The sequence below is a fragment of the Nestor notabilis genome, unplaced genomic scaffold, assembly GCF_000696875.1.
Source record: "Nestor notabilis isolate BGI_N333 unplaced genomic scaffold, ASM69687v1 scaffold3906, whole genome shotgun sequence".
Classification (NCBI taxonomy): Eukaryota; Metazoa; Chordata; class Aves; order Psittaciformes; family Psittacidae; genus Nestor; species Nestor notabilis.
Genome location: NW_009931346.1, coordinates 19,576 through 126,338, shown reverse-complemented (window position 1 = coordinate 126,338; position 106,763 = coordinate 19,576). Strand labels below are relative to the sequence as shown.

Below are 106,763 nucleotides of genomic sequence, written 5' to 3'. Positions count from 1 at the left end.
GGACCGGGCTCCCGTGGGAAGGGGGGAGTCGGCTCTCTGGGGGCCTTCACCTCTTAAACAAGATGAAGGAAACACCCAGGTGCTGCTCTGTAGGCTGGGGCGGGGCCACACGCAAGGGAGGATGACAGCACCTCCTCAGCGCTCGCTCCCCTCAGTAGGGTCAAGGCGGTGCGGGGTTCCCCTGGGGAGCGAGCTCGGTACGCTCAAAGGGGACAAAAGGTCCCTCCTCGTTCCCGGTGTCTCGGACCGTCGCTGCCTCCTGCCCGCTTCGGTGTTGAATCGTTCCCACCGCCCCGACGGGGGCTTGCTTTTTTCTTGGGCAAAGCTCAGTTCGAAGTAGTGCTCCTTTAAGCGTACACACCCCTTCATCCTCCCCCCGGCAGGGAAAAAAGCCTTTTGCTGGGTGCAGTTAGGTTTTTTGGAAGGAGGGGTAGGGTATAAACTCGTGTTAGCAGTCTCCTTTTGCGAGGATTTTTTTTTCCTGTTGAGGTGATGAAGCTGAATCATGCCATACACTGGTATTTGCTGTATATGTTTACTCATTAATAGTGAGATGAGGACACAGGTTAGTGAGTTAATTTATCACAGGGAATCTGCCGTTTTAAAATCCGTCTTTTTATTGTAGATGCTGAAAATCGGTAAGAAAAAACACACCTGTGTTATTTTAAAAAACCTTTTCCTTCTTTAAAGCCATCTGTGCCTCTTCAGTATTTTACAATGGCTTAGGATAATAGGGAAACTGACTTTATTATCCAGAGAGAAATGCTGGATGGTGCTCAGAGAATAGCAAAGTCAATGACCCCTCATTTTCCGCTGAATAATTATTGTATTAGTTGTGGAAGAAAAGAGTTAGGTTTTAAACTTCACGTTTTGGAAGTCCAGTGTGCAGCTTTAATTTCTCAGTGCTATAAAATGAACAGTACAAGCTACTATTGTCAGCTGTATCTTTGTAGCTGCAATGTCTTGGAGTTCAAGGTGATGAACCTGCTAAATTGCAAAGTTAGCTACTTTCAGTTAATAAATATCTTAAAATACTTTTCCCCTAAGGATCTGGCTTCTTATCCCAACAATATTCAGTCTGAGAGGATCTGAAAGGAGGTGCACAGTGGATCATGCTTTTATTTGAATTGCTGATGATACTCATCAGATGGTGGCAAATTGCTCTTGTGTGTAACAAGGAGCACGTCTGAACTGACAGCGTGTAGTATGAATCCCTATATGCCATTTCTGGTAATATCCTGAACTGCTCAGCCCCCTTACCAGGTTAGCAGTTTCTGCTTGGGTTTTTTTTGGTGCCATATGTTGTTTTAGGCTTTGCCTGGCTGTAAGTGTTGACTTGTTAATACTATTTTTTATTGCAGTTATAAACCTGAAGTAAACTGTAGGAAAAAGTGGCAATGTCTTCTGATGTGTCAGAATATACTATTGGGGGAGTGAAGATCATGTTTCCTTGCAAGGCTTACCCTTCACAACTTGCTATGATGAATGCTGTAAGTGGAAGTTATATTAACATTTGGTAAACTAATAGCTTATGTTTTCTGTTATCTACCAGCATTTAGAAAGCAAACACATGAAATTCAGAGCCTCCAGCATCCTGAGAATTTAATTTAACGTAACTTACTGGTCTCTGTGCTGTACAATGATATCTGGCCTGTGACTAGGGAAAGCTGAAGTACTTTTTGGATCTGTGAATATTTATGCTAAGAAATAAGTTGTGTGTTATGTATGACTGCTTAACTAAATATACTGTAATAGGTATTTTATATAAGCTTGCAAATTCCCTCCATATAAGGTGGGAATTATTTAGTAAAACGTCTATCTTGAGCAGATCATAATATTTCACTAAGATTTCACTTTTTGGTGTTTTTAAAAATGAATTATTACACCTTACATTTAAACATTTTAAAATAGTTTTAACCATTTTTAAACTGTGGGACAATGGGTTTGGTTTTTCTCTGTGGGACAACTGGTTTGGTTGTCTGCCAGATGTTTTCAATGGTCTGGTTCTGTAAGGCTAAAGAAAGGGAGCCAGTCCCATCACGTATTTCAATTAGCAGGTAAAAAAAAAGTATTCCAGTGTCCCCTCTAAGTGAACCTCCAAGCATGGCTAATGAGGCGTGTTCCTCTCGAGAGAAATACATCTAAGGCTTCCTGACCTGTTCTTATTATCAAGGGTGATGAGGGGTGGTGGTGTGTTTCTGATTTTCATTTCTTGTTTCGGTTTTTTTTTGTTTTTTAACAAGACAGTAGGTGTCCTGACCTATTTTTAGAAGTAATTTCTAGTTTGGCTAAGACTTCCACTTTGTTTGGTTTTCTATTAATTGTGGTTTTGTTCTTGTTACTCTTCTTGAAGATTGTTAAGGGTTTAAGTAACAGGCAACACTGTTTGTTGGAGAGCCCTACAGGAAGTGGTAAAAGCTTGGCATTACTTTGTTCTGCATTATCATGGCAGCAGTCTCAGTATGGTAAGTCATCTTAGTATCTCTTTGCCTAATTTTTAATGCCAAAATATATTATAATAAATTGTTGGTTTTCAGCCTTTAAACATTCCTGGTTTCAGGAATCTAAGCAGCTCTTTGTCCACCATTATACATATTGCCTTATTGGCAATATAAAACAGAAACGGCCAGTGTGGATTTCGATATGGTATCATAAGGGAATTATATGGCTGTTGGAACTTTGAAAGAATATAATTGTGTATTGTAATTATGCAGATTGAATTGTAAGAGAGGTTTTCATTTCTGCAAGTTGTTAACAGTTCTTTGCACTGCAGTTTGTCGAAGGGTGATGACTGCTTGTTCAGACTTTGTAGACACAAAAGTTTAAAACTGATACCTAAGGAAAAGCTGCCATCTTAACTGTTTTGAAAGTCTTTTTCTCATGTATAGTCTTGAGTAGTGTTCAATGGAAGACAAATGACTATGTCCTTTAGAGAAACCATTGCTTACATCTTCATGTGAAAAGGAAGACAGAAAGCCAGAGACCTCACTGCTGTGTCGCTGCACGTGTCACTCCCAGTGTAAGAGCGATGAGGCGGCAACGAGCATGAATCATGGTGCTTCTTGTTCTACTACTAATTGTGAAACAGGAAGTTCTGTAAAACCTGGAAGCCCACTAACAAACACAGGTAACTTCATACCCACGTGGCTAAAAATCTGTTCTGGAAGTCAAATATGTAGCCAATGATGTCAAGTTTTCTTGCTTTCAAGTCAGAGACTTTTTTTTGCTGTCATAATAGCATAGTAGTACATGATTCTGCCTTGTGTGGAAATCTGTGTGGAATGGTGGTTAATGCACCTAGGAATGTCTAATGCTATCTCCTATATCATATGTATTTGTAGTAAATTCTATTTTTAGAATGTTGCCTGTATTTAATGCATTCCTAGTATTGGATATACCTTTTATTTCATTTTTCATTACAGAATGTAAGGAAAATGAAACACTAGCTTCAAAATTGTCTGCCAAAAAAAGGTTATCACTACGTGACAATGAGAGTGATGATTTTCAAGTAGACAGGAAAAGGATTCGTCCTTTAGAAACTGAGCAGCAGGTGAGCAAAGTTTATTTGCAATAAAATAATCCAGGCGTAGCTCAACAAAGCTGTCAAATGCCAATCAACATTTCAGAGAAGGACTTAGAGAATCGTTGAGTCACAGTCATAGTTTCATTTGTATTGTCATTTGTTACAGAGGAGTCCACTGTTTCTCAAAATTGTTCTTAATACCATGTCCTAAATTATCGTTTGCATATTTAAACACTTAATATCCCCAAAACTTATTTATCCCCAGTTGATCTGCACTATTAAGTCAAAGTTTGAGATTCTGGAATTGAAACTGCTCTTGCAAATATATATCAGAAACTCAAATAATGCTGTGAATGTATTCAAGTTTTGGTTTATTTTATCCTGTCAAATGTAGCTATCTCTGGCCTCCTATATGGAGTACAACATCTGTCATGTTTTCATCTGTCAATCACATGACTTAGTACTTGTATTCAGATGTGTTAACAGCTTTTATCTGCTCTGAAGTATTGCTCAGATGGTTGCTTTTGTTTAGGTTTTCAAATCAGTATGGCTTGATTTTATTTCTTCAGTTATGGAAGTTCTGCTTATATCAATATAGTATTATAATTTCTATCAGTTTTGTTACAGTGGGGAATTAAAGAAGAAAAGCTCAGCAGTACTTACAGATTTTGTTGTTGTTATTGTTACTGAGTTTTTTAATAAAGACTTTATAGCTTTTCCCAAACTGTTGTGTGGCTTAGATTTGGTTAAACTGTCAAAAAAATACTAGTGATGCACTGCGTTACAGAAACAGACTCGGTGGAAAACAGTTGAAACAAAATCACTGACTGCCAGTGTAAGCACATACTTCTGCCTAGTGTGTTTGAACACAGTACTTTTTTTTCCCCCAACAGGTTAGAAAACGTCATTGTATTACAAAAGGAGTACAACTTGTTGATGCTTTAGAAGTTTATAATCAGAGAAAAAATGGAGAGCTGATTGTTCACTCAGAAAGAAGTGTAAAACCCACCACTTTTTCTCCCAAACCAGTAAGTAATACAGTAATACTGTTTATATCAGGACTGTTAGTTCAAGAGCAGTTTAAAAAAATCTACTGTAAAGAGATTATGCATGAAATATAGCTTGTTAGTATAGTTTCAGAAAACACTGTACCTCTGACTGCATTGTATATTGCTTTAGAGTGATAGTGAGCTTTGCCACTATTGCTAGTGAGAACTGCAGTGGCTTTTGCTCCTAATGGTGCTGTCTAACCAGTGTGGTTTGCACAGTGTACATTATTTCTGTGAAAGCTGTTCTTCTAAACAGTGGATTGAACTCTTTTACATCATGGCTCTGCAGCAGCACAGAATCTGGCCCAGCAATTCTGCCTGTGAACTTTCAATATGTGACAGCAATTGTAAAGCAGCTGTAAATCTGTTAGTTATATTCCAATTTTTAGTAGATTTATGATATCATGGAAGAACTTGAAACTAGGACCATAGAAATTGAGTGACATCTGGAGTGTAGATTTCATTCAACTCGCCATTCGTTATTTTGTGGCATATGTAGTAAATAAAAGACAGCATTTAGTATTAACGTATGTGCCTTTAAGCTGGAGAAAGTTGGAGCTGGTCATTACAATATATTATAACAAAAAATGAGTAATAAATACTGCACATGATTAAGAAGAAAAACCTGTGTGTTAACTGTGATAGTGTTATGTTTTGGGTTTGTTTTTTTCATTTGGGGGTTTTTGGTTGGTTTTTCTTAATTGCCACTTTCCATAGCAGGTGGTAGTTTCTACAGCTTTCTGCTAAGCATTTTCTGCATTTCTTGGTGTCTGAATCTTACTGAATCTTATTAATACATAAAAGTTCATTGAAGCAAAACCAGTCTAAGAAATCTGAGGCAGCAGAGAGATGTCAGGTGCCAAATTACATTAGTAATATAGTTCCTTTGAGTGCTTATCAAAGGCTGTAGCAGTATAGTTCTTGTCTATATTAAAATACAGGAGCATACCATAAGATCATGAAATTGTATGTTTGATACAAATAGAAGACAGGAATGAGGTCTGGTCATTGTTTCATCAGTACAGAAATTTACTTTCTTCTTTCAAAAGGCAAAGAATATTCCTTCCAATATGTCTTTCTTATTTTTATGTTGCTTTATGGTAATACCCATCTGTAGGTAACTGTGCTTCTAAGTACAAGGGGGTTTATGCATGTTTGGAAATTTCTCTTTCCATATCTTACAACAGCACTTGGCTCTTTGTATGTCCTAAATTAGGTTCTTGTTTTAATGAGTGTGTGTTTTAACTTCAGGAGCTCTTTTCTGGTATACTATACATTTATGAAAACAAAGGAAGCCGAAAGCTTTGGTATTACTTTAAGACACTAGGAGTTAAATTTTTCTTTGACAAAAGTGAATCTGTGTTCTAGGTCATTTGATGGGAACTAAATTTTGCCAGTTTTGGAAAGCTCTGTAGATTTTTGAGTAGGATTTGAAATGCTTTCTGCCACTGAACTTCAATTGCTGGTTTGAAGTACAAAGGCCAGCAGAGTGTGCTGTTGATTTTCAAATAAAAAGACCTTTCTTCCTTTATTGTAAAATTTGCTGTGGTACTTTGGTGTGGGTATCTGAAAAACTTTATCTACAACTTCTAGAAATTTCATGTAATGAAGTAAACTGAAAACTTTTAGTATAGATCAACTACCTTATAAAATACTGAACCATAGTCTGATTTTCTAAGAAAATTCTTAATTTTTCTAACAGTACCTGAGCTGTACCTGTTTGTATTATAGTGTGCTCTCCATGGGTCTGAGTTTGCAGATAGACAGTACAGTATACTATTCAAAGTTCAAATCATATTCTGTTCAATACTTCTTTAGAGAGAAGTAACCTAAGAAGACAAAAGAAAAAGAAATTAGTTTTAAGAATGAAATAATAAGGTATTATTTACCTACAGTGAACTTCAGCAAACTGAGAGCTGAAACAATTGTCAAGAAACAATTGCAGAAAGTAAGGCCCTATTTATCATTAGTAGTTCTGTGGCTTAACTACACTGAGACATAAAGAGCATCACAGCATAGGCTGTTAGGTTACTTTTCTAGTGTAGCTTATGAAACAAAGTCAGCTGAGGTGATGTTCAACACTTACCATAATGGACTACATATTTAGGATGATACAATAATGCAATAAAAATATTTTCTTAATCAATGAAATAATCCTGATTTGTATAACTTGTGTTTTACTGTAGTCAATCCTGTACTTAAAGCAAATTTAGCTTCTTGTCAAGCCCTTTTTATAGCCCGAGAGAGAGAACAGGTTGGTTGTAAGAGCATGAGAGGCATTGCCAGTGCTGCTGCATCAGATGAACACCTGTAGATCCCAGTGAGTGGGAGGATCTTCTGCCTGAGGTGACTGACTGTTCTTAGCTGCTTTCAGTCCACAGCCTGGGAATTCTTTTCTGTCCTTCTGCTGTGAACCCTTGCAAGAGAGGGCAGTTCTAGCGTGAGTTTAGATGAGAAAATATACCCTTATGGTACTCTCTTGATTACTTCTGTCAAAGCGTATGGTCTGAGAAACTGGGGCAGCTGGGTTAAGGAATCCCCATTTATACCAGGTAAAAAAAGTAAACAGTAAATGGAGAGTAGTGTAACAAACACTTGGGGTATCAAAAAACAGCTGTGAAAAGAATCTGTCTTAATGTGCTAGCCCATTGCAGTTTAACATATTGCTTACAACCTTCACAATGGAGTTTGAGTGACTTCTGTTACACATTCCAGGAGACTGGCAGCCTGTTACAATCAGGGTCTGGACTTCAGAATAGGCTAATTTACCACGATGGGATGAAGAAAGTTGTGGATTTGTATTACATGCTCTCACCTGACACCGTATCTGATCCTTTTTCTGCTGATTGACATTTTGAATGAGCTCTTTGAAGCAAGTTCCAGCTTAATTAAAACGTTTGCTTGGTTAGCAGTGATCTGTGAAAGCCTGTGATAAATATTGAACTGGGTTCACCTGCTGGTTACTGTGAGAGGATAAACAGCTGCTTTGTGTACTTCAGTCAAGAGGCTGCAGCACCAGCAGAATACTGTGCTTTTTGAGAGCTTATAAAGGAATAGCTGAAAAGCTCTGGTAATGTCACTGCTGATATCTTACTAGATTGTGCTTGTGTGATATTTCACACAAGAGGTATTTGCTGCTGTATCATTCAGATGGCTTTGTAACCGGGAAATGTAGATGAAGATATGAAGAACTCCTCTTACCTCTTTGTGTTTCAAAGATCATAGCCTCAGTGTTTGTTTAGCTCTATTTTACACGTAGGACAGGTTGGTGGACTTGATTATTCCTTTTTAAATCAGATTTCCACGTTCTTGCCGTATAAATATTGATGTGATAGGCTGTTTTATCTAGCCCCTGACAGAAGTAAAACCAAGTTAGACTAGCTAAGGTCCATACAGTCTAGCGTCTGATCTCTTAACAGCATCTGTTACTGGATGTTTCTGATTAAACTGAGGAAAGTAGAGAAGTATCTTCCCACCCCCAACTCCCTCTCCCAAATGAAGATCTATATCCCAGATACAAACAGCTGAAAATAGGTTTAGTTCTGAAGCCAGAGCATGTTACAAAGTAGTTTTCTGTTGCCTTAATACTTTTATATTTTATATATTTATACTCAGCTCCCCACTCCCAATTCTTTCATAAATAAATGGAAACTTTTTCTAATTTTATTCTGATCTAACCAGCATCTCTTTGTTGTGAATTTGTACTTGATGCAACACTGCTATGGAAACTGCCATATTGGAGTTACAACTTTGTTCAGCTGGAGAGTGTTTTCTTTCCTTTTGCTGTAGTAATGGGAGAATAACACCACTTTAGATTTTGGTGTGTGATATCAACAGTAAATTCTTTTTGTAGAAATACAGAGTTAAATAGTTTGGTTTCAATAAAATTTAAAAATGGCTAAACCGTTTTCTAAAGCATAAAAAAGTGCAAATTGACACACTTGAATAATGTGCAAATAGTGAGAACTCAACTTTTAAACTGTTTTAATCGGTTTCTTAAAGAATTTCTTCGTTATAAAGCACCTTCTAGAAAGGTTTTATTGATTTATTTACATATTTTTGGCTAATGGTGTTTTGTGGCTTTCAGGTGTTTGTTTATACTCTTACTAGTTACTATAAACGAGTCTGAGTTTACAACTTTTGCAATGTTGATTTTATTTTATTTTTTTTTTTAATAAAATTTGCTTTTCAGAGTGAAAGGTTACATCTGAAAACTGGAACATGGGCTACAGGGCTGCTTAAAGCCAGTATTACACCAGTTTCAAACCTTTAAAGAAAAACTTTAAAGGCCACCTGTAAAACACTGACATTTAGAAGCCTTACACATAATAATGCTTAATTCTTGTAATAAAAATGAAATACATCTGTTTGTTTTGGGGTTTTGTTTTTGTTTGGTTTTTTTTTTTTTTTTTGAAACCCATCATAGAAGAGCTTTCAGTTCATGTTTATGTATATATTTATTTGAACTGCATTTTCCTTTTGTTAGAACAACTTTTGCAAAATAGCTGCCTGATTGGTCCTAAGAGTTTTCTATTACTTTTATTTGGCAAACTAAATGTCAGGCTTAGCAATAGCAGTGGTGTGTTAGAGTTATGGTATCATGTTGGAATTCTGTGTATTTCTTTTAACTCTGAAAACACAGTCTGACTTGAATTAAAATCAAAAGAAGAGCATGTCCTTAAAGGTCCTACACAATAACTGCTTCAGTTATATTAATTGTTAGCATGCTAGCAGTGTTTTCATTATTTCGAAGAGCAAAATAGAATGTAGGTAGAAATATCAAGGTACAATTTGCATTGCAGTTTTCTGTTTGAGTACAAACACAGTTGGGTATTGCCACATATGTAACATATACCATATGTCAGCTGTTTCCTGCTTCAGTGTTGACAAGAGCCCCATTCATAACCCTTCTTTTTATCCTTTCAGTGAATAAGTAATTATTCAATATAGAAGGCAGGATATTTGGAACTGGCTATTTAATGTGGCAGCACACCGTAATGAAATCTGCTGTTACTGGCAACCTGAGAGGTGAATGTAACAATTCCAGCATGGGTGTAACTTTATCTGCTTTGAGGGCCTGTTTACTTGGCACATCAGTGAACCTTTTATCCCAGTGAGTGACAGCTCCAGAAGGGTTACATTTACATGCGTTCTATCATGTATTGTAATATTTAATGGCGGACAAGGCTGAGGGAGACTAAGGGTAATATGAACTTGCTTTTCCTCAGAGTGGAGGCTAAAAGACAGCTTGATCCCCAGAGTTGTGGTGTAACACACAGGATGATTTGGCATTTGTTTATAATGGGTAATCTTACTGATTACAATTAAAAGGGGAGGGAGGAGTATTTGAGTGGGCAGCTACATGTTGTTACTTGCACTATCACCTCAAAACCAAATAAAAACTCTTTTACATTAGAAGAATTAATTATTTTTAATGGGAGGTGTGTGGGGACATGGTTACTCATGAGTTATTTCTTTTCTGTGAGTCTTTTCACACTAATTAATACAATTTCTTGACAGTCATTCCATTACTTCACCTTATGAGACAGAGTGCTTCTCAGGAAGAAAAAAATTACTTTTAACAAATATTTTACAGGATTAGGTTCTGTTTAGAATTATTCCCTATGTGTCTTTAATTCTCATACTTCCTAGATGACCTTTGACATAATGACATGGCAAACATGTTTCTGATGGAGACTGTATGACTTTGTCTGTTTTATCTGCAAACAGATTTCATTGAACTGTCTAGATTTCTTCTGTTTGCTTTAAGGAAAAAATGTTCTCAGTATTTTAATTTGTGTATCTGGTCCCAAGGTTGTCTTTGCTGAAGGTGCTGGACACTTCTTGTTCTGTAACAGGAGTGTCCTCATGGTGAAGCTCAAATGCAAGAAGTTTATTTGCGTGTGTACATACTTTACTGGAATAATAACTCTTTCTGCAATTGGTTTATGGTAAAGTTGTATCTAGTGACTCCTAGAAGTTTTTTAAGATTCTTCAGGCATGAGGACATGGTGTCTATACTGTAACATTTTTAAACTTTCTGCAGTTTGATAGGCCAACTTGGTCATTTAACAGACTAACTTGAACTATCCTAGAAGGCATTTTCTGAATAGACCATAAGCAGATTTAGCATGTTCATCTTACAGTGGGATTTTGTTAATCTTTTTTTTTGTTGTCTTGGGTTGCAGTCTTCTGGCCCTTGCACTGAGTGTTCGTGTTCTTCTGGAAAAGAAACTGATAAAGATGCTAGTAATAGGAAGAAGAAAGAAAATGGAGATCGGCCTTTCATTCCCAAAATATTTTTTGGAACACGAACACACAAGCAAATATCCCAGATCACCAGAGAGTTGAAGAGAACAGTGTATTCCAGTGTCCCCATGACAATTCTTTCTAGCCGGGATTATACCTGTATTCATCCAGTGGTATCTCATGCTGGTAGTAACAGGAATGAAATGTGTGTAGAGTTCCTGGAAGGAAAACATGTGAGTAATTTTATTTCAGAAAATGAGCACTCCTTCAAACTTGGTAAAATGTAGTTGAACAGTTGGAATGAGTAACATTGTTTACTTCTTAATACTATGTTGCTTAAATGCCTCCTGGTAGTTTAGTTTAAATACTGTTAGAAAATGTCGATGCACAGTATCAGTACTGGGAAAAAAAATTATGCAGATAGGAGTAGTATTTATAATTGTAAGGTTAGTGTTCTTAACAAGGCTTAAATCATCTTTGCTGTTATAGATGAAGAAGAAGGAAGTGTCCTTTATTTTAGGAACATGGATTTGCCTGTTTTCTGCCTGACGTGATGTGTTTGTCATTAGTGTCTGACACAAAAAAGTAACTGTTAGGAGTGTTTCCAGAAAATGGAGTCGCGTGCACATAACAATTTAGGGGATTTAATCTTACTTGATTTTCATTATTTTTTTTTTTGTAATCATGAACTATCTGCACTTCCTTGCTTTTAGGGCAAGTCCTGTCTTTACTATCATGGTGTACATAAACTCAGTGAACATCATGCACTACAGTCTGCACACAGAGTGTATCAGGCTTGGGACATTGAAGATCTAGTGAGCCTGGGAAAGAAGCTTCGTGCCTGTGCGTATTTCGCAGCCAGAGAACTCATGGTGGGCGCAGATATTGTATTTTGTCCTTATAATTATCTCCTGGACCCGCAGATACGGGAGAGTGTAAGTATATTTGTAAGGAAGAGATTGCAATAACTGAAGTAAAAGGGAAGTTAAAACCATAATGGTCAGTGGCTACGACCAACTGAAATCTGATTTGTATCCAAAATATTATCTACAGAATAACTCCTGGGTTAAAGTGGTTTTCCTCTCTCTCATTTTTTTTCTTTATTTTTTCTTTTTTCCCTTTCCCCTTTTTGTCTGAAATAAGCATTTCTGTATCCCAAGGAATGCTTCCACTGGTCCCATACTCTATCTGATCAGTTTGGGGTTTGTTTTGGGGTTTTTTTTCAATCAATGGCAGATAAACCCTTGCAAACTTCCCAGTTGTTTGGTTTATGTAGAGTGTAGTAGGTTCAGATTATATTAACCCAGACTTTAACAGCATTCTCTTAGTTGTTGTTTCTCTTTAATGTCTTTCACTTTGTTTTACTAGATCGTAATTTTCTTTTTAGATGGAAATTAACCTAAAAGGCCAAGTAGTCATTTTAGATGAAGCCCATAATATTGAGGACTGTGCTCGAGAGTCAGTGAGCTACGGTGTTACAGAAAGTCAACTCAGAGCTGCTCAAGAAGAGCTAGATTTCATGGTCAACAACAACATCAGACAGAAAGATCATGAGCCGCTACGGGCTGTGTGCTGCTCTCTGACAAAGTAAGGCAACTCTTTCTAATTCCATCACATCAATTAGTGTTTTTTGTAAATTACAATTAGATTCTTTTTGCTGATGCAATTTACTGGTTGCTATTTTACATCAGTTAAAATGCAACTGAGGTGTGCTTCAAACTATGAAGTCACCTGCTTTTTGTTCATTTGAGGAATTCAGGGGGTTTTGATATAGTTAAAAAAAACATTCATCTTACTCAGACAAACACTGAAATCCTGTTTGAAAAGTATGTTTGCTCTTGAATGACACGCTGATCTTTATGGGGGTTGCTGTCCTAATTTAGGAAGTTCTGTATGAAAACTTTATCTGAGATAAATAATTTTTCTCTTTCACATATTTCTGTTAGTTTATATCACAAATAGTAATAGCATTATTTTGTCAAAGCATTACTTAGTTCACATTTATAAAATGCTTTCAGCGCCTTGGGCAGGAGGTGTTTGGAACAGGCTGGAATCTGTTCTTGGAACCAGACTGGAATCTGTTTGGAATGGATTCTTCATAGGTGAAAGTGAATTTATCAGTCATGCCCTTTGTTTTCCCTGTGAAACAACTTGAACAAAGATACAAGGGTCTGAAAAACTGGGGTACATGCAAATTCTCAGGAGAGACTGAAGTCTGTAGAGAATTCAGGTAGCAACTTCTTTGAATGGAGCATGCATGATCTTTCCCCTTTGAATTTCTGATTATTCTCAGGAAAAAGTGGTCCACACAGGATTACTGGTCATTCCTGGACTATGTCAGTAGAATGTGGTTTTAATGATTTGCTTTCGTACTGAAACTGGAATCAAGGATATGCTGAATCTCTTAGTACCTGTCTTGTTGGAACACAAGGATAGAGGAGTTCAGCGAAAAGAAATACGGACGATTGAGGGAGTGGTTTTGGAAGAAGGAGCTGATCAGTAAGGCAGAAAGAAGCTCAAAAACCAGAAGATGTTCTTGTCTCTGTTTCTTTCTGAACCCATAGAGGAAAAGGTAGTAAGAGCGAAAAAAAAGGTAACCCCCAGAAACTATGGAAGCGGAATTGGAGGCGAAGACCTGAGCAGAAGTTAATGATCATGAGAGGGGATGGAACAAAAGCAAATGGGCCGGGGTCAGAAGCTCAGGAAGGAGGGCAAGAAATAAGGGGTGAAGGTGAAAGTGTTATGGATGGAGTGGAAACATGAGGATGTTGAAACAACATCAGAAGAGTTTATCACCACTAAAGAGTTTGGATTTCAAGTCTGCAGCCCTTAATTTTTGACTTTTTCATGTGGGGGATCCAGGGATTGAAAGAGTTCAGAAGCGCTGATAATGAAACCTGGAGCAGCAAACTCAGCAGAATAGAAGTGAATAATGATACAAGTGGCTTTGAAGTGAACTGAACTCTGATTAAGTGCATGTCAAGATTGTCATTTTGTTGCATTAGTGGTTGGTGAAATAGACTACAGAGTACACTACAGCAAGTCTCCATTCTGAGAGTTAATGTTTGTGTGTCGCAGAAGCTGATTCTCCTACTTTAGATATCTGAAACATTAAATTTTAGTAAAAGGTAAGAACAGCATGGCTGGAGATTTGATTGCCTCAAGCTTTTTAACCTTATCAGAAAAGCTAAGGATGATTGTCATGGCAAATTTTCCAATAGCATGGAAAGCAGAAGACTGGGTGTAAACAGCCAGTAATTGGTAAAATGCAGAGTGAGGTGGCTTTGCCAAGTGCATGGGTAATTAGAAAAACCTTATTTCAGTTGTAAAGATCCTGGGCCTTCATTCCAGAAAGCACTTAAGCATGGGCTTAGTGCCACAGAGGTGCTAAAATGACTATTCTAAGGAATTCAAAGGTGTACCAATGGAGGCATACTGGCAAGCTTTTCTGATGAAATGCAGATTTACGAGGACAAATTGCATTGTTCAGTGGAGTAGGATGTATCAGCAATGGGATTTTCGGTATGCATTTTTTTGGTGATATTTTAGTATTAGGAAGGTTATTGTGTTAAGTTTGTATTTGCATTTATATTGTGACCATTTCAGAAGTATGTGTTGGTTTTTGAAGTTCGTAACAGGTAGACAGAAGTTTTATATCTCTTGACACCTTTTACCCATTGTAAATCTGTGTTGTTTCTGTCACAGTGGCAGTTTTCTAATCTTAGTTCCAGGTCTTTCTGATCCTGTGTTTGAGGAAATGGGGCAGAGTATGACACTGGTGAAGTCCTGCCTGTCTTAGTGATCATCATCGCTTAATAAGAAAAAGCAAATGATAGCCAAAGAAGTGATTATTCTGTTAGTATTTATGGGGGTTTGTTTGCATTTAGCCTGGCAAAAGGAAAGGTTTTGGTTTTTTTTTAGTTGTTCCATTGATCAGACTATTTGCAGAGACACAGGACAGGAAATCTGGCACTGAAACAGTCACTGAGCCTTGTTGCTTTTGTTGATAATGAATAACTGATTTTACAGGTAGATACTTTGAACTGTTGTAGAAATGACAGCTGTCTTTCTGATGCCTCTTGCTGGTTGATGAAACAGACAGCTTCGGCATTTCCTGACAGGGAGGAAGCCTGCCTGCTCTTTAGACAGAGAGAAGGTCTTGTAATACTTCAGGGATGATAGAGGACACATTCAGTTAGAAAAGATTTTAGCTATGCCACAAATGAGGTGATCTACATGTTTAGATCAGGTTTTCAGAAAGTCCTATCACGTTTTGCATTGTACGTACAATTGTAATTCTGCCTCATTTTCAAATTTACCAGTTACAAATACCTGCAGGTAGATCTGCACTTTTTTTTGCCCCATGGTAAACTAGCATCAGCTAGAGTAAAAATGAGCGGCTTGAAAAGTACAGCAGAAATCTTTCTTAAATGAGCCCAACATGTTATATTGTAAGAGCAGATTATATTTTAATCCCTTTTCTTTATTGTAAAGACAATATGTGATGATAAAATAGAATGTTATAGGGACAAATTTTCTTCTCACCTTCAATGAGCTGCATCAAGAGAAGTTCCCTAGAAGTTAGTTCAACAGTGACAAACAGGCATATAGAAAAGCAGATTCTCTTTACTTAGATGTAGTAAAATATTCACCATCAACATCATAGCATTCTGGTGCAATTTTTGAGGTTTGGTTTGTATGTGTAAAGCATCTCTAAATCTCTAAAATTAATGCTGAAGTTATTTCTGATTTCTTTCTTTTTACAGCTGGTTAAAGGAGAGCTCTAGTCAACTGGTAGAAAGAGGGTATGAAACTTCTTGTAAGGTTTGGAGTGGAAAAGAAATGCTCAGCATTTTGCACAAAATGGGAATAACTGATATCACTTTTCCCATTTTACAGGTAATGTTGTATGCCATATAACTGAGTACCAGGGTGCACAAATATTGATGTAGTTAAACATCTTAAAACACAAATAAGTTTAAAGGCTAAAAGGTCTTTTAATTTATTGCAATACTGAAAAGCTGTGTGAAGAGGATGCCTGATGAAAACCATGAGTATTCCACTTGAGCTACTGGGATTTGTGGAGAATCAGTCTTTTAAAGGATATAACTGATCATGTGCAATTATTTAAATTGCAGCATTGTGTCAGTGATAGTTTTGTCTATTTTATCCATCTGCATTTTTATTGGCTGTTGAAATGCGTTTACCCTATTTTCAATTTTACCCCTCCTTTCTGTATAAGCCAAACATGTTAAGGACGTTAAGTTTTCCCTTCCAATTGTCTTCAGTTGAATATATAGGTGTTTTAGGTGAACTTTTAAAGCACTGTGCTGAAACTCTTGTATCTGTATTAGCTTTGTTTTTGAGAAGATACTTAGAATGTTGTTAATGTGGAATGTGTTTGCCTCTTCTAGAAACATTTTGCTACTGTCTTGGAAAAAGAAGAAAAAGTATCGATGTTCGGTAGAGAGGAGCTTATTGAGATACCAGTTGTGAGCCCTGCCACTCAGATGGTGCTGAAGGGGTTATTCATGGTTCTTTTATATCTTTTTAAAGACAAGAGCAGGTCAGTTCAAGTCCGTAGCCTGAGCAGTGTGGTGGTGGTGAATTCAGCTGCTTTGCCAAAACACCACTTTTGTTTGTGAACCCCTCAGTTATGGTGTCTGGCTTCTGAGCTGCTTCTGGTTTAAATCTTATTTTAAAATATTAATTATTGTAAAGTTTCACTGTTTTTTTAGCAACTATAGAATTCTTTTTTATACCTAATTGTAAATGCCTTGTAGCAACACTGTTTGTGCTGTGTATGAGCTTAATGCTACAGCTTCAGTTCTTGCTTGCAGGATTTTTTCATACTACTGTATCTCTCTGTAGGTTTGCAGATGACTACAGAGTTGCTTTACAACAAACTTACACTTGGATGAATGAAAGCCAACTTGATGCTTCAGATACAAGTGCCTTCTTTACATGGCCCAAGCCCAAGCGTAAAAAGAATTTGCGACACAAAACTGTAGTCCACATGCTTAATTTTTGGTGCTTGAATCCTGCTGTGGTAAGCTGGGTGTGAAGTGGAAGGCCTTAAGTAATTTGAGTCATAACAAATGCATATAAGGTCTTAGAAAATCAGTGCAATTGCTTTAAATTCCTCCTTTTCTTTCTCCATCCTAGGCTTTTTCAGACTTAAATGATGTGAGAACAATTGTTCTGACATCTGGTACGCTCTCTCCAATGGATTCATTTTCTTCAGAGCTTGGTGTGAAGTTTTCTATTCAGTTGGAGGCAAATCACGTTATTCGGAACTCACAGGTAAACATTTGCATTGTGGTTCCCTCTCCTGAAGTGTAATGGTGGCCACTGGATGAGAAATAGTAACTGTTGATGACAAACCCTTTCCATAAGTAAAAAGGAATGTAAAGAACTGTTGCTTGAATTGATGCAATTGTATAGTACTTTTTCAAATGGAAAAAGGGGTAATTTTAAACGTGTCCTTGGAAAAGTTTTGCTGTGTTGGTAAACAGCCATCTTATCAGTTAGTGCACTTTCTCTTCTGTTTTTAAGTAGTGGAATTAATTTGTTTCCAAATATCTCATTACACTTAGTATTTCATTAGTTAACCTCATGTAATTTAATACAGTATGTGCTGCGTATTTTAGAATTACCTTTTTAAATATGAACTACACCAGGTTTGGATTGGCACCATCGGAGTGGGCCCTAACGGTCGGAAGTTGTGTGCCACGTTCCAGCATACAGAGACCTTTGAGTTCCAAGATGAGGTGGGAGCACTTCTGCTTTCAGTGTGTCAAACAGTTGCCCAAGGAATTTTGTGCTTTTTGCCATCCTATAAGGTAAGGAAATCTTAATTCATGTTCTTCCTTTGAAACCACACACACTTTGCTTGAAAATGTACTGTGTAATCTCTTGCTTTTGCATCAACATATATAAATGTTTATAAAATAAATGTAATAACATTTTGTGATTACATTATATTGTCATGTCCTGAGTTTCATATTGGCTGGCATACAAGTTTGTTTTCATGAAAACCCATGTTTAAATTTGTTTTCAGCAGGTGTCTGTATCTTAGTTAATGGGTACAATTGTTACAGTTTTACAAAACAAGCCAGCCTGATCTGCAGGGGTTTTTTAATTGTTTCCCTGAATGTTTTGAAATTATTATAAAAATCCCCCAACCTCCTCCTTGTAACACACATCAGGAAAATCAAATTGGTGTGTATAACTCAGCAGCAAGAATGCCTTAGCATGTTCTCTGTGTGCTACTTGAATGCTGTATTCATCCAGTTAATTTCTTATTTCCTTGTTTCTTCTTCCATTTCACTGCATTGGAGATTCTGGTGTCTTTTTCTTGAGTCAGGGGAATTGCCCACTGAAAGGAATCAAATTTCTCAATTTCAAACTATGTCATATCTAATTTCACTGACAATGGATATCTAAGTATGGTTAATCTGTACCTCACAGTGGTTCTGCTTTCTTCTCTCTCAGTTCTTACTGTTATTTATGGTCAGATCTGAGGTGTAGGAATATGAACCTGCAATATAATTTTGTAATTCATACCTATTTGTCTTGTAATGCTTGCAAGAGTGTGACATTTTTCATTTTGACCATAATTTATGATTTTTAAAAATCCTCTCAACAACTAAAACAAAAACCTCACAAAAAAACCCCAAACTCACAAAATTCTACCAAATGAAAAACCCCCTACCAGCGAATGGAAATAATAGATTCTGTTTTTTTTCAAAGCCTTTATAATAGCTTTGTTTAACTGATGTGGCTGCAAAGTGGTGGGTTTTTCTTTACTGGGTGTCTATAAAGAATTACAGTTATCGGTGCAATTATTGGTGCAATTACCGACAGCAACCATTAGGTGACCACATTAGACCAGGTAATGTTCAGTCACTGATAAAGCAGGTTACTGACTATAAATTTACTTAAACTGGCTCGTGACACTCTGCATTATATACAAAGTTAATGATCTGAAAAGAAATTTTGCATTCGATTTATCGAAGAATTGAAATAGGGGCATATTTAGTTTTCAGTATCGTCATTATTCTTTTTACTCCAGAGTATGATGTTAAACAGTATGTGATAGTTATCTGAGGTATCGAGACCTGACAAATATTTATGAAAGTTTTTTATGAGACTAGTAATCTGATTTGAAAGCATAGAGAGAGTTTGTAATGACATTTAATAAGGAAGGAAGAAGATTGCTGGACAGCTCTGGTACCCTCCCCCTCTCACTGCCTTTATGTTTCACTGAAAGGTCATCTAGCTAAACATGGTGAGTGGTTTTTTTTATTTTGTGGGAACACTTCCATGATCCTAGCAAAAGTATTGATAAATCTAAATTGCAGACAATTGAAGGATGATATTTTAAAATCACATTGCCAATATTTTTCTACGGATGCCCTTTTTCATTCCACTTCTACTGTTCTGGATCGGGTTGCCTTTAAAGTCTGAGATTAATGTGTTGAAAACACAGAATAATGTAAGCATAAGCATATTAGTGCAAAGAAAACAAGGTATTTTTCTTTTATCATCATACAGAATATGGCTTACCTGCACATTTGCATTTCAAACCTAATTTTCAGAGATTTTTGTGGGGAAGTTGCTGCATCTCTAAAAAAAACCCCACAGCTTTTAAAGAAATTGCTCAAGGCCATCAAGATCTGATTAATATACATGGTCACATTCATCACTAAATTAACCATTATGAGTTAAGCAGATTTCTTGAGGGTTTTATGAATTGGAATTTCAACTTTGGAATAAGTGAAAAATAAAATTATTAAATGTCTGGAAGGCTGATGGCAATGCTCTGAATGTTGAGTATTATCTATGCAGATAATTTGATGGAGCTTAAATTTAGGCATATACACTGGATGTCAGTTTGGTTACGCTTATAGATGTGTTCTCCAGTGCAATGTTCTCTTTCAGTTTTAAGAATCAGAAGCCCTGCTTGGATGGCTTTGTCTGGTTCAGTACCTCACTTTCAGCACTCATCGTGCACATTCTTTCTTACCTGTTTGCTTGAAAACCTCTTCGATAGTTATCCCAAATTCTTTTGCTTTGTAAATAAAGTTAATTTTATTTTTCTGGAAAGCCCATTATTAATGTAATTCAGGTAGTAAATTGTATGTTACTTTCAAGGGCTTATATACAAGGAGATGTTAGGGACAGAAATAGCACTTTTGTTCATTTCCATTCAATCTGAATTTTGTTCACTTTAATAAAATATAGGTGAATGTTCTTTTTCATTGTAAGAATGGTAAATCACTTTTTTGCCTCAGTCGAATGGAATAGAAAGAGTGGAGGGTCTAACCCCGCAGGAAGCAGAAGTTGAGAACCCTGTCTGAGGCAGTTTGTGATGACTGACGTTGGGACCCCAGAGCTTTCACTAGGCAGTGCTCTCCACTTGCTTCTCCTGTTAGGTAGAACTTCACTACACAATGTTGTAAATAAATTTATGGTAGAAATAGAACAAATAATATCATTTAAACTTCCCAGTCTGGAATTTAGTAGCTTTTGTGAGTAGTATTTATTTCTCTCTCTATTTTTTTTTTTTTTAAGTTCAGGTTGCTTTTTATACATAAAAGTAATGATCTTCCAATGCTTGGCGAAAGTGATAACTGACTCCTGTATTCATGTTAGAGCTGGAGAAACAAACTCTGGCAGAAATTTAGTCATTTGTTTCAGGCTACTGAAGTATATAATAGAAAAACTATCTTGTACTCCTAACTTAGAAGATGTCAAAGTACTAGAAAGTTTCCAGGTACAAATAGAGGGCAAGTAAAATTTCTAAGTGTCACCACATTAACCTAATCATAAAATGAAAAAACTGGCTCCTGCTCATAGAACTTTGGAGATGGATGTTATAAATATCAGCAGGGTCTGTTGCTGTAGCAGCTGGCATTTCAGTCGCATACTCCTTCCAGTGCTAATGCGTGCAGAAAGCATCCATTAATGGCTTGCATTTTCCTCTATTAATGTTTCTTTAGGTAGATTATTTCCTGGGAGATTCTAGATTTCTTTGAAGAAGCTGTCTACTGCCAGGAAGAGGTAGTAGTCACTTGTCTATATTTTGCTCTGGAGTGCCCCTTACAACAAGATATTTATAACCTGTAGAAGGTTTTTCAACTGTTTTGTAAAGAATTGGAAGTCAACACTGTAAACCTGCATTCTTTCTTAATGATCCATTTAAGAAGATACTTAGGCTGAGAAGGTACTTTCCAAAGATCTTTTTACCTAATGTATGAACTTCTGTTACTGGAAAAAAAAATCTGAATTAAAAAAAAATTGGTAGTTATATTCTGTGTGCCTTCTACCCCCTCTTTTGTTGTTTGTTTGGGGTTTTTTATCAAAATAGCTGTAACAGAAAGAGCTCAGTGCACTTTTATGGGCAAAGTCTGCCACCTTGTTCTGTCTGCTTAATTTGGAATTATCAGACACAATGTGAATATGAAAAAAGCAATAGCAGAGAAACTTCCGTTTATCTTGATCAGGTATTTGAACAAACATATTTTTCATTGAAAAGTGACTGTTTAAAATATACATATGGAAAATATCAGTGCATCAGATACACATCTCTGCATTTGGAGGGTGTCTGTTCTGAACAGCTGTGATGCTGTGTTTCACAAAGGGATAATCTACAGTAACATACAAATTTTTATTATCATCATTGGAGTTCTGGCATGTTGACTTTTTTTAATGTAAGCTTAATCTTAACATTGTTTAAATGGCAAACCTAGATCATTTGAGGGCTACTAAAACTGGTGATATTACGCAACAAAAATGCGTTGATGTGAAAATCAGTAGCAACTCCAGCAAAAACACTCTATAAAAGAGAATATCAGAAGGTGAAAAGATTACTCAGAAATCTAAGATGCTTTTAAACAAGATTAAGATAAGGACCATTAGGGTTCATGTTGCCAACCTGTCTGCATTAAGATATATCTTGCCTGGTGCCTGCGTCTTAGATGATTCATTCAATATGTGTCATATCAAAGTCAAGGTATCCAGCAAAGAGAAAAATGCTAATGCTTATAAATTTTAGTGGTAATCCATCATGATGAATTAACTGACCTTTAGTAGCTTTTTTACAAAATAAGCTTTGGCCACTGATGTTAACGCTGGGGTTTCGTTGTGTTTTGCTTGGGTTTTTTTCCTTTGAGGCATTGTTACTTAATTTGTATCTGCTAATTGTTGAGCCATAACTGGAAAGTAACATTTTTAAAATAACACAGTTGGCCAAAAGTGTTTGAATGGTGGTTTTTAAACAGTAGAACTTAAAAACTGAGAAGTATTCTCCTCTTGAGAATCCAAGATTTGTTTACTGCTTTTTATGTTTTTCCTCTTCCACCTTCAAGATCTAGTGTTCGCCATTGATTCAGATTAATTGTATTTCATTTGTATCTGCTTTCTTTTACAAAGCTTTAACTTCTGAGGTTAAATAGCGTCTTACTTAGCAGTTGCACACTGTTGCTGTGTATTTTGCATTATACTTATCAAATAGTTTTGTAGAGTGAAATGTCTTGGACCCGGCAGAACTGTTACATCGTATTACTTTACTATTAACATGTAAGTACAGACCAATTAATGCTGCATTGCATTTGCTGTTCCCCTTGAGAATTTTGGGGTAAGATTATAATGACACATATGTAGTAACTTTAGCAAAACATGAATGCTGAATTTCACATTTGGGTTGCTGTGTATCTCATAATCTTAAGAGCTGCTAGTTCAGAGCTTAGGTTCTGTCAGTCTTGTCCCATTTTGTGTTCGTTTGGCTGGTCATGTTTTCTTCAGTGAGAACAGTCAGGGCTGGGTGACATTAAATCCATTTGGACTGGAACACCTCTGTTGACTCTCTTGGTTCCCTTTCCATGTTTAAGGTATCAACCAAAGCTGTAGTGAAGTCACTTGACAAGTGCTGTTCACTATTCTGTTGACAAACCATTCTTGGTGGCATTATACAACTTCAGGCAGGCAGACCTTTAACATCAGTTAACTCTGTGAGCAACACAGAGCCTGGCAATAGATCTAACAGAGCATGGCAGTAGGTCTAATGTGTGCTGTTTTCAAATAGAGTGAGAATCTTTGGGTTCAGTCTAGGTAATTATTTGGAATCAACAGGAGGGACCTCAGTTTAACCTCTTGCTATTGCACTCTCCTGCCATTGCGCAGCAGTGTGTCTGCACTGGATATGAGCCTGGATCCTTGAATGTGCCATTTCCTGGCCTGGACGTAAATGTGCCACCCCTACATATGACAGGCTGAGAGAGGGATACAGTTTCAGTATTAATTCTGAATGTCTGGCACTTCTTAGCCTAAGACAGACCCTTTTCTTACTGACATTTGTATGAAGTTGGTAGAATTGTTATTTCTTTTTTCAAGAAGTCTGTGTCAGAGTGGCAGAAAAATGCATCAGTTGTAGCACTGAAAGAAGAACAAAATATTTTAATTTCTAAAACTTTGCTGAAACACAGTTTTGTAAATAAATTATAAGAAACCCATTTTTTTTGCTGCCATCAATAAAAACCCCAATACTGCTTTCAGACAACTTTTACTTATTTATTAAATTACTTCAATAAATTTACAAAAGATGGTAGTCTGTTTAGGCAGGCCTATTAAAAGCACTAAGATTTGAGCACTGGCTGTTAAAATGAGTAAATGGCAATATCACAAAGTTAAACAAACGCCAAAAAACATTTTCCAGAGTACTGGGATTGTAACAATACTATTAATGAGGGCAAAGAGGTTTTAATGCAATTTGCACATTCTAAAGTTTCAAAAAGAGGTTTTGAGTTAGTGCATTATTAATGTTCTGAACATCTGGAACTATGTAAGAGCCACAGACATTGAGCAAGTGCAGGGTTTCCCCACTAGGTCTGATGCTGACTGATTTCCTCCCTAGCGAAAAGCTTGTTTTAAGAAGTTTGAGACAGTAAAATGACAATATCCAGATAAGAGATAAACATTCCACAGTGTCTTTTGGCTTGTAATGTGTGTGGAGGAAAAAATTGGAAACCATTAGGTTTGTGCAGTTAAAAGGTGAATTTGGAATTAAATAGGAAGACAGTTATTTGTACCACAGATGGTTGCTCCATGGTGCAATAACACTGATTGTGGAGTTCTTAGATGAGGAATTATCAGCAGTGTTGGGTAGGTTCCATAAGATTGCTTAATTTTTTTAGCTAGGTGTATTTAGGTGTTATATTCAGGGCTAAATGCTTTGTCAAGAGTAATATTCTTCTTAATATTCTTGTTGACAGCTGTAGGAGTACTTTGAAGAAGAGATTTACTCCTGTGGGTAAATATTAGCAGGATGTAGAGATCTGTTTGCACCAGGTATCTTTTATGACAGAAATTTGTTCTTTGAAGTTACATGAACATTAACTCTCTGCATATTTTTAATGATGGAGAATATGGTTTACACTGTTATAGCTTAAAAATTATACTGTCAAGAGAATGTTTCAATGTGTCATCTAGTTTTAGATGTTTTAGCTATAGCTAATATACAACATCACATTTGTTGGGATGAAAAGAAAGGAGGCCTTCAAACAGGCTGGCATATCAGGGGTAAGTTATGAAATAATTGTAAATTAATAATGATACTCACTTTCTGCCCAGCATTTGCTTTCTGCCCTCAAGGGAAAGGCATTCTCTTACTCCAGAAGCCTTATTTATTTGAGCCGAACAGCTGCAACAATGCTATTACAGTATGTAAGAAACCCTAAAACCAAGAATATACTTTAGGGAATAGAATTCTGCCATCCTTGCTATCTCACATTATGTGCAAGTACCCAACAATAGAAGCAGAGCAAAATGTTGGAAGAGTAATTAACATGTGAGAAGCACTCTGGGTCTCTTCCCTGGCACTACCAACTCTGTGCTATGCTCCCTTGAAACCACGAGTTTTGTTAGTGACTGCGAGGGCTGGGGTGGGGCTTGTGACACTACAATGACCCTTCTGGTTTTGTTTTTTTTTTCTTTGAAAAGAAAGACTTACTTCCAGATTCTAAAGCTGTGTCTCTGCATTACTCTGAAAATCTTGGTAAAGTGATTTCTGTCTGATGGGGCATAATTTGGGGAAAATGTGATCTGAAAAAGCAGAAGAGTCAAAACCTGTGCATTGCAACATTTGTATGTAATAAACCCATATAGAACCTTGTTTTACTTGTTGTCCACTATTGTTTCTTCATTGCTTGTTTTTCACTCCTACTCTGCACTAGTAGACTTTTTTCTTTCTGATCTTTATCTCAGCTTCTTCATCTTCTATGGTCTTTTTTTGTTCCCATTAATCATATACAGTATCTACTTTGTTTTGTATTCTCTATTTTTCCATCATTTAAACATTTAGATGCCTGTAATATAAACTGTCTAGGTATTGGGGCCCTCACATTCACCCAAAAGAACAATTTTCAGGCTTGGTGTGCATTATCTGAGGTGTCTTCTGAGAGCTCCAATAGCCCCTGTAAATCTTTTCTGAAAGATTTCTGTGATTTCTGAAGTCTACGGTTTCAATATTTCTCATTGACTTGGGCACAGCAGAGACATGTATGTAAAAATCACTGTGTGTGGTGGAAGACTTCAGCTATTCCATCACAATGCTCTTTTCTTTGCGTTGGGCACTGAAGGCTATTGTGGTGATAGTGGTTCAAACAGAGGACAGTAGCAGAAGGAATAGTGAAGTTTGTACAAAAAGAATTAGAGTAAGAGTTTTTCTGTAGCCAGGTACATAACTCTATCCTCAAGTTACGCTGGCAAAATTCCTTCTTTCCTGTCATCAGTTCAGTCAAGTTACTCTGCTAAACTAAATCTGAAGATGGAGCTGGTAGTTCACACTGCACAAGATCAATTCTTCTTTAATTATAGAAGCTGCTGCAAACATACCTCCTTGAAATAAGAAAGCTGGAAGTGCTCAATTGTCCTCCAAAGGAATAATTAAAGTGCAATATAGTTGAAGTTCTCCTAGACTTTTAAAGCCGATGCTTGTTTTGTTATGATTTTATTAGAATGTTTTCACTTAGAATTCCTTAACCTTGAGTTGTTTGTGTTTGAGGTGTTTCTGTGTTTTTTTTTCCTGTCTCCACCACTTGGTTACTGGTGGCTGATATCAGTTTTGACCATCCACATGTTTTACGCACAAAGCAGGCCAAGAAAAATGTTGATTTTGGGCTCCACCAAAGGTAAAACTTTATCTTCGGAGAGTGATAATTGACAATCTGAATAGTTGCACAATATGTGTTTTCATTCTTAAATAATATGACAGGATCCTAGATACATGCACTGGTTATGGAGTAATTTTCCTGGTTTCTGGGAAATCGGAGACAATCCAAACTTAGAGAAGTTGGAGGAGATGATCCAGCAGCTTGCTGCTGAAGGACAAAATTCTTCCCCCTTTCCTTGTGATCGTTCTTGTGCTATTCTGAATTTTGTGTCAGAGGTTCAGATCTCTACAGCAAAAGAAAAGGTTTTGTCTTTATTTATTTCCCCTGATCAGTTTTTTGCTGGCTTTGTGACCTGAGTTGGCTCATCTGGAGTTCACAGAAGTGTCAGAGATGGCTCAAGGGATGAGATGATATTGTACACTGAAGGAAGGGAGCAGCATCCTTCCTTTTACTGCTAGAGTTCAGTCTTGGGGATGAGACATTACTGTGCTTGTTTACATGTTTTTCAGTGGTTGACCTTAGTATGAGAATCTATAAAGATAGTTGTTTGGAAATTCTGATCTCTTTATGAAATATGGTTTATGTTATAAAGTTGTTGCTATGAAATTACAGCTATGTGAACTGTCTTTGCATATTAACCAAATAAACTGGAGAATTACTCAGGTGAATATTCTGGGTAAGTGGAAATTTGGCTGAGGTGATATGAAAGGAATGAACTGTTCTGACTGCTCGTTCTGTGGAAACCTGCAGAAACTCTGGGAATGAAGGAGCTGTTTGGTGTCTGTATGTACTGTTTACTGCAATCAGACGTTCTACACATGGCCACTCTGAGTACACAGTGGCTGCAGTGGGTTGTGTTCTAGCAGCTCAGTGCTGTTGGCTCAGGGGAAATTTATAGGTGTGGTTTGAGTCCCACGTTATCTTTTTGACTTACTGGCTGCAAACAATGAACAAATATGTTTTCTGTGGCTTACTGAACTTCTACGGTGACCAGCAGGGGATGTGCAATTATTCAAGTGCCCTGTGGCACTTGCTTTTTACATGGAGCAGATATACTTCCTGATAGCATCTGCACATCATTTAAAGCAGAATCTGTAGCGACAGCCTGTGGCAGATTATTGGGTATTATGTCTAAAAAAATTATATGCCGTGCTGGTAGATGAGTGTTTTGCTTGTGAATTTCACACCTTGGGAGCTGTGCAGTTTAATATTTTATTGTGCTGCTAGTTTAAATACTCTGAGCATACAGCATCAGGAAAATAAACTGAAAATCTAGTATTGTTTCGCACTTCTGAGATCTGACTTGTCAAAGTGCTGCAAGCTGAATTGTTGTATCTAGTTAACACATGCTCCAATTTCCCTTGTAATCAGCACTTTCTGCTCGCTTATTTTTCCTACCATTCAAGTAGTATCTGCATTGAAAATGAGTTTTCAGAGTCAAGAAGTTTGCAGTCTGTGAACGACAGAGTCCGAATAGTAAATAACAATTACAGTCACTGTCTTTTTCCTCAAGAGCTTTTAATGAAGGAGAAAGAAAGCGGGATGGAAAACAGTGATTAATAGGGAACAAGATACACAAGCAACATTATTTTTAAGAAGATGGTTTGTCTCGCACGGGTTACTTTGGCATTACTGTTGTTCTGAACCGTTACAACTTGCAGAGTTCCTGGTCTTTTTGGTGTTTCTGAGAGGTTCATTGCCTGATGTGGTAGAGATATGACGCGACTTGTGTGAAGAGTCATATATTTTGTTGTTTCTGTCTATGAGATAAAATAAACTTGAAAGTATATATTTAGATAGCATGTTCTGTATCAGCAATGTAGCGGCATATACAAGAATATGAATATTAAATGTATTGAAAGGGATTCTTGGATTTTTCAAAATTCAGAATAATTCTACCTCATTGGAAAGCTGGGACAAAGTCTTGTCTTAAAATCAAGTCTTAACTTGAGTCTTAACAGTTCCAATGAGGTCAGTGGATTTATGGTAAAGTTTGTGTTCAGAAATCCTGCTTTCAGGTTTTCCTCCCCAGCATCAGGCTTTTTCTGTGGGATAGAGAAGAGTTTATGATTCATTCTTATTATTCATGCTCTTTTACCTATGGAACCCTATCTTATCTCTTGTTATAGAAATGTTATAGTTAACAGTTATGTACTTAGTCACAGATTACTGTGAGATTTTCATTTAGTGAAGTCACTGAATAGCTTCTTGCTGTGTAAGATTACTTAATTGTTTCTTCCTTAATTGCCCCTGACTGAAATATGTGTTTCTGCTACAGGTGACATGAGTGAGGGTCATCTGACATTGTCATGATTGCAGAAAGATTTATCACTGCTTTTCTGTATTTGAACACTTGATGATTTTTTGCCTTAGGTGTGGAATTGTACTGTTTTTTCTGTTTAGTGGTCCTAGTTCCCAGATGAGAGATTTTAGATTTTTCCAAGAATAAGAGCTGATATGGTTCCCTGTTGTCATAATTTATCATTACTCATTACCTGTTCAGAGCTAAACATCATGCATACAATACACGTTTGTTGCTGAGAAATTATCTAAGAATATGAGCACTGATTTGCTGTATAACAGTGGAAAATGACTAAGCTGTCTGAGAAAGTAAGAAATATTAATCCTTAAAATTATGTAATAACTACAGATGTGAAGTAGTTTCTATAGATATAAAAAAATGTTCTCTGTTAATGTGAATAGAAGACTAAAAGCTAAAACCTGTTACTCTCCCACCCTTGGTGTCAGTTCCCCATGACAGGCATCTGCCTGCCCCCATTTACTGTGTGAGTATCCGTGGACTTGGTTGGCCTCATGCTTGGATGTCTGTTGAATCACTTCTCCCACATGGTACTGTGCTTCACTGCTCATGTACCATTAAGATAACCTTGTCTTTTTTTCCTCTTTGTTCTGGGGAAAAAAAAAATGAGTGAACTTGGATTTTGGCTCTTGATTGGCAGCAGTGGAGGATACTGACTTCATTAAAGAACAGTTAATAATTTTGGGTTTGATTCTGGACCTGGATCTAAACAATCCTTTTAAAAAATAATTTCTCCTGGAGAACTTTCTTTGTGTGCAGGATTGCTCCCTCACTGGAACATGGAAGTGTAATGATAGCCCAGGGTGAATGTACAAGTAGTTCTGGTAACACAGAAAGCTGTTGTCTTGGTTAATTTTAAAACCACAAAAGAAACCCTGGTTTGAACCAGGTTGTTTAGAAACAGCTATGATGGAGCTCAAAGACTGAATACTACAAAGGCTATCTGGATTGTTCTGTGGTAAAACAGATCGGGGTTTTGGGGAGAAGATTTTATATAATATAAAGAAGCTTCTTTAACTGTAGAAGCAACATATTAACCGTGTTATTCTAGAGTCTTTGGCGTGCAAAACATTTCATTTTTCATTACTGTTGTCGCCGTTCACATATTCCATTATTTAAGGAGGTTATTGAAAAATTGATGGTATGTTGGTACCAGAGAGACATCCTGTAGGCTGCAGTGTTGATTTATGGCACATGGAACACAGTTCAGTGCTTCAGTTTCCTGCTGGTGAGCGGCACTTTGTCATTGTCCCTAAAGAAAAATCATACCAGTGAAATCCCCTGTTTCCCCCAAGTTGAGTGATGCATACTTTTCCTTTGAAAATGATTATGAATTATTCACCTTTTATTGTGCTGGAGTGTGCACATGGTGATCAGAATCTTGTTCATAATACAGAGTTTTTCACCATGTTCAGGGTTTAGTTTTATTATGTGGTTGAGTTGCACAGTAGCTTTATTATTTTTTCCTTTCTTCCCCCCCGCAGTGTGTCTGCCAAGCCTGTGTGGGCTAGCACAGATATTACCCTGCATTGCCTAGCGTATGTGGCTATCTCAACACATTAGTCTTGGTCCTAAATATTTAGGTTTCTTTCACATTTGTTTAAAATTTTCCTTGGGTTAATAAGTACAGTACTTCTGAACTTAAAAAGATGCTTTCCCCCCACAAGTTCTTGAAAGTCACAGACTCTTACATGGTTGTGAAGAAACGCTAAGAGATCTCAAAGTGAAAAACCTCTTGAAATAGCACATGTAGAAGTGCTACAGGGTTCCAATTGAGGGCATCTTTCTCCCAGGAGATGTGTTGAAGAAGGACTCCATGATATAGACCACCTGTTAGGAAAATGAAAAGACTGTATGATCTTTGTTCATAACTCTGGAAGAGATGTCAAGATAAATGTGTGACTTGGGTCGAGGTCCCTTCACTGCTCCCGGATTCCATCTCTGAACTGTCAAAGCCTTTCCAATACAACATAATTTGTCCTATAGAAGAGAATAACCTGCTGAGCATACATCAACGTCAACGATTTTGTTTTAATTTTGGCATCATGACTATCTGTGCAAGCTGAAGTTTTAAAACTTGCTATCCTTTTAGCTGCTTCTGCTTTAAATATAGGCACTCTCATTTTATGCACTTGATTAGATGTTTGCTGTAACAGATGGTAAGGCTTAGCAGCTAAATACACTTTAGAAAATCTTTATCAGATGAAAAGGGAAGATTCTGAAAACAGTGAGGAGTGTGTGTTGTCCTCTGGAAGTTGTATTTAGTGTACGTTCTGGTCTCGTTCCTTCACAATGCCTACTTTTATTTCAGGACTTTTCTAAGGTCTTCCCATGTTAAAATTCCTGTGTTGCCTAGTCTTCATATTCTTTAAAAAGAAGAAATCAAAACTGCCAAACATGCTATGTTCCCTGTATTCATTAATTATTGGTTTCTTTTACCTGATGGCAGAAAAAAATGTTTAATGTTTTATTTTCATATATATGCGTATATATATATATATATTCTGTTTGCAGTCATTGAGCACTGACACTTGGGAAAGTGAAACCAGACAGAAATTGATCTGGAGTTAGTACTCTGTAAAAAAGGTCTGGTTCAAAAGAACACTTCTTTGCATTGCTTGTGGTAGCCCCATGATGATAATAAATAGGGAAATGTGCAGTAGAAAGGAGGCATAGCCTCTCCTTGATAAGAATAGTATCTTTGTGTGGCCTGTTGCCATTAAAATGCTGCATTAAATCGGTTTATTTTGGGCACATAAAGAAAAGATTACCTGTGCATATGTATTTATACAGACATTTGGTATTTGTCTCCAGTTTCCCATTAACAGTGGGAAATTAACATTCTATTTTGAGAGTAGATTTTACTTCACAAATGAAAAATTTTGGGGACAGATATTTTTATGTTCTCTTTAAATGAAATGTGTTAGAAATGGAGAAAATGGAATTTGAAACTTAAAATGCTTTTTGTTTTTTTAATAGATACTTTAGTATTTTGTATCAGCTTAGTCATTTAAAAGAATGAATTTTGTATTATGTTAGATATCTCCCATAACCATGAAGAGGTTTCTGTGAATCAGTCTATTGCTTAACCTTTCATGAAAATCTAATTGAGTGCAAACAACTGCTTAAATAATTCAATGGACTAAGTTATTCTTGGCTGGTGGAGCCCCAGCCCCATGCAGTGCAAATGTCTGGGTGTCAAGCTAAATTGAGGGGTTTTCTTTTTTTGGTGAGGAATGCGTTGAGAATAAAATCACTGCTGAGAAAGTGTAAAGGTTGATTAAAAAGGAAAAAAGGCACAAAGATGAAATGTAAATTGGTTCTGCAGCTTGGGAAATGACTGGTGGCTGAAAGGCGCGTTCTTTCAGTCCTTTTAAAAGTAGGTAATATTTTTGGTGATGTTGATAAATGTTATTGGGTTTCATTGCTTTCTTTTCATACATGTGACCTTTTATTCTTCTTAAGGGACATTGTGCTTTTTATAGTGCTATTTTTAATAGTTCTGGAGTGCTATTCCAAATTTATTTTAAAGATTTGGATAACGGAGTTTAGATTTTATTGGTTCATTGGCCCAAATATTTTCCCTCCTGTTTCTGGAAGGAAACTCTGCATTTTCCTTTCACACAAATCCTTCCAGGCAGTTACCTCTGGTCCCTGCAATCTTTTATTCCCGTTTCAGTACTCTGTTTGCTTTCTTCCTTCTACTGTTTCCTTTGTGTTCACTTTTAACCAGAAAGGACTATTTCTGTTGTTGAGTTTTGGTTTTGGTGTTTTGTTTGGTTTCAAAGGTGCAAATGGAATTAATTACTGATCTCAAGCCACCATGTTGGTTTTATAAACTGTCGTTTCCCCCAGATTGAAGAGTTCTAGTAATTCTGGAAGTCAGTTACCTGTAGGATTCTGGGTCATTTAGTACAGAGGCTTGAAACCCTTTTAGTTCACAGAACTATCAAATAACTTCTGCTAATTCTATAGTTTTCCAAACCATCTTAATTGTTAAAGAGCCTGTAATACCATTATGTAAATGATGTGAAAAAAGTGGGTGGAGTTTGGCCAGATGTATTCTCCAGGGCTACTTTGAAATAACCTGAATTTAAGGCCACTAGTGTTTAAGTGATGTACTAAATGCATGTATTTAATGACTGAATGTATTTTGGGACTATCACTAACACAGAGACAGTTTCATTCTTTCATAATAGAAGTACAGCATTCACCCAGGTATTTAGCCATCATGCTGAACGGGCCAGAGCTTTGAGACAGGGGAGAGAGGTTTGAACAAAAAGTTACAGCTGTAGCTAAGCAGCTGACTCAGCAAACTGCCCTATCCTGGAAGCTTATTAAAGGTAATGCAATACCTATGGAATTAGATACATTATAAAAACATCTGTGCCTTGAGATCATCAGAGAATTACTGTAGTGGAAAATATGATGTCCTCCATAGCTTAAATTTGCAGAAGGATCTGTCAGAACGCATAGATTTATTTTTTTCTTTTCACGAAAAGGAGGAGAGGAGGCAGCCAGTGCAGATGCAGGTTGATTTGTCCTGTGATACATAAAGCAACCTGTACTGTTCTTTTTTTGCAGACAGCCCAAATGGTGAGAAACATTTTATAGTAAGGCAAGAAAACTGCGCATCTTCTTGACATTCTCTCTTGAATGTGAGGGGTTTCAGTAGGTGCAGAAGAAATAAAAACTCCTTATTTGTTTGATTTTGACACCTGTTTTTTTTTCTGTCAAGATGCTTGCACTGCATTCAAACAAAACATTTGATAAAACTCAGTGTATGAACTTGGTATCTGCACTCCTCTGCCTCCTCCACTCCACTGCCGCCTTCTGGTGCTTAGATAAGACAAAAGCACTCACTGAAGGACTGAGTTACTCAGTGTCCTGAAGCAAAGCAGAGTTTATGAGATCAGTAGGAGAGTAAAGACAGGAATTAATGTCTTCTGTTATTGAAGAAGGTATAAATTATATTTTCATCTAGTATAAAATGTACAGAAAAGCTATTTAAAATGTTAAGCACACTGCTGGGGAGGTCTGTCATAAATAGTATGCTTTAAAAGACTTTAGTTTCTACACTTTCTTACTGATAGACAAAAAACTTTTAAAATGTTTTACAAAAGCAAAAATTATTTATTACTATCAAGTTTTATTGTTAGGTGTTTGGAGTACTGACTTTAGGTCATGAGGTTATGTAGCTTTTTTTGGTTACTGAATGACTTAAAATATCCATCAGTTGGAGATTTGGATCTCCCATGGTCTATTTTATGATGTTTTTGTTCCCTTTTATAATGTGTTCTCAAAATTGAAATGCTGGTGAGACATTAACGGTTGCATACTTTGGAAAGGTGTAAGACCTTATAAAGGTATGTTTAAAATATGCAGCGATACCTGTTTCATTTTTAGAAATGTAAGTATGGCGCAGATGAGAGTGGAAGAGCACTAAATTAAAGATTAGAGCATCATGTGTTGGAAAAAGTTTTGGTTTATTTAAAGGAACAGATTTGAGTTTTGCTCCCTCATCCTAGCTAGATTGGAATTGCTTTTGGATAAATGGCTTTGAACTTAAACAGGGGAAGTTTAGGTTAGATATAAGGAAGAAGTTCTTCACAGTGAGGGTGGTGAGGCACTGGAATAGGTTGCCCAAGGAAGTTGTGAATGCTCCAACCCTGGCGGTGTTCAAGGCCAGATTGGACAGAGCCTTGGGTGACATAGTTTAGTGTGTGGTGTCCCTGCTCATGGCAGGGGGGGTTGGAACTAGATGATCTTAAGGTCCTTTCCAACCCTAACTATTCTATGATTCTAAATTTTCCTTACTATGTGGTTGATTTTGTGTACACGGGGAATTTATGGCCTTTTTCAGAACGTAAGATTGTGAAAAGGCTAGAAGAGAGGTGTAGCTGGATGCAGGTACATACATCTGCAGCTTCTTAAAATGTTTTTGTTATTGCAAAGTTAAAGAATAAATCTGTACAACTGTTTCAAAGTTACGTGGAAAAAGAAACTCTTTAATGAGAGAATCTGTAATTTCCCTAGTCTGTGCACTACGAAAATAATACCTTACTTTGGTATTTGTAGATGTATTTTCGTTTTGTAGATGTAAAAGTATATTAATATCCATCTGCAAGAGCTTTGGGGGATCCCTTTATTCCATGTTTTAAGTCATTAATCTACATGTCTATAGTTAGTCTAGATTTCCTTTGGAAGTACTTTCTGTAATCAGTTATACATACCCAGTGGGGAATGGCCCAGGCCAGTCTTACCAGTTTTACAAACCATAGCTGGAAACGATCTTAAGATGCATATGTCTATGTTATATTTTTAAAAAGCAAAACATGCTACCATGTAAGATAGCCTGAAAATTAAAGGTAAATGCTTGTATTATGAGCTTCTAGCTGCTTCTAAAAGTGACACCACCCCCTCCTCGCTTCATTTTATGTAACTAGAATTTTGGTATCTGTATGTAGAATGTACATTCATGGACTGAAACTTGAAAGATGATCTAAGAGTATATCATTATAGCAGCACTGTATGTCTTTGAGTGTCACATTTATTTGTTGGTGGATTGGATGGTAACCCTGTTTTCTGCAAGTCACTGCTCTTTTAGTCCCGAATGTAGCACAGCTCTACCAAAGTGGAGTCCAGTGAGGTAAGTCCTGTTGCTCAGCCCCTTGTTTGGCCATAGATGTGTGTTTTCTGTTTCTGAAGTTTTATGCTGACTGTGAGTAGAACTTCTATTTGACCCTTCAAACACATTTCCAGCCCACTGGAGACACACTTTGATTTGAAGCAGTGCTTATTCAAAAAGAAAATTCTGGTGGCAAACACATGAAGAGCTCTGCTTGGGAAAAGGCTTTTAGATCAATGTTAGTCCCTTGGGAATCTCTGACTTTTTGCACTAACTGTGGTGCCAATACTGATTTTTATTAAGAAAAACCTAATGGCTGTTTCCTTTCTCCCTGCAGTTAATATTCATGTATGAATAACAATGAAAACTGGAACTTCATATCATTTAAAAAAAAAAAATTACATAGAAACAAGATGAAAAAATACCAAAGTTTGGAGACGTGGGGGTTTTAATGTATACCAGCAGACTTTGAAGAGGGTTACAAGATACTTGTGTAAATATTGTGCACCTTGAAATACCTCTTGTTCAGTTATCATTATATAAATGTATGGGTAACAAGACAGCATAGAGTTTTAAAGGTGCACAAGAATATACAACGCAACTGTAACTGATAGTTATTATTACATAGTTAATAGATGTTGAACTAGCTGATAAAGCCAGAGTTATTTTACTCTGGTGTAGGTGCTGCTTAGGTAATTTTCCTTTTTGTCCTGCACGGCTCTTGAACGGTCTTTCATGTTTTCATTTGTCCCATTGTTTCCCCAAGCACTTTTTGATGGAGGGGTTGTTTCTATGATGCCTTTTTACTCTGCTGGCAAGGGGCAATCCATTCATTAAGGAGTATTCTATGTAAATAAATTCAGTAGCAGGTGCTTGTAGTAGGACAAGAGCGAGGAAGCTGTAAACCAGAATAAGTAACTTGCATGCTGACAGTGTTCTGTGTTAGGCCCTCCCTCATCTCAGGTAGTTGCTACTTCAAAAATCACTGCCAGAAGATGATGGATACTAAAGAAAAAGTGCATCCCCAGCAACTTGATTGCAAGTTCTCAACTTTGCTAAGATGCTGGAAATTACAATGATCTTGCCTTAGGGTAAAATACATTAAACAAGTCTTCGGTCTTGCTTCATGACATGGGAAGCCTCTAATGCAATTTTTGGCACTGTATAAAACGAAGCGGAAGATGGAAAGAAGCAAAGCTCTTCGTCGACACAGGAGAAGGGGATTTTTCCTAGAAGTGCAACATAATGGCAAAGATGTTGAGAAAATAGTTTCCTCCATTCCCAAACTTCAAAAGTGCTTCAAAAACTGCCTAAAAAGGGGTGATGCTGACAAAGATGAATGGTGAATCTGAGTACTGATCTCATAGTTTCTATGATCATAGCTTACAGGTCTTTAAATTGCAGAAAGAAAAAAAAAAGAAAAAGATATCAAAGTAAACATCCTTCAGTGGTGCATGGCAAGATGACAGATTCTTTCTAACAAGATTTTCTGCTCTTCTGGAGGAAGACCATTTGTTAATAAACCATTTGAGAATCCATTTTTAAGGGATTTAATAAAATATACACTGACTGCCTTCTACCGCAGAAACTATTATTCCCTTGGGTAGAAAAAGTGACTGTCTGTGGACATTAATGGTTGCTTCCTGTGACTCCTGGCATTATATCTTGCTCCCATTTGCACTTTTTGAACCCAAAGTGAAATAATTTTTTATGAGAAGCCTGCGCGTGGTTCCTAGCTCTTATGAGGCATATATGGGTTCTATATTTTATTTATTTGTATTCAGCCATGTCCATAAATCTCGTCATTCGAGTGTCTCTGTCTGTAGTGTGGGTATTGTGTGTGGTTTTGTGTGCTTTCCTGTGTACCAGAAAGTTTCCATGTCTAGCAAACTCCATTAAGGGAGTAATAGCTTTTGTGTGAATTTTTGTGTGAAGGGGTAATAGCTTTTGTGTGAATTAAATGAGTTGTTCCATTCTTGCTGAAGATTCTAATAAATAATTCACACATTTCTATCAAAAATTGTAGATTTTCTATTATGATGGTTGCTGTCAATTAAACAAGAAACCTGAACTTGTTATGGTCTTAGAGATACTTGCCTGGAGTGGTTGTGTAACACACAGAAGAGGTGTTTTCTTAAGGATTTGGAGGATGGTTTTCTGCTGCCATCTTTCCAACCATGAAAATAAGTTATATTTTTTTCAACTACGAGAGAAATGCAGTGGAATTGAGGGATTAAGTAATTTTTGTAAGTAATTTTGTGTTTTCTGAGACTATCAGCACACTTTGGTTCTCTTGAATTAAGAAACAATTTTTCTGCAAAGAATGCTTCATAAGGGGTTTTTGTGAAAAATACCAGTTGATTTCAGTAGGGCGAATGATAAGAGGAGGAGAAAGTCGGGGTGAGTGACCCTTAGAAGTCAAAACATGGGTAGTTTATGTACGTAAATGTGAAATTCACACATGCCCGAATATATCCTGTCTATATTATCTTACTGGCTTCCTCTTGTCATGCATGGTAAATGGCAGGCAGTGCTGGAGGCGAATTTAGCACATAGATTGATAAGTGGAGGCCTAGGCAGACACTGATTTCACAGAAGGAAGAATAAAATCTGGAAAGCTAATGATGTTACAGTCACTGGCAGCTCTAGCAGATCCCAAATGGATGTACTTAGAGGCATAATATGTTTGATTCTTTTCTTTACCAGAATTATCTCCATGTCATATCCAAGAACTAAAGACATAGGGGCAGGCTGTGGATGGCAAGATGGACAGTCATTGCATGGTCATAGTATTACGACCTTTTAGATAAAAGGAGATTACAGATAGGATGCTGCCAGGAAATGACAGAGCTGGTAGAGAAGGAGACAAGCAGTAGGACAGACACATTTAGAAGAGACGATTTATTTTAAAATAACATCTGTGTGTGTAGCAAACTGTTCCTACTGTTCATCACTTAGTCTCTGTGTGCTTGCTTGATAATGGTGTCACATCAGTAGTAAGCCCGTGTAATTCTCTGAACAGAGGCTGGAACAAAGCTGGTGAAAATTCAAGAATAATGCGGTATTTGTCCCCTCTGAACCATGTGTACCTCAGAAGGAACTAATCCAAATGCTCAATGTTATACGTTCAGATCTTTAATGCTGAGAACATGAAATAATGCACAGGTTCTTGTAAAGAGTCTCATATGAATTTGCAGGTGTTCTCCCTGTAAACTCAAATGTGACAGTTACCATTAGTTCTGCTTCACAGTAACACTTAAACTGGATATTTGGACATGGGACAGATTAATTTTATAACAACCCCACCATTCAAGGTGCTGAGATCTTGGCTGGTGTGCATCAGCAAGGCAAGTGGGGTTGGAGGTAAGGCATGCTGAGGCTTTCTGAGGAATTAACCGAGGCAAGTGCAGGTTCCATATGGTGCAGTTTTATACAGCCTGAAGCAAAATACTGAGAAAGTCTTCAGTGCATTGAGTTGAGGGAAGCGCAGACAAATGAAAAGCATAACCCTTATTACAAAATCTGTGAATTCAAATTCTCTGTACATATGAAGCTGGGTAACTCTACTGCACAATAGTTTGTGACACACTAGTGATCACTCAATAATAAATGGAGTGAAATACAGTATTTATCTCTGTCCACTCAATTTCTAAGGTAATTTTAGACTTTGCTTCTTGTAATGCAGTACATATTCTCATTACATTTACACTAAATGTGGAACAAGCGTATTTGCTTCCAAGATTTGAACATTTGCCGATTCGGAGTAAAATGTGTACAGTTCAGAATCTGGTAGGTATAACAAAGCTGACAGGCCCTTCGAGAAGCAGAGGAGGCTGGTGCTAAATCCTACATGAATACCTTCTACCCCACTTATCTATATCATTTTAAACATATTGAAATATAAGGTATAAAGGCTTGTTTCAAATTAACTTAGAATTTGTTTCCAGTCTTACTGACGGATCTCTTGGTAATCAGAAAAACAGGTAATTCCTATTTTTTCTTTGGATGACATTCCTCTTGCTTTGAGGAGTACCAGAAGATGCTCTTTAGTGACCACTCTCACAGATTTAGAGAGTGTTGCTTTTATAACTAAAAAAACTTCAGCTTTTCTAATTAGCACAGTTAGTGGCCATTGTGTTTACAAAGCATTTCATAGCTGCGGAGCAGTGTATGGTAGGGAAACTTCTTTTCATAAATACAAACCTGGATAATTTCACTGAAATAAGTGTCTTTGGGTGCTTTATTTGAACAGTTCAAGTGACTGACTTCTCATTACAGCTCTTCTGGATTTTTCTGTTTGTTTTCAGCTGTTGGACAAATTAAAAGATCGCTGGATGCATACTGGCTTATGGAAAAACCTGGAGCTGGTGAAGACAGTCATTGCAGAGCCTCAAGGAGGGGCAAAGAGTGACTTTGATGAACTGCTTAAAATATACTATGATGCAATAAAATGTAAAGGAGAAAGAGGTACGCTCTTCAGACATACAAAATAGTTGATACAGAATCTTCAAGTTTAAAACAAAAGGGATTCTTAAAGAGCTTACAGTTAGAATAAGGTATGGATGAACAGTTAAATTAATCTCATCTTAATAAATTATTGTGGTAAATGAGGCAGACTAACTGCTACTTATACTGTTGCATGAGGATGTCGGGAAATGCAGGATGATGCATAATCCTAATCATGATATTCAAAAAGCAGTGAGCTGTGTAAGGATATGCAGTTGTGTGTCCCGCAGGTTGTAGAGCAGCTTCTCAGAGAGTCAAATTTACTGTTTGTTGCATAACTGTCTTTTGCCATCTTATATTGCAGCCAGTATAGGATTTCTTCTCAAAAGACTTAAATATTAGTATAGAAAACCAAGTATGTCAAAAAAACAAATGGTGTGATTTTGGGAGTGCAAAATTCAAGGTTTAAAATTTAGAAGCTTGTTATAGATACATATGGTTCTTCAATAATTAAGTACTACTCTATTATATAATGCCAAATTACTTAGCTAGTTGATACTCAATATCATATACAATATAACTGATCAAAGTGGAGTTAATCTCATCCCTTTAACAAAGAAGTCTATATTTTTATATCCACTCGCCTTTTCTGGACTGTTTATGTTTTCTGGACTCTGTTATGTTTAGCTCTTTAAAGATGTTGGTCTGTTAGAAGGTGTTGGTGAAACTTTCTTTTGATACTCAGTTTGTCACTGGGAATGATTTGTATGTTCCTCTCTGGCTTGTTCAAGATGGAGCACTCCTTATAGCTGTTTGCAGAGGAAAAGTTAGTGAAGGCTTGGATTTCTGCGATGAGAATGCCCGTGCCGTTATAACCATAGGTATTCCATTTCCAAATGTGAAAGACCTCCAGGTAGGATATCAATTGAAAGAGTTGTGCTTTATTTTTATGTCATGTTTAAAACACCAGATATGCACAAAATACTTTTTCTAAATATGTACCCCTGGATTCCTTGCAATCCCTTTTGAATTCTTTGAGTTACCTTCTACACAGGTAAGAGGACGAACAGCATAGCATGTCTTGAGGACTCATTTATGTCATTCTAAATAATTGTATATCATGCTGTAGATGCATTAAAAATTTTTGTCTGACATTGCTCGTGAAGGCTATTGCATTGTTAAAAGGCTCGTTAACTTCATACTCCACCAAGCAGCGGTGCAGATTCCCTCGCCTGTTTTCGTGCACTGAAACTTGTGCCATTTATACAGAAATGAAGTTACTTCCTTGGTTGTTTAGTTGTGAAGGTCTGGGATAAACTCTAGGAAAATACTAGTTTAAATAAGGCATTCAGATAGATCAAAAGATTATTTCAGAAAATAGGTGGAAAGATAAAAGTAGTTATAGTGTAAAATAATAACAATGGAGCAATGTTTCACATGCAACATCATTATTGATTGCAATATATCACCTTTCTAATCCCTGTTGCCTTCTTTACTGTAACTATGTGAATGATATTTCCCACTTAAACAGTCAGTGGCACTATAAACCTTTTCCAAGCTAATGCTACTTTATTAGCTTGCAATTTTGAGGTATGAATTATGACATAACACAGCCTCCTCCTGCATACTGAAGATATTAGTATTCTCATAATTCAATTTAGGCAAAAACTTCCAACTGCCTTCTAAAACCAGTATTTTGAAGTGCCTCCAATTAAAGAAATTGGAGACTATTTGTAGTTTTCAGCAAGTGGCCAAAGTAGGATCCTATTGCTTGGACTGCTATGTAATTGCCCACGTCAACACTTCCTTCCCTTTGACTTCAGTGGGTCTTGTCTCATGGGTAGATAGATGATGTTCTATTAGAATAGGCACTTCGTAGTTGAAGCCAGCCATTCATAAAGGAAAAGAAAGCCAATGCATATGGAAAAGTGTTTGTCTAGACTCTCTTTCTACTTGCTGGAAAAGAATATCTATTATTGACTAGTTTTGTAAGACTTCTTAGTTTTTAGTGGTCTGTACATGTCACTTAGGTAGTCGCTCAGTTGCTGGCACACTTCTTCCGGTGATAATAGCTACTGTCACTGCTTTATCTTATGTGAATCTTTTAGAACTTTTTGAGACTACTTTGTGAAGGTAAGAAACAAAGTGAAGCATCACAGAATAAATAAATACCAGAATAGCTGGATTCTGATTATTAGTAATGCCAAATCATTAGGTTCATACTTGAAAGCCCAAACAGACTCAGATTTGGTTTTAGAGGTGTTTTGAGTTAAAGTGAACGACCAAAGGCTTCTTTGTTGTCTACAGTGTGTGCCTAATTACAGCCTTGCTGGAAAAAACCCACATCCTATAAGGACTAGGAAGGTTATATTAGTGGTGGCTACCTAGTGCAATGTTCTTTCAATGTTTGCATAACTTTCTGGAAGCACTCGGTCAGCCACAATGTTTTTTGTCTTACTAAAATGTACTTCAGTATAAAAGCATTTACATTCAAAGAATACTTATCACTATTTCCAGATTTAGAGATGCTTGGATTTAGAAGCATATGCTGAAACGGTATTTTGAAAATGGTCTGTAGTATGGCTGGAACTCCTACAATTTACTTCACATGATTTCCAGAAAGTCAGTATTTTTGTGTTCTAAATGATACAAAAATAAATTGAAAAGAATATATCAAGGATGAATTATGTTTCTTAAGATGAAAACAGTGTATTTGGTTTTACCTTGAGATTAACCAAATATGTAACATAACAGAATCACAGGCAGAACATCCCATTACTGATAACTAAATTCCAAAAAATCAGTGTTGAGTTAAATTTTATTTATTTTTTTTTTAATTAGACTGAAGAAAACCTCTAAATTTTTAAGTAGGGATAGAAACAGTAGCTGCCAAATTGCAAGCAGCTAAAGGTTTGAGTGTATATATTTAGATATGGTAATGCACAAAGCACTCCAGTGATCAATTCTGGATGAGAGAAGGGCATGCACCAGTCTCTTAGCATCAGATTTGAGGAGCTGTCTGGTGCATGGCAGTGCTCCTAGAATGATGCTAGAGGAAATTGGGGTTATTGTAAATGTGTCTTTTGCTCAAGAACTTGGCTCCCAAGTGATGCCCAGCTGGCAGTACTTCCCTTTAAATCAAATCATTCTGTTTTGACCAAGACTTTAGGCTTATTAGATACCCAAAAAGTTCTGGATTGATGCACATTTCTTTTATCAACTGAGCTCAGTTGCAGGGTGAAAGATAGTCACTGTTTTCACTGAAGAATGATGAGTAGCTTTGTAGAGATCTAAGCATAGATACACAAGAAATTTGGAAGACTAACCATCTTTTTCAGCAGCATGTCAGCTCATAACAGGAATTGGAATTACATTTTTAAGGAAAACTGGCTGTTGATATTGAGGATTGGCGTGTAAAATTAAAAGTTAAAAGAAGGGAGGGAGAAAAGGACATGACACCAATTTTCACCTGATAGTATTCGTTTTGTTTATTTCTGGGACAGCTGATCCAATAGTATAGCTTCCCAGAATGGAATGAAACAGATGTATTATAAAAGGGTACAGAAAACTAAGCACTGCATGTTACAAAAATCATTAATTAGATATAAAACCAACTTGATAGTGTATTTTTAATAGTCTGTATTAACAAATGCAAATTGTTGTTTATTACTTCAGTCCACCTAAACCAACAGACCTTACCTGAACATCAGAAAGGAAAGCAAAGTTTTATTCTTTCATATTTTTTTGTAATTCTTCTAAATGCTTTTTTAGAGTGTCTGATTCTACTTTGAATGTTTCTCCTTATTAACAGGTTTTTTCTATAGACATTCTCTTTTTCTCCTGAGGTTAGAAGAATCCAGATTTTTAAAAGTTAGAAGACACGTAGAGTTCATCTTTTGTTTGTTTGTTTCTAGGATTTTAGGATATGTTAAGTTCCCAAATGAAACAGTTGAAGTTTATAGGATAGTTAGGACATTTGCTTTCCTGATACACTTGGTTTGTGGTTCTTTAGGTTTTTTAGACTCTGTTAGCCTAACTGTTAAAATTTTCTGTTAAAATTGATTAAAACCTGGAAACTTAAAACTTCCAGCTTTGAAGCTCTATGAGGAACTGGAGTTTGAGCAGACGGAAGAAACATCAAAACACAGTGGTGCAAGACAAGTTAGACCTATGTAGACATTAAATTGTGAACACAGGTACAGCTGCAGCTTTTACGTAGCAACAGGAGCTTAGTAGATACACCAAACTAAGAAACCAATAAGATGATTAATAATGACATTCCTTTAAAAATAGGAAATGCAAGTGATTAACAATTCCCTTGGATATCCACGAATGACATACTTCTAGGACTGGTTTAAATCACTAAAAGTGTTCTGCTTCTACATGAAAATACACTTGTATTTCTGCTTTTTGGGTTAGTAAAAGTCCTCTTAAGACTCAATTCTATAACCCCTTACTCCTGCACATAGCTTTTACTTGTGTGAGTAATCCGCTTAATACTTCTAGGGCTGTGCACAATCATAAGGGTTTGTAGAATCGTACGTTTGGAGACCAATATTTCATGTAGGCAGTTTGATGTTGGCTCATCTCCACTAACATTACTTGTCTGTGATCAACCTGCTTTCTAAGTATATTTTATGATTTGTAATGTGATTGAATACCAGTGAACTATATTATTAGAGAATATAAATAATGTGACAGGAAAAGATGTGTAATCCCATATACATGTTATCTGATGCTAACATACTACTCATTAACTTCCGTTATATAGTTTGAATTGTAGCATTTTGGATCCAGACATCAGTCTTTACTTGGGTAGAAACTCACTGTCAAGTGTGATGTATAGTATCCAATTTTATTTTCTCCATATGTTTGTGCTAAATATATGCCACAACTTCTGGTATTAAATGGCAAGAATTTGGTCTCCTTTAGTAACTGTATGCTTTTAGAAGTTACATTATTTTCTGTAGAACCTTTAAAGACTATCAGTTAGTTTCAATTAAAAATTTTAGGCACATAGTCTCTTGTGTTTATTCATTTTGACAAAGAAAAGAGTTTAGAACACTTTATCAATGTTCGGGAAACAGAAATTATTAAGGTTCAGAAGTGTACTTGATAATAAACAGTGCTGATTTAAGAAAGAGAGGCCAAACCCCTAACTCTGTGTTACTGAAAACGGCTTCTTATTGCTGAAGAATCAGGTTGCTAAAGCAAAATATATAAAAGAAATGTTGAAGTATTGCTTAAAGCTATGGTACTCTCAATGGTGGGGTTTGGCTCTAGTAAAGCAGGAAAATTTATTTCAGAGCCAAAAATGACTTCTTTGGCTGTGACCAGGATTTCCTCTGCCCACCTTTGGGACCTGAAACTGGAGGTAGGAAAATCTGATTTTGGAGCCAAGTGTGACTTGTTTAGTTCAAGTCATAATTTACTGTTCTCACCTTGGGGACCTGAAAATAAAGAAACTCGCTATGAAATGTTGATAATGGGCGACTCTGAAGTGCAAGCATTAAGCTAACTTTCCCAGAGAGCATTTCTTCACTTCCACCTTTCCAGATGCTTTTGATCGTAGTACAGTAGAGTGTACTTAATCATGTAACAGCTCTGAGAACTTTACCAAAGTATAGAGGAAAACATAGTCAAACTCTTTTACATCAGTAGATGTGCAAGGAAAATGAACTTGGTAAGGCCAGGATTACTGTGTAGTGACATTACTCAAGGACTGTAGCTGAGTTTGCCACTAATGAGAAGTATTTCCCATAGCTGCTATAGGGTGAATATGAACTACAGTGGCAAATACTTTCTTTATTGTTTCCAGTAACACAATTTCTGAAGCATGATGGAACCCATCATTTCAATTAGTGTTCTGGGTTACAGGTAACCTAATGATACAGAGAGTTTGCAGCTATCTGGCTGAAGTTGCATTCTCCTTTCTTGAGGGCTCAGCAAGCTGAGGTATTTGTATCATTTCAGAATAATGGCATTTTTCCAAAGATGTAAGTTAATTCATAGTCCTTGTGGCAATTTTTAAACCTGTATGCTTTTTATCCATTAAAAGGAGAAAGAATCTTGTGCTAGAGAAGTGGTTGCTGAAATAATTCATTTCTTGCATTCTATATTCTAGGAATAGAAAAATTTCTAAGAAAATGATTGTTGTTTTAGATGCTTAACCTTAGCTGAGAAACATACCATGCACTGTAGGAATTTCATCATAACTTTGCATCACTTCAAAAATATTTTCACTTCTTTTTCAGAATAAAGTATTGTTTCAAGACATGGGCAAACTGGTCCAGAATATCCCATTTCATGGGAAGTCATTGTTGTGTTTAATAGAATTTGAAAATACCCTGTGAAGTTAAGAAGTTTTTGGAGAGATGTAAGACTGTTCTGTTATTGATGTGGTTGTTTGAAGCAGGCTGAATGATTCTGAGCAACTTTCCCCCAACTTTTCAGTGAAACCTGCCATTTGTTGTAAAAGCCTTGAGGCACAGCATGTGCTACCATCTTCTGTATGATTGAAATGTTTGTAAGTAGTGATTGATTGTTTGTTTGATTGATTGTCTGTGTCATGGCTGCCTAAACCTCAGCCACTTCAACTTTCTTCTTCATTCTGCTACTGTCAGAAAAATTACAAATATAACGTGGGGAGCAGAATAACATTTATGGAATTTTCAAAGGAAAGACAAACATCATGGTGTAGTATTTATTGAATGTTCTCTGAGCAGGAAATCCTGAATAGCATAAAAGTGCAACGTGTTTATGTATTTGTGCATACATACACACACACTTGTCCTTCTTCCATGTCTCACTTCAGATTCAATTTTGTTTTGTATTTTAGTTGCAAAGTAGCTTTTTGAAACAATCAAGGATGTAAATAAGAACTGAACTTACATCATTGAAATGTACAATGTTGTGCAGCAAGCCTCTAGATGGTCAGTAACAGTTACTGGGGCAATATACTTTTAAATTTTGGGCAAGAGCATACTTCTAAACTGTTTATCTAGCATTGTTCTAGTCTTGCAGCAGTACCCTGTAAATTATTGCCGTCTGCTTGATTTCTGCTTACTAAGGGGTAACGCAGTGTGCAGAATTGCATTGTAACCAGATGACTGGCTGGATATGCAGATCCCCATCACATGATTTTTAATTTCTTCTCCACAAAGGAGAAGAGGTGTAATTACCAGGAGGTGTAACTATTTGTGTTAGAGAAACACCAAGCAATGCAGTAAATATATCATGGTGTGGCAATTTCTTCGACCAGTCTGAAGCAGTAAGAGATTTCAAAAGCCTTTTACTTCCCATTTTTTCCAGAAATGAGAGTAGCTGTAAAAGTCAAAGCCATCTACATCCATCAGAAATTGTGTTAATTAAGAAAAAATATTAATGGGAGAGGCTTAATTTGTGGGAGTAGCTGTAAAATCCTATGGAAAACAGTATTCCTGTAGCTAAGAAAGGGAACTAAGTTCAGCTTAACATGTGAGACTGGTGGATGGCATTTCTCTTCTACTGGTGCAAGGCTAATGTCAATATGTTGGCACAGATCACAGAATTCATCCCTGAATATATCCAGAAGTGAAGCCTTTGGATAAATAATACAGCAAATCAAAACTTTTCCTTTACATTTAATAGTTTACTTTTCTGATCCATAAAAATTTTCAAAGTGATTTTCTTGTGTTTATCTTGTCCTTAGCAAGTAGTGTTGACCTTTAAGTTTTTACTTTACTGTCAAAGTATGTTGAAAGCTTTAAAAGTGAAGCTATCACCTTGGGGATTTGTAAGGATGACTGACACTTACCACTTCACCTCAGACGCAGCAGCACTGAGCGTATGCAGCAGCGTTGGACCTCAGGGGAAGCTGTTTGATTTTTTTCACTTCTGCTTCACTGGAAATGGATTGAATTTTCTCTTCAGAGGAGAGTTTTGGTTGCATTAGATTTTAATCAAGTCACTTGTTCACAGTCCCTCAAAGCCTACAAGACTGAGATGAGTAGATGGGCCTGGGGTGAATGTGTGACAAGATTTGTCAAACCGTAAAACTTCCAGATCTCTGAGATGCCACATGGTGTAGTTGACAATACTAAAAGTGTTCAGCAGTTACAACATTACATAAGCTTCCCATCTCTCTTAACACTGGGATTAAGAGTGAGAATACTGGGGAAGCATTTAGTTGTAAAATACCTCTTGAGTTCAAAGAAAGAGAAATACAGCTTTGCGTGAGGTGGTGGTGCTGCTGTTCTGTCCCAGAAGATGGTATTGGCCAGTTAGTAAACTCTTAAGAGACAGCAGTTTGTTGCTGGGCTTTACTTTTTTCAGATCATATGTTCACTCAAGCACACAAGGTAGCAGTGTTCTGCCATAGTTTCTCATTTGCCAATTTTCTGTGATTTATCCTTTTTTTTTTTTTTTTTTTTTATTCTTCCTATTTCAGTAACTTTTTCTAGTTTTGATTATATCTTTATTCAGGCAACAAATGTTGCGCTGTTTAAATCCGACGGATGCCCAGTACCTTTCCAGGTGCACTGTTTAAGTTGCAACAGCCTCCAAGATACAGCTAGTTGGAGATCCAGATCTGCAGAGATGTTTTTTCCCTGCTTTATTCAGTATTATTCGAGGAAGGCAAGTTTTTAAGTGTGTGTAGAAATCTTCAGGCAGAAAAGGTCACCTGAACTATTGTTAAGCTTATGTGGCTCTGATGCAGGAGTTACTGACTGGAGTCACTGGCCTCTGCCAGGGCAGCTGGTGGAGCAGAGGGTGGTGGGTGCAGGGTTTGGCTTTGCAGTGCTTCATCTGCTCAAGAGACTCGCAAGGTGGAGCTGGGTAACAAAGCATCTTGGAGATAACTGAGCAGTGCGAAGTATTGATCATGTCTCTAGCTGATAATGTCTTATTGACTGTATATATGGTATTGCTGTGCTCACAGTTTTTGGGGTTTGTTGGTTTTTAAAGAAATGCAGTACTGGTGTGTGAAAGCAGACTAGAATGCTATATGTGTGCCTGGTGGCCATCTTTAGGTATAGGACATGGTTAGAATGGCCATAATAAATTATTATCATATATGGAATCTGGTTTGATAAATTATAGGTAATAAGCATTTCCTTATTTCATTCTGTTTTGTGTGTATTAACACAGCACTTGGAATGTGTGGAGCATTTAAAGATAACCTCTTGCTGTAGTATCTTTTTCCTGTGGGCTAATAAATTGGGACATTGTGTTTAGATACTGCTTTTAGTAGGTCTACTGAGGAATGAGGATATTTGAAGCATAGTCTGTGACTCAGCCAGGTCTTTACATGTACATTATTTAGTCTTAAATCTCGCAGACGTTGTTGCTGCTTTTGAAGTGAGGGAGGAAAAGTTAAACACTGCACTATTTAATGCTGCTTCTATTTAAGGATTTTCAGATGTAAGAGAAAAGAAATTGGGTTTCATGTCTTACTTTCCTGCACTTACAAACTTTTACGATTACTTGGCATTCGTCAGGAAGAAAGTAGATGGCAGGTATGTTCTTGAAGGATTCTAATTATTGCTATTTCAGGTGGAAGAGAGACTCTTAACTGGACACAGGAGATTTTTAGGAGGGTAAATTTGCTTAAAAACCATTTTTATGTTTTCTGGGGGGATGGAAGCAGGGAATGACCGCCTGGTATTTTTTTGCTTGTTTGTTCTTTAGGAGGTGGGGAGTTAGTAAATATTAAATCTAAATGTGTCTTTTAAAGTTCTTTTTGGATGATACGAGCAATGCTCTTTGTTTTCGTTACTATTTTTCCTCTCATAAAACCAGAGAAACAAGTCGATGGAATGCCAGGACACATTTATATACATTTTCTGATTTGTATTTCCATGGAGGATAGATGGAGGAGAGTGCTGGGGAGTGAAAGGCATGAATTTACACCCATGTGTGTACATGTACCTACCTACACATGTGTGCGTGCACTGGCACAGTTCCAAGTTTATTTGCTTTTTCCTTTCAGCAGTTGCCTCTTTATTTAACCTGAGCTGTCACAGCACTGCTAAGTGCTGATGTGAAGAGGAATGCAGGTTTAGATGAGTGCTCTGTCCCACTGCTCACAACAGTGCCAATGTATTCACGAATTTCTGTCTTGTCTATAGATCTCTGGATAATATGGTGTGTAGTCCCCACACAGTTACAAACTGTGGTTCATTTTTAATCTATTAGAGAAAATAGGAGACAGTTAAGGATATTTGTGAAGTGATGTCTTGTCAGGGAACAGGCCTGGCTAGTTAACTGCTAGGAACAGCTTAGGATTTTTTTGTTTGTTTTTAGAAAGCAAAGTATAGCAGCACTACATTCGGTTCAGTAACGTAATGAATCTAAAGAAAACTCCCCAAACTTTGCCCGATGAAGTAAAACCAGACAGAGTTTATTTTTTCTGATCTAAATCACACCAAATTAAAAAAAATAATTAAATACTGTGGTTTAGCCTGTTTAACCTTTATATTGTGATACTGGCACTGATCAATTGGGTTACAGTATTCTGATCACAAATGGTAAATGTTCAAATGGTAAGTGTACAAATTCACGTTCTCTGGTCCTGCTAGGCTTTCCCTATTAGCTCTTGAGGTCCAAGGTCCTGTTCTTTGGCTGAGATAAAATGATTCTAGATGAGTATCTGCTGGAACATCTGCTGGTTTTATTGAAGTAAATTTTTTTGAAAAGGAATTAATTGTGTAGCAAAGTACTTTTGATTCTTTGTAGGTTAAATGCTTTCTCCTTAAAACTTCTTAACAGTTAAGTTAGCATGTAGGATGCTGGACAGACCTTTAGCTGAAGATATCTAATATGCACTGAAATAGTTTCATATGTCATTATCTCAGTTTTAGTTATGACTGCAAAACAAGGAGAAGCTTTATATTTACAGAATGGGAAGAACTCAATTTAAAGGAGAAAATTGTGCTTTAATTTTACTTCTTCTAACCACTGATTTTTCTGTAGAAACAAATAGTTCATTATAGATGGATGTTTGTATCCTTGCTGTTAAATACAGCCATGTTTTTGTTAATTTTGAAGAAATGTAGTGCAGCCTGGTGTGTTGCTAAAAAGGCATGTTGCAGGCTTCTGCGTGTGAACCTGTGGGCTACTTTGGGTTCTAGTTCTAGTTTTTGAACGACTCTTCCGAGCTTCGTGCCATAAGCCAACTGATACAGTCCATGGTCATCACAGTATAAATCCACTTTATGTACTTAAATATTGCATGAATCCTGAATAACTCTGAGCTTCTTCACGTGAAGCAGTGTTACCACAGGTAACTTTTTTTGTGGTTTATCGAACACTTAAACAACATTCATTATATAAGATTTTAATGCAGTTGAAGAAAAGTTTGTATTGCTGATTTTGTTTGAAAACTACACTTGAAAATTCTTCTATTGTACCAGAAACTGCTTCAAAATATTTTCCCAAGTAATTAAAAAAATTGTTCGTGGTATTTATTTTTTGATGCTTTTTCTCCCTTAATATTCCATAGTGAAAGATGTCGAACTAATTAGGCATTAAAAGAATGAGTGGTTAGCAGGTATAATGCTGTTAGACTTCAGTTAATGTGAATGTGACCATGACCTCCCAGATAGATCAAAGACTAATCTGTCTGACAGCTACAAGATGGCAGAGCTTGCCACAGGCCTTCTGCTGCTGCTTGCTGAAGCTATTTGTCTGTAAAGCATGCCTGATAGCTAAGAGTATATTTTTAAGGATGAACAGGTAAAAGTAAAAGGCTGTCTTTTGACATTTTAACTAATCCCTTCTAGCCTGTGGTTTACTGCACATTTAGGATATTTGCTAGCAGGAGAGACTGGCTTTTTCACATATGTAACATGTCATTTTGAATTGGGCGTTGATTTGATGCTTGATAATGTAAGAGTTATACAATGAAATAGATTCTGATTGCATTAAAATGACATGCCCTGGCCTTTTACCTTTAGAAGACTTATAATGAAAACTGAACTCTCAGCAATGTAACTTGTCATCTCATGCTGAGACATGATCATTTAAGTGAGAAAACAGAATGTTTCTTTTCTGTTAACCCTTTTTTAATTAAGATAGAAAAGACAGGGTTTAATGACACATTACACAATTAGACCGAGAGAGTATGGATTTTTATATGATTTGAGAAATGAAATGTTGTTATTGATGTGCAGTACAAGCAGTACACATTTAAGTTAACATGTATTAAAAGAATGTAAAAGTAATGTGGTTTATTCACATTACATTTTACAGGGTAGTGCAGGATAGCGCAGATGACCCTACTGGTGTTTGCTGCCTTCTGTTACTTCAACGGTTCTATACACGTAATGGAAAATGTCATTTTTATCAGTGTAAGGCACATGACTAGTAATTCTGTTTGGAACTGTCTGGTAGGAAACTAAGAAACTGTGGTAATGCTACATTTGTTACAACTGGCCAAAGTTAACAGAAAATCTTCAAGAGAGGAAATTGTTAGAAAATTTACCAGGACTAGAAGACAAATGCAAAGCCTGTGCAGAAGTAAAATCTCATTGGTTGTGTTTTAAAGACTTCAATGAAATTTTCCAACATCATACCTCATTTCAGATAGTGAGGAGTACCTTTTTGTTTCTCCAGATAGTATTTCCATTTGTAGAAAAGCACAGATGTGCTTAAGTTCTTTTTTAAGGAATGGTTTTAATGCTCATAAAATGTTTGGAAGAAATAATCTGTTTTGAAAATTGCAAAGGAAACCTCACATGCCAGTCAATAAATTCTGGGTGACTGGAACAAATATTAAATCTGTGAAATCAAACTGAATTTACTTTCTGGCTGTAAAGATTGAATTTAGAAATTTGACAGGCAATTTAAAGGGCATAAGTACATAAAATAAAATTTCTTATCCAAATACAACTTGAAAGTTACCTGTCAGAAGAGGTTAGAAGTCTGCTGTTTTCTCTCCTGAAGCGTGTCCTTTCACTTGTCAGTTTAGAAAGGTTAATACTGTACCAAAAGAGCAAAGGAAAGACCCTTTTTAGTGTAGCTTGATGTTTGTTTATTTAAAAATGATATTAAAATTCATTTCCTCCCTCCCAGTAAGAAGTCATTTTGATGGGTGTTGGAACCATGTATGATGTCCCAACACAAATTCTTGTTCAATTGCAGATCAGGCATTGTATGTGTAGTTGTCCATATGATTAGAAAAGGGAGGCTGGGGATTTCTTTTGCAGTTGATACCAGATCTGCTTTTGAAGCAGGTGGGAGAGCACTTTCAGAACAAGAGGAGCGTGCTCTTTTCTGCCATATGCTGGCCCATGGGCCCGCAAACCTTAGCTGCTGCCTTCACTTCACCATTAGCCAGGGAAATGTTTGTTTCCAAAGCGCAGAAGGTGGTGCTAAGCTAGGAATTAGAGGTGGTGTTGCTGACGTCTGGTGTTTTGGCAAGGCCGCTCTGTCTCTGAAGTACTTTCTTAGCTTTTGTAGAAGAAGGGGTTATATTTGCTTAACCCTCACTTGAGAAAAGAATGGTCTGGTCCCATCAATAGATTAGGAGTCAGAGTTTGTGATAAAGGATAAAGATCTCCATTATATAATTTGCTTCCAGATAAGCAAATACAACTGTGGTCTAGTATCTGGGTTTTCTTCCTATGTGAAATCTTATCCTGCTCTTGTTAGCACAGAGGTTTGGATAAGTGTATGGTGGTTGTGTTATTCCATACAAATTGTTGGAACAGATCACATGTTAAGAATAACTTTAGAAAGGTAAAAGCCATAATTGTATGCAAAATACAAAGTTGAAACGCTGAAACACTCTTTACATATTCACTTATTTAATGCATATTTGCTTCTTTTCCCCTTTCAGAATATTTCCTTTTCAACATTGTTGTTAAAAACAGTATTTCATTATTTCTTTTTTAGGTTGAATTAAAGAGGCAATACAATGACCAGCATAAAAATACAAGAGGCCTTTTACCAGGGAGTCAGTGGTATGAAATTCAAGCTTACAGGGCTCTAAACCAAGCCCTGGGAAGGTGAGATAAGCTGAACTTAAATAAAAATATATATATTTGTAGAAAAATTTTCTTGCAACACCTTTAGGGTTTAATTCCTCACTGTTAACACAAAGGGTAGAGATTGGGCCAAAATATTCATATTGTGAAAATCAGGTCTTCAGCTGTTCTATACTGGCAATTGTCTGGTTTTCAGGTTGTTGTGCATTTGAGCATTGTTATAATCCAGAGTGTTAGTTTTGTTTTACATTCATAATCCAGCTTCTTTTGGTTACTGGTTTTATTGTTTGTAATCCAGATATACAGAAATGAAAGCATTTGCAGAGACAAATAGTTCTTGAACTTATAAACTAAGTGCAGGTTCTTAGGTCTTTTCAAATATACTAATTGTCCACACTCTTGGTGGGCTCAGAGCAGTTGTTTGATGTTTAGCCTACAAGTATTTTTGAAAGGGAGAAGTAGCAGGGGTTTTCTCAGACCTTTTCAAAAGGTCAGTTCAATTATCATGCTCCCTGATCTCTTTCCAGGTTTAGAAGAATAAGTATAGCTTACTTTCTCAAATGAAAATATCTCCCCCCACCCCCAGTTTTATTCAGAGGATAGAATTAATTCATCCTTCTCCAACCAAACTTAGCATATACATACATACCCGTAGCTGTCTGTCATCCATACTGGCATAGATGCCATGCTTCTGTCAGAGATATGTAGAGGTGCAGACACAGATTTATAGATAAGAGAAGCATCATCTGGAAGACTCTTGTTATTTGAATTAGACATTATTCAAGTGTAATGACATAAATGAAGGCTTAGAAAAAAAATTGAGAGACAATATTCTACACTAGTAAAATCTTACTGTAAATTCTTGTTGTTACAGGTCTGATTTCTTAGATTCCTCTTTGGAGAGTAAGAGCATTAGTTAAAACCTGTTAACAAAAATTTAAGGACATTGTGGAATGCTAATAGTAAGACATGAATTTGAAGTTTTGTCACTGAAATAAGTTTAAACTTTAATCTAGTTTAGTAAAAATTGCTTATTGTATAATTTATAATTTGAATTAAATCATGGTAGGCAAACTTAAATGGAGAAAATAGATTTCCATTCTGACATAAATGTATGAATTGTGTATAATACTATTATACTAAGCTGTTACTAAACTGAGATATGGCAAAGGATGAGAGCGTGCGATAACCATTTCCATAAAACTGGAACAATCTACTAAGCTGTTACTAAGCTTCTTACTTCAAAGATGCCTGCAGGGAGAGAAGTGAGCAAAAGCATGATCGTCTTCAGTCTGGCACTTTTCTTCTAATTTAGTGCTGGTACGTTATAAGAAGTAACACCAGTCCATGAAATGAAATAGCAGCCTCTGGGAATAGAGCAGATGGTGTGTATGGCCAGGTGACAATCATGCTATGAATTCCTTGCAGTCTGACTTTTTCCAGAAGTGTGGGATATATCCAGTGGGCATAATTCATTTAAACTATGCGTTAAAAACCCATATATTAAAGCAATGAAAAAAAAAAGAAGTTGGAAGAAATCTGTTTCTTAAAGATGCTTTGGTAGCTTTTCTTATCATGGAGAGACTTCAAATGTAAATAAATAACATTTCTTTGGAGAGCTAGCCTTGTTGCTCCCATTTTAAGACCTGACTCTGATACACTTACGGTTTTACATGCATTTGTGAACATCATCTTCAAGTGTTGTCCTCTTCTTATACAAACCAGGTAATAATCCTAAATTATTACTGACAGATTCTTTTCCATATTTCATTGAAGTTATCACTGTTCTTTAATTTTATATTTATTTTTTTTTTGACAGGCAGTATAGAAATCAAAATAATGTTACAAATAATATCAATATCTGTGGAATGATTACTGGATTAGTTCTATAGGCCTCTAACAAGTGAATTATAAACTCAACAGTCTTGCTCACAGCTTTGATCTGTAGCATTATTCATTTTATTCCTAAAGAGAGATAGGAATAATGTGGTTCAGAAACAAAAAAGTGCATAGTTATTAAAAAAACTGCATCGATCTTTTTTCTTTCATATTTTACTTTATATATTCTCCCTTCATTATTTATGCAACCATGCTAAGAGTGGAAAACAAATGATATGGTTTGATTAGCAGCTGAATATTTGTCTGTGTGGGTTTTTTCTTTTTCTAATGTACCTCTTTTCATATAGTAAACTCAAGAACTGAAGGAAAATTAGGCTTCTATGACTTCCATAACAATTGTAGTGCAAGACAGCAGGAAAGCACTTCCAGTATATTTTTGTATATTCTAGCTGACTCATTGCAGTCCCTGTTGCCTGATTCCCCACAGCTTTTTAACAGATGCACTCTAATTATATATACACTCTTTTTTTGTTGCTCACTTATAGGTGTATAAGACATAGGAATGACTGGGGTGCTCTTATTTTAGTTGATGACCGCTTCCGGAATAACCCTAATAAATACATAACTGGTAAGCTGTAAACATCTTTGTAGGAAAGTTCCTAATATTAACAAAAAATGAAAAATCCAAATTACAGAAAGATGGCTATAGAAACACAGGTGAGTAGGAAAAGTCAAAAAGAAATAGATCCATTGAACACAAAATTGTGCAGTTGAAACTGAAAACTCTAAATCTGTACTCTGGTGTTTGCTGGTTCATTAAACACGCTGAAACACATTGATAGCACCATTCAGTTCATTTAATTTCTTTCTCCTTTTGGATATATAGATAATGATATAGAAATTTCAGTGTGCAGTATTTAAGAATTCGTTCTTAAAATGGGACCTATAAAAACACTTAAGAACTCTCAATCTTTGCATATTAAATACATATAATGTAGGTATACATATGTGTGCATGTGTTTATATGTATTAAAAAATAGTTACTAGATTTTTATTTGGACATGGGATCAGTGTCTAGTGGATGTATAATTTCTACTTCTAGGGAGCTTTAATGATTAGGGTTAGCAGTCTGAATTTGGCATTCTGACTTTTTTGGTAAGAACAGATAAAGGTTGTGCCATTTGGAACCACCAAATACTCAATACACAAAGTATTTTCTGTTTGTAGTTTTATACTGGATAGAAATAAAGGCACATAAAATAAAACAGGTCATGCACACTACCTTAATAAAGAAATAATAACAAAAAGAATTGCTTAAGAATACATTATGTATCTTCTTGCCCTGTTTTGAAGAGATGGGCAAAAAGGTGATATAAACAGACAATGTTGCAGTCTAGTCAGCAGGTGGAGCTCAGCTGCTGTAGTACAAGTCAAACTGCTTTTCTGACATGTCTGTACTAGAAATACATTTAAGTTATCTAAGTAAACAGAAGTAATTCATATAGTAATACAAATAATCTATATGTTGAAGCCTTGGTAAGATTAGTACTTTGTCTAAAAAGTAAAACTTCACAGAAAAATCAAGTTCTCTCTTGGATTTGTTTTTTGTTGTGTCAGGTAATTGCTATTAAAAGAATATTTAAATGGGTTTAAAAACTCGTTTTAAATCCCAAGAAAGTTAGTTTTTACTTCACTCTTTCTTGTGTATTCCAGCACCATCTAAACGGTTATTATGCTCAAGATGTCTGGTATTTGAGAATTTAAGAAATGATTGTTGTGTAAGAGCATATTGTATTATATGTCAGCTATTGGGCAGTGCGATTCTTTCTGAATACCCGAGTTACTGTTCCTTCACCTGAAATAAAGTTTTAAAAGCTTCATTATCTTCTAATTTTTGTCAGACCCCATCAGTATGATAAGAAATAGCTGTGCTCTATGTAAGCTGCTCTTTAATAATTCATGATAAGAAGCAAAATTAACACCCAGGCGTAACAGAAGTATAATGAAGTTTTTGCAATGCAGCACTTTGAACGTAAAGTATTAGTAAAAAAGTTAAAGGTCTTTTAATAAAGAATGATATTAGTATTACTCATCAAAATACTACCGTTCATTAAATCAAATTCCCAGACCTGGAAAGGAAGACATGCATTATCTTACTTTCATGAGCAACTTCGTGAGATCTTTATGAATCTGCCTATACATATTTGCAATATTAGGGTACTGAGATGAAATACCTGCTATAGATGATACAGTTTTGTAGTAATTATTTTTAATTAATTTTTTTTCTCCTCCTTTTTCTTAGGATTATCTAAATGGATTCGTCAACAAATCCAGCACCATGAAAATTTTAGTAATGCACTTGAATCGTTGCGTGCATTTGCTGTAGGAAATCAGAAAAGAACTGATGGTTCACCAGAACGCAGCAGTGACTTTCTCTGTGTACCTTCAAACTCAAAAGGCCTGTCACAATCATCTCAGCAGGAGGTGACTATTCACCTGTCACCAGGTGTTCCTGTGAAAAGTGAGGAGCAAAACTTCGTTTCAGAAATTAATTTTACTACAACCATCAGCTCACTTAGTCCTGCAGCATTGGATCAGCCAAGTAACATCACGGCAACAACGAAACAAAGTATGTTCATTTCCTGTGGAAAAAACATCATTAACAATTTGAAATGTGAACTTGCATCATTTTATTTTTGGAAGAAACAAATGTGTTTTTGAAACTACGGAATGTTATGGTGCAAAATGATAAGTATTCACAAATGTGCATGAGCTGTGCTCAACAGACTGAAATTAATTGTCATTCCATCTGGTTGTCTTAAAACAGTTGATAATGATTGATAGATTTATAGTACACTCAAAAATGTTTTCACTGAAGTTTCTTCTTCCATTGAAAACTATTAATATAATTTCAAATATATTTGAAACACAAAGATTAGCATTATTGTAAGGTGAGTGCCTTGGTTCAAACCACATCATTTGTTTAGACACTGCTCTGAGGCACCTTTCGTATAACCTCTTCTGGTACCAGCTTTACAAGTAAATAACTATTTGTTCCTAAATTTTAGGAAAGCTTATGATTCATTTCAGGCAAGAAAGGTGTAAATAACAGAAGAGCACAATAATAAAAAATTACAAATTTAAAAGCCAATCATACTTTATTCTAGCTTTACATACGCCTGTTAATCTGTTGATTTAGTTACAATAATTCATGTGCAGAGATTGTTGTAACATCTGGGCTTTTGTTCGTATTGGATCCTAATGAGTATTTATTAAAGAATTGTAAACCTAATGTAACAGTGGCAATTTTGATGTGCTAAATATGCTGTAAATCAGCAGGGGAAGGCATATACAATTAATTAGTGTTTTGTGATTTTCACAGGTGGCCAGAAAATTGATGTTGAGAGTCATTCTCACCATGTAACACCAAGAAGAAAACATATGGGCTGCACACCCCAAATGCCAGCAAATAAAACTGGGAGAGAAGAAAAGAAGGATTGGACTAATGCTGATATTATGAAAGAACATTGCTGCTTTAAACCACTGACTTCAACACCTTTGCCTGTAGCCAAGAACTGTGTGTCCACAGCTACTAGCAACCAGAAGAATGTGAAAAGGGCTAGTGAAGTTATTGATGGTGTAAATCAATGCCAGTCATCATTAATTTCAGAACATGAACCAAGTGTACCAGAATCATGTTTGGAAACAACTGATTTTTCAATTAAAAATGTTGAGCCTCTCTTATAAGCTACAGCTTCAAGTTGGGCCTTGCAGTGAGTTTCCTTCAGAAGGAGGGAAATCTGAACTTTCAGTGTTAAATGTAGCTGCAGAAGATGAAGATGAGGATGAGAGTATCTATTTCACACCAGAACTTTATGATGATGATGTAGAATCAGAGGAACAGAATATCGGACCACTGGTTCCAGCCTGTAATACAAGTGAGAATCATATTGAATGTGGCAACACCACAGTCAGTGATGATCTTTTTGCAATCAACACCTTAGAAACACTGAGTGTGACTAAAAAAATGATTGATGACAATGATGGCAGAAGCACAAGTTTACATGGAATAATGCAAAATGAGGGGAATGAGAACAGCGCGGTTAATAATGTAGAGATGAGTAGTGAGATAGAAGCAAAGCAGATAGCATCTCAAGAGATGGACACCAAAAAACGGAAAATCAGTCTTTCCAGATCACGAAATAAAGGTGTGTCATCTTTTCCATTGAACAATCCCAGCAAATAGTGACAGCTGCTATAGAAAACTTCGTGAGCAGCCTTTATAACATAGCCTCACTATAGAGCTGTGATGTGTTCCTTTCATATGTGCTACTCTCAGAGTCAGTTTTTCATGATACTTTTTCCTTTTTCACTGTAAAAGTTATGCAACATGCATGTCTCTATAAATATAATTAAGATACTTCATCCTAACTGTGTGGGAAAAGGGCATCATGTGTGGAAACTTGAAATAGAACCCAAGTAGCATTTGACTTGTAATTATAGGCTAAGGAGGTTTGTCTATTACAGGTTTAATTAATCCCCCATTAAATACAATCAAACAATTAGGGTTTCTCCAAAGGCACCCATATAATCAAATTATGGATTTCTGCATTGGTTAGGGCTTTTTTCATTTTTCAGTATGAAGAACACGGTCTTTGCAGTTCAAGTAATATGATAGATTGAGCCTAGATACTGAAATAGATGTATTCTTTGGTACGGTGTTTCCCTCCATTTTCTTTTGCCAAAATGTCTCAGAAGCTGTGTAGTAGTAGTATAGCAACATCTGACCATTCTGATCTGATGACAGTGAGAGGCTCCTTGAGAGGTCTTCAGTTTATTTCAAAAGTTTAGGTTTCTTTAAAATTTTCTTTTATGAGATCTAATTTATTTTGGTCAAATTATGTATTCGTATCAAAATGTGTACTTCTTTGTATGCCCTACAGATATGCAATATATAACAATGTAAATGTGTACATAAAGGTCTTTAAATACTCCTTAGTCTATTTTTTTTTAAGTATTTTAAACATTTCTCTCATTTGTTGCAATCAAAATAGCCAGAATTTTGCTGTAATAAAACATACTACACATGATTTTTCAATAAAGGATTGTTCATTTCCATCATGTATTGGATATGCATCTTCATACTATATATGAAGATGCAGGATTTTTACAGTCTTAAGTTTGGTTCACAGGTATTCATGTATTTTAACCAATTGTTAACTGGTCATTTCTAATAGTTCATCTAAATAACATTCTGAGTCACAGCTGTGGATGTGTTCCTATCGATAGGATTTAAATATTATCCTTTCTTTACACAATAAGTGCATCTTTATAAAATTAGATACTCTGCAAGAATAACAAGAATACTGTTGAATTTCTTTAACAAGCATTACCTTGCAATACTTAGTATAAGGCATTGGGTTAAGCTTTTTATTGTATTGATTCCACATAAGGACCATATTCCCTTGGTTTAGGTTTCCTGGTATTCACTTAATCATTGGATGCTGATGGTTTTGAACTAGTTGACAGGGCAGAAGCAAGCCCTAATGTTGAGAGCACTTTAAACATATGACACATCTAGAGATAAAACTACTTAATTTAGATTTAAGTAATTGAATATCAAGACTCAGTAGGGTGGACACAGTTCTGTTTGTAACTGGCTCTGGACTAGAATTGTCTGATATCCCACAGCAAATGCTGAGGCAGCCTGTGGCAGGTGGCTTTGCTGATCAACTTGATCCTCATGAGTCTCTAATAGCTTAGTTTTCTTAAAACAAGTCTTCTATCCCAAACCACTTTGTATGTTTATGTATATCTAAATAGATAATAGAAATCACTTAAGCTTTGTGGCTTGTCTGCCCATCTCATAGACCACTATCTCTTATTTGTCCTTCAGAAGATTTGTCTGTCTTTAAATCCGTAACATTAAAAAAAAAAAGAAAATCCATCTTCCTTTCCTTATCTGGAGCAGATTGTTCCTTTCTTGATCTTGTGTTGCATCTTACTTTGATTAGAAATCCTTTAAGACATGTCCTTCTTCATGTCAAACACTTTGCATTTATTTACCATACATTATTTACATTTTATATAAAATTATTCCTTTACCATTATTCTTTAAAGCATGTATTGAAATATCAGTATTTGGCCTACTAGATACTAGATTTTTCTAGCATTGTACTAGATACTAGATTTTCCACAAGTTCACTAAACTCAAATCCTGACCATAGCAGTGTTGCTTCAGACAATTGATGGATGATAGTCCCTTATATTACTGATGGGTATTGAGGTGATGAGGGGTGGACAGTTTCTTTTGGTTGAAAGGCTGTGTCTATTCCATCTTAGCTTGTCTTTATACCTAACTATGGTGTTTAATATGTTGGTGGTAAGAATGTTCTTTATTTCTATAGTTAATATTTTTGTGGTGAGTCCCAGTATTGAATTGAACTGCCAGCCTGCAATTAGAGGGGAAGTCAGTGTACCAACTTTCCTAGAATGATTTGTTTAGACTTCTTAAATCTATAAAAGCTAAATTCTTGACAGTTCCTCTCATACTTTGATATAATAGCTACGTGTGATCTCTTCTGTCTAAAATAATCATAAAATCTTGAATTTATTAAAGGATTGAAAGTTCAGAGGCAAAGCAGACGAAGAAAAGCTGCCGTTAGGCACAGTGGCTACACCTGTGAAAGAAAGGTACCATGCAGATAGAATACAATACCATTTTGAGTGGCTGCTGTTGAATGTTAAGGTGCAAGGGAAATAAGAATAATTCATGATGTAATTTTTTATGTGAAATAATGCAGATGAAATAGTTTATTCATGGTCTGCATGGTTTGCCCTAGATCTTTACAATTTACATGCTCAATAGATACCTTTTTTTTTCTCATGGGAAACAAAAAGTCCTGTTAACAGAGGTAGAACCTGCAGATATGAACTGGCTGCTGAGTCCAGTTCCTAACTCATCACAGATGTGATTCCCCTTTCAATATAAGCAGTGTTTCTGATTTCTGGTTAGTATGTAACTTATAAGGCAGGATTTGCAAAGCCTAAGAACATAATCACACTGCAACTCATGGAGGGTTGGGCACCTATCACCCTAGGCTCCTTTGCAAATTCCAAACTAAATCTTTGATAGCCTGGAGCTTTATAGACTGTAAAATGCCCCATATTTTGTATGAAAGTATTTCTGTTTAAGTTAGGTTAAGTGTTTTTAGCGTGGTGGGTATCTTAATTATTTGCTAATATAAATGATAAACATTGATTCAAATAGATTTGTTTGGGTGCTTCAAGTAGTATATTTCTTTGAGGCAGTTTTGATACATTTCTTTGTGTTTGAGTGCTTCAATCTGCATAGTTACTATATGCAAACTAGTATTTACATGAATTTGTATATTGTCTTGTTAGAAGGAAATACCCCACCAGCCTTGCAAGAAAGGACTTTATTGTATTGTCTGTGGAGCTGAAATACTGCCAAAAGCAGAGGGTAAGATCTCTGTAACTGGTTTCAGGTTGGGAATGATAGGATTTTTAATCCATACTGGAAGCAAATTTTAGAATAATTGGTGAATTTCTCCAACAGATATGGGAGCTAGGTCAGTGAGATGTTAGAAATGCACTGAAGACTTGCAGAAGATCTTTGCAGGGCGAGAAAGAGGGAGTAGTCACAACATCACAACTATTTTCACTTGGCATTTCAGTGGAAAAAAGTAACTGTTATTTATTACAGTGAAAATAAGTTACCCTTATGGCATATTTCTGTTGCTTTCAGTGTCCCTATATAGTGACCTATCGTGAAGTACAATGGGAGTCTGACTGGTGTTAAAGAGTTAACTGAAGGCAACTGCTCCTGGCATTATGGAAGGCTGAAAGAAATTATTTGTAACATAGTGGCCTATTCATTGGGAAATGTTCCTTCTAAGGATTAGGTGTTAGTTTGCTACCAGTTGCTGTGAGGAGTTTGGTAGTATGTTGGCACAGTACCTCTGTGAATCTGATACATGTCTTAATGAAGCTATCAAAACTTTAACTGAAAAACTGTATGTTCACAGTGTTGTTCTTCAGTATGTAACCTACCTTGTATTAATTTAGTTTGGGTTTTAGTCCTCTGTTGACCCATTGTATGAAATGAGGGTTAAATGTTCTTGGAAGGTCTCTACAGTTTTGTGAGGCACTCTGATTTGGGAAGGTCCAAAGCTGATAATGGTAGTAACAACTCTGCTACTTTTAAAAATGCACTCTATATCCAGGCTACTGTGTCATGCATGGTAAGGACCTAATTGCAAAATGTTCTCATTAATTACATGCAGAAACAATTAGATATAGATGCTTAATGCACTTAACACGTAAACCATTGTTCTCCAGGAGAATTCAGTGAGGATTTAACTGGTACTAGGTTTTACAAATCTGAAAGTAAGAAGACATTTGCTTTTGTGTGCCTTGCAAGTCCATCTCAAGACCTTGAAAGGAAGCCAGAATGCTACATTTTTAGGAGGTGTTAGAAATTATATGGAGGTTGAGATGAAGAGAAGTGTGTGTTAGACACAGAGCAGAGACCTGTTTCTTGTGTAGAGTCTTGCTTATGGCAGCCCCTATGTTATAAGACCCTTGAAGGCCCCTGTCCTTTCTTAAGTCCCTTCTACTGCCCCAAAAGCTCACGAAGTGATGCAACAAACATGGAACTGGTAGGAAAAAAATTACAGTAGCCAAAAAAAAACTAAATTACTTTCTCAAGTCATCCTTTTTACCCATAAAGTGAGGGAGGCCAGGCTTGGTAGGCAGGAACTGTGTGCTAGTGGCTCATGACCTCATTGTGTGATGTAGCTGAGCTGGATGTCAGGTCAGAGCTAGACCAGAGATTATCTGGATCAGATTAAATTAGACAAAAAGAAAGGACAAGTCTTCTCTTTCATGAGTCAGACCTGAGCCTGAGGGAGTGTGGGAGATACCCATATTTCTTCTGGAGCTACTAAAGCTACATACCACCTAGCAAAGGCCACAGAAGTAAAGTAAGGCTCAGGTGATGGAGGCCACTTGTCTCTCTGTTTTGAGAGACCAACCATAATGTATCTCCTTTTAAGACTTTTATAATCTTACCAGTAGACTTTAATTCATTTCCTTAATATTAATCTATAAGTATCATCATATCTTTGCAATCTGGTATGTAATCTGCAAAATGGAATCACTATGAAATTAAATTAAAGCATTCTTTAGTATCTACAGTCACCAAGGTATCCATTGTCAGTGGGAATTTTTATGGTGTTTAAACTGAATCTCAGATGTCAGTTGACGGAGGAAAGTTAAAAAATCTGCCACCATTTGAAGAAAATGAAGAATAACTAACTTTATTCAAAGTGGATTCAAACTCACTGGTCGATTTGGGTGTAATTACAAGGGGAAAATTATCTGTTGAAATCTAAATTTTTGGACACGTTAAAAAATTTCAATAAGGCCTTCTTCCAAAGTCCATTCACATCAATAGAAGTCTTTTCACTGACTTCAGTGGGTATTGGATCAGGGCCTAAATTACCATCTTGTAAATGTGGAAAGTTTGCAGTACGTTCAAACAGTACTGTATTGAAAAGCATGTGTATATATGTCTTACACCCCACTTTTTAAATTATAGGAATTTTGAGAAAAGCTTGCTGCAGTAATATTGAACTGAAAATAATCTGGAAGCTCTTCAGAAATACTAATACGAGAAGTAAAGAATCCATTAATAATTGTATGTGTGAACTAGATGCCAGTTCAGAAGATGATAATATGATGTTGATCATCTCGGATGCTGCAAGCCTTAGTCATCTGAAAGAAACTTTGACAGTTTATCAGATGCCAGTGAAAAGTGAAGGTAAATCTTACTGATTACTGATAGATACCACCTAATGTTTGTCAAGTCCTTTAGCTTTAACTTTACAGTACATTGGTTTCTTTCATTTCCTGCAGAAGATTTTGATTTTAATAATGTGTTTTTGTCTCTCGATCTGTGAAATCTCCTATGGAGAAGACCAGTGCAAGTCTCCTGCCCCACTACTTCTTAATCTCTAAAGTAGCACCATAGAGGTTTTGCAGATATTTTAATGGAAAGCCTTTTTAAGCCAAGAGAAATATGTGAGCTTTCAAAAAGCCTATAACCTGTCTCTTGGTAAATTGTTATATAGAGGAGTGTTCAAAGCTGTTCTAAAGCGTTGTTATAATTGTTTCCTCATTAGGAAATTTCCTCCTTGTAAGGGACATTGAATACTGTGCTAAAAATGATGCGTTCTACCTGTTTGCTTTTCCTGAGTTTAGTTGCTGCAAAGACTGTTTTTGTCAGTAAAGTCTTGGTATTGACTTTTACCCACCTTTTGATCAATACTTCTGGCTTTATTTTTTTTGTGTGATCTTCGTCTCTTAGCATCTTGCTTCACTACATCTTTGTTGGTGAAATATTTTCTCTAACAATGCTTTGTTTGTTGCCAGTGTGGTGGTTGAATCTGCATTATTCTTTAACTTCCATACTTTTCCATTGCTTCTACTTAAATTTCTCTAAGTTTGAATGAAGTCCGATATCCCGACAATTATTTACTGGATATGAATGAAATGCTCTGGCCATTTGCTTTCTCCTTCAAGGACATCATTCCCTTTCATAACTTCCTGAAAGAAACATTTTGCTTCTTAAAGTAAATTACTTTTTTTCTTAAATGAACATATCAGCTCTTTCTGGTATTTTTGTGTCCTCTTGCCAAGGGTTGTGAATGTTTCTGAAACTCCCAGGAAAGCTTTAAAATGTGAAATGAGTGTAGAAGTGATACTACCATGCTGAAAGATCTTAGTGACAACTGTAAACTCTGTCTTTGACCTTAGGTAAACAAGGAAGATTATTTAAAGCCTATGAGAATTTCGGCTATTTTATGGAGTAAGGAAGCTGAAGGCAGTAGAAGCTTACTGTCTAAGGCACAGCATTTGGCTAGAAAGCAGATAAACAGCAAAACCATGTGGGTCAGTGGGTTTTTTCAGGAGACTGGAAATACAGAAGTTGGCAAATCGGATATTGACAGTGGTACTTGGCCAAGAAAATTTATACACTTATTTTCTATTAACTTTCTCTTAAAAGTCTTAACAGGACTTTTACAGCCCTTGCCTTTGGCCTTTTGGGAAGTTGATGGTAAGATTTTTCCTTTGAGATGCTGTCTTGTTCAGCCATCACACTGAGAGAAAGAATTGGTTGATACATAAAAGGAGTGCCACACACAATTACTGTTGACTGGAAGCAAGCAAAACTCCACTGACATCTGCTGATCTCTGCATGTTTAACACTGAGGATGCATACTAGTTTACCCTCCGCTCCAAATTTCTCATGTCCTTACGTAGGATTCTGAACAGAAAGAAAAGATAAGGATAATGAGAACAGAATCATTTACATTTCTCATAACAAATTACAATCCATGAATAGGAGACATATACCCTGCAGCCCCAGTGGCTAAAGCAGGACTCTGCTGAAGTAATGTGTTCAAAATGAAATGATTCTAGGTGTCAGGACGTGATATATGTAATCCTTTAGCAGCATTCAGGTGACAGAGACCAGAAGTATGGTACTTACTTTAGTTCATATGTAGGCAATTCTGGTGTTAGGATGGCATAGTTAATAATAGGTGGATTTTGGCACAAGGAGTCTAATTTAGAAGTTGCTAGATCTGCAGAGGTTGGTAAACATTCCTTACCATGTTACTTTCTTGGTAAATAAGAACATTACATTTTGAAATGTGAAGTGCAACTTGTGATTTTTATCTGTTTAAAAATATCTGTTGATGCCTATATAAAGTACTTTTTCTTTCCTTTTGAAAGATTTGAATGCCAGTTTATCTTTAAATGCTATTTGGAATGAGAAGGAATATTCTCTGACAAGTTACTTACAATGCAGCAGCTGTGTCATTCAGTCGATTTCTCCATGTCCTTTGATAGGAGCTAAGGTTACTCATTTCAGTAATAAAGTACAGTCTTGGGTAAGTCAAATTAGTTTATTTTGTACATTAAAATGATTACTCATTTTTATAGTAAATATTAAAATACTATTTCTATAAAAGAATGACAATTTTATTTTATTTATATGAATTGTGTACGATTCATCTAATTTCTACCACAGAGATTTGAAATTGTAGTTAAGAGTTCAAGTCACTTAATGTATTTGTAGTTGTCTGTACCTAATTTGATGCAGTGCCTATATGAAAAGGGATAGGAAGGTAGGCAGCAGCTATCCATGTCTTTCATGAAAGGAAAACCAGAACAATACATATTTACACAAATTATATAGTCAGACTTGAATTTTCAGACATGCAGTTTTATGTCATTTCTGACACTAAAAAAATGTTAATCAGATCCTGATGGATGAACACGGACAAGGTCTAAAGGACTCAGCAGCAAGAAATTGATTTATAGGTATTGTATTTCCAATAATCTTAGCAAACTAAATTCTTGATTAAAGTCTTTGAAAGCTATGTGTATTTTTGCCGTATTCTTAGTAATGCTTTAATTTTAGATAAAGACAGAGGGTGAGGCTCCATCCTGAATGAGCTGTGCAGGTAACCTTAGGACGTCTATGTCTTTCCTCAGTCTTCCCTCATTTTTACTGTGGATATAAATATAACCAAATTGAATCAGATTTTTGAGACTAAAACTTTGCCAAAAATTGACTACGATCCTTAAGTTTTGCCTGTGTCCATCACTATCCACTGTACAAGCTATTTGAAATGCACTATATGACAGTGCGGTGATGGGACAAAGTTTATGAAGCATTATATGCCATGAAAGTTGGAATTTCAAGCATTATTACTAAGATTTCATGGTATTTTAGCATCCATTTTTTATCAAAGATGATGAAATATTGAATGAATTTATACTGAAAGAATAGGAAATAATGGGATCCTCTGAGGTATAATGAAAGTAGTTTTGTTTTATCTTCTTAACAGTCTTTTTCTGTACATTTAAAATAAGGGCCTCTGTAACACTGCCAGGAAATAAGAAGCATTGTGTTCCACTTCTTTGTTGCTTCCCATGGCTGGCTGTGCAAACCAAACACTGTCAGCAGTTTGATTCATAGTGCTTGGCTAGGCAGTTGGAAGGGTGGACTGGCTGTCTTTCATCCCAGGTGCATCAGGTAGAAATGTGTAATCAGCTGGTAGTGGGTTTAAAGTGGTGTGCTTTTATTAGTGTAGAACAAACAAGTGTTATGTTCTTAGCCTACCTGTAGATTTAACTTCTTCTGTTTCTTTAAGCTAGAAAGACACTGTTAATTGTTTCAGGCTTCCTGAAGAAGTCTTTCCTATTCTTTTCTTATATTCTGTTTCTATCCACTAGAAAGAATCTCAGTAAACTTCTAGGCCTGGAAGAGCAATGAGGCAACAAGGCCACATCTGGCTTTAGAGAGCAGTTCTGAAAGCTAATGGCTTTCAGTAGAGACATCTAATCTCTTAATGCATGTCTGTTTCAAAGACAGGCTTGGGGAAAAACATATCCCATCATCTTAAATAGACCTGTGAAACAATTGTCAGAACTGGCATCTTTGATTCAGATCTGTTGCAAACTGTATGACTTATGTCTAGATTAATATGCCAGATGACTTAAGTGTGAGAGTTGTGGGGATGAGGAAGGAAGGTACTATTTTATTTTTTGTGTGTGTGTGAAGGTAATGTTACTTATATAGGAAGGTAGAACGGACTGGGGAGGAATGATGGTAGAGGTAAATACAGCTTTAATTTTATCACCTCCTTGCTTTGAATCAAATGGCTGTTGTTTTCTTATAATTGGGAATATATGAATGCAAATGAAGACATATAGAATGAGTCAAAGGAGTTTAAAATGATGATTTATTATATGCTATCATATATCAGAGCAAACATATGCATTAGAGCGGAGAAGCTGTGATTAAGTCAGTTTTAGCTCCCAGTTATCTTCTTGAATACGAGATCCTGCTGTTGTTGAGCTATGTATTTGTAGAGATAAAATCAGCATTGTAGTTTACACTGCTGTCTACCCTGTATTAAATCATGTACACTGTCATGAGGTATCATATGTCATCTTAAATTACTTTGTGTCATGTGCTGTCTCTATATCAAGTATAGTTGGTTCTGGAAGGCAAGGAATTGTTCCTTTAATAGAAATCACATTGCTATAGCAAAGTAAGTTTAAAATAGAATCATTGGATTTAAGATCTGAAATTTACTTCTAGATTTGGTAATCATTTAAAGAGGCAACACTATTTTCATGACTGAAACGTAAGGTGAGATTAACAAATAACATTTTGTAAATATATTTTAACATACTTTTTATCAATTATGCATTTATATGAAAAATTAGTGTTTTTTTCATTTACTGCTACATTTTTACAAATTCAATTACATCATGTAATGTGTTGGCCACTGACCTAGAAACCTCTATTAACATATTCAGACTTTGTGAAATCAGTGGCATATAAACTAGTATTATTTTTTATATTCTTTAAAATACTCTAAATAATTTTATATTCCTGTTTGCAGTCATTTTTGTGAAATGGTAACAACTTCAGAGGAGACAGTACTTGGCTACTTAGAGAAAATGCTTTGGTACCATAAACGTAGAGGACTGGGGGTGCCTTAAGATCTAGCTTAGCTAATGTAATAAATTGTCTTTCGTATGTTAAAAGGTGAACGAAACCGACAATTAAATTTTTAAACTTATTAAGGAGTTGTTGCTATAACTGATTAGACAGTCAGCTGTTGAGACAGTAGCTTTTATATAACAGGATATTGTTTTGTTCATCATGTTACCACATTTGGCAAACTTTTATCTTAATGCGCCTATCGGGAATACCAGTCTGACCTCAATCTGAGTAAAGCCTTAATAGTCGACGTGCGGGATGCTTGCAGGAGGTGGCACGGTCATTCTCGCAGACTGTATATTTGTTATCGCATGTTAATCAGATTCATCATTCTGTTTAATAAAGATTTCATCTGCCACGCGAATGCATAATCGGCTATGTCTGAGTGACCGTCTTTTGTCTTGAGCAGATTGCTAAAACTGTATTAAGCATCATTAGACAAAAATGACGACCTTATTAATTTGTCCTTTATGTGTTTTCCAGCAGATTGGACCTCATTATTATGCAAACACAGTACACAGAGCGGCACCAGAAGTAGCTCATTAATGTTTCTTTCCCTTAGTAGGTAACAGATTATTATTGTGAAGTGTGCATGAAATAATTGCTAATTATGTGCCTGAAATTGTACAGTGATTGTCTGTCTAGATTTTTTTCATATGGTCTAAGAGCACTGTAGAAGGCCATCAGGAGCTCCAGGTTAACAGTACCAAACTAAGGAAACCCGAGGAAGTGAATCACAAACCATGCATTTTATCACACGTTTTCCTGCCTGTAAAGAGTAACTAGGACAGCTATGGATTGCTTTGTAGTTACTTCCTACTACGCTTCTTATTGTAAAAGAAATGACTCTCAGCTAGCAAATAATTTAATAGATATGTCCATTAAGGAATAGATGTGGGCAAGTTTGACTGTGGGCTTCTAGTAAAAATCCTGTAGATTCTGAAAGGGTAATTCTTGAGTTCCTTATTTACACACCACTAAAATCTTACATATTTCCAAATACTGTTCTTTCTAGCACGTGTTTTCCCAGCTACATTTGTATGTCTTACCAGCTCTATATTCAGTATAATTCTCCGTAAGATATGTAAGCGTGATAGAAATTACATGTTAGGATTTGGCATTCATCTGTAGCTTGACAACTTTGTGCTAAGGGTGTAATTGGTTTAAGCTGGTAGCGCTTCATACTTATCCATGGCGCATCTTCTGTAATCTGTCTGCCACTGTGGCTGATAAGACTTGGCCACAACTGAAGTTTTTGCAGTGCTAGAAATAAAATCCTGATCCATCAAGGGTTTGCATGGATTTAGCTTTATAATCTGGTTTAGAAATTGTGAGTGGTCAGATCTTGCATATGAGCTTTGTTGTTGAAAAGATGCCGTGAAAATCATTACATCAGCTTAAATTTTCTTAACGTTACTTTTGTTGACAATATAACCTAAATGGCAAAGTAACTATTTCTGAAGAAAAGTATGTGACTGGCAATTTTTATTATATATGAGCATTGGAACAGATACCTTTGAGAATTAGGAGGAGAATAACATTCATATAAGGTCCCCCCCAACCCAAACCATTCTATGATTCTATCTGACATTACTTACATTAAATAATTTTAGAGTCTAATTGCATTTGGTTGGTGTTAAATAGTTGCTTATGTGAGCTAATACCATCATTTAAATATGGCTGTGGCTTCATAAACACAAGTTAAAACATTACATATATATATATATAGTCAGCATTTGTAATGAATGATTTCTAAATTTGTAGTGATAATATTGCATACACTGATGAGTACGTTTTAATACAGTACACATGCCTATAAACACACTCCTTTCTGTAAAAGCATGCATACAACTTGCAGCTAATTGTTAAATCAAGTTTAAAAGGGCTTGTATCTGCAATAGTTTGGCACTGCACTTTTCCTTTTGCTTCACAAGCTGTACTTTTCAGTTCCTATGAAATGACATTCTCTGCTCTGCATTTTTTCCCTCCCAGCTACTTTGGGTTTAATGATCTGTTTAGTTACCAATTTTAATTAATTACCACAACTAGATCTGATCTGTGTTATTTTCAGTGGGAGATTTTATTTCATATGGAAAACTACACCTCCACCACACTAGTTCTTGAGCACTTGCATGAGGCTTGTTGAGTGTTTCCATAAATATTGTACTGACAGGCCAGGGAATATTGGAACTTACCTGAGTTTAAATGGATTAAATGTTTTCAGAGAATCTGTATGAAGGGAAGAGCCATAAATGACCTTGGAAAAGGTCTTTTGTGTTGCTGCTTTCTGCTGGTGCCAGAATCAATTGTCTCCTGGGAATTAATCTGTCTGAATTGCTTTACTTGTGCTTGACACTGAATGTGATTGTTTTCACTTAGCCAAAAATGCATTCATTCCTTCTCTCTTAGTGAGGAGAAGGAGATCCTTACCGTGGTCATTGCTGTTTTCAGCTGACCACTACTGTTTGAATTGAGTGGAATGCATTGAAAATACTTGCAGGCCACAGCTACCTTTCTCATAAAAAGAATGCTTGCATACTCTTTGTGAATATTGTTGTTTGCTGAAGATGCGGCCTTATTAAAGAAGAAAAAATGGATTTATAATTCTGGGAGGAAGGTAAACAATATTTCAGCAAATGCCTCTATGGGTGCTCGTGTGTACCATGTTTCATTGCAAAGTCTCCCATGGATTTATCATCACACCCCTGTTTACAGTATTCTTTGATAAGGCTAAAAGCTCTAGGTATGCGACTGAATTTGTCACTCTGTAATTCATTCTTTGAGAGCTATATACAAGTGAAATTCAATCCTATTTATTAGAGAAATACCTGACAACATCCGAAAGCCATCTTGCAGTTACTAGCACTTTTGATGTCGTCTTTTTTTAAGACTTGAATTTTCCTTCTTCTCTTGAATAATAGTACTAGGTACTTAAAAGTTTACTTGTGCAAGTGCATATTTCCATGGTCACTGACAAGAAGCGATAACTTTTCGGTAAATACTAACTAGTTAAGGAGTGTATTGCCCCATAAACCCAATATAAGGAGGGATGCAGAAACTGGCCTGTAAAGCACAGGAATGAGGCCAACTCTTAGATCATCAAATCCATTCTTTCTCTGGATATTCTCATGATATAATTTATAGTCTTTGCCCAATTTTATTTTTAAATTCCAAAAGTACCATTTCTTCTCTTTCTACAGTTTAATTCTCATTAATCATAAATGTCTTCATGCATGTAAGATGTTGTTAGAAGGGTGAATAAGAAGATACAATCTGCAGAGTTTTCAGTAAGTTGATGACAGCCACATTTCTGCCTCCTCTGATAGAGCTTGCTGAGTGTCAGAAGATGTTAGACACGGGTGAGAAAGCTGGTCAGCAGAGGTGCAATCCAGACAAGAGTAGGAGTGGTTGGATGGAAGCCAGTAAATGCAGTATGTTATCTTTCTCACCTGGAAGTATAGCTTTCCTTTGTTTTTGAGGTCAGAGGCAATTGTGTAGGTTCCTTTAAGTGTTGTAGGATGATTTCACAGCATCTGATATGATATGCTTTTACAGGAGGATTTCTTAGTTGAGGATAGTTTTTATCACTGGTGATGACAAAGAGATTATTGCCATTTAGATGTAGCACTAGATCCATAATCTTATTCCTCTGTGGCTTTAGGACTGTGCTGTTAACATGGACTGGTCTGGGCACAAGCTTGCCAAGGGTGCATGAAAGTATCTCTGTTAATGGGGGCTGCTCTCAAAGTGGTCTGAGAGAAACTGCATACAGGAGAGAAAGAGGAGTTTGGTGTTCAGAAACTAATTACTTTTTAAATTCAAGGCTGGATTTTCAGACCCACTTTATGTAGTCTTTCTATTTTTTTTTAATAGATAAATAACATAAATGAAGCACTGATTAATTTCCTACCTCCCTGCTCATGCTGGCATTCTGCTTGCCAGAAAAATTCTACGAAGTTTGTTGTCAGGCTTATTTGAATTCGGTTCTATTGGAATTTGCTTTAAAATATATATAACTACTTTAAATATTTTTTAAAGAGAGAGATTTAAAAATATAGGAAACAGAAACTTGCCCAAAATATATTAAAATTTTCCTAAAGTGCTGAGACAGTCACCAGCACTGTTATTTGTTGTCTGCCTGGCACTGATAATCAAGTGATCTTTCATCGACCAATGCTCACTGAAGTTGTGAGTTTTGCTCACAACCATTTTGCTTGCTTCCTTTGCTGTATTGATGCAAAGATAGAGTAAGGTTTTGTATATAAAAACTCAGGTCATCTCTGCAGGCAAAGCTGGCTTTGAAGGGAAGCCTGAGTTGGGAAGTTTCTGTCCTTCCACTACTCCTAGGTCTGTGTGCCTTGGGTCTGTTCCTCTGCTACAGTAGGGCAACTCATTAAGAAGCTGCATTGCAAAATGCATCTCTGGAATGGTTTGGATTAAGAATATTGCCATTTCTGTGGGATTATTTTTAAACTGGATCTTTTCAGGCATTTGATTTGTGGTACAATCCCACAAATGGTTTTTGTCACAAAAGGGAGATCTGGGACATGAAGAAGCAAAAAGTGAGTGCGTTGAGAGCTGAAGCTTGAAAGTTATGGAAAATGTACAGTAGCAGCTGCTGAAATTACAGATTCAACATTCTGATTGTTTTATATTCTAATGAGCAGCCCTTGCTGCAAGCTAGTATTTTATACTGATTATGTCAGCCACATAGTGCAGCTGCCACTGACCCCTCAATCAGCAGTAACAAAACCCCTCTTTGTTATCAGTATGGGAAATATCTTGGCCATTGTGGGTGTGAATTCAAAACAGAATAGCAATCATGCACAGGCAAAATTAAAAGCTCCACAATTCATTGACAGGAGTCTAAACGTTGTGTATAAATGACTATCTTCAAGTCTTTTTTAAAATTGTACTTTACTGTACCTTGTTGCATAATTAAAATATAGATGAAGTAGTTAAAGCATCTGAATGCCACAGAACCTTTATTCACTAGATGCATCTAAACTTCTCATCATTAATTTTGTATACTGAACTCTCCCTTCTTGTAAATTTCTGTTCTATTATAAAATGTTAACCTCCAGTCAAGGTAAGCACATTTGTAATTTAACTTTTGTTTTATTCTTAAAGTGAGTGTACTTTCAAGTAGTTTGACACTTAAGTTTACTAAGTGATAGCCATTTTTCACACTTTAAGAGCCAAGTGGTTGTAGCGAAATGAAAGAGGGAATAAGATTTGTTGCAGATGTTTTCTAAGTCAGCTAACTCTGGGTTCTGTAAGCCATGCCTCCTTTCTAGGAAAGTAGAATAAAATGGACCTATATAATGTGAATATAGTATTATAGGTTTACCTAATTAAACTCCATGGTGTGTATCAAACCACGCAGACTGTGGTATGAAGTGGGCAGGGATACTCTCTGTAGTAGTTATGTCTGGCTAGTTCTCTGTAGGAATTCTAGTTCGAGAACTTTTCTAGTTCTTAAATTGCAACCATACAGCACTAATATAAGGTAGGGGGGTGGAAAGACAGACAATTACCATCATTCTTCCATATGTAATTTGTATATGGTATTGGTTATTTTTATTGTTTAAGTTCATAGTTTCTTCGTATTGATGGAATACAAACATTTGGCCAAATTCTTTGCCTGAAGTAAGTGGAGCCAAGGATAAATTTGGATTTCTCCTCTCTGAAGGGCTTGAAATAATAATAATAATAATTTAAAAAAAAAGTGGCTAAGATTTTAAAGATGTTTATGGTGTTTATAGATAGATGTGTGGCTATACAAAGGTTTAGCCATCTCTTTCTTCAGGGAGGAACAAGGCTATCAGATATAACAATACCTCAGCACATTTGAATTCACGTAGATCGTACGTGACTCCAAACATGTTTGAGCTCTCTTTCCTACAGCTTCCTAGTACAGAGATGGAAAAAAATCCTCAAAACTTTTAGCTGGTGTTCATTAGGTGCTTTGAAATGGTCAGATTGAAGTTTATGTAGAAGTGTGCGTTATTAATGCTTAGTGGACTTATGTCGGTTTTCTACCATATTCATGCTTCCACAGCTTACTTTTAAATTGTAAATTTAAATATTTTTAATAATTTAAAAATAATTAGTGTTTTTATTCTAATTGATACAGAATCATTAAAATCTATGTAGGATCTCATTTATGGGTTTGTTGGATTTTTTTAATGCAGTGTAGAAAATGGTTATTTTAGCTTTAGATTAAAGTGAAGAATTATTCTTGGGCAGTTTCGATATCTAAGTTTTGTATTTTATAAACCTCAGCTGCAGTTCACACTTGTGGAAACTGTAAGTGTCCTTTTATTTTTAACAGCAGCCTAGGGTATGGTTGAAAGAGGCATATTTCCATTTTGGCTTTTGTTTGAGCAGCTTCCAAAGCATCAGTCTACTTTTTTTCCTGGAAAATTTGCCAAGTCTAGCTCAGATCAAGTTTCTTTGTTAGATTTGTTCTTTTAAGCATCTGGATCAGAAATTGTATCCTATACTATGCAGTAATGAAACATTTGGAAATCATCTGAGAAATCGTAGTAAAGGCATGATAATACTGTACATTCTTTCTAAAAGTAAGAAATCCGTACCTTACAGAGTAGTTTGAAGGGTTTTTCTGAGTAAATGTTACATTGTTTGAACCACCCTAACATGAGATTACACCTCATTCTTCTGGGCAACAAGCAGACATTATTATCTCTTAAACTGTTGTCATCCCTCTTATCACTGTAAAATACTGTTTTGCTTCATGCATATAAATATTCGATGCCAAATTTTAACATTCTGGGATATTTCTGGGTGGGGAAAATATTTATAAATAAAGGTTATTTTTAATGTAACTGATAAAGCCAGTCTGGGGCAAGCTGGTGAATGATTTGGTTTATTTTTTCTCAGGTATTGCACTACTTATGCTTTTTAAAAGAAGAATCAATGCTGTGCATGTAAGTTCATCAACGGAGCTAAACCCCCTCATTTTAGTAGTTTAAAATAAATCATTAGAATTTATAGTAATAGAGAAGATGTTTTTCTGTATCATAAACTTGAGAGCCATTGTGCAAAGTCAAATCTGCTCATGCTGTAGTTTCAGTGTAAATCATCTTGAAGAATACAGTTTGAAGAGAAACAGATCTGAATTCTAGTGGTAAAGAACTAGCATACCCTGTTAATTAGCTGTAAGACTACTAAATTGAAGAAATGTTTGTCCATTAAATACAGTCCTCCTTGTAAAAAAATCCTCAGGAAGGATGGGGAAAAGAAGAGAAGGCACTTGGGGAATTTGGAAAGGAATATGTATGTTCTGCATTATTTTTAAAGCAAATATATTTATACTCTGAAAAGAATTAGTGCTGTAGCCAAAACACTCATTACATTCCTCCACAGTGCGCTGTCCACATGACTGACTGTGATTAAGAACCAAGCTTTATTTTGGGTTTTTCTGGTAAATGCAGATGTCTGAATGTTAATTATAATGAGTCGTTCTTTATCTTTAATTAATTTCTTTCCTAACTATTTTGTTGCTTTGAAAGTCATGCAAAGCAGCAAGAGAACCACCATGAATGGAACCAGAATGTTTCCTTTCTTACAGCTAGATTTCAACTATCAGCTGATAAAACAGACCCCAAATCCAAAACACTTGTTGCTTTGGATTTTGTTCTGAATGTCACCTTCAGGGAATGAATCTGAGCCAATTTTCTCTTCAAGAGAGTGGATTTTTTACTTCCTTTCTCTTTTAGGCTCGTCTTATCTACTGCCACTTAGTTACATGGTATCTCATGTAAAATGTATTGTATGTAAAAAGTATGTATTTCTGCGTTTATATTAGAAACATTCAGCCTGTCTAGAATGACATTAATGTGGTGGGTAATGAAAGGAGACAAGTCAAGAGGGGCATTTGTCAGTAATACAAATTTGTCCTTCATCTCAGAGTTTATTCAGCAGCATTCAGGGAAATCATGCTTGTTTGACAGTATTAGATACTCTTGCAAAGGAATTTACACAAATATTTAATCTCCCTGTGTGTGAATAATCACTTTCCTCAGTGGGGCATATTTCAGGCTCAGGACTTTGTGGATTCATCGGTTTCCCTGGCACTGGAGATAGAGTGTGCAGCAGGTTCTTTTTTCTCCAATTTCCAAATACTGTGCTGGGGTCGGTTTGCTTTTAAAGGCTGTTTTCTTGCACCCTTCTGTGTCACCTAAGATGATTTTTTCCCTCCCCAAGTTTTGGGCCTATTTGCTCAATTGTGAATGTCCTTGTAATGATGAAGGAGAAAGCATGAATGGTTGTACCATACAGAACAAGCAGGAAAAAGCAGATGGCTGCTCTGTTAATGGGGCTTCTCCACTTGATCTCATAGGGAGAGAGACCTTTTCATTGTCAGAATTTCTCAAAGCTCATTGATTTTTCATTTATTTGCTTTTGAATCACTGCTGTGCTGTTGTCAGTAGATGCTGAACCTTTCACTGGGCTGCACATTTCACTACTTTTTTGATGCTTGCTGTCTTAGGATTCCTGGACAGAACTTTCTTTGCCCCTTTGCATTAGGAACACTCATTAGATTCTAAATAAACCATGCAGAGTCATTCTTCTTTTTTTTTGGTTGTTTGTTTAAAATAACATAAATACAGTATATTTTTTACAGTTTTTGCTTAGTACTCCAAAATATTAAAATAAAGATTTACCAGAACAATTTTGCTTTCTAGTTCAGCAGCTCTGGGGTTTTTTTATATAGCAGATTTTCCCCCAGAGTTCTGTTTAAAATGCATTTCTTGACTTTAAATAAAACAAAGCCCACAAGAGGTTCTGGATGAAAGTTTAGCCATGTTGTACAGCATTATTCAAGTTCTTCATCCTCTTCTGAAGGAAACTGGGATGGAATGCCTTGAGATCAAGGTTGCAGAACTGAACAAAGTTTTCCAAAGCTCTGTGCTTAAGCAGGAACAGCTGCAGTCTTGTACTGCTTCCTTTTTAATTAATCAAACCCACTTCCTCCACTCTATATTTCCTTATGGTCTGAAGCTGGAAAATATGAAAATAGGAATTTAATACAGATTCATGTTTACTTACTTTTGCATTTGTATTTATAGAACAAATTAATATAGCTAGAGTGTTATTTTTCTCTTCTCTATTTCTCGTCTTAGTACTAGTATTTTTTATAATAGCCTGAATCCCAGTCCTTCAAAGCTTTATTTTCTGCAGTTCTGTCCATACCAGTTGTCTCTTGGGCAGCAGTGGAGCTCTTGAGAGCAGGAGTTGTAGAGCCATTCCTCTGCTTTCTAGCACATATTTTACTATATTAACACAGACTGTCCTTATTACAGGAGGGTTCTCAACCATTTGTTTGGTATGATTAGAGATGATTGCTAGTCATTAAATATGCTATTGATTTGCTTTTTCTTTTTGGCAAAAGCTGGGAATGTCAGCTTATATAGCTCATTTGTCATCACTGGACTGGGGGCTGAATCTTCCTTCATTACTGTGTTTTCCAGTAGCGTGACTCTGAACTCCATTGGGTTTATATTGTCATAATTTAATCTTAGAACTCTGTAAAAGAATTGTTTTGTAAAGGAGGGGGAAGCAGCATGCTTAGCTGCATCTGCAAAAGAACATGCATTTCAGTCATTTTGATGCTTTGTGGCATACTAAAGAAAAAAGCTGAAATGTTAGCATTTAAAAGACACTTCCTTCCCCTTTGTGTTCTCTATTAAGCCACAGATACCATACTAGACCACTGAAAAGTTAACTTATGAAAAATGTAGTCCAGGTCTACCTCTACTATTTTTCATACCCATTGATGTGGGTTTGGTGTTTTTTTTTAATTGCTAAGTTTATGGATAGATAAAATGGCATGCATAGATAATACTAAAAACTTTGTGATTGAAGTGCTTAACATTAACTTAAATCAACACACACCTTTGTCCACTGGTATGCATTTGAGTCAAGACGACCGAACTCCACTGTGTAGTCCTGCTTATGACGATCAGTATGTTTTGGAGCAGACAGACGACGGATATGACAGTTTATTTGAGAGTGGGAAAAGTGCTGGAGAAATAATTTGGATGTCAGTAAGGATGAGGGGTGGCTGGAAAAACAGAAAAGAGCTGTAAAAAAACCCTATGTTTAAAATGTATTTTGGATGGAGTGAAAATTTGCCTGAAAGACAAGCTTGAAATGTAGAAATACCATCCCTCGTGATGATAACAAAGGTTTATATGCAAATAGCACACATCATGCTCTTCAAAGAGGTGCCTGTTTCCTTTTAAATATTGAGGGTAATGTGTCACTTTCATTTCTATTGGTAATGTTATGGAGACAAAACGCACAGATTTTCTTTGTGGGGATAAGTAAGGTGGGTGGTTGGTTCCCAATTTAATTCCTAGGAAAGTGTGACCATCTGTGAACATCAGCTTTCTTTGTTTAAATTAAATTTCTAGTACTTGGGATTATACAGTAAAGATAAGAAGCAATAAAAATATACTTTAAAAACCTGCAAAACAAAGATGGATAATTTGCTCTTGTAGATTTTATACTGTTTCTAGATTTCAGAGACTGGAGTTGTGACTTTGGACCATGTCACTGTATGCGGTGATATATGCACAACTGGTCGATTTTGGCTGTGAAATTTCCATATTACTCAATTCTTTAGTGAATGTGAAGTCAGCCATATCATACCGACTCTTCACAATAAATTTTCAGGACCTGGGACAATGGAAGAAACTTTGATGATCCCCCATTTAAAAAAGTAACTGAACAAAAAGCTGTGTTGGACAAAACAGTTATTTGAATTGGAATTCTCAGGAAGAAGTAATAAATCCTTTAACTAATGGGAAGGTTTGGGTTGTAGGCAATTGTGGTGTAGCCAGTGTTTCAAGAGCCAAGGATCTGGACCCAAACAGGAACCAAAACAGGAGTCAGGGGTCTGGAAGTCTAAGCCAGAAACTGATATATAAATCAAAGGTCGGGAGTGCTGCTTGGAGCCACAGGTGCTGCCTTATATTGCTGACCAAAGGCTGCCTCAAATAAAATTATTAATCCAGTCATATAGGGTGGCTGTACTTGCAGTTGCCATTACTCACCTGAAGGGCTGATTTGTCCAGCTACTGCTAGTAGACATGGCTGGTGAATTTACCCGTGAGCCTATTATAATTAGCAATGGGATAGTATTCTGATAATAGAGAAAATTAATTATTTTAGAGGGAGAGGTAGAAAAAGATTGAATCTTTGTAATTCAGGCAGTAAATATGAGCAGGATGTGAGGAGCGTTGGACAACTGTGAGACATTTGCTTGAAGCTTAGAAAGTTCTTAAAAATTAAAAGATGATGATCAATGTTTATTGTGGGGATTTTATTATTTTAAATCAACGTAAACCCCTTGTGTCCACTTCTTCTGTTATATGTGTGAAGAGATGACATGCAGTCTCAAATTCCTGGGCAGTAGGGAAGGATGTATTTCCATCAGCAGAAACCATGAGGGTTATCACTGGGCCAGGGACAGCAGACTGTGAGCTCCAATTTTATAACCCTATCCGTAAGCAATAAGCCAGAGAGTCACTACTGGATTCTTCTCAGGTCAAGGAAGCAGAAAATTACATATATCTAACATGGAAGAACAGCCTGTGCTGGAGGGGAGCCTTCTACTTAAAGCAACGCTGGGGACGCATCCAGCTCATTATGACTGGGCATTTGCAGAACTTGGCTGTTGTACTAAAAGAAGCTTCATTTTGTGAAGTGGTATCTGAACGGAATTTGAAGTGGTTTAGCAAAACTAATGTGTTTGTAGTTTTATTCTGAAGGTGGAGCCAGGAAAGGCATGTAGCAATGTGTCACTCATTACAATTAATTGTAATTGAAATGTGCATGCAGTGGAGCATGTAGAATGCTAAACATGAAAGACCAAACTTAGCCATATGTTCAACACAATAATGTTTTAGACTTTAGTTTGCATCTGATTTTTGTGTCAGGTTGTTTTCTATTTATTTCTTTGCTTTCATTGCTTTGAGAAACAGTGTGGAAGACAAATCAAATAAAATTTCGTAATAGTAGATAGTGAAAATAGTAAATAAGAGTGGTAATATAAAGCCCATACGAGAACATTCCGGCTTCCCATTCTTTTTACTTTGTCTAACAGTGAATCTACAGTGCTATACAAATTGAAATTAAAGGTGTTGATGATGATTCTGGTCACATTTTATAGTAGGGACACTTATTGTAAACTCAGTACAATTTGTTGAAATATTCTTTAGGAGCTGCTTCATATAGTACAAGAGTGTGTGTCTGTGTGTCAAGTGGAATCAGTATCACAGCGAAAGAATCATGGGGATGCCTATGTAATTTTTGAGTTTATAGTATAGAAATTCTTTAATGTGCAAAAGGTAACTGAGGTAGAAAAGGTTTTACACAAGTGTAATATGTTTGAAACAAATTATAAATTGCTGCTTATCTTGTCCCAGGTTAGATTAAAAGCCCTATTATGAAATCTAGTGATAAGAATTTATGGGAATCTCTGTTTCTATACTAATATTTTTTAGGTATAAGAGAGGAAATATGCCCGATGATATTAATTTGCTGTTAACTAATAAAGTACAACATCAGTAACTGGCAGTTAATCTATCAACTCATGCCATGACATCTTACTTGTTTTAATATGTTGTAAGCATGAAATGTGTTTTTCAGGTATGTTTTACATTTGCACCAGGTAATGGAAAGTACAATATATTACGTGCTTGTGCCCTAGAGGAAACTTTTAAACAAAAATAATTGAATGCAATAAATCTTCCCCTGCATTCTTTCTGCTATGCCTTCTGCATTGTATCTTTGAGTTCATACTTATAGAAAGCCATGTTGGTAGTGACAGGGTAACAGTGCTGATGCAAGGGACCACTGCCCTTGCCCACCAGATGTTTTCTTTACATGACAAGATTGGCTTAATTTTCTCTCTCTTTATTCTTCATTTCTTCAGTAAGTGACTTCTTTTTTTCTGAGATTTAGAGTCTTATTACAGATTGCTGTTACTATTGGTAATAAGACTATAGTTTTTCAAATAATTAGGAACATCCACAAGCTAATAAATCTGTCCTGAAATTTTCATTTGGGTGTGTACGTTGTATAAGTTTGTATTTAGCCGTGTCTCTGCATGAATGATTTATCAGGTGTTTATTTCCAAATGTTTTCATCATACACAGTGGTGAGATGATTTGATGCACAGTAGGTTTAATAACTTAAATGCTTAGATTGTTATTCCTGTTAGGTATATGGTTTATTTTCTCCCTTATCAGACTCTAATCTTAAAGACTGCCTTGTCCTTTGAGTATGCAACTTATTTTAGCTGGTGCCTAGCAAGTATAAGAATTTTGTGAGTCACCCTCTACAGCACCTGATATACCACTTGGTTAGTTGCTTCAGGAGGTATAGAGGTACATAGTAGCCCGTGTAATGAACATAAATTTAACTATAATAAATACTGCCCTCTTTTTTTTTTTTAATTGAATATACCATTTGATCATTCAGTGGTGGTTTCTTTTTAAAGCAGCATAGCTGTGCTTAACAGTGGTGATACATTGTACTGAAAGTTTCTAAGAATACACAAATGGAAGAGTTTTAGAAAAAAAGAATGGTATGGATTATAAGTAATCCAGTAAAAATAAATGTAGCCCAGGCTTGCAGTCCTGCTTCATCCAGCTACTTGCCCCACCCACGTGTTTGTTTAGCAAGAAGTCTTCTTGAGACATGTTGAGAGAGGAATTTCACTCAAAGCTGGTTGGACAAGTCCAGTGTCATGTAATTTCAATGCCAGAAGCAGTCATGCTTTGTTATAAACTATTTCGTCTAAATGCTTTTAATCATAACTTGAGACAAATATTGATCTCTCAACACAATGAATGCTGTATTGGGCTATAATCTAAATATTAAAGACACTTTTTGGGTTTGTAATTTCCTCTGTGATTTTATCTTTTATAGAACTACATATATTACGAAAAAATGCAATTATTCTGATTTTGATGATAGTATAGAAATAAAAACCTTAAAGTTGATCTCAAAGTGTCACTGCTGAATTAAACCTGTTTCAGAATCATCTTCTTTGTAGAACTCTTAAAAATATATATATAATCTTAGCCTAAGTCCTACTTAGCTTAGAATGCAAAATATTACCAGCAGACTAAAACATAGTAGCTGAAACCAATTGCAAACAGATGGGATTTTCTTATTCTGATTGGCCATATGTTGCCATAGTAAAAAAATTGAAAAATCCAGTCAAAACATAACTCATCTAAAGGAAATGACCTTGAAAGTTCTTGACGACTATATGGAATTTTTTAGAGCTAACAGAATATATCAAATATTCTGGAAGAATGGCAGGTATTTGTAAAGTAAGGGGTAGAATGTTTAGGTAGTTCAGAGGGAAAATACTGCTTTGGGAAGAGAAAACCCCAAAACCAACACACCACCACCACCACAAGCTCTGCCATATACACAGGTGTAAACAGGAAGTACAGAACTGGCACAAGTTTAAGATGAATCATGCAAAGCCATTCTCCTGGGCATTGCTTCATGGAAATGAATAATAACTCCAAGTGTCTGAACAATGTAAATCACACTTGCACTTGGAAAACCTCTTAAAATACAAACGTGCTTTTTTGCTAATAGACTGGGAAGTTTATGGCTTTAAAATGTTCAGTTTTATGTGACTTATTTTAAGAACAGCTCATATTCACTTACTTTTTAGACTTTAAATTCCTGTATATGCATCCCTTCGATTATTCATAATAGTTAAAGAGCTAAAAAGTATTGTTACTATATAGGAATAGATATTAAACATTTGTAATGGTATGCAGACTTATGATGCTGCCCCATACCGTAAATGCTTGTACTATTTGTTGGGTTTGTTGTATCTTTTACTTACAGGATGTATAAATCCATTAATAGAGAGAGAACTTGTCTGATTTGCCTATCTAGATAGCAAACCCTTGAAAGCTCATTTTCTATTGTCTGGCCAAAACCTAGCATGATGGAGCTTCACCCTCAATTAGACCCTTTTGGGAATTTGTAACTGCAAATAAGAATAAAACAGTATTTGTAGTAAGGATTTATATAATTACTACAATGCATATATTTATAAATCTGTACTATACATACATGTACAAAGCATATAGATACACAGTGTTTGCATATTTAATATCCTGCATTATCTCTCTGTCGTCTTTAAGGCTACTATATGGTGCTACAGATGGCTTTCAATTGTTACACATTTTAAACTTGTCCTAGGACAAAATCCATACCTTGGCAAATCCATTTAGCCTAGAGTTTAAACACTCTTCACAACATTGGAAAACTGATTGTACCTTGGGGACTACCTCAATGGACTTTGTATGGATTAGTACCAGAACATGCAAAGTAAGTTGACAGTAAAACTTTCACTTGTGTTTGGCTGAGCTCATGTAAATACGATACTGATGAAGTGTGACTAAATCCCTAGTTAAAAACTTAAACCGCTTTTGAATATAAGTTTAAGATTATTATGTGGTGTCATTATGCATGCAGAAAGTAATTGAGTATTTTTCCCAGTGGAGGTTTATATATCATATACAGGGGATTGTGTTTTGTTCAGATTCTATTAAAAATATGTTAAAATAACATATTTTTAATATCGAATTGAATAGTAATTGAAGGTATTGATGAAATACTCAACAATAGTTCAGTTTATCATTCTGCTCTTGACATTTTTTGCCTCGATGTCACTGTTAGTTGTCTGAAAATACATGTAAATATGTTCATTTTCATTATGGCATTTTCAAGAAGGTGTCTTGTTTCAGCAGCTTTGAAAATCCCAATTTAAAGCTGTTTCTATGCGTTTAATTGAGCATAATATTTCCTTTTTCCATATCAAAGCCTTCTGGTTTAGCGAAGGCTTCGTAAATATTATGTTTTCACTGCTCTCAAGAAAGAAAAAACAAAGTGAGAAAAGTGACTCTGCTGAATTATCTAGTTTGAGTAAAACTCAAATAAATTATATTGGAATAAATAGTTCATGCCAAATTATAGTCCACAATAATTTAAAACAAACTTCAACTAGTAGAAGAAGGGAGCCCAGTAAATGCCATTGTTTCTGTAACTAGATTTTAAAGTCTTATGTCTCTCTAGTTTCCTGGACTATATTGGTCTCTTCATGAATGGTAAATCTCTGAGGAGCCTATTTAGAAACTTTTAAAAGAAGACTAAGACAAAATTCTAGTGCTATACCTAGCTTTAAAAAGAAGAAAAGCCCTGTGATTGACTAGAATTGTATAAATCTTCCTTAGACATGTTCAGAATTTGCATGACATGCACCATCTCTTGCTTAGGTATTACAGTGTTTACAAACTTTATAGTCTGATGAATGAGCAAGTGATTGGAGTGGTTTGAAATAAAAGTATTATTTGCACAATGCACAGAAGCTAAAATCTGAAAAAGAATCAGTCAATCATAGAAATCGTTGAAGGATGTGACTAGACAGACATGCTAGTTTGGCCCTTTATAGAGAGACAAGATCAAATATAATTAGACCATCTTTGTCTGATGTTTGTCATCTTAAAAATCTTCACTGAAAGAGATTCTGTAGGCTTCTTGGGTAGCCTGCTCAGGGGTTGCACTACCTTTAGAGCTAGAGAGGTTGCCTCTATGCAGCCTTAATCTTTGCTGCAAATTAAGCTCATTTCTTCTTGTGTATCAAGCAGCAGAGGAAAAGAACCATTTTTCAATGAGAGGGAATAAAACGAACGTTGAAAGGTTTGGGAGGAGTCAACTTTTGTAACAATGTGAAGTTAAATTTAGTACAAATGTTCAGAAGAAGAGCATCTAATAGCTGTTGAAAGACAAGTGAGGATAGCCCTTTATTGTTATTAACCTCTTTTCTCTGAAACTGTCACAGGGAGAAATAATATACTCAAAGTCAGAAATTGCATACCATACCAAATCCTAAACAACTGTGCCCTCCTGCATGAGGGCATGTCCAGAACCCACCTCTGTGTGTGGCTGACTGTAGCCTGGCTGAGTCAAACAGAAGCCATAGTTGGATGAAGGCACATTCTGGTTACAGCAAGTGGTGGACCTGTATGTAGGCTTGTGAGAGCAAAAAGAAACCAAGCCTGAAAGGCACATTTTTGCCTGTACTTATTTTTCAGTAAGAATCTGATTCAGATCCTGTTGGAATCTATTGAATGACTGATGTAAAAGGGCTTTAGATTGGGCCCTTAAGCAAATCAAAAGGAAACTTGTCTCTCTGTGAAGGAGAGAAGGAACACATTTGTTGTGAATGTTAGTAAGTTCTTAGACTAATACTGCATTTTGCAATAGTGAGTCAGTGTTATGTGTTTAGTGGTATCTCATGTTAGTATTTGAACTTTAAAGAGAACAGATAAAAACAGTTGACTGCTATGGATCCAAAAGGGATTTTATCACTGTTGTCTTTCTTCGAAAATGATCATTGCAAACTTGATTACAATTTGATTACTTTTTTTGTAAACAATAAGAAAAAAAGAGTTTCTCGTTAGAGAAAAAGAAGATGAACTCAGCAATGAATGAGAAGTGTTTGATGTATATGAAACATCATGATACGTTTCATGCATTGCTGAATTAAATTGTGGGGCTCCTTGAAGCAGGTTATAACATGTGCCTTGTGCATAAATGGATTCCAAAAGCAATTAGAAATACTCACGGAAGAAAGCTCTGCAACAAGAATTGATTTAAGTCCTTCAAGAACTGGGAACAAGTTATTAATAGAGAGAAAACACCCTACCAGCTCTGGAAATCCATAAACTGGAACCTGGGCTATGGGTCATCATAATTCTCCCGAGTTTTTTCTCTTCCTGGTCACTTACAGTCACTCTCAGACGAATGTTCTTGTGCACTCAAATGGGTGTTTAGCCTGGCCCAGAAGAGCTTTATTGAGATTGGTAGAGACCTCCGGGGATCAGTAGTCCAGCCTCCTGCTCAAAGCAGGATGCAATTCAGACCAGATTCATTGGGACTTTGTCCAATCTCAAAAACTTGTGAGTAAAGGTGGAGATTTCCCTATCTTTCCCTGTCGCACTGCTCAGTTATCCTCTCGGTGATTTGTTTTGTTTCCTTATATCCAGTCAGAATTTCCCATTTTAATTTATGACCACAGTCTTTTGTCCCACGCTACAAGCCAGTAAGGAGCTTGGTTCCATCCTCTTGGTAACCTTCTTGTAGGTACTGGCAAGCTGCGGTTGTGTCCCCCATTTAAGCTTTCTTTTCTCCGGGCTAAACAAGCCAGTTCCCCGCTCCTTCTCTTAGAGCACCTACTCCAGCAGCCTGACCTTCTTGCTGGCCTTCTGCTGAACTTGCTCCAGTTTATCAGAGTCTGTCTTGTACTGGGGGTCAAAGACTGTACATCTCGATTTTGTGGTTGCCTGTTACCTCCATTCAGACAGAGTTTGAACCAAGTAGTATTGGACACCAAGTAGTATGGGGCATGGGATGAAACTGATGATTAGATTTCCCTCTATGGAATTTTATCTGTTTCAGAATCTTCATATTCTTGTCATCTTAAAGCACTTTACATTGGCTGATGTGCATGTATATGCTCATACAAATCTGCCCACACTTTCTAAAATGTATTCATTTATAAGGACTTCCAGAATTTGGCCATTTTCAATGAAAAAGTTTCCAGCCAGTTTCTAATCTCTCAAATCCAACTTAGATGTAAAGGTTGTATATGGAGGGAAGAAAATAAAACTATCAGATTTAGGCAATAAAGAAATAAATATACTATGGATGGTAAAATGTTGTTAGTATTCCAATGCGGTCTGTAATCTATTCTTAGCTTTTACTCTACCATATATTCCAATTAAATTAACTGCCTTTTAAGTGTGGTAGTCAGTGTAGGGTGGATATTAATTTGTCTCTTGTGTTTGGGAAAAGAATATAGTTAAAATGCTAATGTTATAGTAAGCTCTATCTAGAAAATATTGATCTCTGGAGTGAATATTATTGTTGTAGGGATGCAGGGCTTAGATGTCCACTGAAATGTAACAAATAATATTCAGTGACCCTGCAGTTGATTGTTTAAATAAATAAAATATAGCTTTATTAAGGTATAAGACTTTCTATACATCAAGTGACACAAAACCAAAACTGGCTTTATTATGGGAATTACTTTTTTAATACTTTTTTTTTCTCTCCTGTGTCCCAAATTCAATCATTTTTATTATTCTGATCTTCTTGAAATTTCGGTCAAATGTTAAATCCATCTGACCTTTAAAGAGAAGGGTTTTTCCCCCAGCTTTGGTTTCAATCATGCTGTGCATTTTAAAACACTTCTGTTGTTAAACCTGTGTTTTGCAACTGAATGAAGAAGTCCCAGTAGCTAGGGATTGCTACTTTAGGTTGATTCCTGTAAGTTGTACTGCAAAATACAGAGAATAAAATGGAGAGTTATCAGTAAAATGTATTTTTAATTGTATTTGTTAAATATATGTAGATCTTAATTAGTGGTTTATCATAAAAGCCATGCAACAGAAACAATCAGGAAAATATTTGTCTCATTTTATTGTATTTTGCAGGATCAGTCAGCTTTTTTCCTGCAGGCATATAGTATATAGTTATCTAGCATCATGCGTAGTTCTTGTCTTAAATACCTTCCTTTCGGTTGCCACTCAGCTTTTGGGTGCAGCATGTTGAATACATTTATTAGGAAGAGTTTCGTGAAACCACTTTTTAAAGAAATGGCATAATAGGTTGCAGCAATAATTCAAGGGACTTGTCCCCTGCTGATACTTGAGGAACAAGTACAGGGTCTGTTTGCCAGGTGAAATCGCACAGAATATACCAAGAGAAGACTTACTGGGTTACCAAAATGGTAAAGGAGAAGGGACACAGGGTTACTTAAGTATTAATAAAGTCACTTTCCTCCTTGTCCCTGGAGGTATAACCACTGTGGGGAGGGGCTTTTCTTTTTCTTGATAGTTGCCATGTATTTGTCTAAGCAAGCAATGTTTGAAAATGTGAGGTTCTCTCATATAGCTCATTTTAAAGTCATAAATAATAGAAATAAAGCTGTTTGGGGCTGGTAGCAGGGGAATACTTTTTTTAAGTGGCCAAAATGCTTTAGGACGAGACCTTGCAGGGATGCAGGTACCTCAAATCTCTCAAGAGTCTTTCTGTTACGAAGAGTAGGCTTTTTGCTTTAATTCCATGGACTGTGAACATTCACAGTGTACCAACACAACGAAAATAATAATAATGTGGTGCAAGGTCAAGGGGGAGGGGGACAGCCAAACACTGCAGTTCCAGCAGTTTTCTGCACACATGTTTCAATACAATAGTTAGACGTATTTCATCATCTATATTCCCTTATTGTACTTAACCTGGGGTCACTGCAATATTTCTTAAGTTTAATGCTTCCAGATTTATTAAAGGGTTGCTGATAAATTCTTTTAATTCAGTGTGACTTATTGATTCATGTATTTGAAAGATCTTTAATATCCTCTCTGTATGTTTGATTCCTTAAGTGTTGTAAAAAGGCAGAAATTGGTAATTGTTGGTAACAAGATCTCGGGGCCTTAGAACTGTGTGTCATTCATTTAAAGAGGATTAGGAGAGGCATGAGCTCACAAACCAGGAGACAGTACAGAACAAAACCACAAATATGATTATGGATAGTACACAATAGGTGGTTTAAGCACGTCTGTTGTAACAACAGGAATTGGGTAATCACATATACCACCCTGGGAGAGGGCAGTTATCTTGTAAAAGAACCCTTCGGTTCAAATACAGAGGAAAGGCAGTGATCAAATGCCTCCTGAATTACAGATGTTTACTTTCATCAGTTTATTTGATTAGGGTCACAATGGAAGAATGGTGTGCTAAAGTGAAAAAGCATTTTGTGCAGGAAGGAAAAACTTGCTGCTACTGGAGAGCCAGGTAATTCTTGTACAAACTAAAACTGCGCATCTCTCCTTCACAAACTGAGTCACCACTGAATTGCACTAAAGCCAATAAAAGGATGAAGGAATTACATATATACAAAACCAAAACTTGTCTAGGCACATAGTATTTAGACGTAAAAATGATGAAGCAATTACTTCATTAAATGACCATCCAGGAAAGGCAAGTAGCTGGTACAAGCAAGACAACATGGACTTGGCAGTTAGAGCAGAGAGAACCTGAGCTAGAACCCAGTTCTAACTTCTTTTCATGTTCTTCCATCAAAAAAGGATTCAGATTGTTATTGTTCTGCAGGTTAACTCATACGATCATATGTTTAGGTACGTTTCCAGAGAGACAAAGGAAATCTCTTACCTATCCATCTTCTAATGAATGGTCCAGGTAAAGCTACCTACAAGTGAGTGCACTTTACACTCTCCGATTGCAATTGAATATCACATACAGCTAATAGGTTATCTGGAAAAAACTGTCATTAGCAACTGTAGCAGATCGGTTCCATGTGAAGAAATAGGAAGAAACAGCAAAAATTAGAAGGAGTTGTACTTTCTGCAGGCTTGGTGTATTTGTGTGTGTGTCAGAATATCAGTGTGAAAGAATGCTCAGATATGCTCTGTCAGTGTGCAGGCAGGATTAAGAATGTGAAACTCACTTATGGAGAGAAAAGCTTTATTGCTCTTGCAATACACTTGGGTAAATTTGTGGTCTCCTCAGTCATGAATAAGCAGGGTCAAGATACTTTTTATCACTCTTTGGGTGTGCAGAATTGCTTTACAGGATGGTATTATGCCCAACTATGATGACTACCAGACATGCATTTTTTTGCTATCAAGAATTTGCAATAAAACCAGCATGAGTTCATGTGAGTTTTTGTGGCGTTCATCCAGAATAGTTTCCCAGTGAACACCGTGCCAGGTATTTAAAGCAATAAGGATGTCTGCCTGATAAGTTATTTTTCTCTCTGGAATCTAATGTTCAGATCGTTCTGTCAGCCTGAGTATTCTCCAATTGCATACCAAATTTAGCTGATGATCTTGCAATACTTTAGACAGAAAGTGGAAGTGAACACATGAAGTGCCAAAAGAAACTATGAAAGAAGTCTAGATGTAGCTCAGTAATAATTCGTGGTTGATGACATTACCAGAGGTGATGAGTTTCGCACACATGCACATTTAGAGGAGCTGTATTATTTCATAAAATGGAAAGCTGCAAAATCAATAGGAACAGCAATGGGACAGTGTGCCAGGAGTAGACATGGCATCCTCATTGGATTTAATAAGCAAACATTGCCTGATGGTTTTGTTGTTAGAGCATTGTGTTCTCAAAACCATCTCAGCATTAATGTGCATTAACTCAGCTACTGAGAGCTCTGCATGCATCTATTGTGATTCTTATGTCTGGGAATATAGAACATGGATCCTATTTCATTTCTGTCAAAGCTTTGCTAAGATACTGATGTCAAGTGACTTCTGATCATTGTAAACACATGCCATATTGGTTCTTATTGATTGACATGCAAATCTTTGACAGCAGAAATCCAGGCCATGTCAATTACTGGCTGTCAGTATGACAGTCACTCATCTTTTTGCTGTTATTAAATTATAATGCCATTAGGGGTTCACTACATTTTATGGGACAGTAACATTGACAAGAGAGCTAAGAAGCTGCAGTGGAGCTCATTGCTCTGATGCTGGAAGGGAGGGAGGCAGACAGCACTGGTGACTGGCAGAGTCACTATTCCAGCCTGTCTGACGGGATGCCCGGACTGGTAAATATTAACCAGTCCCTGCTCGTTTTCCAGGGCCTCCACAGGATGCTAATCTTTCATGCACAAATGCCACCTGATCTTTCATGCACTAATACTCCCTGTCACATTATTGGATGTCTGGGCACATTTTCTATGCTACTATATTTTTTTCAAAGGAGTATATGTTTGTTTCCAGTTTCTTATCTACTCCTCTGGTTTAATACTGATACCTGTTTTCTTTGACTTCTATATCTTCTTGAAGCAGTACGTGATAAGTTACACAAGGTATGACCTGTTTGGCTTTTTGGCTGTTCATACCTTTGATGTGCATTGTTTTAGGGCGTATCTTTACATCTTCCTTTTTTTTACTAGGTGTATGTGTGTGTACGCAAACACACACATACATATATATATACACATACATACATAAGAACATAGGCGTGTGTGTATATGTATGATTGTAATTAAGTAAGACTTTAGGCCATTTGGAACTGACCATTCAAAGCTTCAGATCTGTTACAGAGAGTTTCTAGTTTAATCTGCAGCTTTTTGAGCCTTTCTTGGCAATCACTTTATTTTGAAGATTACAGGTAAACTAGGAACGTTTTACACAAAGCTGAAAGATGAGTGAGAGGTTGTTCATTTCATTTCTGTGACTATGTGTCTTAAGTCTTCTGTGTCATTTCACGTTTACGGCTGGGTTGACTTCTGGATGTTAATAAATGTTTAGAAATAACGCACCCAGAGAAAAGTATCAGCATGTGGTAGGAGGCTGTAATAGATCTTTACAAGGACTACTACTGCCTCATTCCAGGAAGAATGACCTGTATGCTAAAGAAACTATTTATATCGATTGTGACAACAGGTATGTTTGTTAGTGATGGCTCTAGAAAAATTTTGAGTATTTTATTAATGAAAAGTTAAATATATTAAAAGCTTGTAGAAATGATAAGAATAATAAGTAGCAAACACATTTCTTTTTGAACATTTACAGGTTTTAAAAGCAGCATGTTTACTTGGGGTTTATTACTTTTTTTTTGTAAACAGCTTGCACTGAAGAAACAGAATTCTGTTTTTCTATTACCTTGGGTTTTGTTGCACATACAGAACAGCAATAAATTGTCATGTTTTCCTTTATTTAATCCTGGTTTCTGTTTGGGAACACCAAAAGGAGGCATAGAGTATTATGGCATTCTCTGTTTATGCCTCTCATTTGCAAGCAGCTGTACAAATGAAGTTGGGGTAGTCCTTGGTGAGTTAACGCAGCTGATACAGAAGCTTTATGACTAGTGCTAAAGCATTTTTGTAATAGAGATTTTAACATGCATTTTAATATTCTGGTTTATGCTGATATGAATATTCAAAACATTTTTTTAATGCTGGAAGGGCAGAGTGAGATGACCTGTTATAGCAGCCAGTATCCACTAGAGTCCTTCATTAAAATTTCAGTGGTTTTCAGTGACAGTTTAGTGTCAGCACAGAAGAATGTGTGGCAATAATACTTACTTGTCTTTGGCATCGTAGAACATTTAAGTTTTGCAGCTTCTCTGAGACACCTGAGGCATTATTAAGACCCTCTATACAGATAATAAATTGAGACTAATGATGGATGGATGTGATTCTTCTCTTGCTGGCACACAGTGGTCCAGCTGCAGACATGAGTGGTGTCTTGAATGCTTGGAGTCTGCTGTCTGTTCACCAGAATGTGAATCAGTTTTATTTGACCTAAAAATGAAAGTTTACTCATACTGAACAGTTCCCTTAGCAAAGTGATAACAAAGCTTCTGAATGAGTCAAATTGCTTGTAACAGTGTGTATGGATAAGGACACTGGAAATGTAGAAATACCCACAATTATTAATACTACTCTTTAAATATTAAATAAAGACTAGTTTGGAATATTTTTTCTGCAAATATTCAATGTTGTATGCTGAACTGACTTATATTTCATACTCTTCAAAGCTTTCAGACATTTATTCTCTTCCAAGTCTATTATGAATTGCTCAAGTAGGTGGATCACCCTTTAAAATTTCTCACCATTATTTTCTTCTGTAACAGAAGACGATAGAACTTGCACAGATTTGTGAATTGTAACACGGGAGAATTATTTTAATGGTCGAAAATCATATTTAATTTCAGACATAAGCTCTGGCCTTGGGTTACTGCTGAAGAAACAAGCACTCTTCCTTCAGCTGCAGGTGGCAGCAGAACACTAGTCTTACTCTTACCCAGCCTCAGTGTCTAAATGGACTGCTAGGAGGATATTAATGTAAAAGTTGATAATGCTGTAGAAAGATCTAGGTTTTTTTAATATGCAGATTGAATGTTTTTTTGCAAACAGGACTAGTTTTTCTTTTCAGTATTGCAGAGAATTCTGCTCTGTCTGGCAAACTTCTAAGATTTTTATCCTAGTGCCTGCAGATAGACATTTATTATCTTAATTGTAAGCCAAACTGCTATGCTGTGTATAAAGCCAGAATAGGAAACGTTAAGCTTTACTGAGATCAGTGCTGTAACTTTAAGGCAGTAATTTGCCAGATATATTTTTACAGAATCCTGTAAAATTTTTCAAAATGGACAAAATATTGGTAAGTCACACAATAATACATCATACTACCTACTTTTAAGTGAATACTTTAAGTTATCTATTAGCTTTTGTGTTATGAATGAAATAGGGGCAAACTGTAAAAAAGATGTGGTTAAAAAGTGTAGGGGGGTGTATGAATTTTCCTTTGGCAAATACAAATAGAGGCTATGGCAGAGCACATTGTGTAGTTAAATTGTTCACAAAATGATTTGTCCTAACAGAGAAGTGTTGCTATTGGCTTATTTTCTAGCTGTGTGTGCTTATTCCTCATAGGAAGAATAAGAATCAGACCTACTGGAATCCTTGTGCTGTCTAGTGCTTTTTACCTTATATTCTCTGATGATAAGATTCGCATTTCAGTGTCCTAAAATCAACATTGTATGACTGCGGCATGTGAATTGTTGTAACAAAGGACAAAACCGCCCAAGTATGGAGAACAGGCCACTCTTTGGGGACCAGAAACCAGGAGGATCCTACAGTTAATTTTCAGAGATACACCTGATCCATGTTGAATTGCCTTAGTAAGCAGGAGTGAGGTAGTAGACTTGCTGTAACTACTAATTGCTCTGTGTTTAAACAGAGTGTTTTTCTCCAAAGCTGACAGCCTGGAATATTTGCCTATTACTAAATTCTCTTTCTGAGGAATGTGTGAATAATTTGTATCAACAGAGTTAAGAGACAAAAAATTAGGTGTCTCTGACAAATGTATAGGCAACTTCTAAGTATGTTACAGGACAGTAGCTTTACCTTATTCTGCACTGGAGTTGTTATTGAGAACAATATAATGAGTCTATCATTTGTCAGAATTATTATATTTTTCTTTAGACATCTGAAATACTATAGAAACATTTATAAATTAAATACAAATTACTCTATGATGTGTACTGTGGATAGACTGACAATGGTGTGATATGAATGTGAACACGAATCAAACCTGTTCATGACTATCTATAAAGGAACTTCTCCTTAACACTGTAGTTCTTCCTAATGCAAAGGTGGGGCAAAAAAGTGCAGTTGAGGACAATGGAGGTGTAAGTCAGAAAATGGATTGTGTCTGTGTTCTCTCTGCTTTTACGTATTCTTCACAGTCATCATTCATAACAGAGGGAAGTTCAAAGCAAACTTTGAATATATTCTTTAGAACAAGTGAGCAATTCACAGCTTTCATGGACTGTTTCAGATGTTCATTTTCATCTGCGTTAGTCATACATCATATTGTTCTATTATTGTCAGCACTGCAATGAAGAGAAATAATAACTTGGCTTTCTAATACCTTGAACATTAGAAAGGCTTTTATTTGTGTATGATAGAGAATTTAGTTACATCAATGTGCTAAAGCAATGACACATAGTATTGAAGAGCTTCCAGTTTTAGGTTACACCCAGTGCCACAAAAGTGACTGTGTTTTTGAAGATGCTTTCAGTTGATCACTAGTGACACTAAACTTTTCACAGGTTATGTGAACAGCAAGTTGCAAATAACAAAGACTTTAAATAAGCACACCAGAACAACAGGAAAAGCACGGAACAGATCATGTCAAATGCAGATCATAGGGAAGGTACTACTGAAATGACCTTTTCAGATTACGTTTTCAATAGTGTCATAGCAAGAAACTGCAAAACTCAAACTCTTATTCCCCAAGTAAACATTAACTGAAGAATACTGTTTCAGCAGGTGTGCTTATATTGCTATTCAAACTGAAAACCACTCAACACTGCACAATGCTTAGCCCTTTGAACATGACTTGAAAACAGTTTCTTTCCCAGATTTCTGATTAATATGTTCTTGGGAGGAAGGCAAAATGGGCACATTAATCCATGGTGCTAAACTTGTATGCTTTAATCTTTTCTTAATTTTCATTTAGCTATGATGAACTTGTGGCTATTCTAAATGGTTTTACTGGTTTTGCAAATAAACATACTGGATATGCATTCACTTCTATTCTAAAACATTTTGAAGTTCTTTTCTAAGATTCTGCTTTTCTTTCTAGCCATTTCTTCTTTCCTTTTTTTGTTTTTTGTGGAGGAGAAGGGGAGCAGGGGTTCTTTTGCACAGTGGTGTCAGCTATAGCAGACTTTCTTATATACCCAGCTGGTTATTGTCTGGCCATCAAACTAGTAATAAAATTCTGGTTTAATGTACCAAATTTTATTTTTAAGACAGAAGAATATTTTTACAAGGAAATAGTTCTCTTTAACTCTAATAAGGAGCGGTTCTTAGGATCAAACCCAAATTTGCTTTCAGAGATGTAGTTTGCATGTTCCCCAAGCAGTCACCTCTTCTGGCTCTAGAGAGCAAGGTTCCCACATGTCATTTAGCAGGACTTCTCTGGGTAAGTGAGAAATGCTGGTGACAAGAGCAGGGGGACCTCCAGCCCTGCCTTTCTACAGACAATGAGCATGCATTCCAATAGGGCACAGTAAACAACTGTGAGATCTTCTGAGATGCAGGAAGCCTGAGGCCTAAGAAAGAAAAGAATAAAAAATGTTTTCTCATTGAGGAAGAACAGCAATTCTTAAGTAATTAAGCATATTAATAACAACTATAACAAATATTTAGAGTCTGACAAGAAAGGATGTTCCCCCTGATTTGCAGGGCAGCACTGATAGTGAGGCTCTCTAGTCAGGTTACCTCTGGGAGGTTGCTGTCTCTTATTTTTTCCAGACCTCTGTATCTGAAAACATGTGTTTTGCTTCTGCTGTCATTCAGGAGATTCTGCCACCAACAAAACTCATTTTATCTACATGAGCCTATTACTTTCTTATTCCACTAGAACATCCTCTAATAACAAGAGCTTCTCTGCCTCTGGCTGTTTGTCCCAGCTTCCTCCCACTCTCCTCTTCTCCCTTCACTGTCCATGAGGTGGATTTTTGGTTTTGGGGGTTTGGAGGACACACGACAAATGTATGCTTGCAGAGGCAAGTACATGCTGTAATTGCAGTGTTCCCAAAGAGTGAGAGACATTCTGAAACCTACAGACATTAGTGGTTCTTCTCATACCAGTGAAAACTTAGGAAGTGAGTTAATGCACTTTGAAATCCATTTCCTTAAATACATGTTTAGGTCAGTATTAGCTTTTTGTTTTCTTTTGATGGCTGGTTGGGTTTTTTTTCATTTTCCCATATAGTAACTTTCTGTTAAATTCAGCTGTTCAGTCCGGTCATGACTTGTTGTTGAGCTTGTCTCAGGTTCAGTTTTATCTTTTTTGTACTGCACAGAGTTTAATTATGGAATGAAAATTTCAGTTGACTTCAACAAAACAGCTTCCACTGTTTTATTGGAGACTTGAGTTTTATTAATACTGAGCAGCTATTGGTATTTTAACTGAGTAGTGCTGGGTGCAGAACTGTATTGCAAATTCCAACCTGTTTGTAGGGGCTGCAAAGAGACTCATACAAATTAATAGGGGGATGGAGTTCATCCTTGGGTATGGTGAAGCATGTGTCTCTGACAAGGTGAAAGGCAAGCATCAACCTTCAAAAGCTTGGTACAAAGTTACATTTTAATTGAATTAGGTTCCGTTCCCCTTCTTACCTCCTGAATTTCCTGCTATGAAACTATTAGTTGTTAAATCTTTGTTTTGACTTCTAAAAAAAACATGGTCTTGTCTTTATAAATGTTTTATGGCTTCATCTTCTTTTGTTCTTCAGACCCTTTGGAGATCAAGTAATTCCAAAAGGATGGGTATTTAGCTTTATCATAACAAAAACACCCCCACTTTCTTTTCTGATTTCTGTAAATGTTTGTCTTGATGTATTGAGATGACTCTGTTTTGTTTCAGAATAATTCTTTATATTGTATTTGATTTTGTAACATTCTTGGAACAGAAGCCCATTATTTTAGGTATCAAACACGGAAGCTAAAAACTTAACCTTTCAGATGAGTGTTTTCAGTGAAAAATCGAGCAGTTTTTCCTAATAGAAGCTCAGACAAGTCTATAAACCTTTTATAACTTAATGAATGTTTCACACCAGATGCTGATTCCCTAGGTAAGCAAATCTATAGTTAGTGAGACGCAATCTTTTCTCATGATTTAAGTTTGCTGAAATCAGATTGAGACTTTCCAGACTTGAGAGTGGTCACATTTTTCATAGCTTAACTGTAAATCATCTTTCACTTAGAAGATTTAGAGACAGACTGAGGAGCTAAATCTTTTAGTTTGCCTTCCTAACGAATAGAAGCCATTAGATGAGCCTCATTATGGTGTTTCCTAAAGGATTAGAGAAAACAGTTTGGTAATGTTCAAAGTAGGACAAATACCATTACAAGTATAACAACTTTATCCTTCTAATGATTCAGATGCAGAATTAGGTGTGATTACAAAACACCTGGAAATTGCTTGGATTGGTGGAATTCATAATCAAAACCTTTCAGCTATGAAATTAATAGTAATAAACAATACTGCCAATAATCAGTTGTAGAATTCTGAACTTGTGAACTGAAGTACTTTTATTCTGATACCAGTCAACAGCCAAAATGTACAGTTCTTAGTGTCAACACTGGACCTTGCAAGGCTGCACTCATGCGAACAGTCCTGTAGGTGTCAACAAGCCTACTCTAAAGGTTTAGAGAAAATGGCCTTTATTTTGGAATTTATTTTATGAAAATTGGCTGCTTAAATATTTTCTGTATGTAATATGCAAGTGAAGACTAGGGCCTTTCGCTATGAAATAGGAATTCAATTGCTGTTAAATTGTGATAATAATGAGATAAAAGTTATTGGCAATTCTGCATGTGCAATGTTTTTTTCTGGATTGAATGCATTTCAGATGAGATTTTGACTCATTCTTTTGGAGATACTGGTTACTGGTATTCAAGCAATGTTACTGAGGCAGCTTTACTGCTTCTTCAGGTTGGGGTTTTTTTATTATTTATTTGTCATTTAAATGGGGGAGTACTCCCCACTGTAAATACTGTTTAATTGTATGTATTTTGATTATGTCTGCTTTTCATTCTCCATTTGTACATATAGGAGTATTAAACCGATTTGATGCAAGTTCTTAGTTAAAGAAATGCAAATTAAATATCACAGATTTTTTTACATCGTGGAAAGAAGCTGTAGGTGTTATATTAACTCCAAAGCAGAACCAACAGTAAACCTCCTTTTTTCCTCTTCCCAGATTTTTCCTTTTGAAAACACTGAACAGGGATACTAGTGGGTGAAGTCTTGTCAGACTGGTATCTTCCTTGAAAGAACATTATATTTCTATTACTTTTAGCTAACTATTTAAACTAAAAGAACAGGTCTTGTGATCTAGTGGCTTTCTACCTGGTTATGTTGTTTAAAACAAGAATGCTGCTTTATGTGTGCATATAGTGAGATCTGGCTGCAATAAACTCAAGAGTCTTAAGGAAAGGATTCTGGAAATATGATTTAGTGTTACAGTTGTACATTCTTTTTGCTGGAAAATAGCAACTAAAAGATAATTCTCCAATGCATGCTTATGGATTTCCTCCTCTGTAAAATGGTAGTGTAATTTGTTCAAAAGCTGCTTTTGTTTTATTTTTGATAGTATAGAGAAGCTCTTAGTATTATGAGCTTTGTCTGATTAAGTGCACAAAATGACAAACAAGGTTGTCCTGTGCTCATCTTCTTCCTTCTTTAGGCAGATAATCACCTTTAGAAGCCTGGATCCTATTCAGCTACTCTGTCAGTCAGCAATACCAAGACCCTAGTAAGCCGCATTTATCAAACTAAACACTTGATCTGTATCGGCACATCAGCTGGTGGCAAGGCCTAAGACACAAGATGAAAGTTGCAATTAGGATTTAGGAGGACATTTTATTATCTGAGATTTGAAATAGGTTTTCTTAGTTAATCCAAACATCTTTCCACTCAGATATGTTGACAGAGCCCTTCTGTACATGTACTTACTTCAGCTTAAGTGGGAACTGCAATGGATGTTGCCAAGATTTAATACCTCTAAAAGGAGAATACTTGTCAAGGGCAGGACACCGAGGGTGGAGTTAGAACACTGCCTGTACTCTGTTTGTGCAGCCTTTCTTCCAGTGGTCTTCAAAAGCCAGCCAAATAGCAAGTTCTGATGCAAAATTTTACTGTCCAGCTTGTCCTGAAAAATAAAAGCTATTTCTTAATAAAGATCAATTAGTAGCTTAAATAGAATTAGAATAAACCCCAGCCACTTTTATGAGTATGTGTCATATACAAGTCCATAGATTGTGTATGAATTTTGTACACGCAATGCACGGATGTTACAGAGAGGGTGGTTTTCCAAAGCCTAAAGGGCAGAATAAAAATGCTTACCTTTCCCATGCACCCTGAAAGTGCCTTCTTACTTTAATAACAACACATTCTTTCTCTTATTGGCATTTGTAGCCCTCACTTAGGTATTTCCCCTTTGTACCTAAGAAGGACTGGTGTTCGAAGCAGTCACGTTCACAGCAGTGAACCGATTAGGCTGGGTTACAAGTAGCATTCTTGTATCATTCCAGTTGCCCTGTGGTATCAGAGGCAGCCTCGCTGGGCTGTTGCTATTGTCTCCAGCTTTTGGGTGTTACATGTTCTGATTTGCCATTGTCCTAGATGGAGACTATTCCTATACAGAGAGCACTCTATGAAGATTTTATCTTCAGTTGGATGCTGATCAGACTGTATCTACTGTATCTTTGGTGTCTCCAGTGTTATCTGTGAGTTTCTTTTTACTCTGCTCTGTTTCAGATGGTGAAGGAATATATAGGCAAATCTCCAAGTTTCATTGATCGTGTAAACAGATTTAAGCAGGTGAATTAAAATACTGGCTATGGGAATTTTCACAGCAGTCTCCTTTATAAATGATTTATAGCTGGAAGATACTCTCTTACAAACGTACTGAGGTTATTTTACTAAATGAAACAGTTTTTCAACTTTCAGTGTGACTGAGTATAGCCAGAGTAAGATCTAAGGACAAGGCAAAGTTGTTCACCTTTCAGTACTGAGCAGAGATAACACTCTGAGCATGTGGCTGTACAGTGCACTGCCTGGACAGCAGAGGTCCTCAAGACCCAGCGGTTCATGCTCAAGTGGAAATCTTGCAGCAATTATGTTCCATTAGTCATTTTATAAAACAATTTTCGTCAGGGATTTTGTCATGCAGTAAAACAAAATGGTCATCTTGTTTTCCTTAAATATTCTTTTAATTATTGTGAAATATTATCTGTTACTATTTCTTTTGTGGTGTGGCCTTAATATTTTAGAAAAGCACTTGGAGGGTTTAAGTACTCCTCCATCAAGCTTTTTGAAGAAACATACAGCAGGTTTTTAGTAAAGTAGTTCCTGTGCCTCATTTGTCATTAAATGGCAGTGCTGCTGTCTAGAAGCATAACTTTTTGATTATTATTAGAAAACATACAAGCATCCGAAACATTATGGTAAAATGTAACTCTGATATCCAGAAATTATCAGTTCGTGTTCTATTAAGACTGTAACTCATTTTTGCCTCACTGTAGAGATACTAATCCAAATTATTTGAATGTGTACAGCAAGTAAAGGGTTGGCATGGTCTGTTGAATTTATGGTCTTGGAAGGAAACTTCAATTGATTTATGCATTTTTACAGATAACTTTATTACCAGCTTCTCATTCATAGATTTATAGAAATATCTTACCAAAGACAATGGCATGGATATGAAATGATAGATGTTGAGAGTATTTTTTCTTCTACATAGTCTATTAGCTGGACAACTTAACCAGCTCTGCTGGCCTGAAAACCCTTTCAACTTTGTTGCTGGTAACTTTCCTGGAACCTGGACGACTAAGCTTTGAATGGAAGGCAAGAATATAAGTAAAACTGCAGTTTATTATAAAATATTTTCCATGATTAATACATTTTTTAATGTCAGGAAACGATTAGATTTTGGCTTCATCATTAAATATGCTGGAGAATAGGTTTTGTGCTGGAGCAGCTGCTAGCTTTGTGTCTCTGCTCACAGTCATTTCCAAATTGTCGCACTGCTTATCCATGCAACTAGCAATGGTTGGTGATTCACAGGTTTTCAGAAGGCCCAAAAACCAAAAGCGTTTACTTCAAGTTGGTTCACTACTGTCTTTAACCTGTCATGTTTTCTGGACAATCTCATGATAGTGCCTTTTTGTAAAAGCTCTCTGAGTGATGGATTAAGATCTGTCTTGGATTTTCCATGGATTAAGTTTTAAATTAACATAAAAGAATAACAATGTGAATCAATTTGATCAAAGAAAAAGTGTCACTAATTATTTAAACAGGACACTTACAACAGAGGTTTAAAGGCAAAGAAGCGGATTTCCCTTGCATGTGGATCAAATCAGAAGTATCCCATAATTGACTCTTTACAAGACCTTGCTGCAGCGTAATGGACTAGATATTAAAGCCTTAAGTATTTAAAGCTAGTTTCCGTCTTTCTCTAAATGGAGGTCTACCACTAAGAGCTATTTTACAAGTCTGACACATTAGCTACATCACTGTGAAATACACTGGGCTCTGGCTTCTCTGGTCCGGAATTTCAAGAGCTTTCAATAGTTAAATGGTGTGAAATGGGTAGCATTGAACCTGTGAGAAGGAATGAGCATCCTAAAAATAAATTCCAGATGGGAACGTCTGTTGGAAAGGAACAGAGATAGTGGATGTTCATTAATTTTCTCTTTTGGCAACTATTTTTAATTTTGTTGGTGCTCCTTGGGAAAACTCATTGTCTAGTAACAATAGCTCCCAAGGCACGTGAGTCTTTATTCTGGCTGGATTCTGAAGGTATTTTCTGCATTTATTTCTGTTTAAAAACTGGATCAGATGAATGCTATTACACATCGAATACTGGTTTGTACATGAAGGAATATTGTGTTTTCTCATCTAAGGAGCAGATACCAGTTTTTCTTTGGAGGAGATGCAGGAAAATCATACCAAAAAAAGAGACTGCTATCTTCTTGCCCAGTCCTCCTTGTTTGCACAAGGTGTACTGCATGACTTACACTGTCAAAATATTAGAGGTGTTATTCCTAAGGCAACTAAAGGTAGTACGGTTTATCCAATCTTAATAAAACAATCACAACTAAGGGAAACATGAAAACATTCTAGATACTCCCATTAAAGAGTTTACAAGATCGAACCAATCCTTTTTATTTTTTATTTTTGGGTTAGGGCTTTTTGGTTCGTTTTGATATTACTACCTATAAAAGGCTTTGTGTTGTATTAAGTAAGATTTCTGTCAATATAAACTTTTATTTGTATTGATCTGTGTTTAAATTGTTGCTGTGCTTTGTGCTAGAGCCAGTGAACACCCTCCATGTTCTTCATTTTCCCTTAATCTACACTCCAAGTAGTCTCTCCACCGTGTACCCCAGCCTTTACCTCAGGCTTCACCTTTTCAGATAGATAGCCCTATATATGTGGTACAGGAGTGTTACACTGATACAAGAAAGTTACATTCCGTAGTTCTTAATCAGTTTCTTTTTGTATGGAAATAATTAATATATAAATATTTCTTTACTATAGTGGTTTTACTATAGAGACTTATAGGATAATATTACTTGGCAAGCAAAACAATTCATAATATGATCCAGAATTTACTTTTAGCCAATTTCTGTGTTCTACTGTCAGGTAGAAACCAAATCATCCTGAAATCAACTGGAGATTAGTCAGAGAAGGAGCCTTGGGAAGGAAAGCATTTTGTCCCATAGCCACAATTTAAAACGCCAGAAGATGTGAAAAATCTGAATATCTTAACTTCAATTTGTAACATCTGTGACTTCAAACCAGACATAAACAATACTGAATGAATTATAATTTTTGTGCTTCCTCAAAATAACATTGTAAATATTAAAGCCACAAATTATACTTTAAAATGAGACTGGACATCGACTATGATTACTCTGAAAGATGAAGTATTTCATACACAAAGATCAAAGTATGCTGCTTAACTGTTTTGAAGGAGAAATACTTTGTAAAAGTTAGCCAGAAACTTTGGCTTATAGATTCAACTGTTCCTTTTTGTGTAGGTGAAGAAAGAGAGCCAAGTTTTTTCAAGTATTTATTTTAACAATTATTTCTAGGCTTGTCATCTTCTCTGAGGAAAGGACCTCCCGTATTTTGGTTAAGACATGTGTTTGTCGTGGGAATGTTGGGGTTTCTTCATTCAGCTGCAGTCAAGTTTTGAGCAGCTAATAACAAGTAGCTTAACAAAACCTCATTTTTTATATTTGGCAGGTTGACATTGTCTGCCCAGCAAGGCTACTGCTAGGGTTAGCATATTTTCAGCCAGCACTGGGTCTGCAAAGTGATTTCAGTTTTGTGCAGTCCAACCATATACATGATCAAATGTACTCAGCTGCCCACATCCTCTCCAGCCCTGGCAGCGAGGGCAGAACCCATCTTTTCGTAGTCTAGACAGGGCCTAAGAAACAGATATATCTTTGTCTGAATGATTTTAGGATTTCTTCATCTCCATCCAGACTGACTATATATGACACATTGTCAGACACCGGATCAGTTCTCCACCTCTGTGTAAGCCCAGGTAAGTGGGGTTCGCACGGTGGAGTAGGGTGGACATTTTGGGGAATGCCAACAAAGAGGATCTCCCAAACTCCCACTGCAGACCGAGAGCTGCAGCAGCTCCATGACAGCTGCACTTCCCCTGCTTGGGGTTGCATTCATACTCATGGCTTGCATCCCTCAATTTTCCCCTGATGATTTCAAAATGGAACAAAATGAAGTTCCTATGGCACATATTTTTTCCAGTGACCTTCCAACTTTCCACGTCCTGCTCCCATGCCATAGCGGAAATATTCTAGCTCTTCTGCTGCTTGGAGTGTAGGGATCTGAGTTGTGAAACCGTTTACGTTTCAACGGTGAAAGTTCTGTATCATTCTTTAAATCTAATATTCTAATAGTTACTACTATTTAAGAAAAATCTCTTTATTTAAATCATGTCAGAAGGAGATACTTAGACCTTCAAGTGTCCTGACCATTGTTGTACCAAAAAGGGTGTGTCAGTTTCTATTGCTTCCAAAGAAAGTAAACCCAAGAAAACCCTTAACTTGGTTATAAAAATCTTACTGGTCTAATTTTTCAGTCATGAGATTTCTGCCTGAAGTACTTTTCTTGGGCTATCTTTGTTTTACACCAAACCAAATACTTTTAAAAATCCATTTTCCATTGATTTTCTTACCCAGCAAAGCAGCTAGAAGCTAATAAAAGGGGGAAGGCTGGTCCAAAGAAAGCACTCTGGCTGTTGTCGGTTTGCAGAGCTGGTCTGGGAAGCAATGGGAGCTGCTGTCAATCTCCTTCTTTTTCCTCGTTTGTAAGGCACAGCTGGAGAAGACCTGGGCATGTACCGGGACTGGGGCTGCACTCCAATAGCATCCAAATAGATGGATTAAACTAACATAGACATTCATTTGTATTTAAAAATTATACTAAGTAACCAACAAGAAACATATGAGACTAATCATAAAGAAAAGCCAGATCTCCACGAGATGAAAAATAAACTTTCTTGCCAAGACTCTTTTCCCAGATGCATTGGTAGTGTCATTCAGCTCACCAGGTTGCATCAGAACTGGTTTTATATTTTAAATATTAATATTAATTTCTAATTATGCATATGTGTGTATATACGCTTGGAGCACCCGAATAGCTTACTGGAGCAAACATTGCAAAGTATAATAGGTACCACTTGTTCAGAAAAGGGAAGGAAGGAAGGCAGGAGGCAGGAT

General features: G+C 36.3%; 1 protein-coding gene across 1 annotated transcript; it reads left to right on the top strand.

Annotated features, from left to right (window-relative positions):
* Positions 1-1,397: 1,397 nt before the first annotated feature.
* BRIP1 (BRCA1 interacting protein C-terminal helicase 1) lies at positions 1,398-59,440 on the top strand. Its single transcript, XM_010015839.1, is given in 20 exon segments — positions 1,398-1,490; positions 2,354-2,465; positions 2,933-3,127; positions 3,423-3,550; positions 4,417-4,551; positions 10,761-11,054; positions 11,535-11,756; positions 12,209-12,408; positions 15,588-15,720; positions 16,236-16,387; positions 16,693-16,870; positions 16,987-17,124; positions 17,502-17,663; positions 39,250-39,409; positions 40,180-40,301; positions 53,264-53,376; positions 55,740-55,822; positions 57,497-57,796; positions 58,577-58,937; positions 58,939-59,440. Coding segments are annotated over 20 exon segments (3,783 nt in total).
* The last annotated feature ends 47,323 nt before the right edge of the window (positions 59,441-106,763 follow it).